Below are 144,179 nucleotides of genomic sequence, written 5' to 3'. Positions count from 1 at the left end.
CGGCCACTTTTGCATGCAGCATTTTGCTGATACCATCCATTACTGTAATAGTAGCCTATACTAGAGAAATGAAATGTGCTAATATGGGTGATGGCTATAACAAACTAGTAGTAATACCAAACATTACTGTTCTAATCGTAGTGTTCTATGTATTATCGTATCAATTCAGGCAATCTATTGCAATATCTATTCTCTGGGACTCTGGTAGGAAGATTTCCTCTTAAGGGCTACCACCTCGACTCTGTCACTCACTTCCCCAAAGACAAATAAAAAAACTTGAGGCCCCTGCTACTTCCCACAGTACTACAATGAACTGTCCCTGATTGTACAGAATTATCGTTTGCTTTTTTTAACTAAAATGTTTAGTTTATTTTTAGAAATGAGCTCTTTTACAGAGCGAGAATTAAAATGTTGAGTGAAAAGACTGTTGGAGAAGGTTTGTTTCATCAGACATTTGAGATACAGCATTCTGTGTCAGCCTGTGCCACTTTCAGAGAATCATGTTGCCTATAGTAACTATTCAGCCCAAGAAGATCAACCCTATGAATTACAGTTCCATCGTCAAACAATGGGAGCATCTACTGTCATAAAACTAATGTTGCTTGACTAAAACACTTTTATTCAATAGGCATTGACATTTATAGTAGTGTTGTGCTTTGGGGGCACTTATTTGTGGTTGGTGGCAGTAAAGATGCATCTTGGCAATGACAGATCAGTTTTCTGTTTTGGGTTCCAGTCGGCACTGAGACAATGCCCCGGTTGCTGCTGGTCATGGCAGGTGCTGTGGAGCTTACCGTCTGGCAGGGCGGCTCTTGCCAGCTGGCTGTAGTTATTGTAGGGATTGCCTGCCATCAGTGCCATGGCTCCAATCTGTTTGACTGGATCCAGTCACCAGCCAGTTACCCTGGTATACTGAGAAGGATCTCATGCAGTTTTACTCTATTTTCTGTTATGTCATGCTCTGAAAACAAATCTCGGTAACGGCGCACTTCAGATTTGTTTATATATTTGAATCCGTGTTAGGGGATATGGAAGAAAATCACACTAGCGCATTATTTTTTAGCAGGACTGGTGTAACCTTGTGAGTGATCATATTTTTTATTTTTTACATGGGCTAAGTAAGATAATATACCAACTCATACCACAAGGGAGAGAAGTTTTGACTGTTTTACTTTTTATTTTTATTAGCTCAACATCTGCACGGCGCACAATTTATTATTCAATTTCATACTTAACAAAATTCAAAATGTGTAAATGTCCATGTTCCTTGATATGAAAACCAATCAAAACTGTCCTGTGGTCAGATGACACAAACAATAACAATAAATACACGATAAATGTGTTTCTCTAAATCCAATATAAAGTTGTATTGCTCTGCAGCATGTTGTACAGGTATAGCTATTTACATTCGCTCAACTTTGCTTTAAAGTTGTGTTCCCGTCCTTCTGTTATTGAAATCCTGACTACTTTGTTGAAAGATGTCTGGAACTGCGTTGATTTATGAGCAGATGACCTGCTACAAACTCCTATGTGAGTCTCCATCCTTATTATACATTGTTGTTCTGTGCAGTATGGATAAACCGGTGAGATGAAATGGACTATCAATAATTTTCTTTATTGTCCCAATTGATTAATGTGTAGTGCAGTCAGTGTAAAAACAACAAACAAGACTGAAACTGACAAGCAGAGGCTAGCTGAAGTGTGAAACCCATGCTCAGTTATCTTGGTCAACTGTAGAACGTCTACCACTGTATCAAGCTGACAATAGGGGCCACTCTCCAGCTGGTGGACAGTGTGATGACTGTAGAACGTCTACCACTGTGTCAAGCTGACGATAGGGGCCACTCTCCAGCTGGTGGACAGTGTGATGACTGTAGAACGTCTACCACTGTGTCAAGCTGACGATAGGGGCCACTCTCCAGCTGGTGGACAGTGTGATGACTGTAGAATGTCTACCACTGTGTCAAGCTGACGATAGGGGCCACTCTCCAGCTGGTGGACAGTGTGATGACTGTAGAATGTCTACCACTGTGTCAAGCTGACGATAGGGGCCACTCTCCAGCTGGTGGACAGTGTGATGACTGTAGAACGTCTACCACTGTGTCAAGCTGACGATAGGGGCCACTCTCCAGCTGGTGGACAGTGTGATGACTGTAGAATGTCTACCACTGTGTCAAGCTGACGATAGGGGCCACTCTCCAGCTGGTGGACAGTGTGATGACTGTAGAATGTCTACCACTGTGTCAAGCTGACGATAGGGGCCACTCTCCAGCTGGTGGACAGTGTGATGACTGTAGAATGTCTACCACTGTGTCAAGCTGACGATAGGGGCCACTCTCCAGCTGGTGGACAGTGTGATGACTGTAGAACGTCTACCACTGTGTCAAGCTGACGATAGGGGCCACTCTCCAGCTGGTGGACAGTGTGATGACTGGGAGAGTGAGGAACGGTAGGGCTCTGGTCAGGTGGGTTTGTATTATGAAGGGACAGGGAACAGAATGTGGGGAGAGCTGTTGTAACTTGTCAAGGGATATGTTCTGTGTTGGACTGTGATGTTATGCCTTTCATAGACTCCTGTTATGTCTGCACCCTAACACAAAGCCATTGTGTTCTGGAACTGTTGCTTGTATAAAATAACTTGTGTAAATAATCTGTGTTATCACCTCCCACTATATAAGGGACGTGGAACCATTTACTCCTGAGTTCTTCCCTGTGAAATCAGATCTCCCCCCTGCAGTTGCTTGATTAAAGTTATTATTCAATTGAATAGTTTCTGCCTTAATCTTTGGATCAAATTTTCCACAATAATAGGTTAATATAATTTTGGGGGTAAAAAACATACAGCAGCATGTACAATGTATTCTCAGAGGATAGCACTTACAATTCATAATTAAAACACTTGTTTCCAAAGTGGTCCTCGATTTATATAAAGAGATGAGCCCTCAGCTGTTATATTTACAATGCCCCTCGAGGTGTCATGGACTTCATTTATGTCAGTTAACAGTATCTGGTAGTTGGTATTCTCTCCCACCTCTATCTGACCCCCAAGACACCACAGTCAGCGCAGTGCTGCCAAAGGCTTCTGTGTTTTTACAACATAAGCCATCGCTGCCCACTATGCCAAGAAACACTACAATGTCAAGAGGTGAGCAGGACTTGGATAGAACCCACTCCTAACAGATTCCAGTGTATGCCTTTGAAAATAGAATTAGAAATAGAATAGGAGAATGTGTGTTTTTCTAAGAGTGCTGTTGTTTTGCCCAGGGTGTTGATAGTAGCCTGGGATGTGCATCACGGACAGACCTTCCTGTTCTCTTCCGAGTGTCTTCTTTATCCTAACAGGATCTTTTGGCTGCTAATCCATCTTGACTGACACCCCTTTTTGTCTCCCATTGTGCTCTACTTCTGGCACCGCTATGAGCACCAAGGCTTCTGGCCCAACCTGAGGGAGTCCGACTATGACAGTGTGGGCAAAGAGAAGGGCGCTGGCTTCAACAGCAACGTAACCTGGAACAAGGTCAATGCCATAGAAGTAGAATTCTAGAAGTCATTTCAATTCTAAGAAGCCCTTGTTTCTTCCTCAGTAGCATTATGCCTTCAGTTCTCATTTGATCTCTTGACTGGTTACAGGTGGGGATGGAGAACAGTGATTACCTTTCTGTCTTCTTCCATGTTCTCCTGCCTGTCGCATATGAGGCGAGGCATTCTGCATCTGCAGCACTCACAAAACATGTCTGATGATCAATCTCTTTACATTTCAATCTCAAATGATGACTGAATTAAATCAATGCTCTTTGTTATAGTTCAGCCCAGGTTTGGTATTTGTTTGTGCTGGCATTGACTGCCATTGGAGACCCAGAGGTAAGGCATTTAACCTTTCTATGAATAACCAATCGAGTGTAGAGGGATTGTAATTTTATTATAATGAATCTGTCTTTCATGTTTTGTCCCAGGGTCACATGTGTGCCACCCCAGACGTTTTTGCCCACCAGACCCACCTCCCGATGTCCCTGGCTGGAGGGGAAACTGTCTACAGTCCTGGTGGTGACTGTCACTCATAGACTAACTGTGATATTTAACAGTGTCACTCTCTTAGGAATTGACTGACATAAACATGAACATAACAGGAACTGTTTCTAACTGCTACTGTTCTTAACTCCTCTTTACACTTTAAACTGTTTCAGGGAGGGTACAACTTGACCTCACTAGCCTAATCAGTGTGCCAGACCGTCCAAACCTTACTTGGAGATCCTGCCCCCCAAACAACAGAACTGAACGGCCCATGTGAGAGGTTGGCTAGTTTCTCAATCAAGGCATTTCTTAAACTTTAAAACTGCTATAACATAAGTACCACTTATAAGTAGGATGCTAGACTGTAAGTTGCTCTGGAGAAAAGTGTCTGCTAAATGACAAAAATGTAAATGTAAAAATGATGTAGCTTGTACTGTTACAGCACTGCATTGTATCTCTGTATCTTTCTATTTGTCCCTGCAGCGTTTTGGAGTGTGTCATATCCACTCTCAAACACACAGGTACTATATGACATTAGGGCTGTGACGGACATGGAATTTTGGATGACGGTAATTGGCCAGCAAAATGACTGCGATCTCTAATATCCATTCTAATTGCAAAAATAAATATTTTGTTTTTTTACGCACATTTTCTCCTTTCCTCCTCTCCTGACTGCATGTTCTGCCACAGAAATAGAATGAATAGAACAGGCGTTCACATTTCAAGTCAATGATGGCATAATGGGTGAACTGGCGATCATTGCGAGTGCACCCATAGGCAGTGGCGGAGCTAGAGTTTTATACATGGGGTGGCCAAGGCTACTTCAGGGGGTCCATAGACCATGACAAAAATTAGTGTGTAACCCTAACTTGGCATCTAAGGAGCATGAATGAATCCTATGATTGCTGATTAGAGGTAAAGTGATAATTCACTTAACCTGGAGTTCTTCAATGTGGCAGGTGGTGTGGTCCAAAAAGGTTACTTCACTAGAATTATGTAACATACTATGAATAGTCAGTGTCTCTACCTCAGATCTGCAGCTCGATTTCTCTCTCTCTCTCTCACACACAGGGACCGCCTAAGTGCCAAAATATCCTAGTTAGATATAAAACAGCATAATTCTGCAGTTCTGGTGAGAACTGGCTAAATGTTTCACAAACTCATCCATGTTGAGGGAGCGTTCCCTCCTTGACTCAACACTGAGAATTCCGAGGTGACTTAACCTGTCATCAACCATTGTTGTCCTAAGGTGGGTTTTAATCAGTTTTAAAGCTGAGAAGCTTCTCTCGCAAGAAGCACTGCTGACTGGTGTAACAACAGAAATCTTTCTAAGTCAAAATAGCTCATGGAAGACCTCTTTATAAGGTTCTAGAAACACAACAAAGTCAAGGAGAGTAGACGGTCTGTCCCTTCCACTTTTCTCTCTCCTATCAAGAAGCCGCTTGGTTTGATGAACCTTATGTTTGAGGTCCTCTAAATCTGACTCAAAGGTCTGAGAAAAGGCAAACAGATGCTCCTCATTCAAGAATGTTGTATTGTTTGGGTTGAGAAATTGGAACCCTTGCGTTCTCGCAATTCTTCTTTGAAAAATGCCTCTGTAGCTCAGCTGTGAGTGAGACTGTCAGTCACCTGATAATAGATTGATCTTTGGAAGCTCTCACCTTCACTTTGGTCACTTTTTCTGTCCTACAGTGCTCATCATCAATGAGTCGTGAAATCTTAAGCTTGTTTTAGGCTGTCTTTTACACGCTGTTTGTACACTTATTTTGCAGTGCCCTGCAATCTCTTCAACCTCTTTCCATAGTTCTCCAAAGTAACCCCCACTTCTGTAGTCCTGTAACTTGTCTGTAAGGCCACCTACTAGATCCACAGCCCTTGCTAGGTCAAGAGAGCTTGATTGGAGCATGTCAGAAAGACAATTGGCATCACCAAGCACTTTACAAATGCACTCTCAGAACTGCTGGAAGCCTGTCCCTCAGATTACGGCATGCCATGTATCTGCATGCCCACCTTACATCCGTAAGTCTCTATAGTTCCCTGGGCTGCTGCTGCTGTGGATACAGCTCTTTCTGAACTGCAAGCCACTTGAGATGAACGTACGAGCTAGATACGAAGTTATAAAGCTTCTGCAGGAGAGCAAAAAAGTTAACTGCCTCAGGCACTGATTTTACAGCATTGACAAGAACCAAATTCAAACAATGTACATTACAGTGCACATAAAATGCAAATCTTGCACTGTTTTTAATCCGTGCAGATACACCAGAATGCTTTACGCTCATGACGGATGCACTGTCATAGCCTTGCCCCACAAGATTATTTCTGTAGACCAGACCTGTCACAGGCATCGTTGAGAATAGACCAAGGCGCAGCGTGTTGAGTGCTCATCTTTTACTTTTAATGAAGGCACTTCACAAAGAAAAAACAAACGACAGCCAAACAGTTGTCAGGTATACTAACAAACTAAACAGAAAGCAACCACCCACAAAAACCCAAAGGAAAACAGGCTGCCTAAGTATGGCTTCCAATCAGAGACAACGAAAGACACCTGCCTCTGATTGGAAACCATACTCGGCCAAACATGGAAAACGAAACATAGAAATAGAAAACTAGAACAAATTCCCCTAGAAACAAACAAACACACAAAACAACCCCCTGCCACGCCCTGACCATTCTACTGTGGCAAATGACCCTTTTCACTGGTCAGGACGTGACAGTACCCCCCCCCCACAAAAACCCACAAAAACAACCCCAAACATAAAGGGAGGGTGGCCACCGTCTACGACGGCTCCTGTGCTGCACCCAGGCCCTTCCGCCAATCCTCCAGCTACGGAGGTGGCTCCGGCTCCGGGCGTAGCCCCCGTTCTGCGCTGCCGACCACCGCTGGAGGATCCGGACTGCGGACCGCCGCTGAAGGCCCCGGGCTGAGAGGCGTCGCTGGAGGCCCCGGGCTGAGGGGCGTCGCTGGAGGCCCCGGGCTGAGGGGCGTCGCTGGAGGCCCCGGGCTGAGGGGCGTCGCTGGAGGCCCCGGGCTGAGGGGCGTCGCTGGGGGCCCCGGGCTGAGGGGCGTCGCTGGAGGCCTTCTGCGTGGAGCTGGGACCGGTCTCCCCGGACTGGGGAGACTTACAGGAAACTGGGTGTGCAGAGCAGGCACGGGGCACACTGGGCCGTGGAGGCGCACCGGAGGTCTGGAGCTCAGGGCTGGCACACCCCGTCCTGGCTGGATGGTCACTGTAGCCCGGCACGGGCGGAGCGCTGGCACAGGGCAAACTGGGCTGTGCTGGGGAATGAGGGCTGCCATGCGTAGAGCAGGCGCAGGATAACCTGGGCCGAGGAGACGCACTGGAGACCAGATGCGTTGAGCCTGCGCACCTCTTCCTGGCTGCCGGCCAACTCTTGCATGGCAACGCTGCGGAGCCCGTACCGACCACACCGGACTGTGCATGCGGATGGGCGAGAGTGCGCATCGCACCGTAATGCATTTCTCGCCCCTCTGCACACCCGCTCCGCAGTGCCCTTTCCGCCAGTACCACTCTCCTGAATCTCGAGTCGAACTCAGCGCTTGACTCCTTTACTGGCTCCGGTTTGCTCCACGGCTCTCTCCTATACGCCCGGGAAGTTAGGTCAGGGCTCCCCCTGACCTAGCCAAGCTACCCCTATGCCCCCCCAAAAAATATTTTGGGGTCTGCCTCAGCCACCTCTTGCCGTCCCAGCCGTCCCTCCCAGTATCGCCGTTCCGCCTTCGCTGCCTCTATCTCCCATTTCGGACGGCGATACTCCCCCGGCCTTGTCCAGGGTCCTGCCCCATCTAGAATTTCCTCCCAGGTCCATGACTCTAAGTACCTTCTCCCACGCTGCTTGGTCTTCTTGTGGTGGGTGGTCCTGTCACAGGCGTCGTTGAGAATAGACCAAGGCGCAGCGTGTTGAGTGCTCATCTTTTACTTTTAATGAAGGCACTTCACAAAGAAAAACAAACGACAGCCAAACAGTTCTGTCAGGTATACTAACAAACTAAACAGAAAGCAACCACCCACAAAAACCCAAAGGAAAACAGGCTGCCTAAGTATGGCTTCCAATCAGAGACAACGAAAGACACCTGCCTCTGATTGGAAACCATACTCGGCCAAACATGGAAAACTAAACATAAAAAAATAAAACAAATTCCCCTAGAAACAAACAAACCCCAAAACACACAAAACAACCCCCTTGCCACGCCCTGACCATTCTACTATGGCAAATGACCCTTTTCACTGGTCAGGACGTGACAAGACCATGTTTTTCAAGGCAATCAATTATCATTTTTGTGAGACCTGCTGTATCTAAGCTTTCAGCTGACCAAAAGTGTAAAAAACTTTTGTGGATGGCCACGTTGTAATAGTACCTCACAAGTAAAGACATTTGTTATTTTTTCTTTAAATCTTTGATTTCATCTGCAATTACACTATGCTAAAAACTTCACTTTCTTTTACTTCTCTTGTTATTTCACTTTGTACCATCTCAGCTAAGCCCTAAAGAACTTTGTTCTGGATTTGGTGGCTTGTGTACTTACCATTGCCACATGCATTCATCCTTTTCTTTATGAGAGGGTCATGCTTTCCTATTTCTTCTAAGATTGTCAAAAAATGACCCTTGTTGTGAGAGTCATCAGACTCTCGATGACCTCTGTGCTATATTTTGAGTGGCAGTTAATAGGAGCACATCTGCAATTGTTTTAATGTAAGTACAGGTTTTCCTCCACTTTATTTTTCCGATCCTCATTTATGACAACTAACATTGATAAGTTGCTGTCAATAGCACTTTTATGCTGATTCCAAACATATGATGCTCTGCCTTCGATTGGAGCTTAAAACCAGAATCTTTAAAACAGTGCCTTTTTCCTGTTACAAAAACCTGACTGTGATGTGAAGGCAGATTCAGGTGTATTGGGCAGAGAAAAATGCCTACAGGCGAAACAATAAGTTGAATTTTGACTGACAGAATATTCAAGCCATGAATTGTCCTTATACATTTACATTTAAGTCATTTAGCAGACGCTCTTATCCAGAGCGACTTACAAATTGGTGCATTCACCTTATGATATCCAGTGGAACAACCACTTTACAATAGTGCATCTAAATCTTTTAGGGGGGGGGGGGATTAGAAGGATTACTTTATCCTATCCTAGGTATTCCTTAAAGAGGTGGGGTTTCAGGTTTCTCCGGAAGGTGATGATTGACTCCGCTGTCCTGGCGTCGTGAGGGAGCTTGTTCCACCATAGGGGTGCCAGAGCAGCGAACAGTTTTAACTGGGCTGAGCGGGAACTGTGCTTCCTCAGAGGTAGGGGGGCCAGCAGCCCAGCGGTGGATGAGCGCAGTGCCCTCGTTTGGGTGTAGGGACTGATCAGAGCCTGAAGGTACGGAGGTGCCGTTCCCCTCACGGCTCCGTAGGCAAGCACCATGGTCTTGTAGCGGATGCGAGCTTCAACTGGAAGCCAGTGGAGAGAGCGGAGGTGCGGGGTGACGTGAGAGAACTTGGGAAGGTTGAACACCAGACGGGCTGCGGCGTTCTGGATGAGTTGCAGGGGTTTAATGGCACAGGCAGGGAGCCCAGCCAACAGCGAGTTGCAGTAATCCAGACGGGAGATGACAAGTGCCTGGATTAGGACCTGCGCCGCTTCCTGTGTGAGGCAGGGAGCTGTTGAAAGCCCTTTTCCTAGTACCATGCTGAGTTCTGGGAAATGTTTTCAAACACGGCTGTACAGGACCCTCTTCTCTGGATCTTGAAATGTCTGAAATACACTTTAAATAGTGTGTCATATCTATATGGAAATGTATAATTAAGGGATACACAAGATTAGATACTAACAGCTGCTAACTAAAATGTGTAATTTAAAGTATAGGCCTACCGTTGGGTCCTTTTGGAACAACATATCTGGTGCTTGATGCAGTTGGGAGGGGCTCGATGACAACTCCTGGCTCACTGTCTTGCTCAGAGGTCTCTGTGTCATCCCTTGATACATCTATTACAATAAAATAACACAAGAACCATTCATGCCAAAGCCATCAAAACAAGAACACACATGAATCAACAACCAACATTTTAAAGTTAGGCTTAATCTGACAAAATCATCTAGTACAGGCTGAAGCTAAATTTATATTCTGAACTGGGCATGTAACTTACTGCCTGGTAGATGCTCTGACCTGGTGGTGGTAGACTGGCTCCTTGTGAAGTCTGACCACACTGACTCTGACTAGCCTCAGGTAGGGAGCTGCTCGGGTCCGGTGGTGATGCCAGGGCTGGGGTCTGTTTGCACCCGATCTGCCTGTTTGTGCTTCTTTAAAAAGAAGTCTGATATCTCTCCCTTTCTTTTCATGTTTATTTGACCCTATGCAAAAATAAGACAGTCTATGGTTACATCTAAGCATCCAATTACCCACATTTTAGTCCAATCTCAATCTTAATTACAAATCTCCATTATCATAACTGTACCTTAAAATCAACTACCAGCCTAGGTTGATAGTTAGATCATGGCTAGCCCTACTCTGCAGTAAGTAACTTAGCTAGCTATAATTTCTTACACCTTTACGATAGCAACAGGCTATCTGCAAATTGTGGTAATCTTTTGAGTAACGTTAACAGATTGATAATAATAATTGTTCGTTTTGAGTTCAAGTACGAACATCTAACTGAGTTAATGGATTTCAAATTGCTGAATGTTAACTTTCTGAACACTGTTAATTTACACAGCAACTCAACTTTCGTAAAAGTTGTTCAGGAAACCTAAACCTGATGCTAAACCTTAAAACTTACTTCAAATTTTATGCTTTTGCCAATCGTGAAAAAAGCTTGTGGAGCTGTGGAAATATTCTCTCTTCTTCTTCTTTTGTATGTTCTTATTCTTATTCTTCTGTATCTTGCAACCAACGTTAATATATTCTCTTCCTCGTCCTCGATTTGAAAACGTGAAAATAAATGCTTCTTTCAACGAGGTGAAATGAGAATGAATGAAATTTTGGGGTGGCACCTGAGGTGGCCAATCAGTGTCCAGTGCCGGACACCCCTCTGGCTCCGCCCCTGCCCATAGGAGCAAAGCTAGGTTGAAGATGACAAAGGTTAAGACAACAAGATTCTAATATCCCATAAATCTTTGCAACAATTGGACCACGTCGTCCCAAATTTGTGACGACGTTGTCTTAACCTGTATATGTGTTGTGATTTGTTGATTCAACTCGACTGACATTACAAAAAATACATTCCATTGCATGAGCGACATCAGTTAATATCATTTGAATGAACATTCTACATGACCAATCATGGAAATTATTGCATCACAATACCAGGCAGCCATTGCGAGTGTACCCATGAGTTTACCAGTCAAAATACCATGGTTAGAGGTTCCCAAAACCATTCTATTCAGCATTTGCTACAACACCTTGCTTGCAACAAAGTCTTATCAAGTTGTTAAGAGCTCAAGTTAAGGCAGAAACGGACTCAACTGCATGATTGCCCAGCCTTCCCGTCTTCAGTCAGCTGCTCCCACCCCCCAATTATAACATTTTTATAATGGTTATTTTCTTTTCATCCATAACCGTCTGTTATACGGTAATTGTGCCAGCCCTATATGGAATCACCCTCCGATCACTCTGATCTCATCACTCCATTTACAACATATCAACCTGCATTGCCTGACTGGAACTATTCATCGTTTCTTTCTTCACTCCCTCCTTCTCTCCCTCCCTTCACTTCCTCCTCTCTTCTCTCGCAGGCTGATGAGGGTCAGAAAGAAGAGGAGGATGGTGTGAAAAAGGAGGAAGAGGAGGTGCAGGTTGATGAGGGTCAGAAAGAAGAAGAGGAGGATGGTCAGAAAAAGGAGGAAGAGGAGGTGCAGGCTGATGAGGGTCAGAAAGAAGAGGAGGATTGTCAGAAAAACAAGGAAGAGGATGTGCAGGCTGATGAGGGTCAGAAAGAAGAGGGGGATGGCCAGAAAAAAATAGAAAGAGGTGGTGGTGTGTATGTCACAAATTTATGGCAACAAATACGAGTATAGGACGAGTCAACAAGATTATTTGAGTTAAGACTATGAACCTCTAAGTGAGATTTTCACTGGACAGTTACTTTATGATCATAGTTCCTGTTCAAATCACTTTCTATGCTTTTCTTGATAATATGATAATTGATTATATGAAACATTTGACATTTTTGGTGAAGCTGTCTTGTTTTACAAACCAAGCTTAACTTTTTCGAAGAGCCAGAGGATGAGGAAGCTGTCATGTTTCGCTGCAGTGTCAATGCTGTCTTTGCAAAGATGAAGGAACAAGCGGGGATATATAGCTGTTGATAGCAGTGTTGTGAAGATGACAGTGCTTCATGGTACTGATTCTAAGTAACTTGCATAATACTACAAATGGCATTAATTGTTATTTGTTGCAGATTACACAGTATATTTGCCAATGTTTCTTTAGTACTAATACATCTTCTGTAGCCTCTGTTTGCTTGTGATAAATGTGCCACATTGTTTATTCCTCATGCTCCAGGAATACCAGAGGTTATTGTGTGTGTATTTATGTATAAGGAACCAAACTATGGGGCTTTTATTCTCAGCACCACAAAGAGTAGAGAAAGACGGCATCGTGGTCTCTTTGGTTTGGTTTCTGTGGTGTTGTTTTAGCTAACTTGTAACTGTGATGTTAACTGTCTGTCAGATTCATAATGGTCTTGCACTGGTGCCTGACTTCACCGTGATGATGCTGTGTGCCGTGTAGCATGCTGGGATGTTTCTCACCAAACGGTACACAACGTTTATGACCTTTGACCTTGAGTCCTTTCTCAATACTGGACATGCACAAGCCAGCAGGGATATTGGTGGAGAACACTCAGTTGGTGTCTGATTTCTCTTCACAGGTTATTGGTGGTGTTCCTGGGGGATGGGCAGATCCCGGCATACATCACAGAGAACGGGTGAGAATGTTTGTACAGTATGTTGAGTAATAAACACCCTTCTTAACAATAAACAGCTCCTTCACTTCTCTCCTTTAGGAAAGTACTAATGGTGCAGATCAGTAAGGAGCCAGAGGATCAGAAACCCAGATATCATGTTTCTGTTTGTCTAAAAAATGTACAGTAAATTATCCTGAGAAGTAGTCTTACAGTACTCCGAATATATGATTGTCTTGTTGCTGGGTCTGCTCATCAGTATGACCCTGGGCTGGTGTTGCTAGCACGGGGGCCGAGCTGCGGGTTTGGGCAGGCAGCCTGGGCACAGATCATCAGCCTGCTCCACGGACTGGCACAGGGCCACACACTGGCACTCCTACAGGTGAGAGGGACACTCAGAGAGGGCACTGAGGGGCATATTTAGACTTTGCAAAAAAACATGAGAAGACAGATTATGACAGTGGCCCTCAAAGTCTTAACACTCTGTTATATCTCAGGAGGGTGAGGAGTGGGATGTAGGGGCCACGGCAGCCTCTCCACTGGGGGATCCTGCCCCCTCTCTGCGGCCCCTGGGTACCCCTCTCCCTGAGGACGTGGAGGCCATGGAGAGACTGAGACAGAGGCTGCAGAAAACACTGGGGACTACTGCAGACCGCAGGTGAACAGATGATCACACCCTCTAGGGGAACCTGTTCAGTGACTCCAATGGATAATAGAAATGTAGAAAACTGAAATAGTCCTTATTATTGACACCTCATGAGAAACTGATCACTGATTGTTAATGTATTTTTGTCATTTTAAAGCTGCTCTGGGGAAAGAGGCAAAGAAAAAAGGACAGAACCAGAACCAGTACTGAAGTAATCCAGGAACTGAAGTGATCTCCACACCAGTTGGGCTTGTAACTAGGGAAGAAGATCCATCTCCCTGTCTTCCACGATTCAACCATCTGTTGGCCATTTCACTATCTCTTCATTGAAAATGTCTGCAACTTGCAGCAATGTGTAATCTCCATATATGATTATCATGGTTACTGTCTGTTTTCAACACTTCCATGTGTGATGGAAGTTGAGAGAACTTCCTGGTTGCACAACTAAACTTCCCAGTTGCACAACTTACACAACACACTCATGGGGTCATTAAGTATTAATACAGAGGATGCTGTTGGTCAGAAAATATATAGCCTACTGATAGAGCTGGGATGTCTGTAGAAGTTATAGAAATGTGCCTAAAGCAAAACCTATTTTCTATGGCCAACTAGAGCAAGGAGCAAAGGAAGTAGACTGGCTAGTGGTGTTTCTCATGATGTAGTAAACATATAGAAATCTAATTCTCTATCACAAGAATGCAAGGTTATTAAGATAAGGAATACAATATTTACTTTCTCTTTTGTTTTGAATAACCTTTGGTCTCCGCTAGTTGTGCAGTTCCACTTTTTTTTTTTTTTTACCAAGCTATGTTGAAGCCCCTTTCCTAGCTCTGTCTAGTATGGACAGCTGCAAGGTTTGACTCTTGTCTTTTTTTGTGTATGTGTCCCTCCCAGCCTAGCCTAAGGCTCTGAAAAAGCAGGAGATGGAGGCTAGTCTCAAGACAACACTGATGAATGCAGAAAACAAATACAATTGGTTTTTGCCTGACATGTTGGGACCCATGTCGCCCAAAAAGTCAACTCAAGTTTACCAAAAATCACCTGGAAGCACCGAGAGGATCATCAAGACTCCTACGACTTTGCCATCATTGAATTCTGCTCTGTATCATAGCATTCTACAAGAGAATGTCAGGCCATCTGTCTGTGAGCTGAAGCGCAGCTTGGTCAGGGAACAAGACAAGGATTCAAAACACACAAGCAAATCTAAATTAGAATGGCCGAAAAGTAAAATATTTAAGGTTTTGGAATGGCCTAGTCGAAGTCCAGACGTAAACCCAATTGAGACGTTGTGGCAGGACCTGAAACAAGAAGTTCATGCTCGAAAACCCACATGTCACTGATTAAAGCAGTCCTGCATGGAAGAGTGGGCCAACGTTCATCCACATTGATGTTAGAGCCAGGTGAACATCTACAGGATGTGTTTGGTTGCAGTCCCTGCGGCTAAAGGTAGCACAACCAGTTGTTGTCTGTAAGGGGGAAATAACTTTTCACACAGGAGCATTGGGTGTTGCATAAATTGTTTATTAAATCAAATAAGTATAACTTTTTTTGTTATTTGTTCACTCAGTGTTCCCTTTATCTAATGTTAGGTTTTGGTTGAAGATCTGAAAAAAATCACAAATAGAGAAAATCAGAAAGGGGGCAAATATCTTTTCATGGCACTGTAGATTAAGAGGAATATATTTACTGCAGGATTCATTGTTCAATGCATCAGAACAGATTAAGAGCTGAAAGCAATGCTTATAGCATAAGGATGAAGTTGTACACCACATAGTACTATGATAAACATGTCTAACCTAGAATGATAGCCAGTTACTGTAGGTTTCGTATGTAGCCTACCTCTGATTATCATGTCAACAAAAAACTGGAACATCACATTGCTGTCTGAATGTATTCAGCAATAGACTGTTCTCTTATACAGTATAATAGTTTGATCATATTGTGTTTCCATGCATCTTATGCAATACTGATGTTGCTAGATTGGGTACACAAACACAACATGGTACCTGTCAGTGCAGTAGTTAGGAGAATCCATGCTCTCCTTCAAGTCCTGTCCACTGCTGGCCAGTGTTGTCCCTGTAGAGTACTAGGGGTAGTTAGATGGGGTTCTGCTACTAGGGCTGGAGTCCTCGTCCTGTCCTGCAATCCCCTCCACACCACTCACACTTCCTTAACTGGACCGCAGGTTGGGGGGGGTTGTGACAGATATAAACACGTGATGATGCCTCTCCCACTGCCCTCAGCCACACCGGTGGCACATCACACACACTCTCTACCTTTCTACCTTCACTACCTGCTACTCAGCTCTGGGATCCTAGGGGTAATTAAGAGGAAGAAACAAGGTAGTTATATTTGAAATGCAGGGATTGGTTGGGAGGTTTGCTTGTGGCGGGCTTTAAGGAACTCTGATTTATGAACGCTTGCACGGTACCATATGTACATTTTTGGTAGGCCTACTGTGTTGTGAGTTCTGCTTGTGTGTTTCTGTTTAGGAACCTGTTAATGTCTGTATTGTGATATGAGAAATGTATGCTGGATTTTGTCTCCAGTGTTTCAGGAGTAACTGGGGACTTATCCAGATTTAGCTTTGGTTATGATCTATTGACACATATTACATCTCTACGGCAGGATTATTGGCTATATTATTGTTTGGGAGGGCTTTGCCTTAATTGTCGCAAAATCCTTAACACTATATTTCACTCATTGAATTGTAGCACAGAGTCATGTGAAGAAAGATGTACTGGACAGAGGGAGGAAATATTAGCCTGATTGTTCAGCCTGATTGTTAACTTCTGTTCAGCTATTACATTCCACTCCGTGCCACTCCTGTCATTTGCTAAAGACAGGAGTGGCAAGGATTGCAATGTTAGCTAAAAAGACTGGTACCCAGACTAAATAGCACAATTATGATGAAACGCAGGACTGTAATTATGAAGGAAATGCTGATCTGGTGTGCGATGTGGGCAGCAGAGGAGGCATACTGTACCCTGATGGCTATGGTTTGTGGTTGAGCTCTACACCAGGGAATATCAGATAGGACATCTGTAGAGAATACAGAGGACTCCTCCTCTCTCCAACATCAACAACATCCCTTTTCTGCATACCTTAAATGTACTGTCTGCTGTCATTTAGTGGGCTGGAAGATTAAAGGAATGTTGCCATTAGGGTTAGCCTAAATGTAGACCCTAGCCATCAAATCCCAGAGGTATAGTCAGTGTGTGTTGTCAGTGAAAGGGAATCAAAGCTCAGCACAGCAACAGAGGGACTTGGCTTCATCTTGTTAGTTGTTTACATCCTAATATCAGAACCAGGTACTGTACAGTGCATTCGGAAAGTATTCAGACCCCTTGACTTTTTCCACATTTTGTGACATTTCAGCCTTATTCTAAAATTGATTTTTTTTTTAATCCCTCATAAATCTACACACAATACCCCATAATGACAAAATAACAGTTATATTTATGTTTTAATTTTTGCAAATTTATAAAAAATAATAATAAATAAAACTGAAATATAACATTTACATAAGTATTCAGACCCTTTACTCAGTACTTTGTTGAAGCACCTTTGGCAGCGATGACAGCCTTGATTATTTTTTGCTATGACGCTACAAGCTTGGCACACCTGTATTTGGGCAGTTTCTCTCATTCTTCTCTGCAGATTCTCTCAAGCTCTGTCAGGTTGGATGCTGAGTGTCGCTGCACAGCTATTTTCAGGTCTCTCCAGAGATGTTCGATTGGGTTCAAGTCCTGGCTCTAGCTCGGCCATATGGATATTCAGCGACTTGTCCCGAAGCCACTCCTGCATTGTCCTGGCTGTGTGCTTAGGGTTGTTGTCCTGTTGGAAGGTGAACTTTCACCCCAATCTGAGACCCTGAGCACTCTGGAGCAGGTTTTCATCAAGGATCTCTCTGTACTTTGCTCCGCTCATCTTTCCCTCGATCCTGACTAATCTCCCAGTCCCTGCCGCTGAAAAACATCCCCACAGCAAGATGCTGCCACCATGCTTCACCGTAGGGATGGTGCCAGGTTTCCTCCAGACCTGACGCTTGGCATTCAGGCCAAAGAGTTACATCTTGGCTTCATCAGACCAGAGAATCTTGTTTCTCATGGTCTGAGAGTCCTTTAGGTGCCTTTGGGCAAACACCAATGGGGCTGTCATGCCTTTTACTAAGGAGTGGCTTCCGTCTGGCCACTCCACCATAAAGGCCTGATTGGTGGAGTACTGCAGAGATGGTTGTCCTTCTGGAAGGTTCTCCCATTTCCACAGAGGAACTCTGGAGCTCTGTCAGAATGAACATCGGGTTCTTGGTCACCTCCCCGACCAAGGCCCTTCTCTCCCGATTGCTCAGTTTGGCCGGGCAGCCAGCTCTAGGAAGAGTCTTGGTGGTTCCAAACTTCTTCCATTTAAGAATGATCGAGGCCGCTGTGTTCTTGGGGACCTTCAATGCCACAGAAATGGTTTGGTACCCTTCTCCAGATCTGTGCCTCGACACAATCCTGTCTCGGAGCTCAACAGACAATTCCTTCTGTTTGGTTTTTGCTCTGACATGGACTGTCAACTGTGGGACCTTATATAGACAGGTGTGTGCCTTTCTAAATCATGTCCAATCATTTGAATTTACCACAGGTGAACTCCAATCGAGTCTCATAGCAAAGGGTCTGAATTCATATGTAAATATGGTATTTCTGTTTTTTATTTTTAATACATTTTCAAACATTTCTAAAAACCTATTTTCGCTTTGTCATTATGGGGTATTGGGTGTAGATTGATGCGGGAAAAAATGCATTTAATTCATTTTAGAATAAGGCTGTAACGTAACAAAATGTGAAAAAAGTCAAGGGGTCTGAAAACTTTCCGAATGCATTGTACAATATGCCTCTGTTGCTGGGTAACAGCAACTCAAACTGTTGGTTGACTGTTGATGACACTTCTGACCTTCGGGGACGATTGTACGTGTCTTTGCCTCTTTCTGACTGGGGTGATTCCCAGTGACTGGGGGTTACAACTGGGGGTTACGAAAGCTCATTAAGGGTGACTTCTGGGGGACTAACTGTGACTGTGAGTGACCTTTGGTGGACGAGGAAATGAAAGAGCAACGTGCAGAGGACACCACTCTGTGTCTTAGTTCCACTCATTGTCTGAATCATTCTTACGATCCAAGATGAGTATACACTAGTATAGTAGTACACAGGAGAAGTGTACTCTGTGTGTGTGGGATGTTTGTGTAGAGTATAGCACTCTTCGAATGTAGAAAATGATATGTACTACTTCTATGTGTATCAGTTGTAGCCCTCTGGCTTCGCCATTGAGTGTATTCTTCCAATGTCTTTCTTAGAAGAGAATGCTGAGAGGAACATGCTGAACCCAACTCCCAGAGAATCCTACATTGAAAGATCTTCAGAGAGTAGGTGACTTATCCACATCTCTCAGTAGTGTATCCCTTTATTTTGAAGAACAAACACTGATGCTAATAGATGCTGTTGTGTCCAGGTGTTAATAGACTGGATCAACAATGAGCTGGAGGAGGACAGGATCATCTTCAAAGACTTGGAGGAGGATTGCTATGATGGACAGGTGCTCTAGAAGTTATCTGGTAAGGAATAATTAGTTTGGACTCTGTGTAGTGTCTCTGGCTGAGCTTGGTGTTTTTCTGATGAACTATATAATATTTTTGATGCTATCAACATCACTGTTTTCACAGTTTCTTTGATTCTGATAAATGGTGTAACTGTTTAGGGTGAGTGTTTATAATGCATTTGCTGTGTGTATGTGTGTTTGTGTTTATTATGATGCTCTGAGCGACTGCTTTATAAGTCCCTGTGTGTCTCTTCTCTGCTGGTGACAGAGAAGCTGTCGGGTTGGAAGCTAAATGTGGCTGAGGTGACCCAGTCAGAGAGAGGACAGAAGCAGATGCTCCAAACTGTACTGGAGTCTGTCAACCAGCTGCTCAGGCCTCACGGCTGGTCCAATGAGTAGAGCGTTGACTGTGAGTTGTATTTTACAGTCTAAGACCAAACATTGATAGGTGCCATTCAATTGCCAGTCCGAGTGGCTAACACAACATTTAACACACTTAATAATATATTCTGTATTGTGATCAGTTATCTTTGATATCATGCTAACAAAGTATTTAATATAAATCCTAATTTTACCATTGAAGTGTACATTTACCTCTAGAAAGTACTGCATTAAACAACATTTTACCTTGGTAGTCCCAATTTAAACCTGGTGAATGCTGACAGCTCCCAATGCTGGCCCCTCCTCCATCCACAGCTATCTATACTAAGAACCTGCTGGCTATACTGTACCTGCTGGTGGCTCTGGCCATGCACTATCTGTCCCCCATCAGATTGCCTGAACACATGTCTGTACAGGTGGTGATGGTCAAGGTAAGGAGACACAACACATATCTATCATCTGTTGCACATCATGATTGTAAATGAGTTGTAAATGAGAACTTGTTCTCAACTGGCCTACCTGGTTAAATAAAGATGAAATAAAAGAAAAAATTATGATCACTCATTGGGAGAATCTCAATTGCATTCATCCTCACATCCTCGCTTGGGAGGGACCTCTGGCTTTCTCATCCAATGGGTTTTGAGAAGGAGACGTGGAGAGAGGTTGCGATTCAGATTCTTCCACTGACCTGTATAGATTGTTTAGTTTGTTTTAGAAAAGGGAGGGCATACTGCAGACATGTCATGTGACCAAGGAGCTGACGAGCACTACAGAGTAAGTACTATTGTTCACTTTTTGTTAGGTTTCTTTTTTGGGGGGAGAGGGGGGGAATCCTTATTGTATACATAGGTATAACAATAACATTTCTGTTTTCTATAATTTTTTATAGAATGATGATAGGTAGATTTGGTGAGTAGATGTTGGTTGAACATTGAGGCCTGTTGTAAAATGTGATTAATGCAGTGTTTTTTTATGATCTTGATTTTTTTTAAATATTTTTTTTTACTGTATCTCTAAAAGGGATGCATTTGACACACTCCTGGAGATCACATACCTGACAAGCTCAATGTTATGAAGGAGGTCAAATATTTGAAGAGAGATTTAAAAGTGCGTTCCTTTACACTTTAGGGATTCGCGGCTTAAGTTGAGCCGTAGGGCTAAGATAAGCCAACCTTGTTTCTAGGAAACCACACACAAAATGAATCATTTGACCAGGAATCGGTCGTCATTTCATGGAGTCTGTGAAGGAAGAAACCACGTGGAAAAAGTGGTAACCAAGTTCGTTCCAAAAAGTAGATTAAACTTTCTAGCTCTCCCTGTAGATTTTGCAGTGACCTAGTGTCCCCATGAGTGACAGAACACTGAGCCAATCACGGCTCAACTACAGAAGATTATCAACCCCTACGCTCTATACTTTCCGCTGGGCCGCTGAGCTAGGCTGAAACACCTGCATTTTGGAGCTGCCTCACTCAAGAAAGCAAAAAATAGACCATGTTTGTATGCAGCTTTGTTAACGCAATACGTTTTTTTTTACATTGTTGCAAACTGATATGTGACACGTATTAGTGCTAAAATAACAAGCAAGTAAATATTACTATAATATTTATTTTGCTAAACCGGTGGAGTTCATAACAGGAGGGGCTCTGCCCCACTGGCTCTGAATGATGGGTCGCCACTGCTTCTTCCATATCCTCATGTGTTGCCAATGTTTGACAACCCCTTGTCTTTGTGTCCAGTTTGCTGATGGTGTGTATCTGGTTCTGCTGATGGGACTGCTGGAGGACTATTTTGTCCTCCTCTACAACTTCTTCCTCACACAGGAGAACTTTGAGCAGAAGGTAGGTAGGACTTTTAGAAGTGGTGTTTCTCTGTGAGAGGTGGACTTATATAAGTGGTGTTTCTCTGTAAGAGGTGGATTTGTAGAAGTGGTGTTTCTCTGTGAGAGGTGGACTTGTAGAAGTGGTGTTTCTCTGTGAGAGGTGGACTTGTAGAAGTGGTGTTTCTCTGTGAGAGGTGGACTTGTAGAAGTGGTGTTTCTCTGTGAGAGGTGGACTTGTAGAAGTGGTGTTTCTCTGTGAGAGGTGGACTTGTAGAAGTGCTGTTTCTCTGTGAGAGGTGGACTTGTAGAAGTGGTGTTTCTTTGGTCGACTGCTAGCAGGTTCATCTTGTTCATTCTCTCCCCTGGTTCCCCTCAGGTCCACAATGTGGCGTTTGCCTTTGAGCTGATGCAGGACGGAGGCCTGAATAAACCCAAAGCCAAACCAGACGGTACAGTACTGACACAATATATTACATCAGTGTTTCCCAAACTAGGGGTTGCGACCCCATGTGTTTTTACTTGATTTAAAATGGGGTTGTGAGAGAAAATGTGCAATGATGATGTTCTTTTCTATACAGAATATCATACAACATTATTGCCTGATGATCTTCTGAACTTCCCAATAACTTCCTAATGCATTTCAGTCACTTCAAACCATACTTCCTTCAGATTGAAATACTGTCAAAAGTACAGTCAGACTGATTTGTAATAGACTGTCATAGCCCAAATTAAAAAAGTAAACATTGGCTGTAAATTACAAAAAAAGTTTGGGAACCCCTGCATTAGACGAACAGGGAGGGCGGTAACACATGGGGAATGCAGGCAGTGAACATTCAGTAGAAGTGGGAAGCTTGCTGAAGGTAGACTATCATCGGAATGCTCATGATGCTTGAGTATTTTTAATGCCTTAGGTGTCCAGTAGGTGGAGCTCTTGCCTCACTTTAGATACTTGAAAATTGATATACGTCTAAGCCAGCATGTGACCCAAACACACCCAACCTCACACCGACAGCTTTTGTCTTCCTGAATATAAAGTCTCACAGGGTGAATTGTCGAAACAAAAGTGTTCATATTTGTATGTTTGTATACCAATATCACCCAGAATCAGTCAAGCAGCATGCACTTTTCTTTGTGTTTGTGATTTTCCCTCTCAGAGAGAAGTTTGTTATTTTTGTTTTTATAAATAATGAATTACTTCTTTTGGGTGCATTGTTTGGTTCTAGGCATTGTGAACCTGAACCTGAAGTCCACCTTGAGGTGTTGTACAACATTTTCACCAAATACAAGAACTCTGAGTGACGTCTGCCTGCCAGACACAGTCACACGCAGTCACACACACAGCTACAGTGTGAGGAGAATGAAGAATGAATGCCTGTGCACACTTTAAGCCTAAACAATGATGGAACCCATGGAATATAGACTAAATTCACCCCTTGTATCAGTGCCGTGGGACTTACAGATACCCCCGAGGACTAGCCGGAAGAGACAGATTGTTTTTATTTAATCTCCCCCAATGTCAGTATTTAATTCCTCCTTTATGCTAACCACAACCCATACTCCAGCACACTTATCTGTTAATACTCAGTCAACACTGGAGAATGTATTATGCAATTGGAAAACATGGACAGCAAATTCTCCAGCGTTAAAAACAAAACAAAAATATCACTGAGAGTGTTAAATCCACACTGAAAGTGTTGAGTCTGTGGACCAATATAGACAGCGGAACAGTGTTAAATTAACACACTGTTTTGTGTAAAACCTTGTTCAAATATTTCCCAGAGTTACTTGCATTTCGAGTAAATTTGAGTTACCACCCATGACTGTATTTGTTAGTGACAGAGACATGGTTGTTGCATTCATCCATTTTCAGTCCAATGAACTTAACCAAGTGAGAGCCTAAGTTGAGTATGTATCATAAAAAAAAAGCTTTTTAACAAAATAGAATAAGTATTACACAAGGCCTTATTTTGAGGGCCTATTTTTACCCTAATCCATGGGCCAGAAACTCATACAAATCACTTTGAACCAAAACCATCATTATCATATTTCCCAGCATTTTTTTACTTTACAGGGTAGCATTACAGTTGCAAGTGTTTGTACCCCTTTAGGAACAAATCAAAGTAATACAATGGCCTGAAACTCACGCAGTGTGTTAATTTAACACTGTTCCAATGTCTATATGGGTACACAGACTCAACACTTTCAATGTTGATTTAACACTCTGTGTTCATTTTGTTTGTTTTTTACACTGGAGAATTTGCTGTGTGGGTGTGTATTTTATGCAAAAAGCCTCTACTGCTTTATAAGAAGATATTTATGTGTGAGGAAAATGCTGTATATTCTATCTCATAAAGCTTTATACAGTATATTATTATTGATATACTTCTATTGTTCTATTGTATCTATCCTGCCAATGACTGGAATGAATTGCAAAAATCACTGAAGCTGGAGACTTATATCTCCCTCTCTAACTTTAAGCATCAGCTGTCAGAGCAGCTTACCGATCACTGTACCTGTACACAGCCCATCTGTGAATAGCACACCCAACTACCTCATCCCCATATTGTTATTTATTCTTTTGCTCTTTTGCACCCCAGTATCACTACTTGCACATATATCACTCCAGTGTTAATGCTAAATTGTAATTATTTTGCCACTATGGCCTATTTACTGCCTTACCTCCCTAATCTTACTACATTTGCACAGACTGTACATTTATTTTTCTATTGTGTTATTGACTGTACGTTTGATTATCCTGTAACTCTGTGTTGTTGTTTTTGTCGCACTGCTTTGCTTTATCTTGGCCAGGTCGCAGTTGTAGATGAGAACTTGTTCTCAACTGGCCTACCTGGTTAAATAAAGGTGAAATACATTTAAAAAAAATCCATTTTAAAAGATGAATTAATTGTAACAGTGCTATTTTAGTATTCTCTGACTGACTATATGGACAGGTTCAAGCCATATTTCTTGATGCCGACCCTGTTGCCTTTCACCTTAAGTGCAATATTATTTATTCTCCTTCTGTACCACAGAGCATCATTGTGTTGACCTGCCCTTCAGATGAGAGAGAGAGCTGAATGTACAGGAGTCCACTCATGCATTTTAGACCATGGGTAAATTATTAAGTGGTCAAGTCTGGATCGCCAAGAGACAGGCTGTTCAATGGAAACAACTCGCCTCCCTTCTTGTATGTATCTGCCTGGACGTGTCTGTCTATCAAGAAATAAATGTTTGAATTCAGAAAGCTGGTGAATGTGTTTAATTATACACTTCACACCAGTGGAGGCTGCTGAGGGGAGGACGGCTCATAATAATGGCTGGAACGGAGTGAATGGAATGGCATTTTACATATGGGAACCATGTATATGATACCGTTCCACTGATTCCACTCCAGTCATTACCACAAGCCTGTCCTCCCCAATGAAGGTGTCACCAACCTCCTGTGCTTTCTTTGTCTTCACAAGTGAATCAGAAGTGTGGCGGAGATTGGAACTCACAACACAAGCCTTCTGGTTTTGGTTTAGCCAAAGGAATGATGGGGTTTATTTTAGGACTGTCTTTATTTTCTTGTCTATGGTAACCATGACTACTTCTCCTTTTCCCTTTTTGCCCTTTCTTCTTCGGGTTGATGGAGTGTGCGTGTTTCCTCTGCTCCTCTGACGTAGAGATGGTGCACATGCAGTGTGTTGTCTCTTCTCTCTCTGTATATGATTGGGGAGTGCTGGAGGACAGACTACAGACATGATACAGCCACTGGGCACAGACGTCAATTCAACGTCTATTCCACGTTGTTTCAATGTAATTTCATTGAAATGATGTGTAAACAATGTTGATTCAACCAGTGTGTGCCCAGTGGGATGTTTTTTTTGACCTCCTGTGGTGTGGTTGCCACTTCTATTAGGTGAAGTGACCTCACTTTCACCTCTAAGCAGTTGTCTCTATCCAAATGCTCTAAACTACAAGTCTGGACCACTTGGCTTCATATACATGGTCTCTCCTCAGAACACACTGTGTGTAACACGTTTCTGGAGAAGTGCTTGTCAGATTGGGTGTATTTTTCTCTGTCGCAATGCTATTTTGATTGATTCAGTGTTGACGTTAGTCAGGAAGCAGAGTACAACAGTGTTGTTTCCTTATTCTATCTGTTTGCTGCTACTGCTCTGAAGGTATGATTATTCAATTTGCCTTTTATTGTCAACCTCAGACAGAGAAGAGTACATCACAAAGACAGATATGGTACAGCGAAGCTACACTCTAGTCTCAGGAAGACACTTTGACATATTGTTGGTCACATTAAATCCCAGTCAGGTTAGTTTAGAGTCGGAATGCATTCCTCTGAGTTTGTTGTTGTTGCGTGTTGTTTTGGGGCCCAGAATCCCCAAAAAGCATTCAGAGGGACATGATGTTATGGGGTTACAGCCATTTTGCTCTATTCATGCTCTTTGTGTGTGCTCAGCTAATGCAGAAGTGCACTCACAGAGAAGGAAGAGATCAAATACTGAAGTTTGAAGTGGTCCCTCACATTAATTGAATATTATTGAATTTGAACTATTACTGAACTATTATTGAAAGTGTAGGCTACACTGATACCAGGTACAGTCACTTGATATCTGGCTCAGCAGAGGGGATATGGAGGATTTTCCTGATATGCAGAAGGTCAAAGACCCTGAGGATGTTGAATCTTTCTAGGGTAAGTCTACATTCAACTGTATTCCAGCTCAGGTCATCTTTTGGATATCATATTTTCCCTCCAAAATGGTTGTCAAGTAGTGGGCTTTTCAACTTAAAATGTATGTGTTGAAACAGGTGAGTGGAAGAACATTGTTCAGCCAACATCTTTGAAAGATCCCAAACTTGAGAAGTTGAAAGTGATAAGATTGACCCTTGTTTTACATTTCACTTCCCACCACCAGCCTAGTTATTATCCTCAAATGATCATATTATTATATTATTATTATATTATTATACTACTCTACTATACCAATGATAACACATTATTATACTACTTGACTATACCAATGATAACACATTATTATACTACTCTACTATACCAATGATAACACATTATTATACTACTATACCAATGATAGCACATTATTATACTACTATGCCAATGATAACACATTATTATACTACTATACTAATGATAGCACATTATATTACTATACCAATGATACCACGTTATTATACTATAATACCAATGATACCACATTATAAAACTACTATACCAATGATAACACATTATTATACTTCTATACTATACCAATGATAACACATTATTATACTACTATTCTGTAGGACCATGATACTTTTGGGTGATATGGGCAGAAGATAATTGCTACCCAGAAAATACCTTACAAATAAAAGAATAATGAAAGTATCAGAGAGGATGGTGGACAGATCAGAAAGTCATTGCTAGGGCAAGGCAGTAGTTGTGGATGCAGACATTCTCCCTAGACCCTCAAAGAGGATTTGAAATAGAAAATATATTTCTGGAATAAATTAAAGTAAAATCAAATTATTGCTGTGTTTATCCATTAGATAAGTATGACACGGTATAGGCCTAAATGGCTGTGTTTACACAGGCAGCTAAATTCTGATATTTTTTCCACTAATCGGTCTTTTGACCTATCACATCAGATCTTTTCACATCAGATCTTTTCCTGAGCTGATCTGATTGGTCAAAATCTGCCTCTGTAAACACAGAAGGTATGGAAAAGAAAAACACCCCTACAAATTCTATGGCCGTGTCACGTCCTGACCTTAGAAAGCTGTTATTTTCTGTGGTAGAGTAGGTCAGGGCGTGACAGGGGGGTTTTCTAGTTTAGTTTTCTATGTTGTCCGGTTCTAGTTTTGTATTTCTATGTTGAGTTTTGTTTAGGATGATCTCCAATTAGAGGCAGCTGGTCCTTGTTGTCTCTAATTGGAGATCATACTTAAGTAGGGTTTTTTCCACCTGGGTTTGTGGGAGATTGTTTCTGAGTTAGTGTATGTTTCTACTCTGCGTCACGGTTTGTTGTTTTGTTCGTTCAGTTTATTGTGTATGTATTGCAAAGTTTCACAGTGAAAATAAAATATGGAACGACACACACACTGTACTTTGGTCCGCTCCTTCCTACGACAACCGTGACAGAATCTCCCACCACAAAAGGACCAAGCAGCGTGCCCAGGAGGAGCAGGGATCCTGGGCCCGGTAGAGGAAAGAGTGGAGGGCGTCCTGGACCTGGGAGGAGGTAATGGCAGGGGACAAGACCCTGCCATGGATGCAGGCGGAGACAGCGAGAGAGGAACTGCAACGTTACGAGGAACTAGCACAGCAACGACGGAAGCACGAGAGGCACCCCCCAAATATTTTTTTTGGGGGGGCACACGGGGAAATTGGCAGAGTCAGGGTGGAGACCTGAGCCAACTGAGCCCTGTTCCTGCTCCCCGCACTCGCCCTGAGGTGCGTGTTACCAGTCTGGCACCACCTGTGCCAGCCCCACGCATCAGGCCTCCAGTGCGCCTGCCCAGTCTGGGGTGTCCTGTTCATGCTCCCCGCACTCACCCTGAGGTGCGTGTCACCAGTCTGGCGCCACCTGTGCCAGCCCCACGCATCAGGCCTCCAGTGCGCCTGCCCAGTCCGGGGGTGTCCTGTTCCTGCTCCCCGCACTCGCCCTGAGGTGCGTGTCACCAGTCTGGCACCACCTGTGCCAGCCCCACGCATCAGGCCTCCAGTGCGCCTGCCCAGTCCGGGGGTGTCCTGTTCTTGCTCCCCGCACTCACCCTGAGGTGCGTGTCACCAGTCTGGCACCACCTGTGCCAGCCCCACGCATCAGGCCTCCAGTGCGCCTGCCCAGTCCGGGGGTGTCCTGTTCTTGCTCCCCGCACTCACCCTGAGGTGCGTGTCACCAGTCTGGCGCCACCTGTGCCAGCCCCACGCATCAGGCCTCCAGTGCGCCTGCCCAGTCCGGGGGTGTCCTGTTCCTGCTCCCCGCACTCGCCCTGAGGTGCGTGTCACCAGTCTGGTGCCACCTGTGCCAGCCCCACGCATCAGGCCTCCAGTGCGCCTGCCCAGTCTGGGGTGTCCTGTTCGTGTTCCCCGCACTCACCCTGAGGTGCGTGTCACCAGTCTGGCACCACCTGTGCCAGCCCCACGCATCAGGCCTCCAGTGCGCCTGCCCAGTCCGGGGGTGTCCTGTTCCTGCTCCCCGCACTCGCCCTGAGGTGCGTGTCACCAGTCTGGCGCCACCTGTGCCAGCCCCACGCATCAGGCCTCCAGTGCGCCTGCCCAGTCCGGGGTGTCCTGTTCCTGCTCCCCGCACTCGCCCTGAGGTGCGTGTTACCAGTCTAGCGCCACCTGTGCCAGCCCCACGCATCAGGCCCAGGCCCAGTCCAGAGCTTCCGGCGACGGTTCCCAGTCCAGAGCTTCCGGCGATGGCCTGCAGCCCAGAACCTCCGGCGGCGGCCTGCGGCCCAGAGCCTCCGGCGGCGGACTGCGGCCCAGAGCCTCCGGCGGCGGACTGCGGCCCAGAGCCTCCGGCGGCGGTCTGCGGCCCAGAGCCTCCGGCGATGATCTGCGGTCCAGTTCCTCTGACGATGATCCACGGTCCGGTGGCACAAAAGCAGAGGGATCAGCGGGCGGAGCGGGGGTGGTTACGCCCCGAACCGGAGCCTATGCCCCGAACCGGAGCAGCCTCCTCTGTTGGAGGATCCGCTGGATGAGAAAGTTCTGCTTACTGCACCAGAGCCGTCATAGACATTTGTCACTCTCCCCCTAACCCTCCCTTTTTTTTGGTTGTTTTGGTGCATTCGGAGTCCGCACCTTTGGGGGGGGGGGGGGGGGGGGGTACTGTCACGTCCTGGCCTTAGAAAGCTGTTATTTTTTATGGTAGAGTAGGTCAGGGCGTGACGGGGGTTTTCTAGTTTAGTTTTTCTATGTTGTCAGGTTCTAGTTTTGTATTTATATGTTGGGTTTTGTTTGGGATGATCTCCAATTAGAGGCAGCTGGTCTTCGTTGTCTCTAATTGGAGATCATACTTAAGCAGGGTTTTTTTCCACCTGGGTTTGTGGGAGATTGTTTCTGAGTTAGTGTATGTTTCTACTCTGCGTCACGGTTTGTTTTGTTCGTTCAGTTTATTTTGTATGTATTGCAAAGTTTCACAGTGAAAATAAAATGTGGATGACACACACGCTGCACTTTGGTCCGCTCCTTCCTACGACAACTGTGACAGGCCGTCTACACTTGACACTTACATGCGACTTCTACTATCAGAATACAAAGATCGCATTGAAAAGACACACACACACACACACACACACACACACACACACACACACACACACACACACACACACACACACACTAACTAACTACCCGGAGTCGCCTCTTCGTTGTTGACGTTGAGACTGGTGTTTTGCGGGAACTATTCATGAAGCTGCCAGTTGAGGACTTGTGAGGCGTCTATTTCTCAAACTAGACACTCTAATGTACTTGTCCTCTTACTGAGTTGTGCACCGGGGCCTCCCACTCCTCTTTCTATTCTGGTTAGGGCCAGTTTGCGCTGTTCTGTGAAGGGAATAGTACACGGTGTTGTACGAGATCTTCAGTTTCTTGTCAATTTCTCACATGGAATAGCCTTCATTTCTCAGAACAAGAATAGACTGACGAGTTTCAGAAAAAGGTTATTTGTTTCTAGCCATTTTGAGCCTGTAATCGAACCCACAAATGCTGATGCTCCAGATACTCAACTAGTCTAAAGAAGGCCAGTTTTATTGCTTATTTAATCAGAACAACAGTTTTCAGCTGTGCTAACATAATTGCAAAAGGTTGTCTGACGATCAATTAGCCTTTTAAAATGTTAAACTTGGATTATCAGGGTTGCCATTGGAACACAGGAGTGATGGTTGCTGATAATGGGTCTCTGTACGCTTATGTAGATATTCCATAAAAAATCTGCCATTTCCATCTACAATAGTCATTTACAAAATTAACAATGTCTACACTGTATTTCTGATCAATTTGATGTTATTTTAATGGACAAAAAATTTGCTTTTCTTTCAAAAAGAAGGACATTTCTAAGTGACCCCGAACTTTTAGGTCAACAGAAATGGAATAAAATCAGAAAAAGAAATTGAGATTCTTACAGATGAAAGGTTGGTAAATTATTTCTGATTATGATGTGTGCATGTTCTTCAGAAAATGTATTCTGTTTCAGAAGATTGAATGTTCACATACTTTGCTCTTTATTTCAACAGTGATTCAACTACAGACTGGCTGAGCAGTTCAGACAGTGAGTAAGATATTCACGGTCATCGTTGAAGTACTGTACTGGGTTTTATCCAGAACATTGCACAGATAAACGCTCTCCTCCCTGTCTCTTCATCCAGTTGAGGATTCCGTTGAGCAGCTGCTGAAGCTGGACTCCCACAAGGTTAACACAGTTAAGCAGGTAATAGAGAGAAAAGATGGGTCCTCCATTCCTGCTGATCTGTTGTGTAAGGTGGACCACTGCATTATTAGACGGCGTTAGGAATGATTATAGGACAAGCGTATATTGTCTAGATTTGGCATGGGCCCTCAGATCCTCAAAAAGTTCTACAGCTGCACCATCGAGAGCATCTTCATTGGCTGCATCACCGCTTGGTATGGCAACTGCAAGGCACCCGTCTGAAAGGGGCTACAGAGGTTGGCGAGTACGGCCCAGTATATCACTGGGGCCGAGGTCCCGGCTATCCAGGACCTCTATACCAGGTGGTGTCAGAGATAGGTCCAGACAATTGTCGAAGACTCCAGCCACCCTAGTCATAGACTGTTCTCTCTGCTACCGCACAGCAAGCAGTACCAGTGCACCAAGTCTGGAACCAACAGGACCCATAACAGCTTCTACCTCCAAGCCATAAGACTGCTAAACCAGACTGCTAAATAGCTTATCTAAAGGCTACCTGCTGCTGCTACTGTCTGTTATCTATCCTGTTGCCTAGTCACTTTAACCCTACCTACAGTATATGTACATAGCTACCTTAATGACCTCTTACCTCAGCACATCGATTCGGTACTGGTACTCCCTGTATATAACCACATTATTTTTACTCATCACAGTTATTTGTTATTCACTGTGAATTAATTTCTTGTGTCACTATTTCTACTTTATTGAAAACGGTAAGTAAGCATTTCACTGTTAGTCTACACCTGTTGTTTACGAAGCATGTGAAAAATACATTTTATTTCATTTTATTTCTATACTGGTTCTGATTCAGGGCGAGGCTGATTTGTGTGCAAGGGTGCTATGTAGATGAGATGTGTGACAGCATGAATAATACATATAAATGCCCCTTATCACTCTTACCGTGTCTGACTGACTGAGCATTGCACAACTTCAATATGTTCTCATTAGAGTCTGTCAAAATAGTGACTTTGAATGTTGTTGTTATGGTTAAATGCCAACATATTTCTAATGAGATATGTCTGTAATATTACATCTTTCTATTTTAGGCCATCATGCACTTTGTCAACAAGGTAATGTCAACCCTGGGACTACAGGTGACACACGTGGAGAAACAGGTATGTTTACTGTGGAAAGGCTTTGGCCATTCTGTTTGGATGGGTATTGATCACTACCAATGGCGTGAATTAAAAAGGAATCAATACATTTCCTTTCTGTTCTGTAACACCACACCCACTTGGGTAAGATCAACAAATGGTGTTCTTTCTTTATCAATGTAGTTTGCAGACGGTGTGATTCTCCTCCTGCTGATTGGACAGTTGGAGCAGTTCTTTGTTCCACTCCTCACCCCAGTCTGTAACAATGAGATGGATAGGATCTCATACATGTTCTCGGACTCAGAGGCAGAATGACATTTTTAGGGGATGAATCTGGAGGCAGCTCGTGCTTCGAAGGAAGTATTTATGTGATTGTTTGACTCAATGGTAAGGGCGTAGCTGACATATGATACAATGAATGGAACAAATATCCCATTTGGTCCTACAATAATACTCTACACCTTTACACTATTGAAGATGACAGCAGTAGAACAATGACTTGAGATCCATTTTGTTAATCATCTCACATCCATACAGAGGAATACATGGCTCTGCCCTATAGTATGCATCAGGTTATTGATTTTACTCAATTGTGAGATTGAGAAGCTGCACATGAGTGCATTTACATTGCCCAGGTGTCAGTCACCTGAATATGTCATGGTGTGCTGTGCCACTCATGTCATTATGTGGCTCAGATGGTAGAGAATGACGCTTGCAACGCCGGGATCGTGGTTTCCATTCCCACTGGGTGCCACCCATGTGGAAAATGTATGAACGCATTACTCACTTTGGGAAAAAGCGTCAGCTAAATGGTGTATGATTATCCCTCTCTGTGGTTTAGCTGCACAATCTGGACCTCCTGAATGACATTGAGCTACCCATGCCCAATGTTGACCCCGAAGGTACAGTAAGTGTGTTCATATTCTGTGGCACCCATAGTTGACCTACATATATCCTCACACCAACTTGGAGCAAAATTGGTCTTGTGACAGTGTACTTACAGTAGGAGCCTAAGGAGAATAACAAAAATACCACAGCCACATGTACTCTAAGTTGATATATCTTTGATTGCTCAGGGCTGTAATTTCCACAGCACAGAAATGGCGCTGTGAGACAGTAATGTCAAACTAATTCAGAAGATTTCCTGAATCAAAGGCATTTATCAAGGACGATAGTGATATGCCACAGACTGTTCATATGGCAAGTTGAAGCCAAAATAAGTACTGATAGTTTAAATGAAGCCCCATCACTACACACTAAAAACAAATGGTTCTATGTAGTGTCAAATAAGGCTTATTTGGCTTGTAACCATGGTGCTATATAAAAACTTTTTTTAAGGTTCTATAAAGAACAATGCTCATAAGGTTCTAAATGAAACCTGTACGGTGCTATAAAGAACCCTTTTCTAAGGTTCTATAAAGAACCGTTAAAAAAAGGTGTTCGCTGTGGTTACAACCCTTTTGGGGGCTATATAGAACCCTTTTTTTATGGGGAATGCTTCTATAAAGAACCTTTCTCAATCTCAAGCTTCTTTGTATATCCTTTTCAAGAACCTTATAGGTTTTTAATTCTGGTTAGCCATATTATATTGTTAAAATTCCTTAGGTGTTATTATTGTGTTAATTGACAAGTTGAATCAGGTATGAAAGCTCTGGAAAAGCTGGGGGTCGCTGAGGAGAGAATTGAGAAATCACTGATTTAGTCAACTGTTCTCAAGGCCATAAGTGTTTTTCACAAGACACTACTCATAGTCATATACAACATGTAATGGCATTAAACAACAGATAAAATAATCTGGATTGACACTCTCACTCACGCTTACACAAAAAGAACTGTGCGCATACCACTCCCCAAAATATTTGAATGAACCGCCGCCCCTGTAACGGTTGTCGTCGGGAATGGAGGACCAAAACGCAGCAGGAATGTGGATGCTCATCTTGTATTTTATTTTAAATAAAGTGAACACCAAAATAACAAAACGAGAACGAACGAATAACAAAACAGTCTTGTAAGGCTCACACAGGCAAAACAAGAAACAATCTCCCACAAACACTAAACCAAACACATACCCATATATAGGACTCCCAATCAGAGGCAACGAGAAAACACCTGCCTCCAATTGAGAGTCCAACCCCAATAAACCAGACATAGAAATACAAAAGACCAGAGACCACATAGAAATACAAACATAGAACATTACCCAAAAACAATAAATCAAACGCCCTACTAAATAAACCACCACCCCGAACCACATAAAACAAATACCCTCTGCCACGTCCTGACCAAACTACAATAACAAATAACCCTTATACTGGTCAGGACGTGACAGCCCCTCCATCTCCTTCGGTGCCATTATATTTACTGTACATTTGAATTGTCACTAAAAGAGCAAAGAACCCTTTTGTGAACGGCAAAGAACCATTGCAGGGCTCAAATGGTTCTTTGATTCCCAAAGAACCCTTAAGGACCCCTCTTTTCTTAGTGTGTATGCATGGTGATATGAGTAGTGTTCTGAGGGAGAGCTGGGATTCCGTTGGAATATGAATGAATATGATGATTATTGCTCTGGATGATTGGCTAAAGGGTTTGTCCAAAATGCCACCCTATTCCCTATATACTGCACTACTTTAGTCCAGAGCCATGTGGGCCCTGTTTAAAAGTAGTACACTACATAGGGAGTAAGGTGCCATTTGGGACTGAGACCCACTCTGAGGTCATAATCATTCATATCGAGGCTCTCTCAGGCTTGAAACCTCAAAGGAAGAATGTCACTCTATCTGTTGGCTGTTGCTAGACACTGGGAGTTAACCTTTCTCCACCATACACTGCAATGCCGAGAGAGAGAGAGTTACTGTTGTCCTGTTGACAATATTGATTATTAATTATGTTCATATTTTAAATGTCCAAAGTAAGCTTTGGCAATATGTACATTGTTATGTCATGCCAATAAAGCTATTTGAATTGAGTTGAGAGGATTAAGAAAGAGAGAAAGATAGAGAAAGGGAGATAGTGGAAGAAAGATAGATAGAGGCTGAGTTCACAAACCTGTTCTACTAACACACTGAAGCCTCAGGACCAGAACATCCAATCAATCAGAATGAACCAAATTACAACACAGTCAAAACCAAACTACATTACCTATTGGGAAACACAAGCACAAAGCAAAATGCAGTGCTATCTGGCCCTAAATCGACAGCACACCGTGGCAAACTATTTGACCATGGTTACTGATCAAAACCTTTGAAAAATCCTTACAAAGTACAGGCTCAGTGAGTACAGTCTTGCCATTGAGAAGGGTAGACACAGGAAAACCTGGCTCCCTGTAGAAGAAAGGCTGTGCAACCACTGCACCACAGCAGAACCTGAGACAGAGCCGCATTTCCTGGCAAAATGTAAAAAAATATAAAACAATTAAAGAGTGTCAGACCTCTCTGATGAGAATAGGCGACCCGTCCTGTTGGGGGAGGACGCATAGAGCTGTGGGTTGTCAGCGCACACATTGCTGTCTGCCACAAAATGAGAGACAGTGTCTGACAGACCAACCAACCTGCACATGTCCTCTATGCTTATTGTTATTGTTCAATGTCTGGTTATTTTGACCCTTGATTAATGTTGTTACTGTTGCCCCGTTGACAATATTTATTATTATTTTATTTATGTTAATATTGTAAATTTCCAAAGTAAGCTTTGGCAATATGTTCATTGTTACGAGAGAGAGAGAGAGAGAGAGAGAGAGAGAGAGAGAGAGAGAGAGAGAGAGAGAGAGAGAGAGAGAGAGAGAGAGAGAGAGAGAGAGAGAGAGAGAGAGAGGGAGAGAGAGAGAGAGAGAGAGAGAGAGAGAGAGAGAGAGAGAGAGAGAGAGAGAGAGAGAGAGAGAGAGAGAGAGAGAGAGAGAGAGAGAGAGAGAGAGAGAGAGAGAGAGAGAGAGAGAAATATATAGAGTTTTTTCTTGATTTTTCTTCTGGAAAAAATGTAAATAAAGAAGCTCTGAGCGTTTACTTTCTTTGTAATAATACAATAAGCTGGTTAATTTGCTTGGCAGCATAACCTGTCATTTAAAAGTAAAGCTTTGAGTTGATAACTGTTAATGGTTGGACTGGCACAATTAATTCAACCCAGGAATAAATGGCTGATTTAATTACTTTTTTAGCATCCTTTTAATTATGGGCTAATCTCTGTAATGGAATACGGAATCCCACTGCTCCAGGTCTACAGGTACACACCAGTGTGTGCATTAATTAGGTTAACAGGAGCTTGAGTCCATCTTCATACTGCATTCATTTAATTATTGTGCATTTATATCTACTGAATAATTACCACAGAGGGAAGAGGGATATCGTTGGTTAGATTTTATCTAATGTTGTTTGTGGTTAAATTTTGTGACCCACTTTTAAAGGAAAACTCCACCGAAAAACGATATTTTGGTATTTGTTTCGTTAGTCCATTGTTGATACAGTCCCAAAATGTTTTGCATGTCAGCGATCAAGTTTTCAAGATGTGTAACTTTCAAAATACAGAAATACAACTGGTATGATGCATTTTGCATCATATGATGCTGCATTTGACTTTTTGTGCCAATGTCGCTAATTGCACCCACCTGACCCCCATTATCAATGTTCTAGTGGTTGTAGGTGCTGTCAAAGCATAAATCAATGACTCTAATCACTTCATGTGTCACTGACTGCATCTCTCCTAGATATAGGAGGTCCAATATGCTCTGTTTAAGAGCAGATGAGAATGGACAGAATGTGGAGGAGGATGTAACAAGGTGAAAACATGGGAAGTCCTTTGTCTCAGCTCTTTTCTTACTTGGCCAAAATAAAGATATACATCTTTTTTATCTGAATTATTTTCTATATAAAGCCTTGTGAACTGTTTCAATAAAGTTATAGTTTCAATAAAGTTATGAATTCCTGTAGTATTGTAGCTAGCTGGACTGAAATAGTGAACGTATGTATGAGTGTTTGAGTGAGTGAGTATCATATTGTGTTGTAAGATTCTGAGACTGATGCTCAGGCACACGTTCATTACAGCTCAATGTCACACTTCTCAGAGGGCAGACAGAGAGAGAGTGGTCCTGGCCTGGTTTGAGTTCCCCCTCTTCATCATGTAAATATCCCATTTCAGCAGACAGTTTAAGTGTGCTGTCAGGTCACCAGAATGGTTTCTCTTCACTCAATGTTTTTGGGCCAGCCTTCCAATGTACTGCCCTTGAACTCCCCCATCTCAGGGGATTGGCAGTTAGATTTGCCTGATGAAAATTGTGGACATTCAAAACATTTAAGACAGGCATAGCAAATGGATTATCTGATCAGAGGTCAGATCCTTGAGGACTCTCAGCACTTAGTGGTAGATACAAAGGTCTGAAATTACAATAAATGGAATAGTGAATAAGGGCTGTCAGTCTTGTTTAAGGCTGAGTTCAGTTGGCAGGAAAATAGGTAGTTTGGCATTTGGCTGACCCGGAGGCAGCTAGGCAGAGTGGTCACTAGTAGGCACAGCCACTAAGTCATAAAATCTACTTTTAAACCTAGCCCTAACCATAACCACACTGCTAACCTTAATGCCTAACTCTAACCTTAAAATAAGACCAAAAGTGACATTTCTTATAATATAGCCAATTTAGACTTTGCAGCTGGCCCATCTAGCAGAAATCGCTCAGTTCTGCCTCCAGGGCAAGATTCATGATGATAAACGTCAAACTGTGGAAAATGGGGCTGACTGTGGAGGCAGTGCAAAGATAGCTACAATATTTATTGTTTATGCTTGGTGCTATTATAAAGATATTCATCTACACATGAAAGTTATCTGAGTAAGGGAGACAATTTGACTAGTTTACCGAAATTCACAATTGGCTACTTCAGCTCTCCTCTCTTCTGCTCTTCTCCCCTTCCTCTCCCCTCTCCCCCTACCCTCTTCTCTATTCTCCACCCCCTGTGGGTGTCTCTCTCTTTGAGTGACATCTGATCACCAATGGCACTGTAATGATAATCTGATAACAGTGGGCCGGATAGGGCCATCCAAATGGGCTTTATCACATTACATTTAGACAAATGGCATGAAATGGCAACATTAAGATCCACTTAACGTGGGCTCTGCGCCACAGAAGGGCTCTCTGCCTGCCTCAGAGAGGGCTGAGTGGGAAGGGTGGTAGATGCTAGTGATGGGACGGTCTAATGGGGTTTTGATAGATGGATGCCATCATGCCAGCAGCCAGAGTGATGCTTTTCCCTGCTCCTCTGGAACAGTGGGAGATCTTAGAAATGTTTTGTTTTTCATAGTGATGAATGGGATTAACTAGCTTACACTGTTTATTATAAAGTCTTTGTCCCTCTGGTCTTTTTCCACAATAATTCTATCATAGCAATGAAACAGAGAGGGAGGAAGGTCTGGGAAAATGTGGAAGTGATGGGGAGCAAGGCAGATGGATGTGTTTAGGAGAAGAAAAGGAAGAAAGGAAGAGAGTGAAGGACAGACTGGTGGGATGAGGAGAGAAGAGAAAAGGCGTATTGAATAGAGTCGGAGGTAAAAAAGTGAGAATTTTGGAGAGAGAGAAAGCTGATTAATGAAAAAGCTGAATAGACTTCTTGCTAACAAACCTTGACATCTCCTTGGATACTCTGGCATCTGAGACCCTCCTTCAGCTGTGGCAGACAGGATTCTAATTTAGAACAAGGTATTTAGGCGTGACATGACTGTCTGTGTCTCCGTCTGTCTGCTTCTGTCTGGCCTGTCATCTCCTGGCCTTAATGATGTCTCAGGTCCTAGTCTGGCTGCCTGGGTCGTGTGATTCACCAGGCTATGGGTGGCAGCTACAGGCCACTGCATTGACTCAGACAGAATGCTCTGGCCAAACACAACGTCTGAAACAAACTTTATTCAACTTTTATGTTTTGGGCTTTGAGATTCTGAGTTTAAAAAGGAGCAGCAGACACACAGAAATGTTTAAACACACTGGAAAAGATACAACTTTATTTCTCCCTGGTGGAACAATACAAAGTTAACAAGTGCAGAAACAATTCAACTCATAACTCTACATTGTAGTGGATTACAAGGACAGAACGTGGTGCACGTTATCACCACCACCACACCCACAGTGAGGTACCGACAAATCACTACAAAGCTTCTTTGTACAGGTGGAGATTTACTCTACGGCAACCTCAAGCAAGCGCTACCGATACACCAAGTGTGGAACCAACAGCACCCTGAACAGCTTCTACCACCAAGCCGTAAGACTGCTAAACAGTTAGTCCTGGTAGCTATTTGGTTAACTACTTATTAACTATCTGCATTGACCCTTTTTGCACTAACTGTTTTTACTCATCACATACATTGCTGCTACTGTTCACTATGTCACTTTATTCCTAGTTATTTGTATATATCTACCTCAATTACCTCGTACCCCTACACATTGACTCAGTACTGGTACGCCTTGTATATAGTCAAGTTATTGTTACTCATTATGTATCTATTATTACTTTTAATATTACGTGTTTTACTTTTGTATTATTTCTCTATTTTCTTTCTCTCTTCACTGTTGGGAAGGGACCATAAGTATGCATTTCACTGTTAGTCCACAGCTGCTGTTTACTAGACGTTTAACTGAAGTCTGTGCCCAGTGGGTTGCTAGGGAAGGGGCATTTCCCTATTTATCACGACTACATATTGTTGATGGAAAAGGAACTCCCTGCTCACAGTAGCTTTGCTTTGTTACAGCAGCATAGCACTGTGGCTCCAGAGGAGACGTGTGTTCCCTAGCATATCTGATCTCTGCCATTTCCCCTGCTTTGAGCCCAATTAAATCCCCTTTGTATTGCAGCAGCTGTTTAAAATTCCTGCTCCTCCCAGTTTCCTAGCTGCTGCCACTGCTCTCTCTCACTTTCTGCAGGAGGGAGGGAGGTAGGGAAGGAGGCGGCGGACGGAAGAAAGGAGCGGGGGAGAGAGAAGAGAGAGAGGGGGAGAGAGGGGGAGAGAGGGAAAGGGGGAGGGGGAGGGAGAGAGAGATAGGAGAGGGAGTGACAGAAAGAGAGAGGTTGTGACAGAAAGAGAGAGAGAGAGAGATGAGAGAGAGAGAGCGAGGGAAGAAATGAAGGAAGGAAAGAGAGGGGGAGGAAGAGAAAAAGAGAGAGTGCCAGTCCAGTCCAACCCAATTATTTCAGTTGGTCACATCTTATCTCAGCACTAGGTACAAGTCAACTTATATCGCACTTCTTGTGTTTTAAAAATGATATATTTCTATGATTGTCTATATTATTAGTACTGCACTGTTGGGAAAGAGCTCTTAAGTAAGAATGTCTCTGTACTGTTGTATCCTGTGCACATGGCGAATAAATGTTGAAACTTGAAACATGTCAGCACAGGGTACAAGTTAACTCAAACTGACCAAATCTGAACTTTATTGCTGATTACAACAGATTATAATGTCAGCAAGGGTCATTCTTAAAACAGAAATGTGTAAAATGGTTGTACAAATCCAATGCATTTTTTGGGGCCTGCAGACTTCAGTGAACATATGAATCCAGATAATGACAAAACTCTTTTTTCAGTATTGCTCTTTTAGAATTTGGGGGATAGCTGTGCTGCTCCTTCTGCCTACTGGCTGGTCAGGAGTGTTAGTGGAAATTCCAGTAACTCCCAAACAGAAGTGTGTATAGTTCTGCCCTTTTTATTGGCCCCTACCAAGGACACTGCAGTGTACTGCCTGCTGCATGGTTGGTACGGTCCAGGAATTCTCTGTACGTAATGTACTGGCTGTGCAGCTGCCAGATAGCCAGGTTACAGCTGCCAGATAGCCAGGTTACAGCTGCCAGATAGCCAGGTTACAGCTGCCAGATAGCCAGGTTACAGCTGCAGAATCGGGGAAGAGTGAAGAGAGACACACCCCTGTACTACACTGTATACGCTCTTAGAAAAAAGTGATATCTAGAACCAAAAAGGGTTCTTCGGCTGTCTCCATCGGAGAACCCTTGAAGAACCCCTTTTGGTTCCAGGTAGAATCCTTTCTATTCCAGGTACAACCGTTTTGGGTTCGATGTAGAACCCTTTCCACAGAGGGTTCTACATGGAACCCAAAAGTGTTCCTCCTGGAACCAAAAAGGGTTCTCCTATGGAGACAGCTGCAGAACCCTTTTGGAACCCTTTTCTATACGAGTGGGCCTCCTGGTCTTCCTCCTTCACAATCCTTCCCCTCCCAGCCTGCTGACACAAACATATGCTTTATTCTCTCTCCCCCCTCCCAACACAACAAGGCTGTAATTTATGTATCAATCAGAAAGTACAGTATATGTCAGCAATTAGTTAAGCGCTGAGCACAGCTTTATTCCATCCCTGTGCGGTTGCTAACACCTTTCTTTTTCACTGAAGTGATTATTTTGTCTGCACTCCACTCTTGCTCATTGCTAAGCTGACAAGGTTGCTTGAAGGGGAAGACCACTGTGTTCAGTAAGGTTTTATTATGTTGACATATGTCTTTTCCATAGACTTCACCTTGCGATTAAATCTATCCAGCAGAGAGAGCCTGTTCTGCATCCCAAATGGCACCCTATTCCCTATATAGTGCATTACTTTTGACCTGAGCCCTACCAAATGTAGTGCACTATATAGGGAATAGGATGCCATTTGGGATGCAGACCTCAGATTCAATTCAGTGATTGCTCTGTGTGTGAGATGGTCTATGTTCTCATTTAGGTCAGGGCTCTCAATGTTGTACATTATTGCTGATAAGATTGGCTATTACCGGTATGGTACATTGGTGCTTATAATTTAAGTGAACCAAATTAATATACATTTTTATCATTATTCCTAATGGGTCTCTTTAACTAAAGCCTGGACAGGAAAAGGACTGGACATCAATTTGTGAAGGTTGTAGTAGAGGAAACTTCACCAACTTATGTTTAATTAGAAAAATAATAAGATCACAAAATACACACAAAGGCCTTTTCTGAAGACAGGGTGACACTGTAGAATATAGATATCTCTCGATTCAGGTGAGTCACTTGTCGCTGAAGCAAAATAGTGCAGTCCATCTTCAAGATGCTCAGCGTCAACCTCCATGGTGAATCGCGTAGGATGTTTACCACTCATAGAGTCCCTGACTAGTTTACTTTAAACAAATCCCCAATAGATACAGTACTCCCACAACTTCTTCTGACTACTACTGAATTTAACCCCACACAGCAACCAAGTGCAATCAACACTCAAACACACAAATCAAACAAAGCCTCCTCGTTTGCAACCACATTTTATCCAGTTCACTTCAAGTCTCCATTGGTTTCTTATTAGAACAGTCCCAGCCCATGCAGGGGTATACATGGTCAGTTTCAGTGCCTGTGGCCTGTTCCTTAGCAGTGTTTGGGTAGCAGCAGCTCCATCCACCTGGGCCTTCTGTCGTAGTCTAGACGTCTCGTCATACTCTATCCTCCATAGCCCTGTGTGTAGGAGCTCAGAGGAATGGAGGTGAGCAGGAACTGCTAGCTAGCCGCTAGCGTCCGTAGGGCCAGCCACCCTGTGGTACGTTACTGTGTCAATAATCCAGCCAGACAGAGACAGGTGTCTGAGCCGTGCTATCCTCTGCCCGGCGTCGCTGCTCTCTACTCTTCTACTCATTCATCCTCTTGCAGCTTCACTCTGAATGGAAAAAAAGACAGTGATACACTATTAAAACTCTTATAACGATGGTATTGACAGTACAACCAATGCCCAGCTAAATGAATTAGACATACGCTGTATACTCTAGTTTCAGCGTTCTGCTCTGTTGTATGTTTGCATTGAACAAGGCCAGTGGGGGAAAGGCAATTCATCATTATTGTTGTTATCTTTTTTTAAATTGCAATGGAGTGAAGAATAAAAGCAACAACCATTCCTCTCCATGGTGCTTCCTCTCTACCCGGCTGTCTTTAGTTTTTTATAATATATGTATTAACATTTGTTACAATTTAACAATCATCAGCAGACTTCACCCCCAGACATGCTGCTCCACACACACACACACACACACACACACACACACGGCAGACTTCACTTGATTTAATTTATTTGCTACCCAAACGTTACCACGCAAACCCATTCAGCTGCAGTTGTGGTTGAAAGATAGCATGTGAATATGCAGGAAATAGACACACGCTTTGGAGACAAAAGAAATGACATGAAAGTACCCAGGCTTATTTCTGGAGATAATCTGGCATTAGTAAGTGGTATCTTTATCAGATTATTGTGTCACACTGCTCAGGTAGACTGGCAGGCAGATGACTGCTTTTAGTGTGTATGTTGCTGTATGGTCAAGTTTGGTCAAAGCAATGCACCTACCATACATTGACCATCTGATGAATCAGAAACCAGACTGCCAGGCGATAGACTTGCTGATATGATACACTACATGACAAAAGTATGTGGACACCTGCCCGTCAAATATCTAATTCCAGAAACATGGGCATTAATATGGAGTTGGTTCCCCCCTTTGATGCTATAACAGCCTCCACTCTTCTGGGAAGGCTTTCCACTCGATGTTGGAACATTGCTGTGGTGACTTGCTTTCATTCAGCCACAAGAGCATTAGTGAGGTCGGGCACTGATGTTGGGCGATTAGGCCTGGCTCGCAGTCGGCGTTCCAATTCAACCCAAAGGTGTTCGATGGGGTTGAGGTCAGAGCTCTGTGCAGGCCAGTCAAGTTCTTCCATGCCAAACTCTACAAAACCTTTCTGTATGGACCTCACTTTGTGCACGGGGGCATTGTCATGTTGAAAAAGGAAAGGGCCTACTCAAAACTGTTGCAACAAAGTTGAAAGCACAGAATTGTCTAGAATATCATTGTATGCTGTAGCGTTAAGATTTCCCTTCACTGGAAATAAGGGGCCTAGCCCGAACCATGAAAAACAGCCCCAGACCATTATTCCTCCTCCACCAAATGTTACGGATGGCACTATGCATTCGGGCAGGTAGCAATCTCCTGGCATCTGCCAAACCCAGATTTATCGGCCTGCCAGATGGTGAAGCGTGATTCATCATTCCAGAGAACGCGTTTCCAATGCTCCAGAGCCCAATGGCGGCTAAATTTACACCACTCCACTGACTTGGCATTACACATGATGATCTTAGGCTTGTGTGTGGCTGCTCAGCCATGGAAACCCATTTCATGAAGCTCCTGATGAACAGTTCTTGTGCTGACGTTGCTTCCAGAGACAGTTTGGAACTCAGTAGTGAGTTTTGCAACCGAGGACAGCCGACTGTGAGCTTGTGTGGCCTCCCACTTCGCGACTGAGCCGTTGTTGCTCCTAGATGTTTCCACTTCACAGTAACAGCACTTACAGTTGACTGGGGAAACTTTAGCAGGGCAGAAATTTGACAAACTGACTTGTTGGAAAGGTGGCATCCTATGACAGTGCCACGTTGAAAGTCACTGAGCTCTTCAGTGCAGGACATTCTACTGTCAATGTTTGTCTATGGAGAATGCATAACTGTGTGCTTGATTTTATAAACCTGTCAGCAATGGGTGTGGCTGAAATAGCCAAATCCACCTATTTTTTAGGGGTGTCCACATACTTTTGTGTATCTTAGCCACAGAGGCCTGACTGGAAATGGCTGTCAGGTGACGGTCAGGCAGACGGCTCAGCTCTGAGTCAGGGCCTATGACTGTGGTGGCAGATGCCACCTCGTTTGGTTGACTCTGCTATAGATGACCCTAGCTGGCCTGGTGAGGCAGCCTGGCATGCAGGCAGGCATCACCCAGGAGGTGGGTGGTCCATATGGCACCGGGCCTGGTTGCTGTGATCCGATACCAAATGTTCTGGTGATAATCACCATGGAGATAGAGCTTCATCTCTCGCTATGGTTAACATGCATTAATATGATATGAAATGCTGCTGGCTGCCTATTCAGTTTTCACACTGTCGATGCTACAGTAGTTTGCATTTCCTGCCGTACAGGAAAATTCTCAGCAACTAAAGAGTGATCAAATTAAGATCCTACATCTGTACACACCAAGCCCTGAGCAGCTTGATTGTTGCTCACATACTGTATTATAAAGCCTAAAACCTAGTATCTGACCTAAATGATATTGCAGTTCAGCTATTTTTTATGATGCTCTGAGGCATCATACTAAGTTAGTATCAGTATGGGAACACGAGGAATCCAAAGAGCAGCACTAATCATAGAGAAGGGAAGGCTCAATCTGCCAACATCCCAAAACTGAATCCAGGACCTCTCTCTGGTACGGGGTCCATCAGACATGTGCAATTCGATGGTATCAAGAGAGTTAAGGGTTATCACCCCACCCCTGGGCAGAGACAACTGGCCTTGATGCCAGGCACCACACCCTCATAGGGTAATTTTTCCCCTTAACCATACCACAATCAACTTTTCCCAGTTGAATTTTGTATACATTTTTTTATGATATGTACCCATTGATTCTTGAAGAATATAACTTATAAATGCCTCATGAGCTTAATTCCCTATCATAAATGAAATTATAAGCGTGTTTTACTACAATGTTTGTAAACAAGGTAAATGTAAACAAACATTATATAGCATCAAAACATGGTTAAAATTATACATTTTATATCATGGACCGTCAGTCCTTAGCACTCTCTATGAATTTGAAAGTGGTTCAATTTCTCCAGCCCCATCCCTTAGCTTTTTATAAAAACCGGGGCAGAGAAAACGCTTTATTATTGTTTCAACTGCTGATTGACCCTTTAATGTAGTGAGCTTTGAAATGATTGGTGTATGTTAATTTTAAAGTGATTCAAATGCATTAAAATGTTAATGACGGTAGTATGATAAACTAAAGAAGATATACATTTTTTTCACGTTTTTGACATTTTTATGTTTACTTTTTGAAAATACTAATATTAAATGGCCCAAAATACCAACAAATATAAATACTGACAGGTAGATGCAAAAATGTAATTTCAGCCTGTGGTGCTTGGCCTTAATATGACCAGACATTCTAACCAGATCTGAGACTTTGTACAGATGTAGGATCTTAATTAAAGACAGTTTGCTGTAGCAGGAAAATAATCCTACTGAAACAGCAAATGTGAATTATTATGTGCCTTATAATGAATGGACATTTTTGTAGGGGTTGATACATTTTTTGTAAGGGGAAATCAAGTTAAATTTCTAAATGGAAATTACAAACGTCAGAAGCCTTTTTAAACCTAAAATACACTGCAAGTTTTCAAATTTCCTGAAAGTTATCCTGCAACAGGGTGATCAAATTAAGATCCTACATCTGTAACTGTCAGGAGGAGATCCCGTTTCATTATTGAGCTCTGAGTGTTTTTTATTTGCGCTGTGCTGGGAGCTTCCAGGAACAGCTGTGTGTGTTTACTGCTGTGTAAAGGCTTGCTACAGGGCCCCAGTGGACCACAATGTCAAAAATATATCAGTTATGTGGCCATGTGCTCATGTGCTCTCCATGCACAAATTGTCAAAGAAAGCATACTAAAGCCTTGGATCTTTTTCCTGTTATGAGCCAATATAGTCCACAGCTTCTTATCAATCATGGCATACTTGATACTGTCATGATCCCACTGAGCATATTATTTGTTCCACTTAACCAACGGGGACTTGTTGTCTGTTGGACTCATCGGTTCCTGTAAATACATGGCTGTGCATGAATAACTGATTGTGACTCTTCCTTTTAGCTAGAACATACAGTACCTGGTTAAACATTCTGTATTTGATAAGGCTGACTTCAATACCTGAACAGCAGAATTTTTATAAATCTATCCACGAAGAGAAAGTAATATCAGATTCCCAGACCGCCTACGCTGAGCCAATAACAGATTTAAGTCTGTGCACACATAACAGCCTTCTCAAGTAGAATCCCAGCTAGAAAATGTGGTTCCTTAGAAGTTGTAGGAACGTACATTTTTGGTTTCCCATTGATTCTGGGAACGAAGCCATAACTTTCCTGACTGAACGTTTTTAAACTTTCAGAGAACCGAAGTGAACATTTTTCCTGTTCTGGTAACGTTAATCTTTAGGTTGCAGGGAGGTTCTGAGAACGTTTTACTATGGTTCCCTGAAAGTGTTCCTGGGATGTTTTATTAACGTTCTGAGAATGGAAATTATAGGTTATTTGAAGGTAATTAAATAACGTTCTCAGAACATGTTTCAAAAAGACTTTTAGTAAAACTGTTAACTTAGTTTGGGTTAACTGTGTTGAACTACAATCACAGAAAGGACACATGGAATTTTATCTGCTTAATCTTTAATCATGCAAACACATTTATTTTTTTATTGTGGCATGGCGTCAGTGAGATTCAAACCAATGCTCTTCTGTTCTCTATCCATGGAATTAGTCCACTGCGCCCCCAGAATGGAGCTAGCATGCCATGTTTTTTTTAACTCATACAAATCTGTTAATTTTTGTCTATTCAAACAGACCCCATTTCAAAGGAAACAAGCACTCAATAAGATCACACACTTAACAAGATAGAGGATAGAGATAGTTTTGTTGACACTGAGAACGGAATGTATATGTTTTTAAATAACATTCTTAGAATGTTATTTGAACATTACTAATGTTTTCTTGTGGTTTTTGTGGAAAGTTTTCTTAATTTTCTGAAAACTTGACTTTAAATAGAACCATGAGAAAACCTGTAGAAAGCTATTATGCTGAAGTACTGAAATTCCCACAGAACATTGTTTCTTAATACTTTCTAAATGTTCTGAGATCATGACTTTAAATAGAACCATGAGGAAACCTGTAGAAAATGATGTAAATTATGTATGTTACGTTATGTACTGAAATTCCCACCTAAGAAACATGGATCTCAGAAAGTTATGTGCTAGCTGGGTATCCTGCACCATTCCCAGAACGTTGTGGGAAGGTTGTATGCAAGATAACCATACGACCACCATGCTCTCACCAAGCTCTAAGAAACATATGGTTCTCACAACGTTATGTGCTAGCTGGGATTATGGTAAACAGTGTTCCCACACATTAACTTGCCATGCTGCAATTCCTCCCCACAAAGAAATAGATGCAGAGAAATGATCTGATACTTTTGCTGAAGTATTGTTGTGGCAGGTGGCCTAGTGGTTAGAGCGTTGGACTAGTAACTGGAAGGTTGCAAGATTGAATCCCTGAGCTGACAAGGTAATAATCTGTCGTTCTGCCACTGAACAAGGCAGTTAACCCACTGTTCGTCATTGAAAATAAGAATTTGCTTTTAACTAACCTGCCTAGTTAAATAAAGGTAAAAAAAAAAAATGGTTGTAGATTATGCTCCAGTTTGGTGACCTTTGACCCCTATTTCTGTTGGTTTACATCCGACTAACAAACAGATGTTCCTCTAAGTATGAATATAATTCTCAGCCATTACCCATCATCCTCCCTGTTCCTGGGGTTACGGCTCTGTCACTTGCAACTTAACTCAAGACCATCTGATGATAACGCATTGTTTGTGTATTTATTTTGGACAACAAACTTTGGATCCTATTCAGTCACAACCGACTACAGAATTTGCAGTGTAAGACAATAACAATGTGATTTTCATCTCGTACCAGAAAAACAGCTTGTGATTGGACAGAGTCTTTAGCCTCAGTCTTTGAGATGGTATAATCTCAATGTTTGTATCATTTGGAAGAAAACATGATTTGTTATTCATAACTTGTACAGATTATGAAAATGTCATAACAAATGAATGCTTACTGAAAGCACTCGCTTTGAACTTCCTAAGCCAAACTCAGCTTACTCAAAACAATAAAATGTTTTGTCAAATATTACATATTTATTTTCAGAACAAGATCATACTGTTGCTAACACATCCATAACAACCTTACGGAGTCATAATGCAGTCTTCACTACCAATCATCTATTACAACAGTATGTATTACCATCAAGTAGCCTATGGATGCTACCTTCCTATAGGCCTACTTTGTCTTTTATCCACAATGTGAATCCTGACCCAAACCTAATCCATTTTCAAAGACCCTATGTTCTGTGTGAAGCTGGCCTGTTTCCAGTAGGAGTCAAGCATCCCTGACTGAGACTGATGAGGCCTCTCAGACTGAACTGACTGCTCTCTCTAACAAGGTGCCTCTGTGGACATGTCTGGTGGCACAGGTGTAGGATCTTTACAATGATTTGACCAGTATTGTCACAGCAAAATAATCATGCAGCACAGGATTTGAACATTTAGTCAATATTGTTGCTTGATCGGTGGTTAGCCTTTTAGCTGGCCAAAATTAGGCTACATGCAATACTGTTAATATAACCATGTGCTAGTGCAGGTTTTCAGGGAATTTATGTAAATAATTAAGCTAATCTTATTCTAAGAAAATAAGAGTGGTACAGAAATGAACATTAAATTATCTGGCAACAGCTCTTGTGGACATTCCTGCAGTCAGCATGCCAATTGCACGCTCCCTCAAAACTTGAGACATTTGTGGCATTGTGTTGTGTGGCACTTTTTACAGTGGCCTTTTATGGTCCCCAGCACAAGGTGCACCTGTGTAATGATCATGCTGTTTAATCATCTTCTTGATATGCCACACCTGTCAGGTGGATGGATTATCTTGGCAAATGAGAAATGCTCACTAACAGGGCCACTGTTTGCTCACTAACAAAAACAAAAAACAAATTTGAGCACACAATTTGAGAGAAATAAGCTTTTTGTGAGTATGGAACATTTCTGGTATCTTTTATTTCAGCTCATGAAACATGGGACCAACCCTTTACATGTTGCATTTATATTTTGTTCAGTATAATTATGCATATATTCATCAATAGGACAGGCTCTATGGACAGGTGTTTCTGTGAACATGTCCCACTGGTAGTTACTAGGAATGTGTTCACCGCTAGCACAGATTCTGTCTCAGCTCAAAACCCTGACTCTGACGGTCTGGCACGGCCAACAAACCCATTTGTCATATCTCTGCTCTCATTAACTTATCATAGACAGTCAGAGAGATGGCTTGGCCAGAGGACTGATGTCTGTCTGTCTGCCGTTCTGGCTGTCTGGCTCGTAGTGAGAGCTCTGTGTTTTGAGTACAAGCCAGCTCCTCGACACCAAGAGAATGTCTGAGACAGAGATTGATCCAATCCTTTGATGAAGATTGAGGTTATTCTGACTGTGTTGATCCAATCCTTTGATGAAGATTGAGTTTGTTCTGATTGACATAACTTTTTTTTGATTGAGGTTATTCTTCCAGTTGTTCTTTGATATACAGATATACAGTGCATTTGAAAAGTATTCATACCCCTTGACTTTTTAAACATGTTGTTATGTAACAGCCTTATTCTAAAATTGATCAAATATTTTTTTCCTTCATCAATCTACACACAATATCCCATAATGACAAAGTGAAAACAGGTGTTTAGACATTTTTGCAAATGTATATATATATATATATATATATATATATATATATATATATATATATATATATATATATATATATATACATATATATATATATAAAATAGAAATACCTTATTTAAATAAGAATTCAGACCCTTTGCTATGAGATTTGAAATTGTGCTCAGGCACATCCTTCTTCCATTGATCATCCTTGAGATGTTTTTATAACTTGATTGGAGTCCACCTGTGGTAAATTCAATTGATTGGACATGATTTGGAAAGGCACACACCTGTCTATATAAGGTCCCACAGATGACAGTGCATTTCAGAACAAAAACCAAGCCATGAGGTCGAAGGAATTGTTCGTAGTGCTCCAATTGTGTTGAGGCACAAGGTTACCAAAACATTCCTGCAGCATTGGAGCCACCAAGACTCTTCCTAGAGCTGACCGCCAAGCCAAACTGAGCAATCGGGGGAGAAGGGCCTTGGTCAGGGAGGTGGCCAAGAACATGATTGTCACTCTGACAGAGCTCCAGAGTTCCTCTGTGGAGAAGGGAGAACCTTCCAGTAGAACAACCATCTCTTCAGCACTCCACCATCAGGTCTTTATGATAGTGTCCAGACAGATGCCACTCCTCAGTAAAAGGCACATGGAGTTTGTCAAATGTACCTAAACGACTCTCAGACCATGAGAAACAAGATTCTCTGGTCTGATGAAACCAAGATTGAACTCTTTGGCCTGAATGCCAAGCATCACGTCTGGAGAAACCCTTGCACCACCCCGGTGAAGCATGGTGGTGGCAGCATCATGCTGTGGGGATGTTGTTCAGCGGCAGGGACAGGGAGACTAGTCAGGATCAAGGGAAAGATGAACGGAGCAAAGTACTGAGAGATCCTGATGAAAACCTGCTCCAGAGCGCTCAGGACCTCTGAGTGGGGCGAAGGTTCACCTTCCGACAGGACAATGACCCTAAGCACACAGTCAAGACAACGCAGGAGTAGCTTCAGGACATGTCTCTGAATGTTATTGAGTGGCCCAGACAGACCCCGGACTTTAAATCGACCTAATATCTGGAGAGACCTGAAAATAGCTGTGCAGCGACACTCCCCTTCCAACCCGACAGAGCTTGAGAGAATCTGCAGAGAAGAATAGGAGAAACTCCCCAAATACAGATGTGTCAAGCTTGTAGTGTCATACCCAAGAAGACTCAAAGCTGTAATCGCTGGTAAAGGTGCTTGAACAAAGTACTGAGTAAAGGGTCTGAATAGTTATGTAAATGTTATATTTCCGTTTTAAAATTGTAATCAATTTGCAAACATTTCTAAAAACCTGCTATTGCTTTATCATTATGGGGTATTGTGATGAGGACTTATTATTATTTTTATCCATTTTAAAATAAGGCTGTAACATAACAAATTGTGGGAAAAGTAAAAGGGTCTGAATACTTTCAAAATGCTCTGTACATGTGGGTCGAGGCTGGATGTGTCTCTCCAAGATACCATTGGTTGTCTCTCACTTTCCTCCTCTAAGTGGTGCGAGTGACTGAAGGAGCATGTTGAGACATGATATGGTATAGAGTAGGTGACTGCATGTGTGTGTGGGAAGATGTGACACAAGTGAGTATGTGTGTGCGTGTGTGTAAGGTTAGAACAGGTGAGGGCATGAGAGTGTGGCGAGGCTCAGTGTTTCTGATTCCCATCATCCTACGAAGTGTTTGGTGGCAATCAAATCAAAGTTTATTGGTCGCTTACACAGTTTAGCAGATGTTGTAGAGGGTGCAGCAAAATGCTTATGTTACTAGCTCTAAACAATGCAGTAAAATGTAAACTGTACACAATAATAAAAAATTATACAAGTCAAGAAATGTCGGTACGAATCCAATTAACAACCAAATAGCACTGTAACAGTAATGAAATGGTAAATAATGTTTTGTGTCATTTTGGACCACCAACATTTCGCACATAATTCATTTTGCTGACACAAAAAGATCCCTCCTTGTCTAGCGTATTTAGTTTTGTCAACATATGGAAAGTTTACAGACAAATTAGCTGTTCCCATCAGGCCTGTTGGGAATTTTTTTATCCAACATTTAGGCTACTTTACTTTCATAAAACGGTTGGATGGAAACCTGGTTACAAACATGAAGTTTGTTAACAATTCCAAGAGGCATGAGGGGAAAATTCTACCTTCTCCCGTCCTACAGCCTAGGCTATTTTCCTATCCAATCCCACTTATAACCAAAAATCTGACTCCTGTCCCACATTAACATTCCTAACTTTATTCTGTAATCCATAGGTTGCATTATCAAAACACCTCTCTCGCCTATGCATGTCAAGATACCTCTATAACATTTCCCCGCTACTCTGCGCGGTCTCATACTTGCTTAGAGCTTCAGTAGAGAATGTATGAGAGTTTTTAAAACTGATTTGGTATTTAAACTATTTCTACTCCCCGTTATTCATTAGCTTATCTGCTATCTGAAAAGGAGATGGGAGATATTCTGTCATTCGTTGAAGGAGGTTATCTAGCAAGCTTAGCAACTTTGGTCATTTGGCTTTTGTTATACAGTTACAAAGTTTGTATGATTCGACAACGTTTTGTGTGTCCTGGAGCGCTCTCTGTGTTTTAAATGCTTCAAATGTATCCCGGGACTCTAGGTATAAATCTGAATTATTCCCGGTATTGAAACTTGGTCTATGCTGGAGATGCCAAATCTCTTCTTAGAGAGAAATATTGTGCTGATGGTTTGCTATGGTAACTTTCACTTAGCAACATTGTAACATTCAACGAGACAGAGAGCAAGACAACATGAGGTGATGAACCCTGAGGGAGAATATGCTAGGCTCCCTTGTGCTTTCTGCTGTACATAATTAAATCATGAGCACCAAATGGCATTTGAAAAGTGTTACTTTCCTGATCCTGACAACTCTATACAAGTCCATACTGTATAATGCACAATGAGTCTGAATGGACATCCACTGTGTGACGGGGTGACTCACCAGACGGTGGGTGTGTGGTAGGGGAGGAGCGTGGGGCTCTGGCCCTCGCCTCTGAGGCTGTGTCTGGGGTGGTGGTGGCTGAGGGCCATGGGGTGACCCTGGGCCTGGTTCTGGGTCTCACTCTCCTCTCCTGGGACCGGCCGGTGCCACTGGCTCCTAGCCTTCTTCAGCCAGCGCCCTCCCAGACCCCACTTCTCCAGGTAAACCCGACACAGCTCATAGTTCATGGCAGAGTAGTAGAGGAAGTCCAGGGCTAGCAGCACCATGACGAAGAAGCCATAGATCCACACTCCTACCAGGGCTGTGTAGTTACTGTAGAGAACAGATAGGTGAAGAGAGAGACGGAGTGAGAATGGCGTGAAATATAATTCTAAATATTTTTATGTTGCATTTCAAGCATATTTTTTTGTAATTTGATATTACGGTAAAGGAAGTGCTTTACTGAGATGTAAAGGGGACTCTCATAGCCTATCCATTTTAATAACTTCATCACTCTTCAATATTTTGTCCCAGTATTCAACACCAACACATTTCATGTATTTCACATGACATAAGGATTTATGTGGTGCATTAAACCATTTGCGGGATTCACTCTCCAACCCATAAATCGCTGCAAGGTAAAAATGAGTGCAAATAGTTTCCAATTACACTCTACCTCCACGGACAGCATTATGAATGAGTCTTGTAATAAATGTCTTGAGGATGTTAGTAAGATGATGATTTTACGGAGCAGAGCTGTGCATTAGAAAAGGGACTACCCAGGAAGATACTCCCCATTCCTATTAGAATGCAAAACTCCAAAGTCGACTTAAAATGATCATTCTGACCAAGAAAGACAGATGAGACAGAGGATGTTACGGCCAAAGTGAGGTTTATCATATGGAGGGAACACCAAAGCTTGATGATTAGTTGATTATTATCAGCTGTGTATTGCTAGGGTAAATATCAAAACGTGCAACCCTTGGGGTCCCGAAGTCCGAGTTTGGGAAACCCTGGTCTAATACATAACATGCTGACCAAATAGCTCCTTGGATGGCGTTGTAGATATTTCACAACACCAGGAATAATAACCCCACCATGGTCACTAGCTTTGCAACTGCACTCAAACAAACCCAAATAAAACCCCTGGTTACCTTGTCTCACTTCCCTCACCGGGCCTGTGTGACTTATAGCTGACTGTTTGCATAGCTTAGCAGTCTATGGTGATGTGTAAATCTGTCTGTTTAAGGCCAGCGGGGCCATTCAGGAGTGTATTTAAGTGAACCTAGAGTAAGCAAAGGGGACTGTTTGGACAGCTGTCTGTGTGGAGAGATTGATGAGAGCAGACTCACCACACAGCAACAACAAATGTTAGATAACGTTAAACAAGGCAAATTTCCTAATGCATACACATGAAGTCATCACCTGCTAATACCAGTACATGGTGCAATCATAAGCTACAATAATAGACTAGCTCATGCTCCTAACAGTAGACAGAACGCTCAGAGTCTCAGACCCAGAGCTATTGCCGGTTTAACCTGGGGCCAGTGGTAAATATCACCACTTCAGCTGTGTAGTCCAGAGCGGAGGAGGATGAAATGGCCTCCCATTATGTTATCAGCCACTAGATGTAATATCCTGACCTCCCAGAGGGGCTGTGTAACTGGCCATAGAGAGCACACGCTGAGAGGTTATTAGAGGAGAGGGTAGAGAGAGAAAGAGAGAGTGCGCGAGAGAGAGCACTATGTTTCTGTTTGTCACTGAGCTCCTTCCCACTCTGGGAGGTCATTCCTCCCTGTCTGTTCTCTTACTGAGCTCCTTCCCACTCTGGGAAGTTATTCCTCCATGTCTGTTCTCTTACTGAGCTCCTTCACACTCCGGGAGGTTATTCCTCCCTGTCTGTTCTCTTACTGAGCTCCTTCCCACTCTGGGAGGTTATTCCTCCCTGACTGTTCTCTTACTGAGCTCCTTCCCACTCTGGGAGGTCATTCCTCCATGTCTGTTCTCTTACTGAGCTCCTTCACACTCTGGGAGGTTATTCCTCCCTGTCTGTTCTCTTACTGAGCTCCTTCCCACTCCGGGAGGTTATTCCTCCCTGTCTGTTCTCTTACTGAGCTCCTACCCACTCTGGGAGGTTATTCCTCCATGTCTGTTCTCTTACTGAGCTTCTTCCCACTCCGGGAGGTTATTCCTCCCTGTCTGTTCTCTTACTGAGCTCCTTCCCACTCTGGGAGGTTATTCCTCCCTGTCTGTTCTCTTACTGAGCTCCTTCACACTCTGGGAGGTTATTCCTCCATGTCTGTTCTCTTACTGAGCTCCTTCACACTCTGGGAGGTTATTCCTCCATGTCTGTTTTCTTACTGAGCTTCTTCCCACTCCGGGAGGTTATTCCTCCCTGTCTGTTCTCTTACTGAGCTCCTTCCCACTCTGGGAGGTTATTCCTCCATGTCTGTTCTCTTACTGAGCTCCTTCACACTCTGGGAGGTCATTCCTCCCTGTCTGTTCTCTTACTGATCTCCTTCACACTCTGGGAGGTTATTCCTCCCTGTCTGTTCTCTTACTGAGCTCCTTCACACTCTGGGAGGTCATTCCTCCCTGTCTGTTCTCTTACTGATCTCTACCCGGTTGCTGCAGACGGAGCTGTTGGCTACATAGAGAAAGATTTATATTTAAGTCTGTCATAGTACTGTGTAGTATAGTGTAGTGCAGTGTAGTAGTGTAGTGCATTGCAGTGTAGTCAAATCAAATTTAATTTGTCACATGTGCCAAGTACAACGGGTGTAGACTTCACTGTGAAACGCTTGCTTACGAGCCCTTCCCAACAATGCAGTTAAAAATAATAATAAAAAGAAAAATAGTAACACAAGAGGAATAAAATACACAATAATGAAGCTATGTTAGGGGGGACCAGTACCAGATCAATGTGCAGGGGTATGAAGTATTTGAGGTAGATATGTACTTGAAGGCAGGGTAAAGTACCTAGGCATCAGGATAGATTATAATAAGAGTAAAATAAAGAACAGAGTAGCAACCGCAGCATATGATCAGTGTAAAAGTATGTAAGTATGTGTTTGTGTGTGTGAGTGAGCGTGTATATAGTGTGTGTAATGTATATAGTCTTGTGAGTGTGCATAGAGTCAGTGCAGATAGTCCGGCTAACCATGTAATTAACTATTTAGCATTCTTATGGCTATTTAGCAGTCTTATGGCTTGGGGATAGATGCCGTCTCGGAGTCTGTTGGTCTGAGAGCTGATGTTCCGGTACTGTTTGCCGGACGGTAGCAGAGTGAACAGTCTATGGCTTGGGTGGCTGGAGCAATTTTTCACGACTGTGCAGGTGTGTGTGGACCATGTTAAGTCCTTAGTGATGTGGACATCAATGAACTTGAAGCCCTCGACCCGCTCCACTACAGCCCTGTCGATGTGGATGGAGGCATGGTCTCTGCTCTTTCTCCTGTAGTCCACAATCAGCTTCTTGGTCTTACCGACATTTGTAGTGTAGTGCAGTATTATAGTATACTATAGAATATTATACTATAGTACAGTATAGTAAGATACAGTACACTAAAGCACTTTATTAAACTTTGCTGAGCGATGGCATCCGCAGGCAGCCCACCCACTCACTCAGTAACAAAGCCTCAGCTCTTCACTGCTGTGGTTCTGATTCTCTCTGTAGGTGTAGATCAATGTCAATGTGCCCTTTGAGCACCAGTCAAATGGTGTCAATGAGTGGGATATTGTCAAGGGAGCTAACAGCTTATCAATCACTAACATTTAAAGGCCAGGGCTTTTTTCTCTGTGGAAATGTCTCAATTGTGAGTGAGAAGCTAATGGCTGTTTCCTTGCGGATAACTTTTTCTATGTTCTTAAGGTATCCGCTCGACCTAATGTAAGTAGCCTAGCATTTTATAATAACAGTACACTGTATAATAGAATCACAATAATTAGCCTACTAACAGACAAGGAACAGCACCACTCCATATATACACTGCCAACACCTGAATAGGACTCACTTGTGTTTGAAGCCGTCTGTGGTGGTGGTGAGGTTGACCTGCATGACCGTCTGGAACTCAGTCTCCTTACAGCAGTACTTGAAGGCTGTGTTGTTGTGGTGACAGCAGAACATGTAGGTCTTGTTGTCAGAGAGACGAGGGCAGTGGAAACCAAAGTGGTAGCGCCCCTTGTGGTCGGAATATGGTTCACACACTCTGAAATTAGCTGATAGAGCTGTGGAAGAGAGAGAGACAGAGAGTGAGAGCGAGACAGAGAGAGACAGAGAGAGAGAGAGAGAGTGAGCGAGAGAGAGAGTTTAATACTGTAGTCTTCTTGGAAAGCACTTACACTTTGTGAGGTAAAATATTTTTCTGAATTGTTTTTCAAATCTGATAAATGGATTATAATGATTGGGAACATCATGATTCAGCTTGTTGTGATTTCAATTACGTTGTAAATGATGGAAAACCAAGCAGAAATCAACAGACATTTACTAATCTCTGTAGAAGGATAATAAATGTGAAGGATTGAGTCAACCAGAGAGGTGTTTCTCTTTGATGGGAGTCATGGAAACATAATTTGGCAGCCTGGACTCATGTAGACGATCACCAATTACCAATCTGTCATTGTAACAGACCAGAGATTTACATTTTACATTTTAGTCATTTAGCAGACGCTCTTATCCAGAGCGACTTACAGTAGTGAATGCATACATTTCATTTTCATTTTCATTTCATACATTTTATTTTTATTTTTTTCTTCGTAGAGATAATGATCAAGGCTGTATCATATGTCATTGTGGACCAAGACAAAACCACGTGTTAGACAGACACCCTCACAACCAATCAGGATTGACAATTTGGCATCTTTTCATATTTTATTACCATTAATAACACATAATATAATAACAGGTAAAAGCGTCCCCCATAGCATAGCTGGGGAAAGCCCTTCTAGCATTAGGGAATGAGTGCTGCCTGCAGTAGCAATGACAGAGGACGAGAACTGTAACAAGGTCATGTCTTTGTATCTTCCTCTTAATGATGGGGGGGGGGGTAATTATATATTTCTGCTGCTGATGGTAAAGGTATTATCTAATCCTATGCAGGCCAAGCAGAAACAGATTGGTCATTTGAAAGGGGAGAACACTCAGATCTAATGAGCTTGGCTTATTGCCTCACTCCAGGCCGGCTGACTGAATGGCTGACTGACTGGCTGGCTGGATAGCTAGAATTGACTTCCCTCCGACTCTCTCTAATTGTCAGGCTTTTGCGTCCATGCTGAACAGGGAAGTAGAATGAGGAGTGAGGAAGCTGTAATGAAGCCTTACTCCAGAGGTTTAAAGTCAGAGATTGATTTGAGAGACAGAAATTGGCTCTTTATTCTACCTTGTATCTTTGCTAGGAAATAAGAAAGGTTTGATTGTATTTGATGAGAATAGCAAAACTTCATCTTGAGGTTTAATAGTATGCAGACTCTCACGAAAGTGTGTGCACTCAAACACACTCACAGCAGTACATTGTCTTCTATCTCATTACCCTTCTTTATCTGTGAAATAACCTCTCACAAATAGATATAAGCCACTTAAGCTTCTGAAATACAATTTTTGTCAGCACTCAAATCAGGAATTCATATACTGTACTGAACTGATAGAAAAGAGGAGCTGGCAAATGTCACAGAAAAATATAGATGTGTCATATGTGTACATTTTCAGGGACAATTTCTCAAACATGTACAGACCTGTAACTGTATACTGCAATGTAAAGGTAAATGTGAAGATGATATATAAATCAAACCAGTGACTTCTAAAAGGTCAAATATCAATCCCAAACTGACATTGGAAAGACAGCTTTATTTATTCCAAAATATTCCCATCTGACTCCGCCTCTGGTATTCTGATCCTACAGCTAATCTCATAATTGACAGGATATAAAGGAAGGGTCAGCGGTAATAGCAGGGTGAATTGGCAATAAGGAAGCAGAGCAGCTCGGGATCAGAAGTGGACCATAAAGTCCTCTAATGATGCAAGACTTAAAGAGTTATGGAGAGGAGAGGCAGAACAGGGGGAAGGCAGTTTCAGTCTTATTAGAGGGGAAACATCTGGATCTGGTTAGGGAATCATCGTAAACGTTGCCATGTTGTTAATTACATTAACACCTTTACAATTTTAGCATACTACAGTAAGCAGTTTGGCTCAATTGTTACGTTTACAACCTCAACCTGTGAGCTGAAAAACAAAAAAAACAAGTTAAAGTTTGTAGGTTACCGACAGAGTTTCACAAATGCAGTAATCAACATTGATGTTTTACCATGCAGAATACTGTTCCTGAGACAGTCATACACCAGTCTCGCTTGCCAGACTCACAGGCAACTATGGGAACACACTTAAACACAAACACTGTGACGGAGCTGGCTATACCCTGTGCACATCAAGAGGTTCAAATAATAACTGAACTGATAAAAACGATCAGAATTCAATAAATATTTATTAGGATATAAAACAGATGTTTTTAAAGAGGTTAAAACCCAGACCATGCTAAAAGGTTATTAAAACAAAAACTTTTCCTGCAGAGAATATAGCAAGTCTACCTCTTCCAATAATTCTTTCCCCACTGTTCAAACAGACCACCTTTCAAGACACAAACCAACACACCTGAAAACACTGAAATTGACAAGGCAAACTACTGAAATGTTGATGATGAAGTTGATGTTAAATGTACAAATATGTAATGGCTTGATTAATGTCCGTTTTGGGCCCAATTAGCACACAAGTAACAAAATCACACATTTAAAACAGGTGAAAGTGAAGATACATTGAATGCAATAAAATGCATTCACACACACACACACACACACACACACACACACACACACACACACACACACACACACACACACACACACACACACACACACACACACACACACACACACACACACACACACACCATAACAAAGAGGTGTATAAAATCGCACTGACCTGCGGTGGACAGCAGGAGGAAGATGACCGCCAGGACATTGAAGGACTGCCGGCTGGTGACAGTCATCTTCGGGTCCTCATATAGGACAGAGGACAGGAGGGGAGATTCTCTGCTTTAGCTGTACCAGGACATCATCTGCTCTTTGACCCAAACAATCACATTGCTGCTGCTGTCCGGTGAGCCACCTGGATGCAACAAGACAACCAATGAATCACTTAATTAGATGACATGTATGTTATAAAGCCTGTTGTGGAAGAACTATATCAACAGCTGTCGAAAAAGGGCTACAGAAACTAAGAGTATAGAAGCTTTGGATCAAATAACATAAATGTAATCACAGGTTATTTTCTCTGATTGGACAATTGCGCCTTGCAGCATTCACCATGGACCAAAACGATTTGAAAAAGTGTTTCTCACCCTTCTAAAAGTTGTGATCAATAGGAGTGCTTGTGTTGTTAAATGTGGGACTCTCACCTAGTGATAAATCATACAAAGTGAGAAGTCTGGCTACAGAGGTGTTCTCGATGAGTCTGCTTGTAGTGATGCATCACAGCAGTTCATGGAGGAAATCTCTCATTTAAATACTGAGTGTCCCTGTGAGGCCTGTGTCGTGGCTGCCATTAGCATCGTACCACTCTATCAAACCTGTCCAACATCCGCACACTGTGGCTTAGTGAGATAAATGGCTTAGGAGGCACACTTTTTTTTATCTTAGTGAGGATTGAGGACTGTTTCTGCTCTTGGACATGTTTTAGCCTCTTGTTTATGCTTAAATTAAGGATGAAGTGCAATTGGTCACTGTGTGTTCCTGTGGATTTGATGTTAATCTGAGATTGTGAAATTTAAAATGTATGTTCATTGTAGTGTGCGCCACAGACTTTGTCATCAAACACTCTGAATAACCATGAAGGGTTTTAGTTTATGCAAAAGTTAGTGTGACAATCTCCTCTTGCTCATCTGAGATACAGATACAGAAACACTAATCAGCAGTGTAGCTACATCTGTCAGAGCTAGGAGGAATCCTACATCTCCCAGGGGGAAGAGGAGAAAGCCTGGTGAGGCTGGTTCCTGCTTCATAACATTGACAATGCAGAAAATGTGGATGTCTGTCTGCTGAGGCTGTTGGTCTCTATCCCTCTGTGTGATTTCTGTCAATCTACCCATACCTGGTCCTGTTTGGTGCAGTATATCTAGCCCTGGCCTGTATGTCCCTGACAAGAAAGGGTCAATAGGTACTGTTGGAACACAACCAAAACCAGATGGCCGCCATACTGTATAGTGCAGTGTGGAGAGAGAGAGAGAGAGAGAGAGAGAGAGAGAGAGAGAGAGAGAGAGAGAGAGAGAGAGAGAGAGAGAGAGAGAGAGAGAGAGAGAGAGAGAGAGAGAGAGAGAGAGAGAGAGAGAGAGAGAGAGAGAGAGAGGATGAAGGTATCGTGTCCAGGGATTCCCATCCTGTGAAAGATCCTCCTTCCTCCTCCCCAGGCTGTCTTTCACAGGGTTTTACATGAATTCTGCCTTTTGAATCTTTTTTTAAAATGTGGAATCTCCCCTTTTTGTCATCGGCTGTCCTATTTAAGTCTACATGGTGTAAACAGACATTTATTCTGATAAACAAAGAATCTGATGTGGAGACAGAAGGTTTACATAATGAGCTTAATGTACAGTGGGGGAAAAAAGTATTTGATCCCCTGCTGATTTTGTACGTTTGCCCACTGATAAAGAAATGATCAGTCTATCATTTTAATGCTAGGTTTATTTGAACAGTGAGAGACAGAATAACAACAAAAATATCCAGAAAATGCATGTCAAAAATGTTATAAATTGATTTGCATTTTAATGAGGGAAATAAGTCTTTGACCCCCCCCTCTCAATCAGAAAGATTTCTGGCTCCCAGGTGTCTTTTATACAGGTAACGAGCTGAGATTAGGAGCACACTGTTAAAGGGAGTGCTCCTAACCGCAGCTTGTTACCTGTAAAAAAGACACCTGTCCACAGAAGCAATCAATCAATCAGATTCCAAACTCCCCACCATGGCCAAGACCAAAGAGCTCTCCAAGGATGTCAGGGACAAGATTTTAGACCTACACAAGGCTGGAATGGGCTACAAGACCATCGCTAAGCAGCTTGGTGAGAAGGTGACAACATTTGGTGCGATTATTCGCAAATGGAAGTAACACAACAGAACTGTCAATATCCCTCGGCCTGTGGCTCCATGCAAGATCTCACCTCGTGGGGTTGCAATGATCATGAGAACGGTGAGGAATCAGCCCAGAATTACACGGGAGGATCTTGTCAATGATCTCAAGGCAGCTGGGACCATAGTCACCAAGAAAACAATTGGTAACACACTACGCCGTGAAGGACTGAAATCCTGCAGCGCCCGCAAGGTCCCCCTGCTCAAGAATACATATACATGCCCATCTGAAGTTTGCCAATGAACATCTGAATGATTCAGAGGACAGCTGGTGAAAGTGTTGTGGTCAGATGAGACCAAAATGGAGCTCTTTGGCATCAACTCAACTCGCCGTGTTTGGAGGAGGAGGAATGCTGCCTATGACCCCAAGAACACCATCTCCACCGTCAAAGATGGAGGTGGAAACATTATGCTTTGGGGGTGTTTTTCTGCTAAGGGGACAGGACAACTTCACCGCATCAAAGGGATGATGGACAGGGCCATGTACCATCAAATCTTGGGTGAGAACCTGCTTCCCTCAGCCAGGGCATTGAAAATGGGTCGTGGATGGGTATTCCAGCATGACAATGTGTCACGTCCTGGCCAGTATAAGGGTTAATTAGTATTGTAGTTTGGTCAGGACGTGGCAGAGGGTATTTGTTTTATGTGGTTCTGGGTGTTGTATGAGTTAGGAGGGCATTTGATTTAGTATTCCGGGGTTTTGGGCACTGGGTGAGTTTCATGAATTCTATGTTGAGTCTAGTGTGTCTGTTTCTATGTTTGGATTCATTGGGGTTGGGACTCTCAATTGAAGGCAGGTGTTGTCTATTTGCCTTTGATTGAGAGTCCCATATATGTGGGTGTGTTTGTGTTTGTCTTTTGTGGGAGATTGTTCTGTGTTTCGCCTTGTGCCTTACCAGACTGTTTTTGTTGATCGTTCATGTTTTTTTTGTTATTTTTGTACGTTCAATTTTGATAGTTAATAAAAATCAAGATGAGCCTGCACATACCTGCTGCGTTTTGGTCCTCCTTCACCGACGACAACCGTGACAGAATCTCCCACCAAACCAGGACCAAGCAGCAGAAGAAGGAGCAGTGGGATTTTGAGTTGGACTATGGTGAGAGATGGACTTGGGAGGAGATCTTGAAGGGAGAAGGCTCCTACACTTGGGAGGAGATCCAAGCTGGAAAAGATCGCCTTCCATGGGGACAGGTGGTAAGAGAGAGAGAGGAAAGGCGAAAGGCTGGTATGGACCGGGAACGTTTACGAGGTACACGACTAGCGTTGAAGCGCGAGAGGCACCCCCAATAAAAAAATTTTGGGGGGCACACGGGTAGTTTGGCTAGGCGTAGGAAGAGCCGGAAGCCAGCTACCCGTGGTTATATGGAGGAGCGTATGGGGTGGAGAGCGCTATGTTTCGCTGAGGAGCGCACTATCTCACCCATACGCACGCACAGTCCGGTGCGAGTTATTCCAGCCCCTCGCAGGTGCCGTGCTAGAGCGGGCATCCAACCTGGTAGGAGGATGCCTGCGCAGCGCATCTGGTCACCGGTACGCCTCCGAGGACCAGGCTACCCAACTCCCGCTCTACGCACGGCTACCATCAGGCCCCTGCACAGCCCAGTCTGCCCTGTACGAGCACCCCACTCGTACAGGGCTACTAGTTCCATCCAGCCAAGGCGGGTTGTGCAGGAGGTAAGATCTAGACCGGCTGTGCGCCTCCATAGCCCTGGGTTTCCAGCTCCTGTCTCTCGTGCGGACCCGGAAGTGCGTCAACCCAGTCCGACTCGTCCTGTTCCCGCTCCCCGCACTAGCCTTCAAGTGCGTAAACCCAGCCCCGCCAGTCAACAGTCGTCGGAGCTGCCCGCCAGTCAACAGTCGTCGGAGCTGCCCGCCAGTCAACAGTCGCCGGAGTGGCCAGACTGCGCTGAACTGCCGGAGTGGCCAGACTGCGCTGAACTGCCGGAGTGGCCAGACTGAGCTGAACTGCCGGAGTGGCCAGACTGCGCTGGACTGCCGGAGTGGCCAGACTGCCCTGAACTGCCAGAGTGGCCAGACTGCCCTGAACTGCCGGAGTGGCCAGACTGCCCTGAACTGCCGAAGTGGCCAGACTGCCCTGAACTGCCGGAGTGGCCAGACTGCCCTGAACTGCCGGAGTGGCCAGACTGCCCTGAACTGCCGGAGTGGCCAGACTGCCCTGAACGTCCGGAGTGGCCAGACTGCCCTGAACGTCCGGAGTGGCCAGACTGCCCTGAACGTCCGGAGTTGCCAGACTGCCCAGACTGTCCCGAGTTGCCAGACTGCCCAGACTGTCCCGAGTTGCCAGACTGCCCAGACTGTCCCGAGTTGCCAGACTGCCCAGACTGTCCCGAGTTGCCAGACTGCCCAGACTGTCCCGAGTTGCCAGACTGCCCAGACTGTCCCGAGTTGCCAGACTGTCCCGAGCTGCCAGACTGCCCAGACTGTCCCGAGCTGCCAGACTGCCCAGACTGCCAGAGTGGCCCGACTGATTGGAACGGCCAGAACCGGAGCCACCTCCTGATATAGGTGGGTTGGGGAGGGGGGGTGTAGCACAGTGCCGTCGTTGACGGCAGCCACCCTCCCTTCCCTCCCTTTTGTAAGGGGGAATTTTTGTTGTTGTTGTTGTTGTTTGGGGTTGTTGTTTTTTTGTTTTTTGTTTTTAAGGTGCTTCCGGGGTTAGCACCTTTAAGGGGGGGGTACTGTCACGTCCTGGCCAGTATAAGGGTTAATTAGTATTGTAGTTTGGTCAGGACGTGGCAGAGGGTATTTGTTTTATGTGGTTCTGGGTGTTGTATGAGTTAGGAGGGCATTTGATTTAGTATTCCGGGGTTTTGGGCACTGGGTGAGTTTCATGAATTCTATGTTGAGTCTAGTGTGTCTGTTTCTATGTTTGCATTCATTGGGGTTGGGACTCTCAATTGAAGGCAGGTGTTGTCTATTTGCCTTTGATTGAGAGTCCCATATATGTGGGTGTGTTTGGGTTTGTCTTTTGTGGGAGATTGTTCTGTGTTTCGCCTTGTGCCTTACCAGACTGTTTTTGTTGATCGTTCGTGTTTTTTTTGTTATTTTGTACGTTCATTTTTGATAGTTAATAAAAATCAAGATGAGCCTGCACATACCTGCTGCGTTTTGGTCCTCCTTCACCGACGACAACCGTGACACAATGACCCCAAACGCACGGCCAAGGCAACAAAGGAGTGGCTCAAGAAGAAGCACATTAAGGTCCTGGAGTGGCCTAGCCAGTCTCCAGACCTTAATCCCATAGAAAATCTGTGGAGGGAGCTGAAGGTTCGAGTTGCCAAACGTCAGCCTCGAAACCGTAATGACTTGGAGAATATCTGCAAAGAGGAGTGGGACAAAATCCCTCCTGAGATGTGTGCAAACCTGGTGGCCAACTACAAGAAACGTCTGACCTCTGTGATTGCCAACAAGGGTTTTGCCACCAAGTACTAAGTCATGTTTTGCAGAGGGGTCAAATACTTATTTCCCTCATTAAAATGCAAATCATTTTATAACATTTTTGACATGCGTTTTTCTGGATTTTTTTGTTGTTATTCTGTCTCTCACTGTTCAAATAAACCTACCTTTACATTTATAGACTAATCATTTCTTTTGTAAGTGGGCAAACGTACAAAATCAGCAGGGGATCAAATACTTTTTTCCCCCACTGTAAGTGAAGCAGAACCCCTATTCCCAACACACACACAGAATATAATCTCCAGAGTTGAACACATGTACTGCACATGTGAACAGACATGTTACACAGATGAATGGCAGCAGGCTGTTTGCAGCATGTTAAAGACTGTCCTAAGATGTAACACAAAGTGACAGAATATTCTAGTCATTCTTTCTAAAAACAACAACAAAAACTTAACAAATATTATGCAATGTAAGCATAATTTTCTAAGGTGAAGCACATATTAAGGAGCAGGCAGCTCACCATATTCAATCTATTACACTATTATGCACAAATTGCATTTTTTTCTGGGCTGGACAGAGAATCAAACAGGAGCAGGAAATGTTACCAATTACTCCTGCATGCTGTCATGGTTCCACCTTTCACCAGAGGGCAACAGAGACCGTTCTAGAGACATTAACAACACTCAGCTGTGTCCTATTTAGAGGTGTGCTTTCTGTTGTCCTTTGCTGAAGCTTGAATTATGTGCCGGGTTCGTTTGTCTCTTGAGTGAGTTTATTCGAGACTTAGTGTTTGTTGTTTTCCCAGTGATCCTTCCATTACCATTTCTCAGTAAAGTATTATGTTTATCCAACCTGTTGGGGCTAGGGGGCAGTATTTGCACGGCCGGATAAAAAACATACCCGATTTAATCTGGTTACTACTCCTGCCCAGTAACTAGAATATGCATATAATTAGTAGATTTGGATAGAAAACACTCTAAAGTTACTAAAACTGTTTGAATGGTGTCTGTGAGTATAACAGAACTCATATGGCAGGCCAAAACCTGAGAAGATTCCATGCAGGAAGTGGAAATCTGATTTGTGGAATCACCTTCAACACTTTGTCTATGAAACACACCGTGAGTTAGGATTCATTTACTTCCTAAGGCTTCCACTAGATGTCAACAGTCTTTACAAAGTGATTTGAGTCTTCTCCGGTAAAAACTGACCGAACGAGAGGCCTGGAAAGTTGGTCATAGGGGGAGGGCCATTACAACTATGACGCGGGCGCCCATGGGTACCCTTTCGTTCCGAAACGTTTAGTAAGACAATGCAATCGTCCGTCTTGAATATTATTGAAGCTCTGATTGAAAGGCCCTAAAGATTTATGTTATACAACTTTTGACATGTTTGAACGAACGTAAATATATATTTTTTGCACATTCGTGACGACAAGTCCCGCGCGCTTCAGTACATTATGAGTAGCCTTCGGAACGCGCTAACAAGAAGGAGCTATTGGGACATAAATTATTAATTTTTTCGAACAAAACTACATTTGTTGTGGACCTGGGATTCCTGGAAGTGCCTTCAGATGAAGATAATCAAAGGTAAGGGAATATTTACAATAGTATATTTCATTTTAGATGGTTCCAAGATGGCGCTAACCTGTATCGCCTAGCCTATTTTTCTGAGCATAGCACCTCGTTTATTGCAAAGTGTGATTTCCCAGTAAATTTATTTTTAAACCTGGCAATGCGGTTGCATTCACGAGATGTTAATCTATAATTCTTTGAATGACAATATTACATTTTAACAATGTTTTCGAATAGTAATTTTGTAAATTGTAGCGCTGATTCACCGGAAGCATTTGAGGGAAAATATTTTCTGAACGTCACGCGCCGATGTAAAATGCTGTTTTTATATATAAATATGAACTTTATCGAACAAAAAATGCATGTATTGTGTAACATGATGTCCTAGGAGTGTCATCTGATGAAGATTGTTAAAGGTTAGTGCTGCATTTAGCTGTGTTTTGGGTATTTGTGATGCATGCTAGTTGCTTTGAAAATGGCAGTGTGATTATTTTGGGCTGGGGACTCTCCTAACATAATCTAATGTTTTGCTTTTGTTGTAAAGCCTTTTTTCCACTGGCTGTTGACTAGGGCGTCCCAGGTTCCCAGACAGGTTAATCGCTGATTCCTTGTCTGGTCTCTTCTCTGCACCTGGGTCCAACCTCACCATGTCACAGCAAGCTTCAGCCCACAACACAGAACCAGCAGAGATCACCCAGATCAAGAATGTTGTAAACCACCAAGAAGCACTACTGGGGCGTCAGCAAGAACAATTCCTCCAGATATCAGAAACCCTCCGGGCGCTTACCAACTCTCTCCAACCACAGTCCAACCCCAACCCAGGAGGAGCCAATGCCCAAGTCTCATCACCCAGTGCTACAGGCGTCACCGTAGTTCCGCCAGGGAACCTGCACCGGGAACCCAAGATCCCAGCCCCCGAGCAGTATGACGGCCACCCGGGATAATGCAAGGGGGTCCTTACCCAGTGCTCTCTGGTGTTCGAGCTACAGTCATCCTCGTTCCACACCAATCGGGTGTGGAACGAATGCCTACATAATCGCTCTACTCTCAGGCAAGGCCGTGGCATGGGCAACGGCGGTGTGGGAACAGCAGCCACCATCCTGCAGCTCCATATTAGGTTTCACTGCAGTGCTTCGACCACCCAGTCGGAGGACGAGAAGCGGCCAGCCAACTGTTCAACATCCGCCAAGCGGCCAGACCAGTGTCTGACTTCGCCATTGAGTTCCACACCCTTGCCGCCAGGCACTGGTCACCGCTTTCCACCAGGGGTTGTCTAACTCCATCAAGGATGAACTGGCCTCTCGGGAACTGGGAGAGGACCTCGAGTCCCTGATAACGCTGGGAATCAGGATCAACAACCACCTTTGAGAACGTGTGAGACAGCACTTTTTTGACACTATCCTGGTTTCCTGAGCACCCCAAGCCCCCCGAACCCAGCATTGAGGAGCCCATGCAGCTGGGACGCACATGTCTGAGCCCACAGGAGCGTGACAGGCACAAGCTGCTGACTCTACTGCGGTGGTCTCGGCCATCTCCATGCTACATGCCCAGAACTGACGGGAAACGCCAGGGCTTGCCAGGACAAGGGGAGACCCTGGCGAGCTGTGCAGTTACCCCTGGCTACCCAGTCACCGTCTGTCACTACCCGCAACCCTCCACTGGGACAACCGTCAGCACCAGATTCAAGCTTTTGTGGAGTCCGAGGCCGCAGATAATTTCATTGATCAAGACTTCGCCAGATAATTTCAAATTCCCTGCGTGAAATGTCCCATCCCTCTGCAGATTCAAGCCCTCGATGGATTCCCCATAGACTCCGGCCAGGTGGAATATCAGACCCAGCCCATTCTACTGAAGGTAGGGGTGAATCACTCTTAGTTCTCTTTTGATCATGGCTCCCGAGAACCCCCTTATCCTAGGGTACCCCTGGCTAGCGCTACACAACCCACTACTCTCCTAGTCCACGGGACACCTACTAGACTGGGGTAGGAACTGCCAGACTAAATGTCTAAGAGCCCCACCTAGAACCTCGCTGTGTCCCCCTGCATACATTGAAGACCAGGACTTCTCCGCTCTCCCTCCCGAATACTTCGACCTCTGGGAGGTCTTCAGTAAGAGGCAAACCGCCACCCTCTCTCCTCATCATCCATATGACTGCACCATAGAACTCCTACCCGGCTCCAACCCTCCCCAGGGCTATCTTTACTCCCCCTCAATCCCTGAAGCTGCAGTCATTGACAATTACATCCGGGAGTCGCTGGTGGCAGGTTTCGTTTGCTCCTCAACATCCCCAGCTGGTGCAGGTTTCTTCTTGGTGGGAAAGAAGGATGGAGGTCTGTGTCCCTGCATAGGCTATGGAGGATGGCTGAACAGGATCACGATTAAGAACCGTTACCCCCTACCCCTGATGTGTCCACCTTGGAGCTGGCCCAGGGGGCCCAATTCTTCACCAAACTGGACCTCCACAAAGCTTACAATCTAGTGAAAATCAGGGAGGGAGATGAATGGAAAACTGCCTTTAACGCACCTAGTGGCCACTATGAGTATTTAGTCATACCATTCGGATTATCAAACTCACCGGCAGTCTTCCAAGCATTGGTCAATGACACTCTTAGGGATATGTTGAATCGGTTAGTTTTTGTTTACCTCAACAAGGTATCGATCCTGATGCTACTCATCCCTTTGTAGTAGAGTTGTACGCCTCGGACACCGGAGCAGGGGCGGTCCTTTCACAGCGGATCGACAGGGACAAGAGAATGCACCCATGTGCCTTTCTTTCCAAGCGGTTCTCGCCAGCGGAACGCAACTATGATGTAGGCAACCGGGAGCTCTTGGCAGTCAAGTGGGGTCTTGAGGGGTGGAGACACTGGTTAGAGGGAGCACCTCATCCTTTCATGATCTGGACAGACCATAAGAACTTGGTCTCCATTCAAGAAGCCAGGAGGTTGAACGCTTGTTTTCTAGAGTGAAGTTGAACCTGTTAAAACCTATCTCCCAGGATCCAAGAATCAGAAAGCAGATGCCCTGTCCTGGCAACACGATGTCTCTAATGAGGAGAGGGGACTCCGAGCCCGTCAACCCCAGCTCCCGCATTGTGGCTCCTGTGTTATGACAAGCCCAGACCCAAGAACCTGACGCTGGTGGGGTCCCACTAACAGACTTTATGATCCGCAATCAGCCCATTCTCGAGTGCTACAATGGAGACACTCCTCTAAATTAACTGGGCATCCAGGGGTTAATCAGACACTGGAGTTCCTGAGGCGAAGATTCTGGTGGCCCAACATGATTGAGGATGTGAGATCCTTTGTTGCGGCCTGTTCCACCTGTGCCCAAAGCAAGTCATGACAGCTCCAAACTCTGCCCATCCCCAGCCAGCCCTGATCCCACCTGTCCGTAGACTTTATCACAGGGTTACCTCCATCCCAAGGTCTTACCACTATCCTGGTGGTCGTTGATCGATTCTCCAAGGCAGCCCATTTCATTGCCTTACCCAAGTTGCCCTCAGTGAAGGAGACCGCTGATCTCATGATTACCCATGTCTTTTGACTACACGGACTTCCCCAGGACATTGTCTCGGATTGTGGGCCCCAGTTCATTAAAGGTGGACTCACGGAAGCTCGCTCCACGCTACATAGGCCCATTCAAGATCCTGAGTCGCATCCGCCCGGTCACCTATCGTCTCCAGCTTCCCAGGTCTATGAGGGTTTGTCCATCCTTCCATGCCTCTCGTCTCAAGCTGGTAAGGACCAGTCCCTTCTCTCCCCCCACACCTGCCCCTCAGCCACCTCGACTTGTCAATGGTCACCCGACCTACACTGTCCGGTGTCTGTTGGAGGCCGTACCTGGTGGCCTGAGAGGGCTACAGCCCCGAGGAGCGGGCGTGGGTGCCTGCCCGGGACATCCTGGATCCGGGACTCGTTCGGGACTTCAACCAACTATGTGGTGGTCGCCCTGGCTCCGCGGCTGGATCCACTCCTAGAAGGGAGGATACTGTCATGCTTCCAGCTGTCATCAGAGGGCGGCAGAGACTGCCCTTGAGACATTAACAACACTCAGGTGTGTCCTATTTACTCATTATGATTTCCCTGTTAAAAGACGTGTTTTTTCTGTAGTCCTTTGCTGTAGCTTGATTTATGTGCCGGGTGCGTTTGTCTCCTGAGTGAGTTTTCGAGACTTAGTGTTTGTTTTTCCCAGTGTTACTGTGATCCTTCTGTTACCATTTAGTATTATGTTTATCCTCAACCGCTGATTCCTCATCTGATCTCTTCTCTGCACCTGGGTCCAACCTCACCATGTCACACATGCACTATGAAGTCTGCATTACTACCAGACAGGAGAACCAGATCTGTCAGTCGGTTGTTAAGAAACTACTGAAGGTTTCGGTCTGTTTGCAAATTCCGACGAGATAGAGAGAAAGACACACTCTTATTGCATTCTTACGCTGTCTTGTTTTTAATCCAACATTTGCTTCCAGCCAGTAACACATTTTGCTTCCTAAAAATGCTGTTTTGTTTGCTCTTGGGTATTGTTCATCTAATGAGTTTGCATCTTTTGCGGGGCTAGACAGAATATTCCCTTCTGGATATAGATTTCTATTTGATTTATTGTTGATTGGCTGTTCAGCTGTTAAATCCAAGGCAATGGCTTCAACCCCTTTGCCCCATTTACCATATTGTCAGCCTAGGAACTGCAGCATGTAGGGCATCACTGACTTTTCATCTGTATTTGTCTCTTTGAAATACCTGCATGGAGCGCTAGCCTTGATGTCTCCTCATTTCTTATAGCCATACAAATAGCCTTTTTGGTTGTCCATCTATCCTAATGTACAATACTTCTGTGCCAATCTGTCCCCTGAGTTTGTGGGGAAATAAGATTAGCTGTCCGCACACAGGAGATTGAGCATTCCGGTCAGCTATTGTCTCCAGGCATCAGGTCCCATTCCTGGTCTCATTGATGGTCTGATTGATGCTCTTTATGAATTCATATCTGAATGAATTGGATTTTATTCCAGTTTTATGACTTTAGAGTTTCAGCTAGAGACTGTGCTGTGGTCCGTTATGAGCCAACATTTGATAGCTGTAGTAACGCTGGGATCTAATGACTGTAATTGACACACAAGCCTCGACAGCAGATCATGATCAAATAGCTTAACGGGGACCGTCCGGTGCTGTGCTTTCATGCTCTGGTCTTTGTGTGTGTGTGTGTGTGTGTGTGTGCTGTGTGCATGCATATATTCGTGTGTGTGTGTAGAAATGTATAAGACTCTTTCCTTTGTAGCGGGGGCATTATTTGATGAAGTATATCCTTCCTTTAGCTTGAGTGTATTTTGTTGTTCAGTCTAAATTCCCCCCCAAAATTCGAGGTGCCTTGTGTACATCATACCTGCTGTTCCCGTAGTGACGGCTCTGAAGACCATGTAGTTCTGTCCTTTTTCTAAAAAGATTAAAATCCTCAAAATAAACATAAGGTAGTAGGGTGCAAATGCAAGTGGACTTGCGGCTTGAGGTTGCCTGGGAAAACCTCACAAAAGAGACGGGGGGAAGAGTGGTTATTGCTCTATCTAGTGAGTAATTAGCATCTGTGGTAGTGAACAGGAAATGTAAAAAAACTAAAACAACACGGCAGGGTTACCATGCCAGGGAGCGTGTTGTGTTTGTGATGAGTGTGGCCCATGCTACTTTAATGGGCTGCTGTATTATGTGCCTGCCTGCATGGGAGACTTGTTTTTGGCTTGTAACACTTTGTTAATTAAAGCTAGAATCCTTAGTTGCTACATACATTTTTTGGACTTATATACATTAATTATATATACTAATTGACTCTTGAAGAATATAACTTATAAATGCCTCATGAGCTTAGTTTAACTGTCCCACCACATCAGAACCCCAAATATATGTAAACAATATATGTAAACAAAGTGAACTATAATTTTGATATCATGGATACCTTACATTTCTCCAGGCCCATCCCTCAGCTATTCACTAAAACACAGGTAGGGTGTCCGCTCCATTATTGTTTCAATTAAGAATTACAGTTTTAAGTTGACAAAATCAGAGGAAGCAGCACTGTAATCAAACTCAATTCAGCTGGAGGCCTGTTGAGATATGTCTGTGGGGAGAAAACGCTGCCCCTCCCCCATCCCACACACTGCTCATTCTTCTCTCGTCAGAATCCTCAAGGGCAGATATGAAAAGTGTATATCTTGTTAGAATTATGTCTCGTTAAAATGAAAGATTTCACTGAGCACCAAAATGTGTTGTAGACTAGATGTACTCACACTAAGCCATTCTCATAACAGCATTGTTGTCTACTGATATGTTCATTGAGAGTGTTGATGTAATAAATAATTAGGGAATGATTAAGATCATCCAGTCGTTATGGATGATTCTTATTTTCATTAATGTTGCATTAATGTCTCTATGATGTTGGATTCCATATTTGAAATTCCTATCTGGCTATTTTGTCCATGAGGTTATTGGGGTAGGAGTATATTTAGAGGCTAGGGTCAGAGGATGATGTGGTGGCAGTCCAAGAGAAATTAGTTCAGCCCAAAGCACAGTGTCAGAGAATCCAAACAAACAGTCTGGTTGTGTCTGGGAGATACTGTCTTGTCTGCCCATATCAAAGATCACATACAGGGATAGGACATCTCTCTGGAGGACATTTTTCTGGGTACCCATAGCCTTAGTCCTGCTGTTGTGGTTGTCAGACTACTTTCCCAAACTATAAATTCTGTAACTGAATTTAACAATAAACATACTGACTGAGATGAATGACTTGACATCAATCTCCCTTAATCTACAGGATCGGTGTCCCTATACCGGGACGGTTGAGCTAACATGCGCTAATGTGATTAGCATGACAGTTGTAAATAACAGCAAACTTACCAGGACATGGACATGTCTTATATGGGCAGAAAGCTTAAGAGTATCAAGTCCCTAACAAGCCCAAAAAGGGTACTACATCCTGTTATCAGAAGTGTATGTAGAGGAGTGTTGGGTTTGGCACAGCAGATAACCCTCCTTAAACCAAGATACAGAGACACCGCAGAAGATATACACCCAGAGAGCTCAGACTCCACCAGGTCACAGAGGTCACTGGGCAAAGGTCACACACATGCTTCACACACTGGGAATCACTCTTGCTCTGAGAGAATGTAATATCCACTTTTTATCACTCTACTCTGGGTTTCAAACACTAATGGTGTTTTGGCAGGTGGTTTATATGGACTGTTAAACACCAAAAAGGGGAGAGTTGAGGAGAGCTCTTCCAGCTAGAGCTTGTTTCCAGAGATTGTCATGTGAAGTGTTGGGTGGTTGGGCCTTTACTGAGGAATCCCACCTCGTTACTGAGCCTGTGTAACGGTCGTCGTACGTAGTGGACCAAGGCGCAGCGGGTTGAGTGCTCATAGTGACTTTATTTAACACTGAACGAACAAAACAAGAAAACAATCGAACAACAGGATTGCAGGCTAAACACACAGCTATGTAACAACAACTTCCCACAAAGGGACAGGTGAAAACAGGCTACCTAAGTATGACTCTCAATCAGCAACAATGATGTACAGCTGTTCCTGATTGAGAGCCATACCAGGCCAACAAAGAAATACACAACATAGACAGAGCATAGAAAGACGAAATATAGAACATAACCCAAAAACCCCGGAATACTCTAACCAAACACCCCTCTACATAAACACATATACTAACAAACCCCGAAACACTCTAAACAAATACCCCCTGCCACGTCCTGACCAAACAAAGGTGCAGACCCCGGATGCACCTTACACAAAAAACACAAAGATAACCCCCCCCAAAAAAGAATCCCTACTAAAGGGAGGAAAGGGAGGGTGGCCACCGTCACCGACGGTTCTTGTGCTACACCCCCCCTCCTCAAACCACCTACTATGGAGGTGGCTCAGGCTCCAGCCTTACTCCCCAACCTAACCTGTCCACCCCCGCTAAATATTTATTAATTGTTACCCTTCCCGAAGTCTCTGGGCTATGGTGCATCGCTGAAGACCTCGGGCTGATGTGCGTTGCTGGAGACCTCAGGCTGATGCGCATCGCTGGAGACCTCTGGCTGCGCCGATTCCGGACTGTAGGGCGTCTCTCGCTGCACTGATTCCAGACTGTAGAGCGACTCTCGTGCGTCGATTCCGGACTGTAGGGCGACTCTCGCTGCGCCGATTCTGGACTGTAGGGCGACTCTCGCTGCGTCGATTCTGGACTGTGGGCCGTCTCTCTCGGCTCCGGACTGTGGGCCATCTCTCTCGGCTCCGGACTGTGGACCGTTTCTCTCGGCTCCGGACTGTGGGCCGTCTCTCTCGGCTCCGGACTGTGGACCGTTTCTCTCGGCTCCGGACTGTGGGCCGTCTCTCTTGGCTCCGGACTGTGGGCCGTCTCTCTCGGCTCTGGACTGTGGGCCGTCTCTCTCGGCTCCGGACTGTGGGCCATCTCTCTACGGGGCGCTGTCGCCGGAAGCTCTGGACGGGGCACTGTCGCCGGACACTCTGGACGGGGCACTGTCGCCGGAAGCTCTGGACGAGGCACTGTTGCCGGAAGCTCTGGACGAGGCACTGTTGCCGGAAGCTCTGGACGAGGCACTGTTGTCGGAAGCTCTGGACGGGGACTGCGTACTGAAGGCCTGATGCGTGGGGCTGGCTTAGGACGCGCCAGACTAGGGACACGCACCACAGGGCTAGTGCGAGGAGCAGGAGCAGGACGAGCTGGACTGGGCTGACGCACTGGAGGCCTGGTGCGTGGGGCTGGTAGTGGAGGTACGAGACTGGTGACACACACCCCAAGGCTAGTGCGAGGAGCGGGAACAGGACGTATTGGACTGGGCTGATGCACTGGAAGCCTAGTGTGTGGTGCTGGCTTTGGAGAGACGCCAGACTGGAGACACGCACCTCAGGGCTAGTGCGAGGAGCGGGAACAGGGTACACCGGGCCATGGGTAAACACTGGAGGTCTGGAGCGCACCTCCTGCACAACCCGTCCTGGCTGGATGGATGGTAATAGCAGCCCTGCACGAGCGGAGTGCTGGCACAGGGCGAACTGGGCTGTGCAGAGGCCTGATGGTTGCCATGCGTAGAGCAGGCGTAGGGTAGCCTGGGCCTAGGAGGCGCACCGGTGGCCAGATGCGCTGTGCAGGCATCCTTCTTCCAGGCTGGATGCCCACCTTAGCACGACACTTGCGAGAGGCTGGGATCACTCGCACCGGACTGTGCGTGCGCATGGGCGAGATCGTGCGCACTTCCGCATACTCCGGCGCTCTCCACTCCATATGCTCCCCATAATAAGCACGGGGAGTTGGCTTAGGGCTCACCCTTGACCCAGCCAAACTACCCGTGTGCCCCCCCCAAATTTTTTTTATTGGGGGTGCCTCTCATGCTTCCCAATCGGCGCGTATAAAGCTTCATACCGGCGCCGCTCCGCCTTGGCTGCCTCTATCTCCTCCGGTGGGCGACGGTATTCACCAGCCTGGTGCCATGGTCCAGCCCCGTCCTGAATCTCCTCCCATGTCCACGATTCCCTGTAGTCCACATAATTTCTCTCCAGCTCCTTACCCCGCTGCTTGGTCCGTTTGTGGTGGGAAGTTCTGTAACGGTCGCCGTACGTAGTGGACCAAGGCGCAGCGGGTTGAGTGCTCATAGTGACTTTATTTAACACTGAACAAACAAAACAAGAAAACAATCGAACGAACAGGATTGCAGGCTAAACACACAGCTATGTCACAACAACTTCCCACAAAGGGACAGGTGAAAACAGGCTACCTAAGTATCACTCTCAATCAGGAACAACGATGTACAGCTGTTCCTGATTGAGAGCCATACCAGGCCAACAAAGAAATACACAACATAGACAGAGCATAGAAAGACGAAATATAGAACATAACCCAAAAACCCCGGAATACTCTAACCAAACACCCCTCTACATAAACACATATACTAACAAACCCCGAAACACTCTAAACAAATACCCCCTGCCACGTCCTGACCAAACTAATATAACAAATAACCCCTTTACTGGTCAGGACATGACAGCCTGTCTGTCCTCTTAACCCTGTTGTGTACATTTCATGTTAATTAATTCTGTGTTACTGGTCCAAAATGACCGCCCCATTATAGCTGATTACAAATCCATAATAATACAAATATTATCACCTAATGTTGTGTTAGATCTTTTTATCAACTTAAGTTCTTGTGAACATTACACGTTTTGAACTTCTATTTGCTATTTCATGGCCATTGACCTGAGCTCATACAACTCGTTTTTGAGTAAAGAAAAGTATGGATAAGTATGCATAATGTATGGATTATTTTGACTATAACAAATACTCAGATGAATCATATTGTGCTATTTATAACAGACTACTTTGTGTCAAAGTTTAACAAGGACTCTCCTCCTCACCAGTGTCATGATCAAAGATATGATCAAGAGCCTCACATACAGTATATCGTTTGGTTATTGTGCTGCCACAGAATGAATTGTGAGCAAGGCCTCAAAAAAGCTGTATATACCAGAACTAAAAGTTCTCTTTATTATTGAAACAATGTTGCAATTGTTTGTGAGAATGTCAACAGGTGTGGTTCCCATGGGGGAAAAAATTATATTGGGGAAAGGTTCCCGTGGGGGTTGCCATGGAAGCCAAGAAGGGGAGTGAGGTGTGTGTGTGTCTGTGTGCTCAAACACACATGCATGTGGGGGTCTGGGAGAGGGAGTGTGTCCATCTGATGAATGGGCATGTGCCTGAACTCAATTTTATACACTAATTGTAGACTTACCCATTCATTTCTAATGACCGGTAATTTTTGACCGGGAACACCACAGGTGTACAAAAGTTAAATAAAACACCCAAAATGTAATGAACATCATCTAAATGTATTTTGTGTTCAGATGCCCTGTGTGGACAAAGTCATGGAACCTTATGACAATCAGATTACATTAACTACCTTTTTCAGAGAAAGAACTTGTAAATCGGTCCAATTCGACCGGAACACAGCAGGAGGGTTAATGACCAGAGACACAGCCACAGTGCCTTCAGAAGGTATTCATACCCTTTGACTTATTCAACATTTTGTTGTGTTACAGACTGAATTCAAAATGGATTGAATATATTTTGAATATATTTTCTCACCCATCTACACACAATACCCCACAATAACAAAGTTAAAACAGGTTTTTTTAAATGTTTCCAAATTTATTACAAGTGAAATACAGAAATATCTCACTTACACACCCCTGAGTTAACACATGTTAGAATACCCTTTGGCAGCGATTACAGCTGTGAGTCTTATGGGTAAGTCTCTAAGAGCTTTGCTTACCTGGATTGTACAATATTTCCCCATTATTCTTTTCAAAATTCTTCAAGCTCTGTCAAATTGGTTGTTGATCATTGCTAGACAACCATTTTCAAGTCTTGCCATAGATTTTCAAGCAGATATAAGTCAAAACTGTAACTCAGCCACCCAGGAACATTCACTGTCTTCTCGGTAAGCAACTCCAGTGTACTGTAGGTTTGGCCTTCTGTTTTAGGTTATTGTCCTGCTGAAAGGTGATCTCATCTCCCAGTGTCTGGGGGAAAGCAGGCTGAACCAGGTTTTGCTCTAGGATTTTTCCTGTTCTTAGCTCCATTCTGTTTATTTTTTATCCTGAAAAACGCCCCAGTCCTTAACGATTACAAGCATACCCATAATATGATGCAGCTAACACTATGCTTGAAAATATGGAGAGTGGTACTCAGTAATGTGTTGTACTGGATTTGCCCCAAACATAACACTTTGTATTCAGGACAAAAAGTTTATTGCTTTGCCACATTTTTTGCAGTATTGTTGCAAACAAGATGGATGTTTTGGAATATTTTTTATTCTGTACAGGCTTCCTTCTTTTCACTCTGTCATTTAGGTTAGTGTTGTGCAGTGACTACAATGTTGTTGATCCATCTCCAGTTTTTTCCAATCACAGCCATTAAATTCTGTAACTGTTTTAGTCACCATTGGCCTCATGGTGAAATCCCTGGGCAGTTTCCTTCCTCTCCGGCAACTGAGTTAGAAAGGACGCCTGTTTCTTTGTAGTGACTGATTACACCATCCAAGTGTAATTAATAACTTCACCATACTCAAAGGGATATTCAATGTTTGTTTTTTACCCATCTTCCAATAGGTGCCCTTCTTTGTGAGGCATTGGAAGACCTCCCTGGTCTTTGTGGTTGAATCTGTGTTTGAAATTCACTGCTCAGCTGAGGAACCTTACAGATAATTGTATGTGTGGGGTACAGAGATGAGGTAGTCATTCAAAAATCATGTTAAACTCTATTATTGCAGACAGTGATTCCATGCAACTTATGTGACTTGTTAAACAAATGTTGTGTCCTGAACCTAGTTAGGCTTGCCATAACAAAGGGGTTGAATACTTATTGACTGAAGACATTTCAGCTTTCAATTTTTTATTCATTTGTAAAAATAAATACATTGAAAAACATAATTCCACTTTGACATGGGGTACTGTGCATAGGCAAATGACCAAAAATATCAATTTAATCAATTTCAAAATCAGGCTGTAAGACAACAAAATGTGGAAAAAGTCAAGGGATGTGATAACTTTCTGAAGGCACTGTATGTCACGTCCTGACCAGTGAAAAGGGTCATTTTGCCATAGTAGTATGGTCAAGGCGTGGCAGGGGGGTTGTTTCTATGTTTCATTTTCCATGTGTGGCCAAGTATGGTTTCCAATCAGAGGCAGTTGTCTTTTGTTGTCTCTGATTGGAAGCCATATTTAGGCAGCCTGTTTTCCTTTGGGTTTTGTGGGTGGTTGTTTTCTTTTTAGTATGTTAGGATACCTGACAGAACTGTTTGGCTGTCGTTTGTTTTTTCTTTGTGAAGTGCCTTCATTAAAAATAAAAGATGAGCACTCAACACGCTGCGCCTTGGTCTGTTCACTACGACGCCTGTGACACTGTAGTTCACCTTCTCAGTCAAGGTGAGCTGATGGAACTTCATAGAAAATTAACGTATTGTGATTTTTTTTAAACTTCTGACACCATATATTAATAAGAAGATGGGACAACATAGTGTTAGCTTTAGGAACGTATTTAGTAAGATAAACCGGATATACTTACAGAGCATTATAGATACTGTATTTCATCATACTACAGTGATGAAGCACACTGACCCATTCCATTCTGGCATGCTCTCTAAAAAAAAATCTATATCATTATAACTAAAATTCTGTCCCTTCTCAAAATATTATTTGAAATATACACTTGGCTCTCCAACCCTGTTCCTGGAGAGCTACTGTCCTCTAGGTTTTTGCTCCAACCGTAATCTAGCATACCTGATTTCAATATTTAACTAGTTGATAAGCTGAATCAGGTTAGTTACAACTGGGGTTGGAGTGAAAACCTACAGGATGGTAGCTCTCCATGAACATGGTTGGAGAGCCCCGCACAAGGCACTTAGATATTAGCTGAATTCCATTGTGATTACTTTTTGCAGGATTTCATACAAAATGGGTGTGAGATCTCATCGTTGTGAGGTAAAACCTGAAATCTCATTACATTAACATTTTGTGAATATGGCTGATTGAAATAGTAGAATACATGAGGTGCAATTTCGAAACTTGGTTGTGCATCAGCAGTTTTCCTCTTGTCATATGTCACACACTGACAGTCACTCAATTAGCCCATGTCAGTAAACTATTTTTGATTGGTAAATGAGTCTAGACAGCGATCTAAACTTCTAGTAATCATGGCTGAATTACCGACCTGGGCACGCAGGGCACGTGCTCAGGGGCCCTGACCACCAAGGGGCCCCCATTGATGTTGTTAGTTACTCTCACTCAGATATCATATTAAAATAGCATAAGTAATGGCAAAATGTGTAGAATTGCAGGATGTACTTTTAAAACTGTAAAAAAAAAAATTGTTATTATAAATATTTTTTCTGCTAACAGATCCATCTGTTCGTATACAATTATAGTTTGTGATCCCAGTGCTGAATTAATGTGACTTACTGTGTAGCGGTTAACTGTTTAGCTAAAATGCTAAGTGTTTGTGGCAATTTTTTATTTATTTTTTTGCTGTTCTCCGACAGTATTTTGGAGTTTTTAAATTGTATAGAAATGCAGTAAATGAGCTTCAACTTTCTTTAAGAACAATTAAAGTTCTTCTTTACTTCAGTGTAAAACTAACTGGATTCTGCAACAATTATGGATGATAACGCTCCGAAGGTGTATCAGGGGGAGTTGGGATATGCAATAAACACATTTCCAATTCACACATGCATATTAATTCACACTTGTAAATGTGCGAAATTGGACAAATATAAGCACCCACCAAATTATTCGTATTATTATTCATATTACTATTATTAACTGTGGGGAAGATGGCTCATTATAATACTGTCTGTTCCAGATATCAGGAGTCATAAATAACAGATCTTATAATGAATCACATTCCCTCGATCATTATCCCAGACAACAAGGCCAATACACACAACTACAGTCATTACTACAGACATTACTACAGCAGAAATATCACATGTTCTGTTTAATGCACAGACATCTCAGTGTCATTTTATGCATTTTGCCATGAATATCATTTGATTATGAAAAGCAGCTGCCAGCTACATCAGTGGATCTGGATCAGAAAGAGACAAAAATCGACTCTCTTACGGAGGCACCTTTTTCATCTGTGGTTCCCTCTGTCCCTGTGCCATCCTGTCTGTCAGTGTACGTTCACACCAGGTCTGGTGTGAAGCTAGAGAGATGTGAACATTGTCAAAGAAGGAAAGTACACCTTGCTCCACTTCTAACCCTGAGAACTATATACTAATCTATAGTTCCAGTCCCACTGCTCCGGTGTGTCACTCTGCCGCCAGTCAACGGACACTTAGAGGGAATAGCAGGAAGTCCTGAATATGCCTCATGGATTGGAATCTAAACTGCAGATATGAACAGCTTGGGTAAAAAGATGATGTTACCCACTGAACATCAATGAACAAACAATGAGAGAAATGTTGTCCCTCTGAGCAAGGACAGTGAGTTATGGGTGATATTTGCATCCACTCTCTCATGGTTTGTTTAAACCCAAACCTTGGATACTACTACTCGTGTTCTGAGTGATGTTGACTTAGGGGTCAGTCCATTTTCTCCAATATATATAATGATATTCTTGGGAATGAGCTGGCACCTTTCATAATGGACGTGAGGTGAGGTCACATATTCCCTTCGGTCACCTGGCTGCCACACTGCATGTGGACAGACGCTAGAGAGGCATCAAGGTCACAGCTTTGACATTATCCTTTTATCTGGGGTGGAAAGTTCATCCTGTCCTGACGCTTGGTCAAGTTGAGACAAAGAGGCAGCTAGGGGGACTTCATGCCGTAATGCTAACTCATTCACCTGTAATCACGAACAGCAGGTGTAAGACATTGACATTCCTCCCTCATTCACTTTTCATTCGATCTGGTGGCATTCCCCTCTGTATACACCTACTGGCTGAGCATGGGTCAGTGAACCTTAAGTCTAATATATGGACAGTCACACCCCTGCCTCCCCACTCTCCCCTCCTTACTGATCTGTCATTATCTGTTTTCTAATACATGTATAGGGTGCACTGTGACACTGGTCTGTCAAAGGTCAGATCCACTAGTCCAGCAATTGGTCGCAGGCAGGTAGAGCAAGTAATGAGTATTGACGACGGGGAGCTGAGCCATTCATTACAGTATGATTCAGACATCGGGCTTTTCAGAACATTGAGTTCCTGCTCCTGTGGATCCATAAAATTGTTTGTAGTATGGATCAAGATATTTTGCCAATGGTATGAGAGGAGCATGATGAGTGGCATGCTGATTCCATGGCATCACAGATTAATTGCTTTCTCGGTCTGATTGTGTTATAATGCAGAGAAGGCTTCAATAGTACCAATATTAGCACAGTTTATATGCGCCATTTAGCAAAGTGCAGCCATTATTGTAATTCTAAATCTTGTTTATCAATAGGTCAATACTTCCATAGCCAGGTAGTGTAGGATTTAAAAATGTGATGCATGTTCTGTTGACCCAAAGATGCACTTCTGTACACAGAGCATTAACACAGAAGCACACAGCATATTAGTATTCAAAACTGCCAGTGGGTGAAAATGTCTCTGAATTTCAACATCATGTAATTTATTTTATTATTCCTGCTTCTCATTTCAGTAAGGCTTAGATACACAACGAGAGAGAGAGAGAGAGAGAGAGAGAGAGAGAGAGAGAGAGAGAGAGAGAGAGAGAGAGAGAGAGAGAGAGAGAGAGAGAGAGAGAGAGAGAGAGAGACTCTACCCTCGTGTTGGGTGACAAAGCAACCACCCACAAATAATGTTAATGTGTATACTGATGGAATGACATTGTAGTGAAGGGTGACTACAAACAAATCAACACTATTGACATTTCAGTTTAATGAATGCATTTAATGGATTAATGGAATGTGGTTTTATATGGAGTAAACAACAACGACAAGCTTTTAATGTGCATTGTTTTATCCATTGAGCAGACACGGTAATACACAGCAGTAAACGGGGTCTGAATGCATAGAGTTCTCTATTCCTAGTATCAGATATTACACTTGACAGTGTAACAGGGGAGACTGCTGGCTTACTGCGTCTGGTGTCTAATGGTTTTAAATACCAGGCCCAGCGGGCCCACAGACACAGAGGATACACAATACAGCTGATGAGTGGATCAGATGAGATGAGAGTCTATTATACATATATTCCTGCTAGGTTCCTGCTAGAGATGATCATCTGTTGAGTGGAATTGGATACGGGGGAGCATCAAAGGCAACGTCAAGTAACCGACTGCTGTATATGAACTGAGGCCGCCTGCCTGGCTCCGTCAGTCACACAGAGAGAGACAGAGAGAGAGACTCATAGACCCAGCCCAGAAATGGGGAACTCCGTATGAACTTGATGCAGAGACAACTTAATAAGACTGATATTCTATATGGTATTCTGCGAATTTCAACTACAGATGTTTATTAAAAGTAATTGACCGTTTTTTTCTTAGCTAACCATCTAAATGGTTCGTTTGTAGACTTGGCATGCTGATAACTTGTCTGTGTTATTTTAAATAAGACATCTCATTTTTATCCCCCCCACCATAAAAAGCCATGAAATAAACCTTTCACTTTTCTTTGCTGATAGGGGATAAGTGGTTGTCTCACCTAGCTATCTTAAGATGAATGTACTAACTGTAAGTTGCTCTGTATAAGAGCGTCTGCTAAATGACTAAAATGTCAAATGAAAAACATTTGTTGATATAGCCCTATTGGATTGAGGCTATGTTTAGTGCTTTTAATTGACACCTCCCCTTGTAGGGCTCAACAGCTGCCCAGACAGACAGTGTTAGACGTGTGACAGCCTGTGAGACACTAACAGAGTCATGACACTCCAAGCTTTTTTTAGCCTTTATCAGACCTACTTCCTCCAGTTCTTTCATGTTTCAGCCTGAGAAGTACATCTGCTGGATCTGCTTCTGGCACTGTCTACTGCCACCTATTCTGTATTTTGTTTTACATCAGTTTAATCATCGTCATTGACCCAGAATTAGAACACACTCATAATTATTTTTGTGCAAAATTAAAGATTCTGCTAAGCAACTGGCCACAGCATCTCTTCTTCTCTTCCATCCCCTGATTTAGGCTACTCTATGTGTCAGGTTGGCTTTAAAACCATCTCAGTCAAAGATGTCCCACACTGACCCCCACACTGACCCATTTTATTTGTACACCCAATCAAAGGATCAGAGAATGAATCTATTACTGAAAGCATAAGCTACAGCTGGCTAGCAATGCAGTGCATTAAATGTGGTGAGTAGTTGACTCAAAGAGAGAGAAAGACAATAGTTAAACAGTTTTGAACAAATATATTTCTTCCAAAATTAAGGAGAAGCAAGAGAGAGAGAGCTAGCTACATTTGGTTGTCTTTTTTTAACTTTCACATTCAATTAGCTAGCTGAATGCAGTTAGCTAGTTTAGCCTACTCAAACACCTGGCTCAAACAGAGCCATGTTATGTTAGCTAGCTGGCTATTGCTATCCAACACTGGAACTCTTCCAAGTCAAGGTAAGCTTTTGGTTTAATAAATGTATTGCCGCCAGGGCCCGCCGGTGCAACTGCTAATTCTGACTGTACACTGTACTGCATGTTTGTAGCGGGTTTACTAGTGTGTTAGATCCAGTAGCTATGTTGACTATGAGGTGACAACGATGTAGGCTGTGCGTAGCGGTTAGCAGTCATGATATGGTTTGGCTTGGAAAGGTTTTTTCGCCTGGTCACAGACAGCTGATGTGTTGTGCACTGAAGTTCCACAAGCGAAGGGAAAAGGTGGGAGGAGGAGAGTACACAGATTGTTGCAAGGAGCAAAGTGAGCAAAGTGGAGCAAAGGGATCATGCTGTTTGTATGTGGCTGCTATGAAAGTGAACTGTGTTTGTGTGTGATCAGGGGTGTATTCATTCTGCAGATTCTGTTGAAAAACTGTTCTTAAATAGAAGCAAACGGAACGAAACGGGGATAAACATACCTGAATTTGTCCAATGGAAACTCTCATTTGCAACTGTTGGACTAATTATTACACCCTAGATCAGCTAGATGCAGGCAAGAGTTTGCAAGGTGGTATTGAATGTGTCACCTTGATTACTCAAAATTCTCGACCTGTGCACCTGCGATGTAAACTTGAATTCATAGGCTATGTTGTAGCAACCTCATGATGGGTACAGGGAAAATTTTAGTAACATGCAGGAGCATACACCTATCGATGTTACATTGAACTGGGTGAATGGAATATGAATGACAGTTACCCAATATGCTGTAATAGAAATAAGGCGAAGCTCATAACAAAAAAAAATCTTTCTCCCTCATCTTAAACGGTAACGACCGCCACTGGTTTACACTGAGAAAAACTGACCCATGTTCCAACCGAGTGTGTGTTCCTATATATCCTCTCCCTTGTTTAATTAAAACGAGTGAATTCATAATCACTTATAACACAGACCCCCTCAGAGCATTTAATTTAAACATTTCCATTCACTAAATCACTTTCCTTACGTCAGAGAACAGTGTTCTCAGAGAAGGACCCATGGGCGAGCTACTGTGTAAAGCCACCCTGTAAGCATGCTGAAATGCATCCATCAACTAAAATACAAGAGGGAATATGCTACATGTTCTCAGTGCTATGCCTGAATCAATTCTCAGTTTGCAGTCATTAAAAGTGAAGGCTCAGCACTGTGTGCATTAGCCCTAATGGACACATTACCTCAAAATACTCCAAAGGCCACTGTGTCACCCACATACTGTACGCAGACACAATCACAGACATGCACACGTGCACGCACAGACACACGCACACACAAGATGCCTCTGGCCACGTTTACTCAAGCAAAAACCCACTGGGTACAGACATCAATTCAACATCTATTCCACGTTGGCTCAATGCAATTTCATTAAAATGACGTGGAAACAACGTCTATTCAACCAGTGTATGCCCAATTGGAAACAAAGCCCATACATTTTTACTAATTTCTTTACACACAAGAGTGTGAATTCTAAATCATTAGTCAGTGAGAAGATGGCTTTATGTGATGTACAAAGGGATTCTCCCTCTCCTCTCTAAATCCTCTCAACGCACCTCCACACGCCTGATTCCAAGTTACCCACCGACAGCCACTGCCAATCTGCCTTAATTGCCTCACATGTAAAGGGAGAGCTGAGAGACAGAACTCGCTGCCCTCGCCTTTCTTACACTGAGCTCAAACAGCTACCATGGTAGAGAGAAAACACTCCACCTGGATATCAGAAAAGAAGAGAGCATACCGTGTTTACAACCCAACCTAGAGTGTAACTTCTCTCCTCAGTCCTCACAACAAAAGACGCAGGCATCCCTCAAAGATGAAAACAGTGTGTCATTTGACGTAGTAAGTGTGAACTTTCTCATCCTTCAGTCTCTTGACTGTAGATCTACTCAACATGATGATGTTGTTTTTAAATTGCTTGCTTTTTGTTGTTGTTTACTTTACAGTTCTTTGAGATTTCTTTATATAATGAATAGTGCTATTAAATCTGAATAAATTATTAATATTATTATTATAATAAACTATCACACAAAACCATACAAGCTCATGTGTGTCTTCCTGCATGACTATGGAAAGGACAATGTAAGGATATAAATACACACTTTTAAAGTGAAAAAAAAGGACCACACAGAGCAGAAAGAGAGAAAGAGAGAACTACTAGTTATAAGACTAGCTTTTTCAACTCACCTTTTTTGAGCCTGTAAAGGAGGGTCTTTCCCGTTCCTCCGTTCAGTCAATATTTACTCTTTGTTTACTCTTCCTTTGTTGCAGCTTGACATAAATACATCCTCACCCTAAGGACCTGATCTAAATCAACAGCGCGTGAGGGAGAGAGGCAGGAAGGAAATGCCAAAGAAGAAGAAAAGAGCACTCTCCTCAAGTCCTCTGCACTGTATCCAACTGGTTAGAGCTCAGCGATAGTGAGAGAGAGAGAGAGAGAGAGAGAGGGAGAGAGCTAGAGAGATGAAGCGATACTGCGTGAGTGAGTGAGAGAGCGATCGGCGAGCGAGTAAGAGAGAGAGGAGGGGTAGCAAGCAGTGTTCACACTAGGGTGACTCTTTAGCCCCGTTTATACCTGACATTTACATGCGTCCTTCGTCCTGATCTTTTCTTGATCTAGTCTGTTTACACTTGTGAAATTGGGATCACAATCAGTTCACAATGCGTATTTTAATCGTCTACACGTATCTGAAAATGTGAGTGAAATCGAATGTGGACATTTTCCAGACACGGCACGCATGTTAGCACCAGGTATAAACGGGGCTTCTGTCTTGCGTTGCGTGTGTGTGTGTTTCCTTGTTTTTGTGTGTGTGTTTCAGTGTGCGAGCTATGGCATTTCTCACATGTTGTCTGAAACAGAAGCCACAGGGTCAGCTGCTGTCACCGCTGTCTCTGTTTCTTATCCCATTCATACCAAGACAAAAAAACACCAACTTTAGCATGCCGTCTTCTTTTTACTGCCTTTTCTTTATATCAGAAAGATATTGCCAGTAACAAAGCCTGTACTTTTATTTCCACCGAACGAGGTAGTCATGAATGCGGTATTATGTTTTAAAGTCCTGTCAACGGCTCAGTATAAAATGTAAATCATCTTACCGGCTTTGGCACACATTAAATCATGAACATTCTATTGTTGTCCGACATCGTCCTTGTCAGTATGTAAAAGTATAAACAAATAAATGGGGGATTATATAAACATTGCCCAGCTTCTTTTTTTTCTTTTCTTCAGGCAACATACTGTGAATCCTGTGTGAATTAGTTATCTGTTTCTATATTTCACTCTCTATCACAGCTGTCTCTCTCTCTCTCTTTCCCCTCTCATTCTTTATCTATGGCTCTCTCTCCCCGCACCCTCGCTCTCCCTCTCTCTTCTCCCCCTCCTCGATTCCCCACAGTTAATTTGCATCCCAGAGAGAGTTATAATCTAATCTCCGTTGCAAATGGAAATGAATCACACACAACACACATACGTGCAGTCACACATGCACACACACCTGCACACACATGCAATGGATGGCTTTGGATTGAATCTCAGAAGCAGTGGATGTTGTTCCCACCCCACCATGAGAGGTCCTTGCTGTCTGTTTAACTGGGCGGGGAATGGCATGGGCATTGTAAATAGCACTCTGTCATCTCTCTACAGGTCTCTGATTTATGATGTGACACATGTGCCCTGTAACAGAATTGAGGCTGTAAGTGCTTCTCTTCCCAGGAGAGTTAATGTAATGCACAGCACTATGCTACAGAATGCACAGAAAGCCCCTTGCCATCCATATTAGATGTCAAGTGGAAGGTGATTTAGACGCCACCCAACAGACATGGTTGTACAGATGTAGGATCTTAATTTGAGCCAGTTTGCTACAGAAGGAAAGTAATCCTGCAGCAACAGGAAATGTGAATTATTATGAGGATTATAATTAATGGACATTTTTATAGGAGTTGATACATTTTTTGTAAGGGAAAATCGGGTCAGAAATGTGGAAGTGACAAACTTCAGAAGCCTTTTTAAACCTCAAATACACTACAAGTTTAAATTGTCCGGCATTGCAGGATCGTTTTCCTGCAACAGGGTGATCAAATTAAGATCCTACATCTGTATATATACACTGTGTGTTGATAAAGTGCCATAATTCCACCTATGCCACACACACAGCACCTGAAGATGAAGTGAAGGGGGAACTTTTTTTAAAGAGGAAAGATGGGAACATATGGCACTGCTATCATCTTGATGTGTGCATAAAAGTGGTTTGGCATGTGGGTGGCACCTGCACACTGACTGAGAGACGAGACACTACAGGCAAAGCATCAATACAGGACTAAGATCGAATCGTACTACACCAGCTCCGACGCTCGTCGGATGTGGCAGGGCCTGCAAACTATTACAGATTACAAAGGGAAGCACAGCCGAGAGCTGCCCAGTGACAAGAGCCTACCAGACGAGCTAAATAACTTCTATGCTCGCTTCGTGGCAAGTAACACTGAAACATGCATGAGAGCATCAGCTGTTCAGGACAACTGTGTGATCACGCTCTCCGCAGCCGATGTGAGTAAGACCTTTAAACAGGTAAACATTCACAACGACGCAGGGCCAGACGGATTATCAGACATGTACACCGAGCATGCGCTGACCAACTAGCAAGTGTCTTCACTGACATTTTCAACCTCTCCCTGTCTGAGTATATAATACCAACATGTTTCAAGGAGAACACCATAGTCCCTGTGCCCAAGAACACTAAGGTCACCTGCCTAAAGGACTACCGACCCGTAGCACTCACATCTGTAGCCATGAAATGCTTTGAAAGGCTGGTCATGTCTCAGATCAACACCATTATCCCAGAAACCTTAGACCCACTCCAATTTGCATACCGCACCAACAAATCCACAGATGATGCAGTCTCTATTGCACTCCACACTGCCCTTTCCCACCTGGACAAAAGGAACACCTACAGAGTTCCCGCTCAGCCCAGTCAAAACTGTTCGCTGCTCTGGCACCCCAATGGTGGAACAAGCTCCATCACAACGCCAGGACAGCGGAGTCAATCACCACCTTCCATAGACACCTGAAACCCCACCTCTTTAAGGAATACCTGGGTTAGCATATAGTAATCCTTCTAACCCCCCCCCCCAAAAAAAATATCTAGATGTACTATTGTAAAGTGGTTGTTCCACTGGATATCATAAGGTGAATGCACCAATTTGTAAGTTGCTCTGGATAAGAGCGTCTGCTAAATGACGTAAATGTAAATGTAAAAATGTGAGAATGCAATTAATTGACTACAGGTCAGCGTTTAACACCATAGTGCCCTCAAAGCTCATCACTAAGCTAAGGACCCTGGGACTAAACACCTCCCACTGCAACTGGATCCTGGACTTCCTGACAGGCCGTCCTCAGGTGGTAAGGTTAGGTAACAACACATCCACCCCACTGATCCTCAACACGGGGGCCCCTCAGGGGTGTGTGCTCAGTTCCCTCCTGTACTCCCTGTTCACTCATGCCTGCACGGCAAGGCACGACTCCAACACCATCATTGCATTTGCTGATGACACAACAGTGGTACAGTAGGCCTAATCACAGACAATGATGAGACAGCCTATAGGGAGGACAGCAACCTCACCTTCAACATGATCAAGACAAAGGAGATGATTGTGGACTACAGGAAAAGGAGGACCGAGCACACCCCCATTCTCATCGACGGGGCTGTAATGGAGCAGGTTGACAGCTTCAATTTCCATGGCGTCCACATCACCAACAAACATGGTCCAAGCACACCAAGACAGTCGTGAAGAGGGCACGACAAAACCTATTCCCCCTCAGGAGACAGAAAAGATATGGCATGGGTCCTCAGATCCTCAAAAGGTTTTACAGCTGCACAATTGAGAGGATCCTGATGGGTTGCATCATTGCCTAGTATGGCAATTGCTCGGCCTCCGACCGCAAGGCACTACAGACGGTAGTGCGTACGGCCCAGTACATCACCGGGGCCAAACTTCCTGCCATCCAGGACCTCTATACCAGGCGGTGTAAGAGGAAAGCCCTAAACATTGTCAAAGACTCCAGCCACCCTAGTCATAGACTGTCCGCTCTGCTACTGCACGGCAAGCGGTACCTGAGTGCCAAGTCTAAGTCCAAGAGGCTCCAAGAGCTTATACCCCCAAGCCATAAGACTCCTGAACAGCTAATCAAATGGCTACCCAGACTATTTGCATTGCCCTCCCTGATAAAGGCCAGTGTCAGTCAGAGAGAGGCAAGAGGCAGGACCAGACCAGAGCATGTAGGGAGCCCTACAGGGAATGGACGCTACTGTAATTCATGTTTAAAGAAAAAAGTATTTAACCTTTATTTAACCAGGTAGGCCTGTTGAGTACAAGTTCTCATTTACAACTGCGACCTGGTCAAGATCAAGCAAAGCAGTGCAACACAAACAACAACATAGAGTTACACATGGAATAAACAAACATAGTCAATAACACAATAGAAAAGTCTATATACTGTAAGGGGTGCGTAACCGGTGGCAGGGAAGTCAGACGCAGGAGAGCAGAACTAAGTAATAGCCAAAGCAGTTTAATAGCAAAACCAATGGCATCAAGAGTAACAAGACATGGGTACAAAACCCGTCGTGCATCAGTCAGCATGTGCAGATGCACTTACAATAAACAATACCACACAATGACATGGGGGGAACAGAGGGTTAAATACACAACATGTAATGAGGGAATGAAAACCAGGTGTGTGGGAAAACAAGACAAAACAAATGGAAAATGAAAAAGGGATCGTCGATGGCTAGAAGACCGGTGATGTCGACCGCCGAACACCGCCCGAACAAGGAGAGGAACCGACTTTGGTAGAAGTCATGACAGTACCCACCCCTTGAAGCGCAGCTCCAGCAGCGCGCCGACACCGGCCTCGGGGACGACCCGGAGGGCGAGGCGCAGGGCGATCTTGATGGAGACGGTGGAACTCCCGCAGCATTGAAGGGTCCAACAGGTCCTCCACCGAAGCCCAGCATCTCTCCTCCGGACCATACCCCTCCCAGTCCACGAGGTACTGAAAGCCCCTCGCCCGATGCCTCGAATCCAGTATGGAACGAATGGAGTACGCAGGGGCCCCACTCCTGGAGCGGGCCAGCCACCATCGGCCTGAGGAGAGACACATGGAACGAGGAGTTAATACAGTAATCAGGGGGAAGCTGTAACCTGTAACTCACCCCATTCAGTCTCCTCAGGACTTTAAAAGGCCCCACAAACCACGGACCCAGCTTCCGGCACGGCAGGCGGAGGGGCGGTTTCGGGTCGAGAGACGGACCTGGTCCCCCGGTGCGAACACTGGGGCCTCACTGCGGTGACGGTTTGCACCGGCTTTCTGGTGCAGCACAGCGCGCTGAAGGTGAACATCGGCGGAGTCTCATGTTTCCTTCGCACGCCGGAACCAGTCGTTCACCGCAGGAGCCTCGGTCTGACTCTGATGCCAAGGAGCCAGAATTGGCTGATACACCAGAACGCACTGGAAGGGGGAGAGGTTAGTGGAGGAGTGGCGGAGCGAGTTCTGGGCCATCTCTGCCCAGGGCACGAACGCTGCCCACTCCCCCGGCCGGTCCTGGCAATAAGACCTCAGAAACCTACCCACATCCTGGTTAACTCTCTCCATCTGCCCGTTACTCTCGGGGTGAAAACCCGAGGTAAGGCTGATCGAGATCCCCAGACGTTCCATGAACGCCCTCCAGAACCTCGAAGTGAACTGGGGACCCCGATCAGACACTATGTCCTCAGGCACCCCGTAGTGCCGGAAGACGTGTGTAAACAAGGCCTCCGCAGTCTGTAGGGCCGTAGGGAGACAGGCAGCGGGAGGAGACGGCAGGACTTAGAAAAATGGTCCACATTGACCAGGATCATGGTGTTAGCCTGTGAGGGAGGTAGATCGGTAAGGAAATCCACCGACAGGTGCGACCAAGGCCGTTGTGGAACGGGTAAGGGGTGTAACTTACCTCTGGGCAGGTGCCTAGAAGCTTTACACTGGGCACACACCGAGCAGGAGGAAACATAAACCCTCACGTCCTTAGCCAAGGTGGGCCACCAGTACTTCCCACTCAGACAGCGCACCGTCCGACCGATGCCTGGATGACCAGAGGAGGGTGACGTGTGGGCCCAATAGATCAGCCGGTCACGGACAGCTGACGGAACGTACAGATGCCCAGCGGGACACTGGAGGGGAGCAGGCTCTGCACGTAGCACCCGCTCAATGCCCGCGTCCAGCTCCCACACTAACGGCACCACCAGGCAGGAGGCCGGGAGTATGGGGTGGGATCCATGGGCTGCTCCTCTGTGTCATACAACCAGGACAGTTCGTCTGCCTTAGCGTTCTGGGAACCTGGTCTGTAAGAGAGGGTGAAAACAAAACGGGTGAAAAACATGGCCCACCTTGCCTGGCGAGGGTTCAGTCTCCTCGCCGCCCGGATGTACTCCAGGTTGCGGTGGTCAGTCCAGATGAGAAAAGGGTGTTTAGCCCCCTCAAGCCAATGTCTCCATGCCTTCAAATCCTTCATGACAGCCAACAGCTCCCGGTCCCCCACATCATAGTTTCGCTCCGCCGGGCTGAGCTTCCTCGAGAAGAAGGCACAGGGGCGGAGCTTTGGTGGCGTACCCAAGCGCTGAGAGAGCACGGCTCCTATCCCAGCCTCAGATGCGTCCACCTCGACAATGAACGCCATAGAGGGATCCGGATGGGCCAGCATGGGAGCCGAGGAAAACAGAGCCCTCAGGTGACCAAAGGCCCTGTCCGCCTCAGGCGACCACTGCAAATGTACCGGTCCCCCTTCAACAGTGAGGTAATGGGAGCCGCTACCTGACCAAAACCCCGGATAAACCTCCGGTAGTAATTAGCAAACCCTAGAAACCACTGCACCTCTTTTACCGTGGTGGGAGTCGGCCAATTATGCACGGCTGAGATGCGGTCACTCTCCATCTCCACCCTGAGGTGGAAATGCAGTACCCTAGGAAGGAAACGGACTGTTGGAAGAACAGGCATTTCTCAGCCTTGGCGTACAGGTCATGCTCCAACAGTCGACCAAGCACCTTGCACGCCAGGGACACATGCTCGGCCCGTGAAGCGGAGTATATCAGAATGTCATCAATATACACCATTACACCCTGCCCGTGCAGGTCCCTGAAAATCTCATCTACAAAGGCTTGGAAGACTGATGGAGCATTCATCAACCCATACGGCATGACGAGGTACTCATAATGCCCTGAGGTCGTACTGAATGCCGTCTTCCACTCGTCTCCCTCCCGGATACGCACCAGGTTGTAAGCACTCCTGAGATCAAGTTTGGTGAAGAAGCGCGCCCCGTGCATTGGCGACAAGAGGTAGTGGGTAACTGTACCTCACAGTTATCTGATTAAGACCTCGATAGTCGATACACGAGCGCAGACCTCCCTCCTTCTTCACAAAAAAGAAACTCCAGGAGGCGGGTGAAGTGGAGGACCGAATGTACCCCTGACGCAGGGATTCGGAGACATATGTTTCCATAGCCACCGTCTCCGCCTGTGACAGGGGATACACGTGACTCCTGGGAAGTGCGACGTCTACCAGGAGATTTATCGCACAATCCCCCCGTCGATGGGGTGGTAATTGAGTCACCTTCTTTTTGGAGAAGGCGAGAGCCAAATCGACATATTCGGGGGGAATGCGCACGGTGGAGACCTGGTCTGGACTTTCCACCGTAGTAGCACCACTCATCCAAGATGGCATAGCAGTCAGACGTCCTTTGTCCTCCTCTTGTCGTGTCCCGTGTATATATATATATTTACACATTTTCTTCGCATATCTTTTTACATATTTTTTTTTCTTCTAAAAACTCAACCTCAAAACACTCTTCTGCAACCCGCCTCACCAATTTTAAAAAAAGTATTATTTACCTCAAATCTGAAATCCACAACAGAAGCTAGCCAGTTCACTGGCTAACGTTGGAGTTCAGCTAGCCACGGTTAGCGGTCATCAGCTATCCATTAGCTCGAAAAGCTATCGCCAGTTTTGTACAGCGCGACTCAGACCAGAGCATACCAGAACCATTCTCTCTCCATATCCCCGGATTTCTACCGCAGGCTCTGGACATTTACACCTGGATCTTGCAGCTAGCTAGCTGCTACCTGAGTGACTATTGGCAAACGTCGGTCCCGGAGCTAACATAAATTATTCCGGAGCTAGCCAGCTGAAGAGTTCCAACAGCCACTCCTGGGCTACAATCACCTATCCGGACCCGTTTACCTGCCGATGTGGAGCCCCATCGGGCCTTCACGACTGGACTACCGACGTTATCTGCCCGAGGCAGTTATCCAACTGGCCCCTCCGTCGCAACGTAACCTGAACGCCCATCTGCGGCCCGCTAATCGTTAGCTGTCTTATCGGCTGCTATCTGAATAGGTCTATCGGACAATTTTCTTGGGCCACTATAAACTATTTTGCCAATTGAACTGGTCCCCCCTACCACACGGAACCCCACTAATCTACAGACGGAAATGCACGAGGTGGCTAAACACAGACCTCCCTCCATCTTCTACCAGCTTGCTACCTATGGCTCAGCTAGCTGTCTAATTCTCACTGGACCTTTTGATCACTCGGCTAAGCATGCCTCTCCTTAATGTCAATATGCCTTGTCCATTGCTGTTCTGGTTAGTGTTTATTGGCTTATTTCACTGTAGAGCCTCTAGCCCTGCTCATTATACCTCATCCAACATTTCAGTTCCTCCACCCACACATGCTATGACATCTTCTGGTTTCAATGATATTTCTAGAGACAATATCTCTCTCATCATCACTCAATGCCTAGGTTTACCTCCACTGTATTCACATCCTACCATACCTTTGTCTGTACATTATACCTTGAAGCTATTTTATCGCCCCCAGAAACCTGCTCCTTTTACTCTCTATTCCGGACGTCACAGACGACCAATCCTCATAGCTTTTAGTCGTACCCTTATCCTCCTCCTCCTCTGTTCCTCTGGTGATGTAGAGGTGAATCCAGGCCCTGCAGTGCCTAGCTCCACTCCTATTCCCCAGGCGCTCTCTTTTGATGACTTCTGTAACCGTAATAGCCTTGGTTTCATGCATGTTAACATTAGAACCCTCCTCCCTAAGTTTGTTTTATTCACTGCTTTAGCACACTCTGCCAACCCGGATGTCCTAGCCGTGTCTGAATCCTGGCTGAGGAAGTCCACCAAAAACTCTGAAATCTTCATTCCTAACTACAACATTTTCAGACAAGATAGAACGCCAAAGGGGCCGGTGTTGCAATCTTCTGCAGAGATAGGACAGAACTCTGCAGGCTACTATCCAGGTCTGTACCCAAACAATTTGAACTTCTACTTTTAAAAATCCATCTCTCTAAAAACAAGTCTCTCACAGTTGCCGCCTGCTATAGACCACCCTCGGCCCCCAGCCGTGCTCTGGACACCATATGTGAACTGATTGCCCCCCATCTATCTTCAGAGCTCGTGCTGCTAGGTGACCTAAACTGGGACATGCTTAACACCCCAGCCATCCTACAATCTAAGCTTGATGCCCTCAATCTCACACAAATTATTAATGAACCCACCAGGTACCACCCCAAAGCCGTAAACACGGGCACCCTCATAGATATCATCCTAACCAACTTGCTCTCTAAATACACCTCTGCTGTTTTCAACCAAGATCTCAGCGATCACTGCCTCATTGCCTGCATCCGTAATGGGTCAGCGGTCAAACGACCTCCACTCATCACTGTCAAACGCTCCCTGAAACATTTCAGCGAGCAAGCCTTTCTAATCGACCTGGCCCGGGTATCCTGGAAGGATATTGACCTCATCTCGTCAGTAGAGGATGCCTGCTTATTTTTTTTAAATGCCTTCCTCTCCATCTTAAATAAGCATGCCCCATTCAAGAAATTTAGAACCAGGAACAGATACAGCCCTTGGTTCTCTCCAGACCTGACTGCCCTTAACCAACACAAAAACATCCTGTGGCATTCTGCATTAGCATCGAACAGCCCCCGTGATATGCAACTTTTCAGGGAAGTTAGAAACCAATATACACAGGCAGATAGAAATGCCAAGGCTAGCTTTTTCAAGCAGAAATTTGCTTCCTGCAACACAAACTCAAAAAAGTTCTGGGATAATGTAAAGTCCATGGAGAATAAGAACACCTCCTCCCAGCTGCCCACTGCACTGAGGATAGGGAACTCTATCACCACCGATAAAGCCACTATAATTGAGAATTTCAATAAGCATTTTTCTACGGCTGGCCATGCTTTCCACCTGGCTACCCTACCGCAGTCAACAGCACTGCACCCCCACAGCTACTCACCCAAGCCTTCCCCATTTCTCCTTCTCCCAAATCCATTCAGCTGATGTTCTAAAAGAGCTGCAAAATCTGGACCCCTACAAATCAGCCGGGCTAGACAATCTTGACCCTTTCTTTCTAAAATTATCTGCCGAAATATTTGCAGCCCCTATTACTAGCCTGTTCAACCTCTCTTTCGTGTCATCTGAGATTCCCAAAGATTGGAAAGCAGCTGCTGGCATCCCTCTCTTCAAAGGAGGGGACACTCTTGACCCAAACTGCTACAGTCCTATATCTATCCTACCATGCCTTTCTAAGGTCTTCGAAAGCCAAGTCAACAAACAGATAACCGACCATTTCGAATCCCACCACACCTTCTCCGCTATGCAATCTGGTTTGCAACACACTTCACATTGGGTGAAGTGTGTTGCAGGAGAGTATGTTGGAGTTGAAGTTTAAAAAATATTTAAAAAATATATATACAAAATATATGCAAAGAAAAAATATATATACATGGGACACGACAAGACGAAGACAAAGATGCCTGACTGCTACACCATCTTGGATTCAAGGGAAGTACAGTAAACTCAGCAACAAAAGAAACGCCCCTTTTTCAGGACACTGTCTTTCAAAGATAATTCGTAAAAAATCCAAATAACTTCACAGATCTTCATTGTAAAGGGTTTAAACACTGTTTCCCATGCTTGTTCAATGAACCATAAACAATTAATGAACATACACCTGTGGAACGATCGTTAAGACACTAACAGCTTACAGATGGTAGGCAATTAAGGTCACAGTTATGAAAACACTAAAGAGGACACTAAAGAGGCCTTTCTACAGACTCTGAAAAACACCAAAAGAAAGATGCCCAGGGTCCCTGCTCATCTGCGTGAACGTGCCTTAGGCATGCTGCAAGGAGGCATGAGGACTGCAGATGTGGCCAGGGCAATAAATTGCAATGTCCACACTGTGAGACACCTAAAACCTCGCTACAGGGAGACAGGATGGACAGCTGATCGTCCTCGCAGTGGCAGACCACGTGTAACAATACCTGCACAGGATCGGTACATACGAACATCACACCTGCGGGACAGGTACAGGATGGTAACAACTGCTCGAGTTACACCAGGAATGCACAATCCCTCCATCAGTGCTCAGACTGTCCTCAATAGGCTGAGAGAGGCTGGACTGAGGGCTTGTAGGCCTGTTGTAAGGCAGGTCCTCACCAGACATCACCAACAACAACGTCGCCTATGGGCACAAACCCACAGTCGCTGGACCAAACAGGACTGGCAAAAAGTGCTCTTCACTGATGAGTCGCAGTTTTGTCTCACCAGGGGTGATGGTCAGATTCACGTTTATCGTCTAAGGAATGAGAGTTACACAGAGGCCTGTACTCTGGAGCGGGATCGATTTGGAGGTGGAGGATCCGTCATGGTCTGGGGCGGTGTGTCACAGCATCATCGGACTGAGCTTGTTGTCATTGCAGGCAATCTCAATGCTGTACGTTACAGGGAAGACATCCTCCTCCCTCATGTTGTACCCTTCCTGCAGGCTCATCCTGACATGACCCTTCAGCATGAAAATGCCACCAGCCATACTGCTCGATCTGTGCGTGATTTCCTGCAAGACAGAAATGTCAGTGTTCTGCCATGGCCAGCGAAGAGCCCGGATCTCACCCGGAGGGTGAGGGCTAGGGCCATTCCCCCCAGAAATGTCCGGGAACTTTCAGGTGCCTTGGTGGAAGAGTGGGGTAACATCTCACAGCAAGAACTGGCAGATCTGGTGCAGTCCATGAGGAGGAGATGCACTGCAGTACTTAATGCAGCTGGTGGCCACACCAGATACTGACTGTTACTTTTGATGTTGACCCCCCCCCCCCCCCCCCCGCTTTGTTCAGGGACACATTGTTCAATTTCTGTTAGTCACATGTCTGTGGAACTTGTTCAGTTTATGTCTCAGTTGTTGAATCTTGTTATGTTTATACAAATATTTGCACATGTTAAGTTTGCTGAAAATAAACACAGTTGACAGTGAGAAGATGTTTCTTTTTTTGCTGAGTTTATGATGTCCAGCCAACAGGAAATGCTGGAGGAGGATAACTGGAGAAGCTTTATCAAGAGATGTATGCTGTTTCTGCTGTAATGTTACTCAGCCATGAGAGAGAACATTTATTTATCATCTGTCTAGAGTTTTTCACCCTTATTATTACAGTTCTTGTCCTTTGCAGAGTGGCAATTGTCATTGCTGGGAAGTAATGGTACGACTTTTAACATGGAGGCTAAACAGTCTGACCCCTCCAACAATAAGCCAAACAAAGAGAGCAGAAACACAGTCTACTCTTGATAGTTAAAGTTTATTACTCACATGTACAGGGTCGCAGTTGTAATTGCAGGGTACAGTGAAAATCTTATGCTCTGGGTTCCAACAGAGCAGATCAATGAAAAAGTAAAATAAATAAAAGACAAGTGAATGAGACAAAATAAAGATAGTAATTATTATAATAATAGTAATAATCTATGCACATTTACAACTGCGGGGGCAGGGTAAGAGTCCGTTGGGGAATGTCCATAGGGGGAGCAGCAAGGGGGACGTAAGAAGTGAATGAAACAGAAATAATTTTATTTATTTAACTAGGCAAGTCAGTTAAGAAAAAAATATTATTTTCAATGATGGCCTTGTTCAGGGGCAGAACGACAGATTTTATTTACCTTGTCAGCTCGGGGATTTGAACTTGCAACCTTTTGGTTACTAGTCCAACGCTCTAACCACTAGGCTACCTGCCACCCCATAATAATGAATACTATATACATATTTACGCTGGTGGGGGACATGTGCTATGTGAAATATAACAGGACAACATCATAACAACAAGTCATCAAAATGATAAAGAAATATTTGTCTCCTAATAGAACTAAATGCAAAGCAGCACTTTTTGTTTGTTTCTATATCAGGCTTTTACCCAGCACCATTGCAATATTGTAAATATGTCTCTCTGATCCTCTCTTACAACTCTCGTGAAATATTGACTGTTTCGAAATGTGCTGGGAAAATCAGGTCATGTTAAATGAATGCAAAACAGAGAAGCTTCTGGATTGTTTCCTACATGTTGAAGTAAACCCTTTGATGACTATCAGATAACAAGCTTGTCACATGGATGTCCATTGATAATGAGTGTGAGTGTAATATTTACTGTTCATATTTATTGTTTATTTCACTTTTGTTTATTATCTACTTCACTTGCTATGGTAATGTTAACATATGTTTCCCATGCCAATAAAGCCCTTGAATTGGTTGGTAACTCTTTGATTCCAGTGTGGGTATTAAAGAGTTTCATCGTACTGTGCCTTCTCAACAGGGGAGATGCCCAGTGTAGTGAGTTTCCCACTGGCACAGAATGTTGACAACAACACCTCCTCCACACTGACTTTTAACACAGGGCCCCCCGAGGGGTGTGTCCTTAGCCCTCTGCTGTACTCCCTGTTCACCCACGACTGCGTGGGTTTGCATGACACCAACTCCATTATCAAGTTGCTGACAACACCACGGTTGAAGGCCTAATAACCAACAATGACGAGTCAGCCTATAGGGAAGAGGTAAGTGAACTGGCATTGTGGTGCCAGGACAACAACCTCTCCTTCAACGTCAGCAAAACAAAGGAGTTGATTGTTGACTTCAGGAAGCAGAGGAGGGAACACACCCCAATCCACATCAACGGGACTGCAGTAGAGAGAGTCATCAGTTTTAAGTTCCTCTGCGTCCACATCACTGAGGACTTGTCATTGACCATCAACTCTTGTCAAGAGGCCGCAAAGGCGCCTCGACTTCCTATGGCGGCTGAAGAAATTCTGCCAATTCCTCTCCAAATACTAACGCTGCACGATCAAGAGCGTCCTGACCAGCCGCATCCCGGCCTGGTACAGGAGTTGCTCCATCCACGACCGCAAGGCTCTCCAGCGGGTTGGTGAAGATGGCCCAGTGCATCACTGGGGCTGTGTTCCCACCCATCCAGGACATCTACTTGAAAAGGTGCCAGAGGAAGTCACACGGTATCATCAAGGATCCCACACACCCCAGCCATGAGCTGTTCTCTTCCTTACCGTCGGGAAGACGCTATTGGAGCATGAGGTCTGATATACAACAGGCTCAGAGACAGTTTTTGTCTACAAGCCATTAGACTGCTGAACACTGGAACTGGACTGACCACCTGCACTCACTCACTCACTCACTCACTCACTCACTCACTCACTCACTCACTCACTCACTCACTCACTCAAACTGCTGCTACCAGATTCTAGTTTGATATTGCTAATACTACACAATTTAAACTTTTGCACCCAATCCCCCCTTCATGATAGATGTGCAAATATTGCACTACAAATTGTTCCTTCCTGTATTATACTTATGCTAAAATATTTATTATATTCTACTGAGCCATTTACTTTATGTTCATATTCTCATCTTTTATTATTTCTTATTGTTGTTGCATTATCGAGAAGGAACCTGCAATAAGTTTTGTTGGACGGTGTATACTGTACATACGACTAATAAAAACTTGAAATGTGAAACTATGTAATGCCCTGTCCATTTCTGTGTTGGTCATGCAGCTGATTTCATTCATACTTCAAAGCTGTGTGTGTACAGCAATGTCCATCGATCGTTTTACTCATTGAATTGCTGTGCCTTCACTTTTGTTCAGGATCTACATTTAACTGAACAGGACATTTTGTCCAACTTGCTCATCTTTGTTTGTAAATCCCTCCATCCTTTGGCGAGTGGAGAGATCCAACTGACACAGTGTATATTTTCTGAAGTGCAACCTTCCCTGCGTTAGTCTGGCTCAAGGAGATTTCTTTGAATCCTTTTAGGAGAGACCATAAATGCAGTGTATCAGCTTACATAGCCAGCCATTAAAACCAGGAGGGTATTTGATACAGATGGGACTTCCAATCTTTAAAAAGCTCAGTTCCACATTATATTTTCAGTCTGTAAAGGAAACTTATTTTTCAGATGTTTTGTGTGTGTTGTGTTATATATGATCACCATTTCTTAGAAAGGAAATAGCCCCACAGAAGAAAAAAACATAACTTGTGCTGTGACCCGTTCTGGCCGTATGGGTTCTTGGGTGGGATATCAAATCAATACTCATGCCTCTAGAAGCAATAGCCTTACCATGAATCACTGACTGTCCGGCCCCCGCTGCCATGAAGTCCTCCAGCAACATGGAGGAGAGTGAATCTTCTTGTCAAGCCCCCTCAGGGGCATTGGTGAGGGGGATAATGTGGAGATCAGAGGGGGAGCATGGAGAGATGTGTGAAGACTTACTCTATCTATTTACAGAGACTTCACACAGCACGCCTGGTGGACTGGGGTTATAAACAACTGATAATAACAGCTCTACCTCACTTGATTTGTCCTCTGATGAATCGTTAGCCGACCTCCATACTGTGCAGGTCAATGGGTTGATTCCTGGATTCCTGAATGTAAGTACAACTCGTGGGTGGCCCTACACTAGGAGGCCCTCCACATGGATCCCTCAATAGTAATTTAGTTAGGCACAGGCCCCATATTTGGAAAGTCGTTCACAACATCGTCATCCTCTCCAGCAGGAGCAGCTCCCCTGATGGGTTGGTTTCAGAGCGTCTCTCCCCACCCTGAAGGGTTGGTTTCAGAGCGTCTCTCCCCACCCTGATGGGTTGGTTTCAGAGCGTCTCTCCCCACCCTGATGGGTTGGTTTCAGAGCATCTCTCCCCACCCTGATGGGTTGGTGTCAGAGCGTATCTCCCCACCCTGATGGCTTGGTTTCAGAGCTTCTCTCCCCACCCTGATGGGTTGGTTTCAGAGCGTCTCTCCCCACCCTGATGTTTTGGTTTCAGAGCGTCTCTCCCCACCCTGATGGGTTGGTTTCAGAGCGTCTCTCCCCACCCTGATGGGTTGGTTTCAGAGCATCTCTCCCCACCCTGATGGGCTGGTTTCAGAGCGTCTCTCCCCACCCTGATGGGTTGGTTTCAGAGCGTCTCTACCCACTCGGGGAAGTGCGTCTTTCTTATTGCCTGGAAGACATTGTTGCTCTTTACAAAGCCGCAAACTCCATCTTGAAAGCAATGGGGTGTCCCTAAACATCAGCAATTACAAGATTCAATCATAAACTGCTCAGCCATCTGAAAAATATTACAATAAAATGTCTCAAAAACAAACAATATTCACGGTGAACATTGCTAACTCTGTTGAACATAGTTTTACCACCCTCTTTGAAAACTTTTTATCCCAGCAGCTGCATCCCTTAAAACCTCTCTGGCGCAGGCGTTCCGCTAGCGACCCACCACGACAACATCCAGTGAAATTGCGGAGCACCGAATTCAAAATACAGAAATAGTCATAATAAACATTCATTAAAAAATACAAGTGTTTAAAGATTAACTTCTTGTTAACTTCTTAAAGTATAGAGGGCAGTATTTTCACGGCCGGATGAAAAACGTACCCAAATTAAACTGGTTACTACTCTGGCCCAGAAACTAGAATATGCATATTATTAGTGGATTTGGATAGAAAACACTCTGAAGTTTCTATAACTGTTTGAATGGTGTCTGTGAGTATAACAGAACTCATATGGCAGGAAAAAACCTGAGAAAAATTCAACCAGGAAGTGGGAGATCTGAGAATTGTAGTTCTTCTTTCTAATCCCTATCGAAACTACAGTGTCTGTGGGGTCACGTTGCACTTCCTAAGGCTTCCATTGGCTGTCAAAAGCCTTCAGAAAGTTTTTTCATCCGTCTCCTGTAACCGGGCAGAGAAAAGGAGCTCAGTCAATGAACGGACTGCCTGGGGACAACAGGATTTGTAATGCTCGATCCCGCGAGGGCGCTGTTCCTTCTTTTTCTTCTTGAATGAATACGCTATTGTCCGGTTGGAATATTATCACATTTTTACATAAAAAATACCATAAAGATTGATTTTAAACAACGTTTGACATGCTTCTAAGAACGATAATGGAACATTTTGACTTTTCGTCTCTGGTACTGCGCTCGCGCGTTATGCCATTGGATAGTGCTCTGTAAGCACGAACAAAACGGAGGTATTTGGACATAAATATGGATTATTTCAAACAAAAACAACATTTCTTGTGGAAGTAGCAGTCCTGGGAGTGCATTCTGACGAAGATCAGCAAAGGTAAGAGAATATTTATAATACCAATTCTGAGTTTAGGTGACCCCAGAACTTTGCGGGTGTCTGTATAGCTTGCTTTGATGGCGAGCTACGTACTCAGAATATTGAAAAATGTGCTTTCGCCAAAAAACTTTTTTTTAAATCTGACACAGCGGTTGCATAAAGGAGTACTGTATCTATAATTCTTAAAATAATTGTTATTTATTTTGTCAACGTTTATGATGAGTATTTTTGTAAATTGATGTGGTCATTCACCGGAGGTTTTGGTGGGAATACATTTTCTGAACATCATGCGCCAATGTAAAATGCTGTTTTTGGATATAAATAGGAACTTTATCGAACAAAACATACATGTATTGTGTAACATGATGTCCTCGGAGTGTCATCTGATGAAGATCGTCAAAGGTTAGTGCTTCATTTAGCTGTGTTTTGAGTTTTTGTGACTTATATCCTTGCTTGGAAAATGGCTGTGTGGTTATTTTTGTCTATGTACTCTCCTAACATAATCTAATGTTTTGCTTTCGCTGTAAAGCCTTTTTGAAATTTGACAATGTGGTTACATTAAGTAGAAGTGTATCTTTAAAATGGTGTAAAATAGTCGTATTTTTGAGAAATTGAAATGATGATATTTTTGCTGTTTTGTATTTTGCGCCATGCTATTTCACTGGCTGTTGAATAGTGTGGGACGGTCACGTCCCACCTTGCCCAGAGAAGTTAATCCAGCCGCTTTGTCAGATTTCAAAAAGGCTTTACGGCGAAAGCATACCATGCGATTATCTGAGGACAGCGCCCAGCACACAAAAGAATACAAACATTTTACAACCAAGTAAAGGAATTACAAAAGTCAGAAATAGCGATAAAACCACTTACTTTTGAAGATCTTCATATGGTTGCAGTCACAAGAGTCCCAGCTACACAATAAATGTTCATTTTGTTCAATAAAGTCCCTCTTTATATCCCAAAAACTCTGTTTTGTTGGTGCGTTTTGTTCAGTAATCCACTGGCTCAAAGGCGGTCAAAACATGCAGACGAATACATCCTAATAGTAACAGTAAAGTTTGTTGAAACATGTCAAACGATGTTTATAATTAATCCTCAGGTTGTCAATTGTCTAAATAATTGATAATATTTCAACTGGACAATAGCGTATTCAATAGAAAGGTAAAACAACGAAGGGCGCGCGCAAACCAGCACTGCATGATTCTACAGTCCACTGACAGAAAGGTCTCATTCCTCTTCATTTTTCAGAAAACAAGCCTGAAACAATGTCTAAAGACTGTTGACATCTAGTGGAAGCCATAGGAACTGCAATCTGGGTCCTAGCCCTTTAGATACTCTATAGGCATTCAATTGAAAACTACCCACATAAAAAAAATCCCAATTCCTGGATGGATTTTCCTCAGGTTTTCGCCTGCCATATCAGTTCTGTTATACTCACAGACATTATTTTAACAGTTTTGGAAACTTTTGAGTGTTTTCTATCCAAATCAATTATATGCATATCCTAGCTTCTGGGCCTGAGTAACAGGCAGTTTACTTTGGGCAGGCTTCTCATCCAGACTCTTGAAATACTGGTTTTAAGACTGATTTGGTCATCTGGAGCAAATTAAAAAGTGAGATTAAGTACATATTCATATGGAGCACAAAAAAAGGTCATCACCTAGTCTACAAACGGATTTTAAAGTGCCTTTGTTACTGCAATAATTCAGAAGCATGACACACTCATTGTATAGATTTTAGAACATAGAGTGCCTTCAGAAAGTATTCATGCCTCTTGACTTATTTCACATTTTGTTGTCTTACAGCCTGAATTTCTCACCCATCTACATACAATACCCCATAATGACAAAGTTAAAACATGTTTTTAGATTCAATACATGCTAGAATCACTTTTGGCAGCGATTACAGCTGTGAGTCTTTCTAGGTAAGTCTCTAAGAGCTTTGCACACCTGGATTGTATTCTTTTAAAAGAATGTTAGTTGTTGAAAAACAAATTTGGTTGTTGATCATTGTTAGACCTTTTTAAACCTTGCCATAGATTTTCAACCCAATTTAAGTAAAAACTGTAACTAGGCCACTCAGGAACCTTCAAAGTTGTCTTAGTATGCAACGCCAGTGTATATTTGGCCTTGTATTTTAGGTTATTGTCCTGCTGTAAGGTAAATTAATCTCCCAGTGTCTGTTGGAAAGCAGACTGAACCAGTTTTTCCCTCAAGGATTTTCCTGTGCTTAGCTCTATTCAGTTTATTTATATCTTAAATATCACTCTAGTTCTTGCTGATTGCAAGCATACCCATAGCATGATGCAGCCACCACCATGCTTGAAAATATGAAGAGTGGTACTCAGTGATGTGTTGTGTTGGAATTGCCCCAAACATCACGGTTTGTATTCAGGACATAAAGTTAATGACTTTGCTGCAGTTTTACTTAAGTGCCATATTGCAAAAAAAGGATGCATGTTTTGGAATATTTGTATTCTGTACAGGCTTCCTTCTTTTCACTCTGTCATTTAGGTTAGTATTGTGGAGTAACTACAATGTTGTTGATTCAAGATCAGTTTTCTCCCACAGCCGTTAAACTTTGTAACTGTTTTAAAGTCACCATTGGCATCTTGGTAAAATCCCTGACCAGTTTCCTCCTCTCCGGCAACTGAGTTAGGAAGGACGCCTTTTTCTTTGTAGTGACTGGGTGTATTAATAAACCATCCAAAGTGTATTTAATAACTTCACCATGCTCAAAGGGATATTCAATGTCTGCTTTTATTTTTTATCCATCTACCAATAGATGCCCTTCTTTGCGAGGCATTGGAAAACCTCCCTGGTCTTTGTGGTTGAATCAGTGTTTGAAATTCACTGCTCGACTGAGGGAGCTTACAGATAATTGTATGTGTGGGGTACAGAGAAGAGGTAGCCATTCAAAAATCATGTTAAACTCTATTATTGCACACAGAGTGAGTCCATGCAACTTATGTGACTTGTTAAGCAAATGTTTACTCCTGAACTTATTTAGGCTTGCCATAAAAAAAGTGGTTGAGTACTTATTGACTCAAGACATTTCAGCTTTTAAAATTTGAATTCCTTTGTTCAAAATAATTTTTAAACAGAATTCCACTTTGACGTTATGGGGTATTGTGTGTAGACCAGTGTAACGCTCCCCAGCAAAACATTTTTTAATAATGTCGCTCAAACAGAAGGGGGAACTAACAAAGAGTCACTGACAACAACCAAACGAAACAGGTGGAGTTTTAGGAGGGATTCTGAAAGACACTCATGAGGTTTCCACTGAAAGTTGACTAGCAACAACAACTGGAACCTAAAAAAACACCCACAATGAGCACCCACCAAATTTGCCCAAGAAGAGGCAAACAAAATTAAAAACCACACATAACTGAAAGACAGGAAGCAAACCAAAAAGTTAAGCAAAACGAAAACATGGAAAATCAGACAAAGGCAACCAGCACAGGTGTAACACATACTGACTAAGGAGGTGACATCAATTGGAGCGCCCTATTTACTAACTTGCTATACGTGCTAAAAGTCCAACCTGAAAACACAAATGGAAAAGACAAAACCTGTAACAGCCAGTGGCATAAAATCTAAATTAATCTAAATTCAGGCTGTAACACCACAAAATGTGGAAAAAGTCAAGGGGTGTGAATACTTTCTGAATGCACTGTAGATATGCCATGTGTTCTATATAAATGTTTTAGAATAACAATGGGCTAGTTTTATTAAATGTTCTTTCTCTTTGTTCTGTCTTATGCTATTGAGAAAGTAAACCCAGCATGTGGAATTTATTTTCTATCTACCCCAGACTATTTTTAACTTTGTCACCACAATAAGTCATTCATGTAGACAGATTTGGAAGTACACATCAATCTCTGTTGTGCTTACTGTGAGCCAGTAGCATGTCTAATCAATAACTGTACCCTACTACCCACTGTTCATGGATCTGCGGTGACAGAAAAGTACTGGCGCTCTATTGAAATGGCTATGTTCCCTTAGTTCCCTTCACTTTGTCCTGACTTGGTTTTTTACTGTTCTGTCAGCTGTTACTGCACCTCAGGGCCGTTCTGTCTCATTAGTTTATCTATTGTACCTTTTGCTTACTCTCAGAGCGACTCGTCACACTGATGCAGTGACAGTGGCATCACAAACAACACAAACCCCTTCCTGCTTTCCACATGACTGGACAATATATTCTGCTGCACAGCATCTACAGTTCATTCAGCTGGTATTCTAGGTATGCACACATGTTGTTATGGGTAAAATTGCCTTACAAAAGATACCCAATTTCAAACCAGGCAGACAATGTACATAGAATGTGCATTGTGCCAAAATGGCACTCTCCTATCTGTAGTGCAAATCTAAAATGTGTAGAGGACCAAGTGAAGACGTGAGATAAAAGGACAGGTCTATCTAATATTTACTACCTGTCTATGGTTTACCTGCTCTAGCCTACCCCATCAGTGAGGAAAAAAACATTACAGCCTTAGAAGTGTGTAACTATCATCTTTCTGCCTTTTTATCCTTTGAGCGATCCTTGGAGGAAAGGGACTGTCCATCAAACTCTGGGTAAATTCCATACCTCAGGGGGATAATACCTTTTTACACTCATCTGGAGATTCAGAGGAGCTTGGAGAGTCTTTGGTATGACTACGGTGTTCAAAATGAAACAACTAGACTTGCTGAAGTTCTACTACCGTCCTAAAACACAAACATAACTTTTATGAATATGGGTGTGTATCTTGTCATTCACCGTGTGGATGAAGTTGTTTAGGAGGTGAGAGTGTAAGTAGCACTTTGCACAGAGAGAAATCACGCCTGCAATGGTCAATGCTAGGATCAATTTGACTCAACCAGAGATAGAACTGCATGGATTTCTCTCTATTCATTCAGCATCGGTGGAAATATAAAATGGAGCCTTGGGACTCCATTTTAGCACTATTGCATGACTTATTAGCAGTGAGGATGTAAATTAGAGACATAGCTGAATACATTATCTGTTTTATCTTGTGCATTGGCATTTCACACCTAAATGGAGAGCACAAGAGTGAGGGGGAGAGATAGGAGTTGGGGTGAGGAGGGGATGGGGGTGTGGTGAGGGGAAGAGAGTTGCAGTAAATGGTGAGTGATGAGGGGTAGGGAGGCATAGTTCTGTAGATTCAAGTGATGGTCCAGAGCATTTGTATAATTTCAGCAAGTCATTTAGAGTGTAGTGTTCAGAAGCCTAAACGAGTACACAAAAATTGTGAACAATTGTGTACTATGTAATCCATTTCGTATGATATTGTATGTTATGTCCTGCAAAACTATTAAATAAAGTATAATATTTTTTTGCAATTCGTATAATATAGATATAGGATTTGAATTTGATCACACTGCAGGAAATGTAACACTTGTTGTGTATTTTAAGTTAAGAAATGCTTCTGAAGTTTGTAATTTCAGACTTAATTTTCCCTTATGAAAAATGTATCAACCTCCATTAATTATAATACACATAATAATTCACATTTTCTGGCTCAAATTTAGATCCTATGTTACAAATTCCAATTTGTACAATGTTACGAATTTGTAAGTGCTTAAAATCCCAGACTGCATCTTTAATCTCGTTGAGGGCTTTTACACGGATTGCTAATAAGAGAGCTGTTCATCAATCAGCTCTGTAAAATCAACAGCTTTCTGTCAAACAACCATGATACCTATCTCCTCTTCTATCAGTTCTCTCCTTCTATTTCCCTTATTTTTCTTGCCTTTTGAGTTTTAACTTGAGGTGGATAGTCAGATACCCTTTTCATGGAAAATATATGAGGCCCTACATCAAGGGATAAAATATAAATCTATTCCAGTTTACCTCTTAAGCCTTGCACTGCCCTGTTTACCTCCTTGGCCTGTGGTACCTTTCAGAATAACTTCAGATATGTGGTGTAATGAATTACAAACAGAGCAAAGAAGAAAACAGGAGACCATCCAAGACGATAGAAAACGGTTGAATTACAACCCGTGTTGGCAGTCACACAAAAATGTCTAATAGCAACATTAGGCTACAAATCAGAGGTAAAGTTCTTTGTTTTGTCTGCCGGAGTCAAATCTAATACACCTGGACGTCTAGCTCTTGTCTTGGCCGAAGCCTCCTCACTGATTCATGGCCGCCCTGAGACATCTAGTGAAATGTGTGCTCTCGTAGAGGAAGAATAGATCTTCCTCTCAGTGAAATGACCTGCTATATCACCCTTTGATCAGGATGAGCCGATCTGGAATGGCCAAAAAGGTATCAGGGCCAGCGCTCAACCAGGGGTGGAAGCAATGAGGGAGCTTCTGATGCTTCTGATGTCATTATCTCCCCTGATATATCATATTATATACCAGGTACATTGCATATTCAAGAATGCCAGTCCAACTCTAATGATAGGAGTATCTAAACGTGTGGCTCAAGATAGGGTCAACAAGTACAACATGGCTCAAAAGGCAAAACAATGGAACATTGAGAAGTTTTTAGAAGAAGCTAAGAGCAAGGTACCATTCCAAAGTGTGTTGGCTGATAGATGTCAATTTTTAAGAGCTGTTGAGCAAAATAAATATAGAAATAAATCAGGCTAAAAGCTCTCAGTGAGATTGTGATGGCTTGTTAGCCTGCCACACTGACACGTTTAGGAGGCCAGAGTGGAGCTGTCGAGGTAAATTTGTCTGTTCAGAATGCGTATTTGGTCACTCTCAATCTCACACACTAATCAGGAATGTTGAGATCAAATCAAATCAAATGTTATTGGTCACATACACGTAATTAGCAGATATTAAATTCGGTGTAGTGAAATGCTTGTGCTTCTAGCTCCGACAGTGCAGTAATATCTAACAAGTAATTTCTAACAAATTACCCAACATATACCCAACGTGTGTGTGTGTGTGTGTGTGTGTAGGGCTAATGCTGGATGTCCTTTCTAGCCAGGGGTGTTGCTAATGTGCCCCAGGCCTATCCATATTAATGGACCAGCCTGGTGCATGCCTGATGGTTTATCTGCATCGGTTGCCAATCAAACTGACAAGAGAGAGCAAGTTTGACCTTCGAAAGACACCAGGGAGCCTTTGGTTTGGTGTCGGAATGTTTTACCATAATCCGTTGACCAATCCTAAAATCAATGATTTATTCTAAGGTAGTTATTATTAGGAATGCTCAGCTCCTCAGCAAGAAGACAGTTGTAGTTTATATTTATACAAACAAATCAAAGAACGTTTCAGTGTAATTCCACCAGCAATTTGAAATAGGACATTTTGACAAGTGTTTGAACCACAGTCGCAGTTTTCACTACAGTTCTCTCTCTTTCCTTTGATAGAAATTACCAGCTCTGTGACAGGAGATGTAAAACAAATGTAGATTCTGTAAGAGTCTGGATGTTCAGGGAACATTTCATAATCCACATACAGTGAGGGAAAAAAGTATTTGATCCCCTGCTGATTTTGTACGTTTGCCCACTGATAAAGAAATTATCAGTCTATCATTTTAATGGTAGGTTTATTTGAACAGTGAGAGACAAAATAACAACAACAAAAAATCCAGAAAAACGCATGTCAAAAATGTTATAAATTGATTTGCATTTTAATGAGGGAAATAAGTATTTGACCCCCTCTCAATCAGAAAGATTTCTGGCTCCCAGGTGTCTTTTATACAGGTAACGAGCTGAGATTAGGAGCACACTGTTAAAGGGAGTGCTCCTAATCTCAGCTTGTTACCTGTATAAAAGACACCTGTCCACAGAAGCAATCAATCAATCAGATTCCAAACTCTCCACCATGGCCAAGACCAAAGAACTCTCCAAGGATGTCAGGGACAAGATTGTAGACCTACACAAGGCTGGAATGGGCTACAAGACCATCGCCAAGCAGCTTGGTGAGAAGGTGACAACAGTTGGTGCGATTATTCGCAAATGGAACGGTGAGGAATCAGCCCAGAACTACACGGGAGGATCTTGTCAATGATCACAAGGCAGCTGGGACCATAGTCACCAAGAAAACAATTGGTAACACACTACGCCATGAAGGACTGAAATCCTGCAGCGCCCGCAAGGTCCCTCTGCTCAAGAAAGCACATATACATGCCCATCTGAAGTTTGCCAATGAATATCTGAATGATTCAGAGGACAACTGGGTGAAAGTGTTGTGGTCAGATGAGACCAAAATGGAGCTCTTTGGCATCAACTCAACTCGCTGTGTTTGAAGGAGGAGGAATGCTGCCTATGACCCCAAGATTACCATCCCCAGCATCAAACATGGAGGTGGAAACATTATGCTTTGGGGGTGCTTTTCTGCTAAGGGGACAGGACAACTTCACCGCATCAAATGGACGATGAACAGGACCATGTTCCATCAAATCTTGGGTGAGAACCTCCTTCCCTCAGCCAGGGCATTGAAAATGGGTCGTGGATGGGTATTCCAGCATGACAATGACCTAAAACACATGGCCAAGGCGACAAAGGAGTGGCTCAAGAAGAAGCACATTAAGGTCCTGGAGTGGCCTAGCCAGTCTCCAGACCTTAATTCCATAGAAAATCTGTGGAGGGTGCTGAAGGTTTGAGTTGCCAAACGTCAGCCTCGAAACCTTAATGACTTGGAGAAGATCTGAAAAGAGGAGTGGGACAAAATCCCTCCTGAGATGTGTGGAAACCTGGCGGCCAACTACAAGTATCACGCCCTGGCCATAGAGAGGGTTTGATTCTCTATTTTGGTTAGGCCAGGGTGTGACTAGGGTGGGCATTCTATGTCCTTTTTTCTATGTTTTAATATTTATTTGTTTTGGCCTGGTATGGCTCTCAATCAGGGACAGCTGTACATCATTGTCGCTGATTGGGAGCCATACTTAGGTAGCCTGTTTTCCTTTGGGTTTTGTGGGTGGTTAATTTCTGTTTACTGTTGTTACCTGACAGAACTGTTTTGGCTGTCGTTCGTTTCTTGTTTTGTTTAAAGTGTTCCATAAAAAAATAATGATGAGCACTAACCACGCTGCACCTTGGTCTACTCCATTCAACAGCCGTTACAACAAGAAACGTCTGACCTCTGTGATTGCCAACAAGGGTTTTGCCACCAAGTACTAAGTCATGTTTTGCAGAGGGGTCAAATACTTATTTCCCTCATTAAAATGCAAATAATTTTATAACATTTTTGACATGCGTTTTTCTGGATTTTTTTGTTGTTATTCTGTCTCTCACTGTTCAAATAAACCTACCACTAAAATTATAGACTGATCATTTCTTTGTCAGTGGGCAAACGTACAAAATCAGCAGGGGATCAAATACTTTTCCCCTCACTGTAAAGCATAGCTGATAACCATGTCTACTGCAAAATCAAAGTCATCAATATCAAGCTATTTTATTGTACATCGCAAAAATACTTTTTAGAGAAAATTATATGACCTAAGGTCCTCATAGGCATACAGGAAAGACCTTTACCTGTACCTGTAGGGCTCAAGGGTTATAACCAATGATTTACATATACACTAGATGCCTGTAAGGGGTCTCTCTCTTGAAGCCCCAAGCTCCCATTTTGGCACTCTCCCACCATTGAAAAACAAATTTTAGAAGCAATTGAAATGCATTTATTAATGTCTAGATTCATTTTTGCCACATATATACTAATACAGACACCTTAATGCATGCTTTAAATTATATTATGTGAGCTAAACCAACAACAACAACAAAAAGATATACACTATTTTCCTAAAATACAATGTTTTGAGATTACTAATGCAACTGTCCCCACTACAACTGGAAAATACTTAAATACATGTAATTTTGTCATTGAAACAATTAATTTAAATATTGTATTCATTCCTATGGAGCCCTCCTACTGGGGAGTGCCAATATGGCCGGCCGGTTGCTTCAAAGCCTCCGAATGGCCAATACATAGCATCAGCAATCCATGGTTAATATACAGTTGAAGTCGGAAGTTAACATCACTTAGGTTGGAGTCATTAAAACTTGTTTTTCAACCACTCCACAAATTTCTTGTTCACTAACTATAGTTTTGGCAAGTCGGTTAGGACATCTACTTTGTGCATGACACAAGTTATTTTTCCAACAATTGTTTACAGACAGATTATTTCACTTATAACTCACATTATCACAATTCCATTGGGTCACTAAGTTGACTGTGCCTTTAAACAGCTTGGAAAATTCCAGAAAATGATGTCATGGCTTTAGAAGCTTCTGATAGGTGAATTGACATAATTTGAGTCAATTGGAGGTGTACCTGTGGATGTATTTCAAGGCCTACCTTCAAACTCAGTGCTTCTTTGCTTGACATCATGGGAAAATACAAAAGAAATCAGCCAAGACCTCAGCAAAAAATGGTACACCTCCATAGGTCTGGTTCATCCTTGCGAGCAATTTCCAAACCCTTGAAGGTACTATGTTCATCTGTACAAATAATAGTACGCAACACCATGGGACCATGCAGCCGTCATACCGCTCAGGAAAGAGATGCATTCTGTCTCCTAGAGATGAACGTACTTTGGTGCGAAAAGTGCAAATCAGTCCCAGAACAACAGCAAAGGACCTTGTGAAGATGCTGGAGGAATCAGGTACAAAAGTATCTATATCCACAGTAAAACGAGTTCTATATCAACATAACCTGAAAGGCCACTCAGCAAGGAAGAAACCACTGCTCCAAAACCATCATAAAAAAGCCAGACTACCGTTTGCAACTGCACATGGGGACAAAGATCACACTTTTTGGAGAAATGTCCTCTAGTCTGATGAGACAAAAATATAACTGTTTGGCCATAATGACCATCGTTATGTTTGGAGGAAAAAGGGGTACGCTTGCAAGACGAAGAACACCATCCCAACCGGGATTAAATGCCAACTAGGATTAAATGTCAGGAATTGTGAAAAACTAAGTTTAAACATATTTGGTTAAGGTCTATGTAAACTTCCGACTTCAACTGTACATCATTGTTTGCAGTGTACTGTACTGTAACATCAGTCAATTTTGTGCTGGAGGACAATGTATGGATTTTTATAATTATTCATTACTATTGACTCAGGAGACTTGCTTGGCCTTATTGATCTGTCTCCTCAAGGTGCCTGCGTGTGCCTGGCTAGTCAACATGTGTCAGTAACATCAGTTTGTGATCTGATTGGTGTCACATGGCATTTGAGATGTCTCATCGTGTCACTTACTGATTGAGTGCTGCTGGTCTGTTAAATCCTTTCGTTGAGTCAAATCACTAATAATCCAATTACTGTCATTTTAACACTTGAGTCAATTAATTCTCAGTCACATGAGACAAATTGAATGACATCCACAATACACAATAACGGCAATTTGTAATGACACGTGGGAAAATGTTCTGGTACATTTCTGGATCAAAAAGCAAACCTTGCCAAACACTCAGAAAGCACTCAACATGTTGTAGGGCACTGTCACACTCGTTATTTTTTTTTATGCGCACACACACACACACACACACACACACACACACACACACACACACACACACACACACACACACACACACACACACACACACACATACACACATACACACATACACACACACACACACACACACACACACACACACACTGTATTTGAAATTCTATCCAGGACCTGGCTGCCAAAGGTGAGGAAATTAAATTGACAAGACATCAAAGGCATGCCTGTCAAACAACAAGGAAATCAATAATGGAAATGACAATACAATTGTATTGTAGTTGGGAATAGAACAGAGAACAGGGAAAGCAATTAAACATAATTTTCCAAGGAAGAAGAGAACAAAGAACATTTACAAGCAGCAAAATGGAGTCTCCATTGTTAGTCCAGAGCTACTTATCAATAGAAAACAAGTAAGTGTAGTATAGATGACAGTATAGGTATACAGTGCATTCGGAAAGTATTTAGATCTCCTGACTTTTTCCATATTTTGTTACGTTACAGGTGTCTTGACATTACTTTCATTAATCTGAAGACTGTTATTTATCTAATCAACTAACTATGTTTAATTATTACCCGAATAAATTAATCTTGTAACAATTAACTCATTAGGATTTGGGGCACCACGAGATCGGTTCTTTACCATCTCCCAAATTAAACTCTAAAGGTCTTTACCTATCACATCCATGAACAGTCAACTTATTAACTTCTCTAGGCTAGGGGGCGGTATTTTCACGTCCGGGTGAAAAGCATGCCCAAAGTAAACTGCCTGCTGCTCAGGCCCAGAAGCTAGGATATGCATATTATTAGTAGATCTGGATAGGAAACACTCTGAAGTTTCTAAAACTGTTTGAATGATGTCTGTGAGTATAACATAACTTATTTGGCAGGCGAAACCCCGAGGACAAACCGTCCAGGAAAAACAAATGTTGAGGTCACTCTCTTTTCAGTGGGGTTTCAATGGGAATCTAGAATTCTAAGGCAGTTGCTTGCAGTTCCTATCACTTCCACTGGATGTCAACAGTCTTTAGAAATTGGTTGATGTTTTTCCTTTGTGTAATGAAGAAGTAGCCCTGTTCAGAACGAGGGTCGAGTGTACTGTTGTGGTTGAGGCGCGTGACCTGAAAGCACACTGTACATTGTTTTCCTCCGGTATTGAATGCAGTTTATCCCGTCTTTAATTTTATCGATTATTTACGTTAAAAAATACCTAAAGTTGTATTAGGAAAGTTGTTTGAAATGTTTGGACAAAGATTACAGGTAACTTATGAGATATTTTGTAGTCGTGTTGCGCGAGTTGGTACCGATGTTTTTCTGGATCAAATGCGCCAAATAAATGAACATTTTGGATATTTAACGACGGAATTAATCGAACAAAAGGACCATTTGTGATGTTTATGGGGCATATTGGAGTGCCAACAGAAGAAGCTCGTCAAAGGTAAGGTATGAATTATATCTTTATTTCTGAGTTTCGTGTCGCGCCTGGCGGGTTGAATTATGATTGTCTGTGTTTGTTTGGTGGGGTGCTATCCTCAGATAATCGCATGGTTTGCTTTCGCCGTAAAGCCTTTTTGAAACCTGACACGTTGGCTGGATTAACAACAAGTGTAGCTTTAATTTGGTGTATTGCATGTGTGATTTCATGAAAGTTTAATATTTATAGTAATTTAATTTGAATTTGGCGCTCTGCCATTTCACCGGATGTTGTCAAATCAATCCCGTTAACGAGATTTGAGCCATAAGAAGTTTTTAATCATAACCTTATATCATGTCGTCCTTCTGAACAGTAGTAACCTCCTGCATCTGCAAAAACTAGAGCTTTACTTATGATTCAGTACTACACAAATTGGTTTAATCATTTATTTACTAACTAACTAAATGGCAACACAGGATAAACATACACACTTAATACATTAAAAACAGGTCCATAGCGGACTGACACAATATGGAGGTTTGTTACAAAAGAGATGGAGGGGGGAGAGAGACATAATACTTTGGTATATTTAGAAACTACTCTCATAGTAATCATATACTTTGCACACGAACTGCCGCCCGTTTGGAGTAAGAAATCATGAATGTATTTACGTGTAAATGTCTTGGTTCTTCGTATATTTCTGTCAGAACCAGGCCTTCTTGGAAAGGGTGTTGGGCCTTTGTACGGCACGGTTGTAAGGGTCTCATTGTCCAAAAGGGATCCCCACCGGTCTTCTACTGTTGTTCTCTACTGTCGTCCATTATCTGGTGACTTGTCATTATCATGTCATAGGGAAGACCCAGATGCAGACAATGTTGAAGTAACAAAAGTTTATTACTAGAACAGGGAGCAGGTAAAACGACAGGTCAAGGGCAGGCAGAGGTCAGTAATCCAGATCAGAGTCCAAACGGTACAGAATGGCAGGCAGTCTCAGGTTCAGGGCAGGCAGAGGTCAATAATCCAGTGTGATGTGACAAGGTACAGAATGGCAGGCAGGCTCAGGGTCAGGGCAGGCAGAATGGTCAAAACCGGGAAACTAGAAACAGACACTGGGAAAAAGGGAAAACGCTGGAAGGTTGACAAAAAAAACGAACTGGCAACAGACAAACAGAGAACATAGGTGTAAATACACTGGGGATAATGGCGTCCTACCTGGGCATGTACCTGGTTGACCGGGGTGCCGGCATTGGAAATCAACGATGAGGCCTGGGTTCAGGATGTCCCTGGCGGGGACCCAGCACTTCTCCTCGGGCCATACCTTCTGCCCAAGATGATACCGGGGAGCCAGGGTCCGGTGGTGGTCCGCTTGTCGTCGATACCTGGAGGCGGTCTTGAGAAGGGCCAACCGGGCTCTCTTCCAGGTACAACGACAGTGGCAGACAAACATCTGGGAAGAGCAGGAGCTGATAACCCAGGGAACACTCAAAGGGCGAGAGACCCATGGCAGAGCAAGGAAGGGTGTTGCGGGCATATTTGACCCACACTAGTTGCTGGCTCCAGGTGGTGGGGTTGGCGGAGACCAGGTTGCGAAGAGTCATCTCCAGGTCTTGGTTGTCTCACTCCAACTGGCTGTTGGACTGGAGGTGGAACCCGGAGGACAGGCTGGCTGACGACTCAATGAGTGTGCAGAATGCCCTCCAGAACCGGGACGAGAACTGAGGACCCCAGTCAGAGACCATGTCCACTGGGAGTCCATGGATCTGGAAGACATGCTTCACCACAAGCTGGGTTGTCTCTTTGGCAAAGGGTAGCTTGGGGAGAGGAATGAATTGGGTGGCTTTGGAAAACTGGTCCACTACTGTCAGGATGGTGGTGTTGCCATCAGATGGGGAGACCACTGGCAAAGTCCAGGGATATGTGAGACCAGGGATGGTGAGGGACAGGCAGAGGTAGAAGGAGACCAGCCGGAGCTTGCCGAGGAGTCGTGTTCTGCGCACAGATCGTGCATGCGGAGATGTCAGGAACCATGGTAGGCCACCAAAAGCATTGTCACACAAAGGCCAGGGCCCACTCCAGGACCTAGGAGCGAACGGCATCAGGAACAAACATCTGGTTACCTAGCTAGGGAGTCCTCAGTGTAGGTCTCCATAGCCTTGGTCTCCGGACCTAACAGAAAAGGGCTTGAAAAGGGCTGCAAGTAAGGGGAGAGGAAAAGTTCTCTGTATGGCCCACCAGAGTACTCACTTCTACCGGTGTGCCTGGTCTTTTAGTGGACAGGTTGATAGGAAATTACCAGTAGTCCCGCAATACAGGTGTATCTTAGTGTGAAGCCTGTATAGCCATTTGGCTGGGGTCAGGGCAGGCAGAATGGTCAAAACTGGGAAAACTAGAAAACAGGAACTAGAAACAGACAGGAGCAAGGGGAAAAATGCTTGTAGGCTTGACGATCAAAACAAACTGGCAACAGACAAATAGAGAACACAGGTATAAATACACTGAGGATAATGGGGAAGATGGGCGACACCTGGAGAGGGGTGGAGACAAGCACAAAAACAGGTGAAACAGACAGGGTGTGACAATCATGTAGTCCTGAACAGAACTAAGTTTATTGTTCTTCCATTCACTCTGGAAGATGTTTATTTGTCAATGGTTCTCAGTGGGGTGATGAGAGTAAGGTACTACGGTGATTTGAGAAAAGTAGCAAAATGGTCTCGCTTAAGTTCACTTTTCTAGATACTTTACTTAGGTAAGGCCTGGCCATTTTGTTTTTACTTACGATTTTTACCACACACACGCCAGCACTCACACACAACCCACTTGTTAATCAATATCTCTTAGCGGTTAATACTCTGCTTGATTTATTGTGTAGGTTTTTTATTTCTTTTGGTTTTAGTGGGTTAGAATGTCATGCTGTGCACATGACATTTTCTGACATTTTTATTGTCAGAGTTTTGGTTGCACACATGTAAAGTCTGTTGATAAGAAATGTACTGAAAAACCCAATGTAAACCTGATACACAAAATGTTTGAAATGTTTGATATATCTTTAAATTATGTCTGAGGCACAGGAAAACAAACACTCACTTAATAGGGCTGACTGACCTCTGACTTCTGTTCTGACTTCCTGGTGAGGCCTGATCACCCTCACATTGGGTGAGATTTAAATGGGCTATGTAAACACTAATAATTAAGAATTTGTTTATAATTTATCAATAGTCCTATGTGTGATTCGAACCATGAGAAGGACAGAGAGAGTGCTAGAGACACCTGTCTCTAGCCTATTTTACTATTAGTTATCAAGAGTTGTAATTATAATTTGACTTGTTATTGTAACTTGTTTTAAAGTAACTAACGCCTTCCTCACACTGACTGCAAGAGAGACTTAGGGTTTGATATTTATTAGACAGCCATGTCCTGTAACCTAGAATACAAAATTATACAACGGGTGGGTCTAATCCTGAATGCTGATTGGTTGAAAATGCCATTCCAGCCGGTGCCTATTCCACAAGTTACCACTGGCTAAATCTATGATGTTAAAATGCCTATTTACTCTGTTCCACCTGACTGCGCAATACACTCTCGTCAGCCCAGCCAGTCAATTTATAAACGTAATCTCCACTATAAAATCATCTCCGACATTTGCAACATTGTTTCAATATTCAAATTCGAGTCAGGAGTCGGGATGAGACAGACAGGAAGGAAGCTTTTCGCAGCCATTCGAAATCATGAATCAGCATAATTTTTATGGATATATTCAAAGAAATATCAATAGAAAACAGATAAACGAAATGAAGTGCTGCTAGTTGACAGTCTTTCCTTAAAGATACTCTTCTTGTTAATCCAAACACATTGTCCGATTTCAAAAAGGCTTTACGGTGAAAGCAAAACATTCGATTATTTTAGGATAGCACCTTAGCAAAAAAAAACAGCCATTTTCCAAGCACGGATAGCCATCACAAAACCAGATATACAGCTAAATTAAGCACTAACCTTTGACAATCTTCATCAGATGACACTCCTAGGACATCATGTTAGACAATACATGCATTTTCTGTTCGATCAAGTTCATATTTATATCCAAAAACGCCATTTTACATTGGCGCGTGACGTTCAGAAATTTTTTTCTCCCCATAACCTCCAGTGAATGTGCACATCAATTTACAGAAATACTCATCATAAACGTTGACAAAATTTATAACAATTATTTAAAGGATTAGAGATAATCTACTCCTTTATGCAACCGCTTTGTCAGATTTCAAAATAACTTTACGGAGAAAGCACATTGTTCAATATTCTGAGTACAGAACTTAGCCTTCAATGCTAAGCTATACAGTTAGCCTACAACCACGTCGTCGACAAATCTCTAAAATATGTTCGAAATATTTTCTTACCTTTGCTGATTTTCGGCGGAATGCACTCGGAAGGACTCCCACTTCCACAAGAAATGTTCATTTGTTCTGCAAAGTCCATCATTTATGTCCAAATACCTCCGTTTTGTTGGCCCATCCAGAACACTTTACAATGCCATGTGGCGTGGGCGCAAATCCATAGACAAAAAGTTCAATAGTTCCATTACCGTTTGTAGAAACATGTCAAACAATGTTTACAATCAATCTTTAGGGTATTTTTTTACGCAAAATTGCGATAATTTTCCAACCGGACAATAGGTATTCATCCCAGAAGAAAAATAACGAACAGCGAACTCGCGTGCAAGCGCGTCACGAGACACCTGTCCTCAGACTGGCCACTGATTGACTGAGCTACAATTTTCTGCCCGGTAACAGGAGACGGATGAAACCAGTTTCTAAAGATTGTTGACAGCCAATGGAAGCCTTAGGAGGTGCAACGTAAACCATATGTCACTGTAGTTTCTCAAGGGATTCAGAAGAAGAACTACATTTCTAATTTCTCCCACTTCCTGGTTCAATTTTTCTCAGGTTTTTGCCTGCCATATGAGTTCTGTTATACTCACAGACACCATTCAAACAGTTTTAGAAACGTCAGATTGTTTTCTATCAAAATCTACTAATAATATGCACATTCTATTTTCTGGGCCAAAGTAGTAACCTGTTTAAATTGGGTACGTTTTTCATCCGGCCGTGAAAATACTGCCCCCTAGCCCCAAGAGGTTTTAATCAAAATACATCTTTTCATGAAAATACGTAAATCATTGTTTTAATATGTTGGTAACCCATTGTATAAAAGAGATAATGCCCTCAAAGCCGGTGTTTGGAGGATCTATTGGCACAGTTTGCCGGCCCGCGATTTCGTCTCAGGCTTAACCACACCCATGCCAATATATCCTTCAAACACCGGGTTCTCTGCCGTTATCACTTAAATGTCATGTACCGACATCCTGTAAATCCTCTGTAAACACCCCCTGTTTAATTATACATGTCAATACCTCTCATCCAGAGTTCTACAATCTCAGGGTGTGTGTGTGTGTGTGTGTGTGTGTGTGTGTGTGTGTGTGTGTGCACGTGCGTGTGCGCATGAGCAAACTTGCTCCAGGTGGAAGAGTTTAGAGAGCCCTGGGAAAGATTGTGTATTTGATGTGATTTGTCATGTTGAATTGCAAATCCTTGACACAACAGAGAGCACTGGAACATCTGGAGGTAACAATATCCATGAATTAGAGAAGAAGATAGCTATGATTTTCTATACCAAAAATCTATTTATATAACAGATCACCAGAAACCATTATAATGCCAACCTCATACTGTAACTTTGAGATGGATCCCCAAAGGATATTTGGGGATCCATCTCAAAGTTACAGTATGAGGTTGGCATTATAATGGTTTCTGGTGATCTGTTATATAAATAGATTTTTGGTATAGAAAATCATTTGTGGACATTCAACATGTGACTTCAAATGGATATGGTGGCATTATAATACATTCTCTTCAAGCAGCATGTTGTCATTATTCAGGAAGAATCCATTATCACAACCCATAATCTCATAATCCATAATATAATTGAGCAGCATACAGTCTCAGTTAATATCTTAATTCAATTCCACAAGACCTCACATGGCTTCGTATACCCTTACATGGCTTAATTGATAAACCGGGACTTGTATCAGGGAGAAATTTATGCTAATTGTGTGTGTGTGTGTGCCTGCACTTGTGTGTGTGTGTGTGTGTGTGTGTGTGTGTGTGTGTGTGTGCACGTGTGTTTATTGGCAAACAGAATGTAATTAGTGATTGTGCTTGATGGCTCTTTGATGTTAATGAAGAAAAAGGTTTGAAGACGGAGGGGCGGTGTCATCAGACTAGCCGGGTTGTCATGGTGAGGTTGACGTAGAGCGGGCCACACAGAGCACACCTGCTGTTATTTTGAGCACCGACCGACCGTTAATTTGGGAGCTCCGGTTTCTACTCTCTGTCACTCAGGGCAGATGGAGGGGGAGAGTTAGCCTGGAGGTTGCTGGTGATGGTGTGCGTGTGTGTGGAACAAGGCCCAATGGCAGAGGATGACGGGCCACTCTAACTAGTCAGACCCCCTTTCAACCCCTGACAAATGTCCACCTGCATCCAACAACTCGTTCTGCGGTCCAGCAACATTAAGGCAGTCATATACAATTTAAAATATTACTTGACATTACATTTCATAACACTTTACCCAATACATTTAGTGTGTTTCCTCAGGCTGATGTTTTTCCTGGAGAGAAGTGGCTTCTTTACTGCCCTTCTTGACACCAGGCCATCCTCCAAAAGTCTTCGCCTCACTGTGCATGCAGATGCACTCACACCAGCCTGCTGCCATTCCTGAGCAAGCTCTGTATTGGTGGTACCCCGATCCCTCAGCTAAATCAACTTTAGGAGACGGTCCTGGCACTTGCTGGACTTTCTTGGGTGCCCTGAAGCCTTCTTCACAACAATTGAACCACTCTCCTTGAAGTTCTTGATGGTTCGATAAATGGTTGATTTAGGTGCAATCTTACTGGCAGCAATATCCTTGCCTGTGAAGCCCTTTTTGTACAAAGCAAGGATGACGGCACGTGTTTCATTGCAGGTAACCATGGTTGACAGAGGAAGAACAATGATTCCAAGCACCACCCTCCTTTTGAAGCTTCCAGTCTGTTATTCGAACTCAATCAGCATGACAGAGCGATCTCCAGCCTTGTCCTTGTCAACACTCACACCTGTGTTAACGAGAGAATCACTGACATGATGTCAGCTGGTCCTTTTGATTAATATTTGTGTCATTCTCAAAACTTTTGGCCACTGTATGTTTTGACAAATCCAGGGTTACTCCAAGTAGTTTAGTAACCTCAACTTGCTCAATTTCCACATTATTTATTACAAAATTTAGTTGAGGTTTATGGTTTAGTGAATGATTTGTCCCAAATATAATGCTTTTAATTTTTGAAATATTTAGGACTAACTCTTTGCCACCCATTCTGAAACTAACTGTAGCTCTTCGAAAAGTTTTGCAGTGTAGTAGCTGATGTGTATAGTGTTGAGTCATCCACATACATAGATACACTGGCTTTATTCAAGGAAGAAAAAAATAAGGGGCCTAGACAGCTGCCCTGGGGAATTCCTGATTTTATCTGGATTATGTTGGCTTCCATTAAGGAACACCCTCTGTGTTCTGTTAGACAGGTAACTCTTTATCCACAATATAGCAGGGGTGTAAAGCCATAACACATGTTTTTCCATCAGCAAACTATGATCAATAATGTCAAAAGCTGCACTGAAGTCTAACGAAACAGCTCCCACAATCTTTTTATCATCAATTTCTCTCAGCCAATCATTAGTAATTTGTGTATGTAAGTGCCATGCTTGTTGAATGCCCTTCCCTATAAGCGTGCTGAAAGTCTTTTGTCAATATTTTTTTACAGTAAAATAGAATTATATCTGGTCAAACAATTTTTTCAAAAGTTTAATAAGGGTTGGTAACAGGCTGATATTTTAGCCAGTAAAGGGGGCTTTACAATTCTTGGGTAGGGGAATTACTTTTGCTTCCCTCCAGGCATGAGTGCATACACTTTCTAGTAGGCTTAGATTGATGATATGGCAAATATTATCCTCAGTAATTTTCCATCCAAGTTGTCAGACCCCAGTGGCTTGTCATTGTTGATAGACAACAATCATTTTTACACTCCTTCCACATTCACGTTACGAATTCAAAATTACAATGGTTGTCTTTCATAATTTGATCAGTTATACTTGGATGTGTAGCGTCAGCGTTTGTTGCTGGCATGTCATTCCTGGGTTTGCTTATCTTGCCAATTAACCTGTTGGGGCTAGGGGGCAGTATTTGCACGGCCAGATAAAAAACGTACCCGATTTAATCTGGTTACTACTCCTGCCCAGTAACTAGAATATGCATATAATTGTTTGATTTGGATAGAAAACACCCTACAGTTTCTAAAACTGTTTGAATGGTGTCTGTGAGTATAAGAGAACTCATTTGGCAGGCCAAAACCTGAGAAGATTCCAAACAGGAAGCGCTCTCTCTGACCATTTCATGGCCTTCTTGATCATCTCTAACCAAAACAGGGGATCTCTGGCATGACGTGACATTTTCTAACGCTCCCATAGGCTCTCAGAAGGCGCCAGAAAGCTGAATGGTGGCTTTGCAGGCCCTGGCTGAAAAACATTAGCGCATTTTGTAAGTGGTCGATCTGAGAACAATGAGACTGGAGGCGCGTGCCCGAGCCGACACCATGTTTACTTCTCTCTCTTTGAACGAAAACAACCACTCCCGGTCGGAATATTCTCGGGGGATTTGTAATTCTCTGGGGCAGCGGATCATTTCGTAGATCAGGACCTCGCCAGAGAATTACAAATTCCCTGAAGGAAATACCCCATCCCTCTGCAGATTAAAGCCCTCGGAGCCCCATTGGCTCCGGCCAGGAGGAATATCAGACCAAAACCATTCAACTTCAGGTTAGGGTGAACCACTCAGAGACTCTTAGTTTTTTTCTGATCACTGATCAACGAAGGCTTGAATTTGGAGCTGGCGGTTGTCCCAGTGGAGGGTGCCGGGTAGTGACAAGCGGTGACTGGGCAGTCTGGGGGTCACTGCACAGCTCGTCAGGGTCTCCCCCTGTCCTGGCGAGCCCCGGCGTTTCTTGTCGGTTCTGGGCATGTAGAGCGGAGATGGCCAAGACTTCCGTAGTAGAGGCAGCAGCCTTTGTGTATGAGCCTTTCGCGTTTATGTATGCTCAGACGTGTGCATCCCAGCTGCATGGGCTCCTCAGTGCTTGGCTGGGGGGCTTGGGGTACTCGGGGACCTGGGATACTGGGGCGCTGTCTCACTTGTTCTCGGATGTGGATGTCAATTTTGATTGCCAGTGTTTTCAGGGACTCGAGGTCCTCTCCCAGTTCCCGAGAGGCCAGTTCATCCCTGATAGAGTTAGACAGACCTTGGTGGAAGGCGGTGACCAGCGCCTCTGTACTCCACCCACTCTCGGTGGCGAGGGTGCGGAAATCAATGGCGAAGTCGGCCACTGGTTTGGCCCCTTGGCAAAGGTTGAATAGCCGACTCTATGCTTCTCATTCGCCAACTGGGTGGTCGAAAACTTGTTGCAACTTGGAAGTGAAGGCTGATATGGAGCTGCAAGATGTTGGTTGCTATTCCCAGACTGCCGTTGCCCACACCAGGGCTTTGCCTGAGAGTGGAGAAATTATGTAGGCGATCTTGGCCCAATCGGTGTGAAACGAGGAGGGCTGAGACTTGGACAGTGGGTCCTCCTGGGTTGGGGGTGCGCAGTGGTCGGAGGGAGTTGGTAAGTGCAAGAGAGTCTCAGATATTTGGAAGAGTTGTTTTTGCTGCCACCCCATCAGTGTTCCTTCGTGGGCTATGAGGTTCTTGATCTGGTCATTCTCTGCTGGGTTCATGTTGGAGGCGGAAGCTTACTGTGATGTGATGTGGTAGAACCCAGGAGCAGAGAAGAGAACCTGACGAGGAACCAGTGGTTTAAGAAAAAACGTAAATACTTTACTGGAAAAAGTTCAACAGAAAGTACAAAGTAAAACTGGGAAAACAACAAACACTAAGACTTGAACTCACTCAGGAGACAACGCACAAAGCTAACAAATCAAGCTTCTGCAAATGGTAACAGAAAAAATACCTCTATGAAAAGGAAATGATAATTAGTAACTGAAAACACCTGAGTGCCATAATAGTCTCTAGGGAGGTCTCTGCTGCACTCTGGTGACAGGTGGAACCATGCCAACAACAACTACAATACGGTCTACAGTGTTGCAGTGTGATTGCAGAGCATGTGTGAAATGTTCTGTTTTTGTTTCCTCTACTTCTCACAAGGCAAATATGTTGATATGCTATTATGATTAACAACAACTGTTTCTGGATGTTGTGCAATTTTACTGGCTTGGCATTACTGTTGTTGATTGGTGCCCATTGTAGCTAAAATAAGTATGTGTATTGTTTTGAACCATTCATGTGTTTGTTAAGCCTTGCTCACATTGGCAGTTTGAAGTGACTCAAATCCTATTTGTTTGCAATAAATATAGAATCTGATATTTTTCTTGCAGTCTGAACAGCCACATTTCAAACCACCTTCGTAGGTGGATTGAAATCAGATATAAATCTGATTCCTGGCCATGAGACTTGTGTTTGAATGGTCAAATCTGATTTATTTGCCCTCAAGTGGTTTTTAGAATTATTTGGCAAATCTGGTTGCTTGCTAGCAACTTTGTTGACAGTTTGACAAGAACAATTAATAGATAACTAGCTTGTTAATTGTTTACAAACAAATAAGTGAACGTGCTAGCAAGCTAAACAGCTAGTTGACTGCTGTGGCTAGCCAAAAATGACTTGTTTTGAAAGTTGGATCATCTTTATTTTACCAGGTAAATTGACTGAGAACACATTCTCATTTACATCAACGACCTGGGGAATAGTTACAGGGGAGATGAGAGGGATGAATGAGCCAATTGTAAGCTGGGGCTGATTAGGTGGCTGTGATGGTATGAGGGCCAGATTGGGAATTTGGCCAGGACACTGGGGTTAACACCCCTACTCTTACAATAAGTGCAATGGGATCTTTAATGACCTCAGAGAGTCAGGACACCCGTTTAACATCCCATCCGAAAGACAGCACCCTACACAGGGCAGTGTCCCCAATCACTGCCCTGGGGCATTGGGATATTGTTTAGACCAGAGGAAAGAGTGCCTCCTACTGGCCCTCCAACACCACTTCCAGCAGCATCTGGTCTCCCATCCAGGGACTGACCAGGACCAACCCTGCTTAGCTTCAGAAGCAAGCCAGCAGTGGGATGCCTTTGAGGTTTTAAAAGTGTTCTTATACTATGATTCCGAACACTCAAAGCAACTGGGAGACATCCATGGCTGACATTGTTGTCACCTTAGCTTGCTACACAACAACTTCTGAGTGATAAGAAGCACAAGCACTATCACCAATCACCCTACACGACATGCACACACGCCCACCCACCCACCATTACCATGACAAGTAGCGTAGCCATGTCAGAAAATTACTACATTCTGAACATACTTGCTGTTGAACTTGCTGTTTGGACAGTCAGTATTACAAAACTGATTTGTAAAACAAACTGATTTGAGCATTAAGGCCTGCAGTGTGAACAAGGCTTTAGTTACTTGGGAAGGCCTTTGGCTGCAACCAGCCATTGTAACAGCCGTTGAAAGGATGGGACCAAGGTGCAGCGGTGAATGTATTCATCTTGACTTTAAATAGAAAGAATGAACACTTTACAAAATAAACAAAAAAACAACTAGCAACAGTTCTGTCAGGTTATCAAGAACTAAACAGGAAAATAACTACCCACAAACCCCAACGGAAAAACAGGCTGCCTAAGTATGGCTCCCAATCAGAGACAACGATAGACCCTGATTGAGAACCACACCCGGCCAAAACAAAGAAATGCAAACACATAGAAAAATCGACATAGAATGCCCACCAAAATCACACCCTGACCAAACCTAAATAGAGAAATAAAAAGGCTCTCTCAGGTCAGGGCGTGACAGTACCCCCCCCAAAGGTGCGGACTCCGGCCGCAAAACCTGAACCTATAGTGGAGGGTCTGGGTGGGCATTTCTCCGCGATGGTGGCTCTGGAGCGGGACGCAGACCCCGCTCCACCACTGGCTCACCCCACTTTGGTGGCGCCTCTAGAGCGGGGTCCCTCCCTGCGGGCCCCAGACCGGAGGGCGACTCTGGCAGCGCCGGACAGGCGGGCGACTCTGGCAGCGCCGGACTGGCGAGCGACTCTGGCTGCGCCGGACTGCGGGCGACTCTGGCTCAGGACGCACCAGGCTGGGGAGACATGCAGGAGGCCTGGCTCTGGGAGCAGGCACAGGACTCACCAGGCTGGAGAGACATGCAGGAGGCCTGGCTCTGGGAGCAGGCACAGGACTCACCAGGCTGGAGAGACTTGCAGGAGGCCTGGCTCTGGGAGCAGGCACCAGATACACTGGGCCGTGGAGGCACACTGTCGGTCTCGAGCGCAGGACTGGCACCACCCGTACTGGCTGGGTGCCCGCTTCCCCCCGCCAAATGCGGGACGCTGGCACCAAGCACACCGGCCTGTGGATGCTCGGCCTCAACACCGTGCGCATCACCCCATAGCACGGGGCCTGACCAGTGAAATGCTCGCCACGGTAAGCACGGGGAGTTGGTTCAAGCCGCACTGGGTTCTCCAGGCGAACTGGGGAAACCGTGCGTAGAGCGGGCGCAGGACTCACCGGGCTGTGGAGGCGCAGTGGAGGTCTGGAGTGCCAAGCTGGCACAAGACGTGCAGGGCTGGGGAGGCGCACAGGAGGCCTGGTGCGTGGGGCTGGCACAGTCTTCACCAGACGGCTAGCACGCACCTCAGGACGAGTATGGAGAGCTGACTCAGGTGACATCAATTTGAGGACACGCTCCGTAGGGCAAATGTTGTGCCTTATGCACGAACACAGCAGCTCTCTCATAGCTCTCTCCTCCAATCTCCCCATCAACTCCTTCACTGTCTCTGCTTCGCTCCCTTCGCTCACCTCCAATTTCACCCCGACTGGCTCTGGTTCCATCCTCGGCTCCGCCGACCGTCCCGTGTGCCCCCCCCCAAAAACATCTTGGGGCTGCCTCTCCTGGCCACGCTGCTTGGTCCCTGGTTGGTGGGTAGTTCTGTAACAGCCATTGAAAGGATGGGACCAAGGTGCAGCGGAGAATGTATTCATCTTGACTTTTAATAGAAAGAATGAACACTTTACAAAATAAACAAAAAAACGACTAGCAACAGTTCTGTCAGGTTATCAAGAACTAAACAGGAAAATAACTACCCACAAACCCCAACGGAAAAACAGGCTGCCTAAGTATGGCTCCCAATCAGAGACAACAATAGACAGCTGTCCCTGATTGAGAACCACACCCGGCCAAAACAAAGAAATGCAAACACATAGAAAAAGGGACATAGAATGCCCAACAAAATCACACCCTGACCAAACCTAAATAGAGACATAAAAAGGCTCTCTCAGGTCAGGGCGTGACAGCCATTCTCTATGAGTCATCACAGGACTATACTGTACAGTACATCCACTGCGCTACCCTTCAGACCTAAACACCATGGTACACTGACAACAGATACAGAGTGCTAGACAAATGACCCACAGGAATCATGGTGAGAAGGATGGGTGGAAGGGAGAAAGAAAAGCTATTCTAGTGCATTGAATCCTCATCGTTGCAGGCATCAATTTGTCTGGAAATAGCCTTTGTCAGGGAAATGATTGCAGGCGTGAAAGAGTGGAGAGGCCTTGTATATGTGTGTGTGTGTGTGTGTGTGTGTGTGTGTGTGTGTGTGTGTGTGTGTGTGTGTGTGTGTGTGTGTGTGTGTGTGTGTGTGGAGGCAGACACCTGGATGTATCTGCTTTGTTTGTAGAGAGAAAGTGAGGCTAAGTGACAGGAGCTCTATGGCTAACCAGGTGGTGTGAAAAATGCAGGGTTATTATGTGTGACCTGATCTGGAACCCAACAGAGTTCTAATTCTAAATGACTGTACGATCTGGAACCCAACATAGTTCTGATTCTAAATTACTGTATGATCTGGGACACAACAGAGTTCTGATTCTAAATGACTGCATGATCTGGAATCAAACAGAGTTCTGATTCTAAATGACTGCATGATCTGGAACCCAACAGAGTTCTGATTCTAAATGACTGCATCCCCTCATCTGACTCTCTGACAATACCTCATAGAAATAGTCTTCTCTACTACTGTTTTGTCTCGTTTGATAATAATAATAATAATATATCCCTCATTATATTATGCATTCATTTATGGTATATCTTTTCAATTTAACCTTGGTGTGATTCTCCTTTCTATGTTTAAAGACGTGGATTTCCCTTGAAATATACAGTGTGTCCTTCAAGGCCCTTTTCTCCCCTAATAATCTTTGATGGATCACATGCTTTGGGAGTGGGCCTTTTAATGTGATTTCTAATGAGAAATACTCTTTCTCTCTATGATGCTTTCATGCCTGAGACTAAACCCTCTGCTCTCTGTGAGATTAGAATTTAATCACACAGCCTGGTCTCATAGACTAGACGTAACATTGTAAAAGTAAATCCTAGACACTGAAATTATTATGATACTGTATGTTACATTTGTATGGTTACATGAGACAGAATGTTACATAACCTTTTCACACGTACCAACACACAGGTGTGATCCTTCTACAGTGGTCTCTGTAGTTTACGATCAAACTGGTATGATTAGAACGCGTATTAAGAACATCCAGTTTCGAATGATGCAACAATCAGCATTTGAGCTGGCCACACAGTTTTTTCAGAAACATTTTGCACAAACACAGTCCTTACAAAGTTATGTCCAGAATGTGAGCAGTTTATTTTTGAATTCACTTCCGGTTTACCCGAAAGATGAGTGAACCATTCCTTCACCTCATTATAACATCTTTGGTCTGGCAGATTACGTGACACCCAGAATGCATTGTATAATGTCAACAAACATGGCGCCACACATAGCTGGCAAATAGCTTAGCTCATTATAATCAGTACAACCTTCAAAAAAGTATTTTACACACATCATACGTGTCCATTACAATATATGCAATAATCGGAATGCATTATTTGTCACCAGTAATTGAAAATGTGAATAAAACTGTAAATACATTATGCTCCATACATACTTACACATACATGTATGCGCCTACAGTAGAAACAACAGCACGATATACAGAAATAAGGAACTTACTTTGATAGGAACACACACATGTCCAAAGTTATTAAGGAAAGCAACAAGGAAGGCAAAGCGAGCGGCAGCAAGAACATGTTCCAATTCTTGCAAAACGGAGCAAATATATGCATACTTGACCTGCTCAAAAATGAGTGAAGTGCAGCGGGTTCACCTGGAAGAGAGAATTTTATCTGGCTCAGTAAAGCCTCAAACATAAATTGTCCTCAACGCTGAAATGGACTACTTATATGTGAATTAATGAGGAGGCGGAACACACCTCAATTCAAACTGTTGTTAGAAAATACAACTTGTTAGAAAATAATTTGAAATTGACAAGTTGAAACATAGCCTATAGTTAATTAGCAGGCAGCGTGCCTTGGTTTGAGGGCAGTGCGGGTAACTATCCTGTTGCGTAATAATCACATTTTGGAACAGTGAGAGCATTCTGACATCACGTGCATAAAACAACTCATGCTGGGGTGACCGTTAGAGATATTTGGAACTCACGTGTGAAAAGGTTAAAACAAAAATTAAAGTAGAGTGGTTGGTTGGGATGGATGGGTAGACGTATAACGCGAACATCTAGCAATCCAAGTGTTTCAACAACAACAACATTAGCATTTTAGCTAATTAGCAACTTTGCAACTGCTTTTTAGCTCATTTTCAACTTCTTAGCATGTTAGCTAACCCTTCCCCTTAACCCTTTAACCTAACTTCTAACTCTACCCTGAACCATAACCCTAACGTTAGCATTAGCCACCTAGCCAATTAGCTAAGGTTAGGCACAACAAATTTGGAATTCGTAACATATAACACGATTAGCAAATTCCTAACATATTGTATTAATTCCAATTTGTAACATATCGTACAGATTGTGATTCGTAACATATCATGGATGATGGACATCCACGAATGAATACATACCACATGAAACATAACATATCATACTTAGTTGAGTGTACCGAATTTAAATTTGCTATGTTACGTCTAGCCCTGAGTCCAGGTTGAATCAAAATGGTATTACAGCAGACTAGAGCAGTCTGTCTCTCAGCTCGCCGAGCCAGATTTATTGACGTTCCCTCCAAATGCCATTTGACCATTTTTCTTCACAACAGTGCGAGAGATAACAAGAGAGAGCCTGTTTGTAGACATGTCAACTGAGATTTAAATAACTCACATATTACTCTCCTCCTCACTTCGGATCAAACTTTGATTCATCATTAGGCTCATATTAAAGGGGCATAAAGAAAGAGAAAGAGAGAGCGAGAGAAATGAAGAGAACGTTTAGTTGGAGTTCAAAGGCAGGAAATAGGAACCAGATGTCCTGGCCCCACTTTCCTGGTCGTAAAAAGCATTTTTGTATATTTTTATTTCTAATAACTGGGCTCCGTGCCTTGTGGCCATTTTCAGACATGGTCTTCAGTCATTACTGGCAAACAAACACTGAAGCAATTAAGTAATAGCTAAATATCCAACCTAGACCACAGCAAACATTTATACTGAAAAACAATATAAACGCAACATGCAAGAATTTCAAAGATTTTACATTTTAGTCATTTAGCAGACACTCTTATCCAGAGTGACTTACAGTAGTGAATTCATACATTTCATACAATTTCATACATTTTTTTTTTCTGTGCTGGCCCCCCGTGGGAATCGAACCCACAACCCTGGTGTTGCAAACACCATGCTCTACCAACTGAGCTACAGGGAAGGCTATTGTATTGAGTTACAGTTCATATAAGGAAATCAGTCATTTGAAAGAAATTCATTAAGCCCTAATCTATGGATTTCACATGACTGGGCAGGGGTGCAGCCATAGGTGGGCCAGGGAGGGCATAGGCCTGTCATGCCATATTAATGTCTCCCAGCCAAAAAGTGTCCCCTCTGCGGCACAATGGGATTCGATAAACTATTAGCGTCCGTTGCTATATCAATGGTGTGATGACCTAAAGATTAGAAGTTTGGAGATCATTGCAACCTAAATTACGTTATTTTCATCATCGCTATGCAAACAAGTATTTGTTTAGCTAATAAAATGAAAACATTACTTCAAACTACTTTTGGGTACCTTGTTAACATTACAGCATGAACTCCATGTCTTAAACATTGCTACGTTTCAGAAAAAAAGAAAAAAACGTGTAATCTGCTTGACATTAAAGTTACTTACCTTACAGATCATGAAGTCAGCTAATTTCCTCTCCATTCATATGCAAATCAATTTGTTTCATACACTGGTTTGTCTGGCTGTCATGTTTTTATTTTATTTTAACCTTCCCTTCCCTTGTCTACACTGAAATAATATAATTTCAGTAGTCCTCTATTATGATTCATTTTTTCTATCTCGCATAGCTCATTAGTACACCCTTGTGGTTGAATATATATGTATCTATTGTAGGTCCTAGGATAAAACAATGAATAATGTGGAACAAATAAATACCACCAAAGGATACCTTACAACTTACAACAATGAACAACTTGTTAAACAGCTGTGAAAACCAACCTGGCAATATTTAAGATTTTAATACATAAACGTTGATATTTTTTGGTACAGTTCTGTCAGGAATTTATTTTCACAGATTTTTTTTGTACACTCACATGGCAATCATAGACTAAAATACTGAATTCTGGTGTGTGAAATTTTCAAATCAAATCAAATTTTATTGGTCACATACACATGGTTAGCAGATGTTATTGCGAGTGTAGCGAAATGCTTGTGATTCTAGTTCCGACAGTGCAGCAATAGCTAACAAGTAATATCTAACAATTCCACAACAAATACCTAATACAGACAAATCTAAGTAAAGGAATGGAATACGAATATACAAATATAAATATATAGATGAACAATGTCAGAGTGGGATAGGCTAAGATACAATAGATAATATATATAGTATAGAATACATATGAGATGATTAATGCAAGATATGCAAACCTTATTAAAGTGGTATTATTAAAGTGAGTAGTGTTCCACTTATTAAAGTGGCCAATGATTTCAAGTCTGTATGTAGGCAGCAGCCTCTCTGTGCTAGTGATGGCTGTTTAACAGTCGATGGCCTTAAGATAGAAGCTGTTTTTAAGTCTCTCGGTCCCAGCTTTGATGCACCTGTACTGACCTCGCCTTCTGGATGGTAGCGGGATGAACAGGCAGTGGCTCGGGTGGTTGTTGTCCTTAATTATCTTTTTGGTCTTCCTGTAACATCGGAGGCTGTAGATGTCCTGGAGGGAAGGCAGTGTGCCTCCGGGTGATGTGTTGGGCTGAACGCACCACACTCTGGAGAGCCCTGCAGTTGCGACCTGCAATTGCCGTACCAGGCGGTAATACAGCCCAACAGGATGCCATAAATATTGCATCTGTAAAAGTTTATGAGGGTTTGAGGTGACAAGCCAAATTTCTTCAGTCTCCTGAGGTTGAAGAAGCGCTGTTGCGCCGTCTTCACCACACTGTCTGTGTGGGGGGACCATTTCAGTTTGTCAGTGATATGTACACCGAGGAACGTACAACTTTCAACATTCTCCACTGCTGTCCAGTCGATGTGGATAAGGGGGTGTTCCCTTATCCTCACCGAGAGCCCTCACCTCCTCCCTATAGGCTGTCTCGTCATTGTTGGTAATCGAGCCTACTACTGTTGTGTCGTCTGCAAACTTGATGATTGAGTTGGAGGCGTGCATGGCCACGCAGTCATGGGTGAACAGGGAGTACAGGATTGGGCTGAGCCCTGTGTTGAGGGGCCCCAGTGTTGAGGATCAGTGAAGTGGAGATGTTGGTTCCTACCTTCACCACCTGGGGGCGGCCCGTCAGGAAGTCCAGGACCCAATTGGACAGGGCAGGGTTGAGACCCAGGGCCTTAAGCTTCATGGTGAGCTTTGAAGATACTATGGTGTTGAATGCTGAACTATAGTCAATGAACAGCATTCTTACATAGGCATTCCTCTTGTCCAGATGGGAAAAGGCAGTGTGCAGTGTGATGGCGATTGCATCGTCTGTGGACCTATTGGGGCGGTAAGCAAATTGAAGTGGGTCTAGGGTGACAGGTAAGGTGGAGGTGATATGATCCTTGACTAGTCTCTCAAAGCACTTCATGATGACAGAAGTGAGTGCTACTGGGCGATTGTCATTTAGTTCAGTTTCTTTTGCATTCTTGGGTACAGGAACAATGGTGGCCATCTTGAAGTATGTGGGGACAGCAGACTGGGATAGGGATAGATTGAATATGTCCATAAACACACCAGCCAGCTGGTCTGCACATGCTCTGAGGACGTGGCTAGGGATGCCTTGCGAGGGTTAACACGTTTAAATATCTTACTCACATCAGCCACAGAGAAGGAGCGCACACAGTCCTTGGTAGCGGGCTGCGTCGGTGGCACTGTATTATCCTCAAAGTGGGCAAAAAAGGTGTTTAGTTTGTCTGGAAGCAAGACGTCGGTGTCCGCGATGTGGCTGGTTATCCTTTTGTAGTCTGTGATTGTCTTTAGACCCTGCCACATACATCTCGCGTCTGAGTTGTTGAATTGCGACTCCACTTCGTCTCTATACTGACATTTTGCTTGTTTGATTGCCTTGCGGAGGGAATGACTAGTCTGTTTGTATTCTGCCATATTACCAGTCACATTGCCATGGTTAAATGCAGTGGTACGCACTTTCAGTTGTGCGCAAATGCTGCCATCTATCCATGGTTTCTGGTTAGGGTAGGGTTTAATAGTCACAGAGGGCACAACTGCTCCTATACACTTCCTTATAAACTCACTCACCGAATCAGCGTATACGTCAATATTATTCTCTGAGACTATCCGGAACATATCCCAGTCCACGTGATCAAAACAATCTCGGCACGTGGATTCTGATTGGTAAGACCAGTGTTGAATAGTCCTTAGCACGGGTACTTCCTGTTTGAGTTTCTGCCTTTAGGAATGGAGGAGCAAAATGTAGTCGTGGTCAGATTTGCCGAGAGTAGGGCGGGGGAGGGCCTTGTATGCATCTCTGAAGTAACAATCGTCCAGTGTTGTTCCAGCGCGAGTACTACAGTCAATATGCTGATAGAATTTAGGTAGCCTTTTTCTCAAATTTGTTAAAATCCCCAGCTACTATAAATGCAGCCTCAGGATATATGGTTTCCAGTTTCAAAAAAGTCCAGTGAAGTTCCTTGAGGGCCGTCGTTGTATCGACTTGAGGGGGGCTATACACGGCTGTGACAATAACCGAAGAGAATTCTCTTGGGAGATAATATGGTCGGCATTTGATTGTGAGGAATTCTAGTTCAGGTGAACAAAAGGACTTGAGTTCCTGTATGTTGTTACAATTACACCATGAGTCTTTAATCATGAAACAGACACCCCCGCCCTTCTTCTTCCCAGAGAGATGTTTATTCCTGTTGGCGAGATGCACGGAGAATCCAGGTGGCTGTACCGACTCCGACAGCATATCCCAAGAGAGCCATGTTTCCGTGAAACAGAGTATGTTACAATCCCTGATGTCTCTCTGGAAAGCAACCCTTGCCCTGATTTCGTCAACTTTGTTATCTAGGGACTGGACATTAGCAAGTAATATAATCGAAAGCGGTGGGTGGTGTGCGTGCCTCCAAAGTCTGACTAAAAGATCGCTACGACTCCCTATTCTCCGGCGCCGTTGTTTTGGCTCGGCCTCTGGAATCAGTTAAAATGCCCTGGGTGGTGCAGACAAACAATCCTTGTTGGAAAAGTCATATTCCTGGTCGTAGTGCTGGTAAGTTGACACCGCTCTGTTATCCAATAGTTCTTCCCGGCTGTATGTAATAACACTTAAGATTTCTGGACTAACAATGTAAGAAATAATACAGAAAAACAAAATTCTGCAAAGTTTCCTAAGGACTAGAATCGAGTCAGCCAGTGGTTACTGTGTGGGTGGTTCTGCCTGTCACTTGTTCTCAACAGGCAGCCAGTCTCGGAAGGGGGACATGAAGATGGAGACTGCAAAGTCCAGGCACTGCTGCTCTCTTTGTTCTGAGGGTTTGCAGTGCAGTTTTTAGTTAATACAGTGAGGGAAAAAAGTATTTGATCCCCTGCTGATTTTGTACATTTTGCCCACTGACAAAGAAATGATCAGTCTATAATTTTAATGAGGGAGTGAGAGACAGAATAACAACAAAAAATCCAGAAAAACACATGTCAAAAATGTTATAAAATTATTTGCATTTTAATGAGGGAAATAAGTATTTGACCCCTCTGCAAAACATGACTTACTACTTGGTGGCAAAACCCTTGTTGGCAATCACAGAGGTCAGACGTTTCTTGTAGTTGGCCACCAGGTTTGCACACATCTCAGGAGGGATTTTGTCCCACTCCTCTTTGCAGATCTTCTCCAAGTCATTAAGGTTTCGAGGCTGTCGTTTGGCAACTCGAACCTTCAGCTCCCTCCACAGATTTTCTATGGGATTAAGGTCTGGAGACTGGCTTGGCCACTCCAGGAGCTTAATGTGCTTCTTCTTGAGCCACTCTTTTGTCGCCTTGGCCGTGTGTTTTGGGTCATTGTCATGCTGGAATACCCATCCACGACCCATTTTCAATGCCCTGGCTGAGGGAAGGAGGTTCTCACCCAAGATTTGACGGTACATGGCCCCGTCCATCGTCCCTTTGATGCGGTGAAGTTGTCCTGTCCCCTTAGCAGAAAAACACCCCCAAAGCATAATGTTTCCACCTCCATGTTTGACGGTGGGGATGGTGTTCTTGGGGTCATAGGCAGCACTCCTCCTCCTCCAAACACGGCGAGTTGAGTTGATGCCAAAGAGCTCCATTTTGGTCTCATCTGACCACAACACTTTCACCCAGTTGTCCTCTGAATCATTCAGATGTTCATTGGCAAACTTCAGACGGGCATGTATATGTGCTTTCTTGAGCAGGGCGACCTTGCGGGCGCTGCAGGATTTCAGTCCTTCATGGCGTAGTGTGTTACCAATTGTTTTCTTGGTGACTATGGTCCCAGCTGCCTTGAGATCATTGACAAGATCCTCCTGTGTAGTTCTGGGCTGATTCCTCACCGTTCTCATGATCATTGCAACTCCACGAGGTGAGATCTTGCATGGAGCCCCAGCCCGAGGGAGATTGACAGTTATTTTGTGTTTCTTCCATTTGCGAATAATCGCACCAACTGTTGTCACCTTCTCACCAAGCTGCTTGGCGATGGTCTTGTAGCCCATTCCAGCCTTGTGTAGGTCTACAATCTTGTCCCTGACATCCTTGGAGAGCTCTTTGGTCTTTGCCATGGTGGAGAGTTTGGAATCTGATTGATTGATTGCTTCTGTGGACAGGTGTCTTTAATACAGGTAACAAGCTGAGATTAGGAGCACTCCCTTTAAGAGTGTGCTCCTAATCTCAGCTCGTTACCTGTATAAAAGACACCTGGGAGCCAGAAATCTTTCTGATTGAGACGGAGCCAAATACTTATTTCCCTCATTAAAATGCAAATAAATTTATAACATTTTTGACATGCGTTTTTCTGATTTTTTTTGTTATTCTGTCTCTCACTGTTCAAATAAACCTACCATTAAAATGATAGACTGATAATTTCTTTGTCAGTGGGCAAACGTACAAAATCAGCAGGGGATCAAATACTTTTTTCCCTCACTGTAACAGTAGCTGGAGATGATGTAATGAAAAGTTGGAGGGTGGCTGGAAATGAAGGACATCAGGTGGATCCATGTCTGGGTGTTTGGCAGATCCCCTAGGTCCTGGAGAAGAGGAGCAGAGTTAGAGAAGACAGAGACGTAAATAAGCAAACACACAGGTTACACTTTACAGTTAGAACATTTGATGGATTAATTCAGTGCTATAAATGGGAGATATGTACTTTTCAGCACTTTTGGAAGGTATAGCCTACCTTAACTTCCATGGGCTAGGTGGGACACCATTTGAAAGATAAGACTCTCGTTAATCCAACCACATTGTCCGACTTCAAAAAGGCTTTACAGTGAAAGCAAAACATTAGATTATGTCAGGAGAGTACCCAGCCAAAAATAATCACACAGCCATTTTCAAAGCAAGCATATATGTCACAAAAACCCAAACCACAGCTAAATGCAGCACTAACCTTTGATGATCTTCATCAGATGACACTCCTAGGACATTATGTTATACAATACATGCATGTTTTGTTCAATCAAGTTCATATTTATATCAAAAACCAGCTTTTTACATGAGCATGTGATGTTCAGAACTAGCATACCCACCGAAAACTTCCGGTGAATTTACTAAATTACTCATCATAAACGTTGACAAAATACAAAACAATTATTTTAAGAATTATAGGTACAGAACTCCTTTATGCAAACGCTCAGTCAGATTTTAAAATAGCTTTTCGGCGAAAGCACATTTTGCAATATTCTGAGTACATAGCTCAGCCATCACAGGCTAGCTATTCAGACACCCGCCAACGTCGGAGCAACCTAACTCAGAATTACTATTAGAAAAATTGGATTACCTTTGCTGCTCTTCGTCAGAATGCACTCCCAGGACTTCTACTTCAACAACAAATATTATTTTGGTTCCAAATAATCCATAGTTATATCCAAATACCTCCGTTTTGTTCGTGCGTTCGGGTCACTATCCAAAGGGTAACGCGCAAGCGCATTTCGTGACAAAGAAATTCAAAATATTCCATTACCGTACTTAGAAGCATGTCAAACGCTGTTTAAAATCAATTTTTATGCTATTTTTCTCGTAGAATAGCGATAATATTCCAACTGGACAACGTTGTATTCATTCAGAGGGAAAGAAAAAAATGGCGTGGTCTCGTGAACGCGCATCTCCAGTCTCTCTGTCCCCAGGCAGTCCACTGACAAACTCTGCTGCTGTTATCTGCCCAGAGACAGGAGACACGTCAATTCACTTTCTGAAGGCTTTAGAGAGCCAATGGAAGCCTTAGAAAGTGTCACGTAACAGCTCAGATACTGTAATTTCGATAGAGATGCAACAGAAGGACTACAAATTGTCAGACAGGCCACTTCCTGCATGGAATCTTCTCAGGTTTTTGCCTGCCATATGAGTTCTGTTATATTCACAGACACCATTCAAACAGTTTTAGAAACTTTAGAGTGTTTTCTATCCAAATCTACTAATAATATGCATATTCTCATTTCTGGGCAAGAGTAGTAACCAGTTTAAATCGTGTATGTTTTTTATCCGGACGTGAAAATACTGCCCCCTAGTCCAGACAGGTTAAGCTGGTCCCCCTAAGAGTCAGAGCACAGAGAATCACACTGATCCAAACTCACTGGTTCTGGTGGATGGGATACCTACTGGTGGGCTTGAACAGTCGATGGTCCTAAAGTCATTTGGAGAGGTAAATTGAAGAGGTATATTTTATAAGCTCAGCATAACTACCATTTCTTGCTTTGTCAAATTGTAACCAAAGCTTAACATACTTTGTCTATTGGGCTTCACTGAAGTGTAGGGCGTCAGTGCTTTCAGTGGTCGACCGTCGAACTGCTCCAACTGGAGAAGATTGTTGGCTTCCACCAAGTTAACCCTAGGAAGACAGAGAAAAATATCAGTGTTAGGGGAAACTAAAACTAGCTTCAGGTTATTTTACGTGCAAATGCAAATAGTTAATATCTGAGATTTTTTATATTCACCTTAATAGATGGTGACCCCAGCTAGGAGCAAAGAGCAGCGAGGTTTCCCAGGTCTCGCCTTCCTTTCGTCCTTCTTCCAAACCAAGTAATTCCACCTGATGTCGTAGCACATGGTTCCCTTCTTGATTTTGCTCTGGTAGATCTCCTTCTGTTTCTCCTGTGCCTTGTCGATGTTCAGTCTCACCTTGATTGATAACAGGAATAAATGCAATTATATTTCGTATTACAAATACATTTCTTACATATCTCTTGGAGGGCCAGAAAATAAATTAACAACGGACTATCATTTTCACCTGGTCAAAACCTCTACATCCTTCTCAGTCCGTGCCTGAAGGTGGTCCTCGAAGGCGTTCTGATCTGGTTTGACAACTTCCACCACATCAGGTTGGGTTTCAGTGATCTGAAAGTACGTCATACAAAAATAGCAGTAGACAAACAACAACACTAAGTCAATCATGGGTGAACTGTGGGTAGAAGATGTCCATCATCGCCTTGGATGTGGCCTCGCCAGTCTCGTCGTTGATGGGTATCATACAAAACGAAAATCTCTTTTTGGTTCCAAGCACCCTTTTTAATGGGTTACAGAAGGGAATTTAGAGTCAAGCACATTCTCTTCATGAACTGACCTAAATGGGTATTGCCTCCACCCACTTGATAAAGTGATCGGTCGCCGTCAAACACCAGCTGTTGCCATTCCTGAATTTCGTGAAGGGTCCAATGAGGTCCACCCCTAACATTTAACCTGTCTGGGCTAGGGGGCAGTATTGAGAATTTTGGAAAAATATGTTCCCATTTTTAACTGCCTCCTACACCAACTCAGAAGCTAGAATATGCATATTATTGTTCAGGTTTGGATAGAAAACACTCTGAATTTTCTAAAACTGTTTGAATGGTGTCTGTGAGTATAACAGAACTCCTATGGCAGGCAAAAACCTGACAAGGTTTCAAGCAGGAAGTACCCTGTCTGACAAGGAGTCGTGCGTCTTGCATCTTTTTATTGAAAAGTAAGGATCTTAGCTGTAACGTGACAATTCCCAGGGCTCCAATAGGCTCTCAGAGCCCGCGAAATAACTGAAGGTTTACGAGGGAGCCTCAGGTTGAAACAGATTATCGCCTTTTGTAAGTGGCTGCTCCGAGGACCTTTGAATGATGCGCGTGCATGAGTCGCTTCTGAGGAGAAATTTTATTCGGCTGTTTAGGCTCAATGCATACTCCCGGTCGGAATATTATCACTTCTCTACGACATAAATGGCATAAAAATTGGTTTTAAACAGCGGTTGACATGCTTCGAAGTACGGTAATGGAATATTTAGACATTTTTGACACGCCAATGCGCCATGCGCGAAACCGGGAAGAAGCATTCTAGAACTCACGAACAAAACGTCGCTGTTTGGATATAACGATGGATTATTTGGGACCAAACCAACATTTGTTACTGAAGTAGAAGTCCTGGCAGTGTATTCTGATGAAGAACAAGCAAGGTAAGAACATTTTTCTTATAGGAAATGTGATTTTGGTGGATGCTGACCTGGGTGGGTATCTAAATAGCTAGCCCTGTAATGCCGGGCTATGTACTTAGATTATTGCAAAATGTGCTTCATCCGAAAAGCTATTTTAAAATTGGACATATCGAGTGCATAGAGGAGTAATGTAT

General features: G+C 43.6%; 2 protein-coding genes, 1 long non-coding RNA gene and 1 pseudogene across 3 annotated transcripts in view; 3 read left to right on the top strand and 1 right to left on the bottom strand.

Moving 5' to 3' along the window:
- LOC115192656 (pseudouridylate synthase 7 homolog) overlaps positions 1 to 2,767 on the top strand; it is a 16,196-nt gene extending 13,429 nt beyond the window's left edge. The window contains exon 17 of the mRNA XM_029751409.1: positions 1 to 2,767. This exon is cut by the window's left edge and continues 693 nt beyond it. The gene's annotated coding sequence lies outside the window, so the exon portion shown is untranslated.
- Positions 2,768 to 18,858: 16,091 nt separating this feature from the next.
- LOC115192655 (beta-parvin-like) lies at positions 18,859 to 22,646 on the top strand (annotated as a pseudogene).
- Positions 22,647 to 41,721: 19,075 nt separating this feature from the next.
- LOC115192653 (protein shisa-like-1a) lies at positions 41,722 to 87,728 on the bottom strand. Its single transcript, XM_029751407.1, has 5 exons — positions 87,607 to 87,728; positions 60,127 to 60,312; positions 57,170 to 57,383; positions 53,178 to 53,489; positions 41,722 to 42,495 (listed from the first exon to the last, which is right to left on the bottom strand). Coding segments are annotated over exons 2-5 (594 nt in total). The 5' UTR covers positions 60,194 to 60,312; positions 87,607 to 87,728; the 3' UTR covers positions 41,722 to 42,494.
- On the top strand, positions 86,950 to 88,617 carry LOC115192654 (uncharacterized). Its single transcript, XR_003877969.1, has 2 exons — positions 86,950 to 87,261; positions 87,691 to 88,617. It is a non-coding gene; the product is annotated as an uncharacterized LOC115192654 (long non-coding RNA).
- Positions 88,618 to 144,179: the final 55,562 nt, after the last annotated feature.

This window comes from Salmo trutta, chromosome 4 (genome assembly GCF_901001165.1).
Source record: "Salmo trutta chromosome 4, fSalTru1.1, whole genome shotgun sequence".
In the NCBI taxonomy this organism is placed as follows: domain Eukaryota; kingdom Metazoa; phylum Chordata; class Actinopteri; order Salmoniformes; family Salmonidae; genus Salmo; species Salmo trutta.
Note: the sequence above shows the minus strand (reverse complement) of the source record. Positions and strands in the feature narration are given on the sequence as shown.

Excerpts from the sequence above, each read along its gene's own strand:
- LOC115192653 (XM_029751407.1), bottom strand. The coding sequence starts at position 60,193 with ATGACTGTCACCAGCCGGCAGTCCTTCAATGTCCTGGCGGTCATCTTC. Across the intron at positions 57,384-60,126 it reads CCTCCTGCTGTCCACCGCAG|CTCTATCAGCTAATTTCAGA; the intron begins GTCAGTGCGATT and ends TCTCTTCCACAG. Across the intron at positions 53,490-57,169 it reads ACAGACGGCTTCAAACACAA|TAACTACACAGCCCTGGTAG; the intron begins GTGAGTCCTATT and ends TGTTCTCTACAG.